This window comes from Tiliqua scincoides, chromosome 3 (assembly GCF_035046505.1).
Source record: "Tiliqua scincoides isolate rTilSci1 chromosome 3, rTilSci1.hap2, whole genome shotgun sequence".
Lineage (NCBI taxonomy): Eukaryota > Metazoa > Chordata > Lepidosauria > Squamata > Scincidae > Tiliqua > Tiliqua scincoides.
In genome coordinates this window covers 174284884-174406779 of record NC_089823.1, presented here as the reverse complement: position 1 = coordinate 174406779, position 121896 = coordinate 174284884, and the positions used below count along the sequence as shown (strand labels likewise).

The 121896-nt window shown below is 43.6% G+C and overlaps 2 protein-coding genes across 2 annotated transcripts; both read left to right on the top strand.

Moving 5' to 3' along the window:
• The first annotated feature begins 6997 nt into the window (after positions 1-6997).
• On the top strand, positions 6998-104123 carry LOC136645210 (deleted in malignant brain tumors 1 protein-like). Its single transcript, XM_066621447.1, has 26 exons — positions 6998-7091; positions 18411-18485; positions 19603-19617; positions 20650-20836; positions 21112-21323; positions 22494-22532; positions 24456-24494; positions 33924-34235; positions 39288-39599; positions 66134-66454; positions 71878-72183; positions 72755-72793; positions 74304-74354; positions 75957-76119; positions 81275-81322; positions 81504-81586; positions 82202-82542; positions 84668-84697; positions 85889-86237; positions 87933-88006; positions 94362-94394; positions 95334-95434; positions 96822-97015; positions 98213-98391; positions 100243-100631; positions 103835-104123. The coding sequence occupies exons 1-26, from the start codon at positions 6998-7000 to the stop codon at positions 104121-104123; spliced, it is 4275 nt and encodes a 1424-aa protein (XP_066477544.1).
• On the top strand, positions 46219-56586 carry LOC136643832 (deleted in malignant brain tumors 1 protein-like). Its single transcript, XM_066619193.1, has 5 exons — positions 46219-46309; positions 47669-47841; positions 50407-50795; positions 55077-55354; positions 56432-56586. The coding sequence occupies exons 1-5, from the start codon at positions 46219-46221 to the stop codon at positions 56584-56586; spliced, it is 1086 nt and encodes a 361-aa protein (XP_066475290.1).
• Positions 104124-121896: the final 17773 nt, after the last annotated feature.

Below are 121896 nucleotides of genomic sequence, written 5' to 3'. Positions count from 1 at the left end.
GTCCTGATCATCCCGTCAATGCTCCTACGTTTGGGGAGTCACTTGTAAGAGGAGCTAATGTTGTTACAGAGATGGCATTCATCCAGAGAATTCATCCAGGGAATGAAAGAGTTTTCATTTCTTGTTTGTTCTGTCACTATGTGCCCTGGCTCTGATCCCACAAAGAAGAATGTGTCATGAGTGTTTGGCCATCATGAAACCACTGCAGTGACATTTCAGTGTTCACCAACAATAGTGGCTGTGCTTTCCTGGTCTTCCCCAAAGTACAGTGGGAGCTCACCTGCGTTTGCTGGCCAAATCCCCACCACCATCTATGCCTATCATATTTACCTTGTTTTGTTTTTGGAAGATTACCATTGCAGACAGTTGAGGTTGTTTAGCAAGTACAGGGTGACCCCCAAAAAACAGAACCCATAAAAATTTTATTAAATCCTACAAAGGTCCAGTAAAGACACAAAATGTCTTTTCCTTGGTTGACCAAGACATATTGGGGAAGATTATTGTTCCAATATTTCATGCACAAAGTCGACTTGTATACCCTGAAAGAAAAAAGAATTAAAATTAACAGTTTTATTCAAAAATTTGTGGGTTCTGTTTTTTTTTGGGTCACCCTGTACAAAGATCTCTATGTACAAAGATCTCTATGTACAAACCCCTGCTAACTGGTTAAGAGGCACTTTTTCAAGTGGGTGCTCCTCTTTTGTTTAGCAGGGGGAGAGTAACTGGCCCACCTCACCCCAGCAGTGTCTTTTCCAGTGGCTGTCTGCTGGTGTTGCATCTTTTTAGATTGTGAGCCCTTTTGGGACAGGGAGCCATTAGATACTTGATTTTCTCTGTAAACCGCTTTGTGAACTTTTTGTTGAAAAGCGGTATATAAATACTGTTGTTGTTGTTGTTGTTGTTGTTGCAGGAGGAGGGGCCCATGGGTATTCTGCACACCTGATACTGTTTCCTTTCCTTAGGAAAAGGAGAAAAGACAAGTGGCTCTCCTTAACCTGGGGAGCACCCTCTTCCCTTGCTGCTTAGTGAGTTCTTTGTCCTGGCTGCCCCTTGCGACAGGAATGAAGGTGAGATTCCTGGTGACTGCTTTGTGTCTGGAGTCCTGAAACAGAGTCCTTGTAAGCGGTCTGAGAACATACTGAGAATCCATCTGCCCTTCCTATATTTGCTGTTATCTGTGGCTGCTTTTGGTCTTAAGTGCTCTCTCCCTCCCTTTACAAAGTTCCTACTTCCTCAAGCGTCAGCTCTGCCCTCCACCCTCTTTATTCCCCAGTCCCATTAAAGTATAGAAGTCTCACAGCCCAGTTCAGCCTAAATCCCTGTACTGAGATGCAGCAGTGGGTTATGCTGCATCCCATGGGGAATTTTTGGCTACTGGAGGTTTCCTCAGAGTAAGGGAACAGCAATATTGCTGGTGTAATTCAAAGTTGATTATTCCAGGTAGAGCAGGCCTGGGAAGAGGGTTTGGATTTGGCACATGCTGCTGCCAAATGTGCCTCCTGGCCTGATCCACCCAGCCCTGCCACATCCTCCCTGCTCTGTTCTGCCCCCTGTGTAGGGCTTACCTGCTTCAGTAAGCATCAGTTACTCCACTGGTGCTGGCAGGAAGGCTCCAGCCTTCTCACTGACACACTGGGTCTCTGCACTGCCACAAAGCACTTTATGGTGCTTTGGGGGGCAGCTAGTGTCAGCACTGCCCTTCAATAGGACTGGGCCATTACTGACTTTGTAGCCAATCATGGCATAGCAACAACACTGTACAGGGTTGCATTTGACAAATATGCAAATAGGATAATTTGACAAATTGGGCCCCATGCCTGAAGGGACCCTGCACTGGGGCAGCAAGTGAAGCACCCACAACTGGCACCTCGATCTATTGCTAACACTCTAGCATGGAATCTCCTATGCTGAAGCATCACAAGGAGAGTGTGGCAAGCAGAGCACTACTTCTGAATGGCCCTATCTCCTTACTGCTCCAGGGTCTAATTGGCTTGAAATTGCCCCCCTAGAAGACATTGCTGCAGGTGTCCCACCGCTGCGTCCCATTCTGGGGTGTAAGTGGTCCTGCTTGGATAGGGCACCCCATCAACAATGTTTTGCATTGGGCCCCAAAGCTCCTAAGGCTGGCCCAGGAGGTGTATAAACACCAGTTCTCTCTCAATAAATGTACAAAGTATGTAAGTATATGTATAAACGTCATAATACCAGCAGTGCACAGCTAGTTTAAGAGGTGTGGTCTGGTTGTTGGGGGTGTGGGTGATGAAGAACAAAGCTTAGTCAGAAATGTATCTTAGAGGTTGGTCCCAACAAAATAAGTGACGTTAGTATATAAACACTCCCAGTGAAATACGACTTATTCTGTTGATGTAACACCATGCTGGTTCATGGCTAACTAAACTTTGTTTTCCCCCCCCATCCCAACACCACCTATTTTCCTCACTTGCACAGGTAGAATTCTGCTAGAAAATGGGATTCACCAGCATCATCTAACATCAGCAAAGCTGTAGTACTCCTATGTTAGTATCGATGTTCCCTCTAATTCATAGAGCTCCTGCTTGGACCATCTCAACTTGCACAGTGATGTGCCTCCAGAACACTCAGCAATTATGTCACCATCATTGCCAATTTCCAGGACATTGAGCTCCAGGCTGTATGGAGCTTGATTTAGAGCTACTCGGCCATGCTGCTTAGCAGGAACGGTGCTTAGTACATATATCATTGAGACTTGCTGGGGTAAGGGCATTTACTGCAGATCTTATCCTACCCAGTGGGCATAATGTATAGATCATAGGGTCACTCTAGAAATTGTCCAATGAACAACTTGTGCCTTTTTTTGCCCTGCCCCTTCCTTTTATGACTTGTCAAAAATGCATGTTGCATTCTCAACAGAGGTGTCTTTATGTTGCTTCCCCTGAGGCATTCCTGTAGACACAGAGGAGAGGGCATTATGTTTTGATGAATAAATGGACTATGCCTGTTTAATGCAATTATACTGCAATCCTGTAGTGGAAATGCGCAAGATCCCTCAAGGAGAAAGGGTGTGGTGTCAACAGTGGCCCCTTGCTCTGACAGGCCTGCATGGGAAGCATGGGGCTAACACCAGGGTCTCAGAATGCAGTGAGTATGCTGCCCAACTGCAGCCACTTGAAAGCTACAGGGCCTTCAGGGATAAAAGCAGCACCTGGAAGAAGGAGAGGGTGCAGGTAGCAGATGGACTCAGTGGTTGGTCAGCAGACTGAGGGATAGATAGCTGAATGGACTGCTGGAGATTGCTGAGTGGGTGCTGTTGTACCTAGAAGACCTGCTGCTTTGAGACCTGGGAAGAGGGACTCTGCAACCCCACAGGCAAGCTATCTACTGGTCACCTTTCTATTGGTGCTGGGGTTCAGTAACAGTTCTGTGTGCTATCTAGAGATAGCTGTGTTTGAGCTAGGGAAGCTAATTAGCTTAAAGTGGGCACAAGTTCTCTAGACCAAGTTTGGAAAGTGAATTTGGCAAAACAAATCTTATGCAAGCCAACCTGGGGCTAAGTCCCATTGAATGCAGTAGGACAGCAATTTTCAATCTTTTTCATCTCATGGCACGCTGACAAGGCACTGAAATTGTCAAGGCACACCATCAGATCTTTGACAATTGACAGGGCACACCATGCTGCCAGTGGAGGGCTTAAATCCCCCCATTTGCCCTACTGATAAATGATCATCCCCCAAATTCCTGTGGCACACCTGTGGACTACTTGTGGTACGCCAGTGTGCCACGTCACAGTGGCTGAAAATGGCTGCAGTAGGACAATGCTGAGTAAAACTGTATAGAACTGCACTGTTAGTTTGCTTCAGTGCAACTTTCACTGTCCCATGACGGAGTGGTTTGTCTGAAACAGCCGTGCTTTGATCAAAGGAAGGAATATCTGATAGGGTGCCTGCTCAATTCCACCATATTTCTAAGATAATCTGGCTTTCCTGTAGTATTGAAAGACAAAGATGGATTTAGGACATGTTGGCAAATACAGAAAATAGGAAGTTAATTATAATAAATGATTAGTTATACATACTTTATCACATAATTTCACATGCAGGATCAGAAATAGTCAAATATTAATCCTTCTGCTAACAGAACCTTTGTACGATGACACTAGGGTACAATTACAAGATAAACCAAGCCATATTTCTTTTGTCTGCCTTTGTGCCTTAATGACTATAGAAGAGTAACTACAGAGTCATGTTTATTGCTCCACTTGAACCTGATAATGCTGTGGTATCACAAGATGACTGCTGTAGCCACAATAGCCACAAGATGACTGCTGGAAATGATTGTGAAGTCATGAGTCTTTAGGGAAAGGAAACATTTTGTTGTTTGTATCACACACTAGGTTCTTCCCATGGGGCATTAGAGACTTCTACAACTGACAGATGTGCAACCCAATCCTATCATGTGCTGGAACAGGCAGGCCAGGAGTCCTGCACTGTATCCAGTGCAAGATTGGGGTCAGAAGTGGTTCAGCCAGAGTCAAGTGGAAACTCTTCCCCTTACCCCCAGGTAAGCCACCACAACCCCAATGGGTCTTCTTGGATTTGCACCACCTCTGGAGGTAGCATAAGTCTGAGAAGAGCAGAGCGGCTTGCAGCCACACCGTGCTGCTCGGGGGACAGGGTTGGGATCTGGCATAAGAGCCAGGTCCCAGCCCTGCCTCCTGCTGCTCGTCTTCCCCCAGGACTGCCCTCCTCCCACCCTGGAACACCTTCCTCCCGCCTCCTCCCTGCTGTTGCCAGACCCTTGCGTCGGCCAAGCTCAGCTGACACAACCCTCTCTGCCCAAGTTGGTGTGGAGGCTGGATTCAGCCTCTGTGAGCCGGAGCACATCCCTGCGCTGACCCAGTCAACTCTCAAGGAGGTGCAAACATGCTTTACGGCATGTTTATGACCCTCTTGGACTGGCGCAAGGGACTTGCACCGGCCCAAGGTGCAGTCAGGATTGTGCCCTTAGAGTATCACCAGAATTAGTCTCCTGGAATTGCCTTTGGAATTTTTCTTAGCATCATAGACTTTAGAGTTGGATTGTATTTTAGAGATCATCTACTGCAGGCAACTACTACAGCACTGACCAGCATCAATAACTACTACATGCCTCCGTGTAGCCAACTATTAAAGCATCCCTAACTGGTGGCCATCTCGTAGCCTCTGCTTGAAAAACCCAATGAGATTTTCTCCTGTAACCGATGGCTTGGGTCACCTGGAGCAACATCAATGCAGGCTTTATAGTACAGACATTGTTAAATGTCTAAAAGGTTCACATTTGTTGTGAAACTTGACATTTGTGTGGGTATATGTGTATATATATATTCATGAAAAAGCAAAACCCTTTCCATTCACTTGTGCCTGTTTGCAACAAGTATTCTATGGTACATTGCAAATGTACTTGATAACTTGTAGCCAGTGCCAGATTTAGGCACAAGTTTATGGCTTCACAATCCACAAGGGGTAAAAAAAAAAAAATTCTGAATTTTCTTTTGTGGTGGAGGGGGGCTTTTCAAATTTTAATGTGCGCGCACACACATCTTTTTAAAAATGGCTTGTATAGCAACTTTTGGTGTAATTTTTTTTAACAAAGTTCCTCCAAATCTTTAACAAGAGGTCTCCAAGTTTTATATCGCTTAGGGCAGTAGTTCTCAAACTATTTTGACTGGCAACTCCCTTGACCTATTGCGCCAGTGACTGCGGCTGCCCATTAGGGCTACAATCCTATACAATCCTGTATAGGGTGGTAGGTTTCTCATGAGGGTTCTGTGGCTCCCCAGGAAGCCATGGCTCACAGTTTGGGAACCACTGGCTTAGGGCCTCATCAAGTCTACATTCAGCATGGCTCAGTGACTATTTAGGTCTTTCTGATAGAAGACCTATGGCATGTTGAGAAATGCTGACCTGTGGAAAATTATGATAGCTGTTATCAATTGCCAGTTATCAGTTTTTTTAAATATCTGTTATCATCTCCCCCCCCCCTTCAAGAAGGAAAGTTTTCATTTCCTTCATTGAAGTGACAGCAGTGCTATATTCTTTGAGAGGAAAAGATCTGCCTGTTCATAGGTAAGGATTTTATTTTTTTGGGGGGGGGGGAAAGATGATGTAAAGATCAAGTTTACGTTCATGATTGATATAAACAGCTAAATCTTAGCCAATACAGTACCTTGATGTAAACTTCCTCCTAAGTAACTGAACAGTGATCTGACCACTTCTTTCCTTATATCCTTATTTACAAAGGACATTGCAACATGAGCCTTTTATCTAATAATGCCTCCGAGATTATGATCTTGTGCAAATCAGTTGCTGAACTCTCTGGTGCTCAGAGGGGAAGACTGCATAAAAAAGCTGTGTAATACTGAAAATTATGCTTTGTTGAACAGGTTTCAGAATCTTTTTGGTAAACTAGTACTAAATGTTTGATTGCTTTGTTTTGCTAGTGGTTTAGAGTCAGACTAGACATTTCAAAAAAGAACTGCAGGATGGGAGGATGATTTGAATTGGTACTGGAGGGAGATGGGTCACTCTAAACTTTCCTAATGAAGCAGCTTCTAGTTGTGAAGGAGGAAACAGGTTTTCCCTCTGTAATAGCAACATTTAATCTGGGAAATCAGTGCAGGGACAGGAATTAAATCCCTTCCCTTCTCCCTGCCTGCATCATGGCTTCAGTCCAAAGCAACCAAATCACAGAATTCCCATGCAGTGGTATAGTGGTACATTTTGATGTAGTCTCACTTTTGATAGAGAAATAAAGACACAGAATGCTCTGATAACTCTGAGGCAAACCGGAGATGACTGCAGTATATTCTTATGAAAACTGTGCAATTGGCCACTAGTTTCCAAACAGATCTATAACATCTATATAGCCTTCTCTGTGTAAAACCATTTTCTGTTATAAAAGGCATAGTTGAAGATGGTAGCTGACAACATTCCTACTAAAGTGAACTAATTTCATTATTTTGTCATGAATTAGTGACTTTATAATGAACCATACTATCAGTATAAGGAGCATCACCAAGCTACGTATATCGGTAGCCAGAGATGATGTATTGTTAGACATGAATAAGCTCTGGATAGGTAATTTTAGGGGAGTCATGTGATTTCAGGGAAATGGAAAATTAAAGACATGCTTTATGAGCATGACAAGGTTTTGGGCAAAACAAATGCACTTATGCGTGCTTAATTTTATATATAAGGTGGTGGGTTAGCCTTATTTATGATAGATATGTAAAACAGGTATAAAAACTTTGGACAACTCTGTTCTAGTGTGCCTCCTTTCATAGCTGGCCTGTCCCAGATGTGTTGACGGTGCACTGGGCATCTTTTCGTAATAAAGAAAAGAGACAATCATGAAAGTAAAGGCTGCCTGTGTCTCAGTGTGTGATTTCTCCGGATCAGAACCTGAGGGGAGCAGCTAGTTCCCCAACACTCTCCTAAGTACGAAGAGCAAAAGGAAGGAGCAGAGCTGAACAAACATAGTGGCAAATAGGTATTTCTGCTTAATGGTGGAACCTCTGCCAGTCTGGGGCATTAGCAGATGCCCAACCATGACAATCGCTGACACCAGGCCCAACCTAGCTTTGTACTGCTTTGACTGGTATCACCATGTTCTTCTTAACCATAGACCTCTATCCTTTAAGTGAAAATGTCAAGAATTGACCTAGGGCCTTATATATGCAAAGTCCATGCTCTTTCACTAACCTCTGAATCTTCCTCTTGGTCACAAGTGCAGGAAGCAGCAAAAGGATTCATTCTATTCAGCTACCATGATTTGACTTGCAAAGTGTACAAATTATTTGACTTGCAAAATTAATAGCTTTAATGCCTGCTTTTTGCTTCAAGTCATCTTGTTTGTTTTCTCAGCTTCAACCATACTGGCTGTCGTAAACAACTTGGAATTAAAGAATGGCAGATATCCTTAGATATTCTGCAATTTTTGAATGCATGGGATGGGTCTGCAGCTTACTGGTAGAGCATCTGCACTGTATGCAGAAGGCCCCAGATTCAGTCCTTGACATCTCCAGGAAGTGCACCCCCTGCTTGAAACCCTGGAGTGCTGCTAACAATTGTGGTCAATGCTGAGTTGGATGGACCAATGGTGTGTCTCAATCCAAGGCAGCTTCATATGCTGTGCTCCAAACTTTCTCTTCTCATAGGTTCCGTAGTTGCACCTGTGGTGTGGTTTCTTTTAAAGAATATTTATATTCTACTTTTCACAAAATGATTTAGACAACCTTGAAATGAAATGAAAAAAATAGTTCCTGGACTCAAAGGGGCTCTCAGTCTAGCCCAGAGGAAAGACCATACTGTACCAACATACAGATGCTAGGAGGGACGCAAGCTTTTGTAGGATGAATGATAGTTGCTATTGGTGTGCTAAATACAAGAGAACAACCACTTCAAAGGTACCTCTTCTCTCAGGTAGCAAGGCCAACTATGGTTAACTGTCCAGTCACAGACTTACCTGAATGGCTGGAAAAGACTCACAGAAAAGTCAACAGCCGGGAAATTTGCAGGCCTGAAGGCAAGCTGAGCAGGCACTTGTCTGGGCTTGCCTCAGCTGCCACAAACCAGCATTCAAGGGGAACACCTGGGAGAGCAGGGAGGAGGTGGGGAGGAGAGAAGGCCAGCTACAAAACAGCTGCCTGCCTGATGAGGAACATTTTTGGGGGCAGAAGATAAGGGGGGCAAGGAGGGCTGACTTGTTGTGTACCAGCCACAACCTCCCTGGGAGGCCCCTTGAATCCCTTAGGTGTAGAAGGTGCTGTGACCCCCTTTTGACCCCACCTCTGATACAGCACTAAGGGTGCTGTGTGTTCCTCAGCAGTTTACCACCCACGCATGCTCAGTCCTTAAAGGGGAGCACTCTCTCCATGGCATGGACCACTTACTGGGGTACTTTGGGGTGGCAGTGATGTGCTGGGTGCCCAGATATAATGGAGGACAGAGTGTCTGTTCCTTTAACTACTGTATAGAAGAGGGAATTTTGGCAGGTGCAGCTCAACATGGAAGGGTTTAAAAAGCTGCACCTGCCCAAATTCCTATACAATGGTTAAAGGTAGAGGCACTCCGTCCTCCATTGTATCAGGTCATCCTGGTGATGTACCCTTAACAGTAACTATGGTGTGCTTACCAAGACTCCCATATGAACATCCCATGCTCAGTCTTTCAGTGATCAGATGTAGCAAAATAATTTTGGGTGGAAAACAATACCGTGCTGCAGCTGACCTTTAAACTTACTTTGAGATTTCTTTATCTTTATGAACTTCTTCAGTAAATAAACAGCATGATACTTCACGTCTGTTCTGGATCAAGCCAACACCTTTTAGAAATATCATTAAAATTATGTATTTTCCAGCTCCTAAAACCACAAGATACACATTATTTCAAACTAAAAATGTATTTGTTTTCTTTACAAACATGCTCAAACTGGTAGGGAAAGTAACTTAAACTGCAGGGTTCCTTTGCTTTTGTGAATTATTTGGATGCTTGTGAAAAATTCTAAAAATTCTGCAAGTCAGCTCTGAGACAGACTCTCCTTCTCTTTCACTACCTTGCAGTACCAATCTTCATTTCTCTCTGCATTTTCTACAGCCGGTTGCACTATTGATCTATCAACCGCTTGGCTGCTGAGCACTAAGAACTCTGCGTGCTCCTGGGTTATCAAGAGCATTCTCTGATAAAGGTGTAACCTGCTATCATTTTCCCAAGATAGACTTCCTTCTTGCTTGTGAACTTTCTCTTCCTTCCTGTTCATAATTTCACGTCATACACTATCACATGCTAGAGCAGTGGTTCTCAAATGTTTTAGCAGGGGGACCCACTTTTTCAAATGACAATCTGTTGGGTCCCACCAGAAGTGATGTCATGGCCTGAAGTGACATCATCAAGCAGGAAAATTTTTAATATCCCCCATATGACAAAATGAAATCCTATTAAGTAAGTAAATTAAGTTTGCAATAACTGTAAAAATTTATTTAAAATAAAGAACCATCCTAACCCTCCCAAGCTGATCTGTTTGAAAAAAATCCTGAAACATCCCAAAGGCTGCAATTCTATCCTCAGTTACCTAGGAGTAAGCCCCATTGACTGTCATTGTTAAAATCATATACATAGTAGCCTGTTAAAAGTACAAATCTGTAACATTTACCCAAATGCAGTCACAGACCATGGTAGCATCAAGTCTAATATATTAAAAATAAAATATACATTGAAATGAATGGGGAACCACCTGAAATTGACTTGCAACCCACCATGTGGGTCCCGACCCACAGTTTGAGAAACACTGCTCTAGGGAAAAGGGCTGGAGATTAGCTGGACACTCCAGAACCTTGTGAGGCTGAGGAGGAATTGGGTGCTGTAACCCCTTTTCTGCCTCCACTCTGAGGCCTCAAGTTGAGAGAGCAGAATTAGTTGGTTAATTCTGCTACATTCAATCAGGATTTGATCACATCTGATGCGGAATTGCAGCATAATTACCCATCCCTAGCAGAGGCGAAGGCTGCAACCCTATCCACAGTTTCCTGGGAGTAAATTCCATTGACTAAAATGGGACTTGCTTCTGAGTAGACAAGCATAGGATTGGCTCTAAGGCTATGGTAGTTATTCATTCAAAGCTGCAGTAGCCATCTTCCTCTATGTACGGGTGGCTTTGGGCCTATAATTTGGTTTATTTCTTATGGCACACTGTTTTGAGAATTACTGGCATAGTCAGTCTGGGTCATCTGATTTTGTGATGCCAGGCACATCGGTTGTTGTGAGCTGATTCCAAGCATTTTGTATAACTCCATTGAGTTATGCAACTCAACTCTCTGTTACAGGAAGATGAGAGTGGTGATAAGCCAAAGCAATGAATTTTGTGACAGACATTGAACTTGGGTCTTCCTTATCCAAATACAGCACTTGGGACTTAACTTGAACCCAGGCAAAGCCCAAGCTGATACAATATCTGATATGGCAGCAAATCTTCTAGCTCCCTCTCCCCCCCCCCCCATTCTGTAACATTCCCTGCTAGCACAAACACCCACAGTGGACAGCTTGCTCATGCTTACACTCGCACACACCACCAACACTCATTTTAAAAAAAAAAGTGTGTGGTACTGCTTTGCCTGTTGGCCTCTTAAAACCCCTTGCCTGCCTGTTAGCCTCTTCCACTCTGACGATGAACGAGGGACGCTTTGGGGGAAGGGCCATAGCTTAATGGTAAAGCATGTGCTTTGTTTGCAGAAAGTCCCAAGATAATTCCTTGGTAACTCCAGGGAAGACTGGGAAACTCCCTCCTCTGACACTGTGGAGAGTTATTGCAAGTCAAGGTAGACAAAACTGAGCTACATGGACCAATGGTTTTAGAATAAGCCAACTGAATTTCTTTATGACACTAATTTGGAGATTGACTGGAAGTGGCCTGTAGGGTTGCTCCCTAGTTAAAGCACATGGCTGAGTGAAATGACTATTTCAAATGGCAAGTTGGGGGGACTGCAAGCTGGTGAGGAGTGCCCCACCGCCCCATTTTCTTCTCATGTGCTCAGAAAGTATACAAGATGGGATGGAGGGGATGACTTTTTTTCTTCTCCAATTCCACTTGCACTGTGGTTCTCTTCCTGAGAGCTCAGGAAAAGGGCCCCTGCCTTTCTGCCTTGTCATTTCTTGTAAAGTAGCAGGATGGGAAGGAACAGGATCTTCCTAGCCTGGTACTTTACAAGGAGTTGTGGAGAAGGGGGGAGGGTGAGTGCTGTCTGCATGAGTGTGAGAGCAGAGAGAGCACAAGTGAGTGCACATGCTGCCTGGTGTATGTGGGCAATGGTGGAGGTTATGGTGGAATGCAGGGGAGGGGCAGCAGATTTGCTGCCACTTCAAGCATTGTATCAGCTTAGGCCTTGCCTGAATTCAAATCATGCCCTGAGTGCTGGGTTTGGATAATGAAGATCCAAATTCAACTCTCAGTCACAAGATTCATGGTCTTGTCACCTCTCTACCCTTCCTCCTAGTTTGCACTCTGTGATGTGCTTGGGAGGGCTGGATCAAGCAAATTTCTGGGGCAGTCCTAAATGGGGAGCAGCTTGCTTGTGCCTTTCATGCAGAACATTCCAGGTTCAATCTTGGGCATCTCCGGATAGGACCAAGGAGTCATCCTTGCTTGAAACCTTGGGGAGCTGCCCGTTTGTATTCACCAGACATGGTCTGTCTCAATAGAAAGTAGCTTCACATGTTTCAGAACTTTCCTCCTCACAGTAAATTGCTTCTCTTAAAAAGTTCATCTTTTCCTCATAGTTAGCTCACGTACACTTGTACAGAGAGGCAATGAAAAATTGTTATCAGTTCAATGCTTCCACTTCGGGTGGATAAGGAAATCATACAAATAAAATATGGATTTACCAAACAAACACATCATCACAAGTTTTATGACAGGGGGAGGGCCACGGCCACACCTGCCCATCATTGCAAGCTTTTAAGCCTGGATCCGCTCAGTGCCTGGATGGAAGTCTGGACAGGATGGATACCATACCGATGCTAGTTTGGATGGTACTGTTTGGTGCAGGGGTTTTTCGGGCTGCCTCAGGTAATATGATACCTCATGTTCTCACATCTGTGACTGTCCTTATGCAACAGATCTGTTGACCTAAATTCCAGAAACAGAATTTGGTGACAATAAGAATTTTTTTTTTTTTTGCAAAGATAAAGGTGTTACTGTGGCTGCATTATCCTCTCTATTCAAACCCTCTATGATTATACTTCTCTTCAACTCTCTGGAACCTGTCACAGTTGGAAACAAGCTGCTAGGTGGGATCTGATTTTTTATGAGACAGAGGAGATAATTTAACTTTGATCATTCAGTAAAAGATAGGCATGTATTATATGTTTCAAAAACAACCAAACAAAAACCTTGAGCACAGCAATATTGTTGCCAATTCTAATTGAAACCATTCCTGGAGACCCCCCCTCCCCATGAGGTACTGCAGTGGTTCCCAAAAACTTATAGCACTGGAACCCCCTTTTTAAAATAATGCTCTTTCAGGACTTAAATAGCTTTAAAATACTTAAAGATTCACTCAAGCCTCTGTTTTGATCCTTTTTACCATGATGGGGGGCTACTTTCTGGAGCATTTGTTGAGCTCCATGTTCATCAGATTGCGATGATTCTGGTGCTGGCCTTGTTTTTCCCTTCTCCTGGCCTTCAGTAAAACAGGGCTACAAAATTGAGGGTCAGAAAAGTTTTTCCCAAACTTTATGGTGGTTTGATATGAATTTGGGGTGCCGATTCTAAAAATGGCATCTGTTTTGCCCTATCGTGTCTAGTTTTGGAGTTATAATATAGCCTCATTAGTGAATGGTTCAAGCAGCTTCCTTGTAAGGAAGCCATGGTGTAGGCTTCCTCATGAGAAAACTGCTTGAACCATTCACTAAAGAGGCTATGCCGTGTCTCTATGATCGGGCAAAACAGATGCCATTTTTGGAATCTGCACCCCAAATATACCCAGGAATTGGTGTAACGTTTAAGGAAGCAAAATGTGCGTTGGCCTGTGTAATAGCAGTCACTGTCACCTACTCATGAGTAAAAGGGCACATGTAGCTCAATGTTCCTTTCTATAGGGCTCAATACCCTTTCCTAGGAGGTTGGAGGGAGAAATTCCTTTTCAAGTGTTTTTGGGGGGCCTGTGTTCTGATCAGGGCCGTTCTTGTGGTGTTGCATTCTGCTTACCCTGCCCTTTGAAGAGGACCAAGGCATGATCTCCTATTTGAATGTAAACGTGACCTGCTGCTCCATTTGTGCTCAATACATTTTCTGTGTCAGCTATCAGCTTGTCAGTTTTGTGACCCACCAAAAATTGGGTCGCGACCCACTGTTACAGAACTGCTGGACTAGATGTCACACACCTAACATGTTTTAACCAATGACTACTTTTCGTAAAGAATAGCAGGGCCTAGGAGATTACACTTTCAAACAGAGAAGTGGCACAGGAAAGACATATTTTCCTTTCCAGGAAAGGAAACAGCTTGGGGGTGATTAAAAACTGCAGCCTCACTTATGCTTTTACTTGTAAAAGCAACTGTTGGGGTTGTAACTGCATGCATGTGTAGTGTCTAGTGAAGATCTCAGGATCTAATGAAGTGGTAAACTATGGTCTATGCTGCACCACCTGAAAAGGCCAGGCAAGGGGTTTGGATACTCCTACATACAAAAAGTTATTGGCACATAGAAAGCTGGTCTATTGGGGAAAAGGCTAGGCTGGAATCCTCCTCCCTGACCTTGTGGGAAGTACAAGGATGCTGCTGTCATATGCTCACGTAGGTATTCTCTTTTGAAATGTAAGAACAAGCAGTGTTCTTCATAAAAATGTTTCCTCCATAACCCTCTACCTCACCAGTTTGCTCAATTTAGTGAATTCATTTGTACTAATCTCCCCAGAATGAGTGAATTCACAATAATAAATCTTTGGTTGAACTTGAATAAATAAGATTCAGATTTTGTTATTAACTAGTACTGAATCCAGCCTCCATGCCAATGGAGGGACCAAGCCTTGCATTGGCCAAGCTTGGCTGACGCAAGGCTCTGGGATGGGCGGGGAGGAGGGGGGAGAGAGCCGTTCCAGGGCGGGGGAAGGGCGGGCAGAGGGCAACCCCAGGAGTGGGCAGGTGGGGAGCGGGAGGTGTGACTGGATCCCCATTCCCCAAGCTGCTCCACTCTCCTCAGACTTGCACCACCTAAGGAGGTGGCACAAGTTCAAGGAGATCCATAGGGGCTGCAGTGGTTTACCCAGGCAGGGAAAGGGTAAGAGTCTACCATCAGCTAAGCCATTTTGCAGCCCTGTTTTGCGCTGGATACAGTGCAAGCCTCCTGGCTTGTCTTTTCCAGTGCAAGATAGTATTGCGCTGCATGTCTGGCAAACTTGTGCGTTTTTTTCCTCTGTTGCCATGGCATTATAAGGAACATCAGTACAGCCTTTCTGAAATATCTCTCTTCGTTCACAGATTCTGGACTGATAGCAGGTAATCTAACAGTTATACTTTAACACAATCTTGATCACATTCGTGTATTGATTTGGTGGTGGTGTATTTTTTTCTTTTTTCTTTCTTTTGGAAAAGGCTTCTCCCTTCCATATTGAAATGTCTGCTTGTCCATTCTGGTTATCTCAGACAATTTCAGTTTGCTGAGCAAATTACAGATTGAAATGCATGGGTTAGAAATGGGTTAGAATGTGAGTGAAATAGATAGATGTGTACAATGTATTTAAACGGAAATGACAATCTAAGGAATTCCCATATGTGACACTTCAGGCTAGAAGCTGCACACATGTCTTAACACAGGAATACTTTTCATAAAGAAAACAGCATCGAGGAGATCACACTTTTGAACAGAGAAGTGGCACAGGAAAGGCAGGCTTAATTCTGTCACCAAACATAAAATTCATCACCGAACATAACTCACACTGAAATGAATGGGAACCCACCTGAAATAGGCTCCCGACCTGCCTAGTGGGTCGCAACCCACAGTTTGCAAAACACTGGCTTTTTCTATCTATTAGGAATTATTTATATCTATAAATATAAATATAGATATGCCTATTTATATATACGCATCTAGAGATCTATATATGGTATAGAACAGGGGTGTCAGACATAAGGCCCGGAGGCTGGATGAAAGCTTTTTATCCAACTCTCGGGGTCTCAGCTGCTGAGCAGTGCTGAGGTGTTACTGCTGGAAGGGCAGCCCCACATGAAAACTGGGCTCTGCTATATCTTGAAATATGATCAAGATTTGTATATATTCTCTTCTGTCATTTTCAGCTAGTGTGTTCCTAAGTGAGAAAGAAGTGCTTATTTCTGGTTATGACCTATTTAATGCCTTCACTTCCTGCCTAATGACATAACTTCCGGTGCTCAGCAGGCGTCATAAATGCTATTCGGCCTGCTGTATGAAATGAGTTTGACACCTCTGGTACAGAATATGCAGCCCATACCAAAGACAAAAATATCTACTGTAGAATGACTTGTTGTCATTGTTTCCATCAATTTCTTCACAGCTGCTATGTACTGGGCAGCCCAATCCTAACTTATGCTGGAGCAAGCGGGCCTGTGTTTCATCCAGTGCAAGTTTGGGGTCAACTGTGGCACAGCCCGAGGCAAGAGGAAACTTTTCCCCTTACCCCAGGGAGAGCCAAAGTGGCTCCAATGGGTCTACTCAGATCTGCGCCACCCCAGGAGGTGGCGCAGATTTGAGCAGAGTAGAGCAGCCTGGAGCTGCTCCATGCTGCCCAGGGAATGGGGCTAGGATTTGGCATAACTGCTGGGTCCTGGCCCCACTTCCTGCTCCCTGCCTGCCTGCCCCCAGGAACACCCGCTGCCTGCCCTCCCACACCTCAGAACACCCCCCTCCTGCTTCCTCCCCATGTCCCCGGACCCCTGTGTTGGCTGAACTTGGCCGACAGAATCTTACTGTGCTGGACCTGGATCTAGCACAAGGAGGCCAGCACAACTCCTTGTTCTGACTTTACAGCATATTTGCAACACCCCTGGGTTGATGCAAGTGACTTGCGTCTGCCTAACGCAGGTGTTAGGATTGTGCCCTTAATCCACTATTACAACCACAATTGCATCTAGAACTATAACTACTACTTCTTGTAGTTATCACTCAGCTATTTTTGCTTTGTTTTTGTTTTTTAAACATAGGACTTTAAAAACTATCTGTGGCAGTTTGGATTATGAATGAAACCATCTATATGCAGTGAGCAACCCAATCTTATAATAGCCAATCCTATCCACCACTACACCCCCTACACATTAATGTGTCTGCACCTCTGGAGTGCAAGCTGTATCTTGCAGGGGGGTCCCAGAGGTCTCTTCTGGGTAAGGGAAAATTTGTTCTCTTGCCTGGGGATAAGCCTCTGTCACCCAAATGGGTCTACTCCAGGGGTGCCCAAACCCCGGCCCGTGGGCCACTTGTGGCCTGCTGTGGGTCCCCATCCGGCCCCCAGGGGGTTCCCCCACCTCCAATGGGCACTCGGCCCTCACCCCAGCCCGTGCTGGCCCGCTGCATGAGCTCTGCGCCTTGCTTTCCCTCGCTGCTGCTGAGCTCAGTGGCAGTGAAGGAAAGACGAGCCCAGCTGGCGTGCAGGGCCTTTTATAGTGGAAAGGTAACGTGAGACTTGCAGGTATTGCGTTACTTCCCACTATAAAAGACCCTGCGCGCTTGCCTGCTAGTCTCTTATTTCTTGTCCAGGGGCTGGGCTGGGCTGGGCTGCTCCATTTGACTTGGCTCCCTTCCCTCCCTCCCCTCCCCTCCTGCAACCTGAGCCAGGGGAGGGAGAGAGAGAGAGAGAGATCATGAGGGAGGGGAGCCCAGCCCAGCTGGCAGCATGTCTCCCTTCCAAGGGAGGGAGGGCTGGTTGGCTGGCTGGCTGGCCGGCCAGGCAGGCAGGCAGGCAGGCAGCAGCAGCAGCACATAGGCAGGCAGGTAGGCATGCAGCTGGGCAAGCAGGCAGGCAGCCCAAGCAAACGAAGGAGGGAGGGCGAGGGGGCAGGTGAGCAAGCGCGTATGTGAAAGTGTGGAAGATCCCCCCCCACCATTTGTGTTTGTGTGTGAATGGGATCATAAACTGGCATGAAGATCCCCCCCCTTATTAGGGTGGATGGGATCATAAACTGGACTGAATTCATTCATTCATTTTCTGTCTCTAATATATTCATTTATGTAAATTTATTCAAATTTGAAATGTAAATTAATTTTTTTTCTGGCCCCCGACACAGTGTCAGAGAGATGTTGTGGCCCTCCTGCCAAAAACTTTGAGCACCCCTGGTCTACTCAGACCTATGCTGGTTGTGTTACTTGCATAAGTCTGAGTGGACATGGCTGAGTGGAGAGGCTGGAAGGGAGACAGGATATCAGTGGTCTACCCCTCTCTCCATCAGAGTCTCTTCCCCATTCCTCCTGTGCATAGAATTGTGCTACAGGATTGTCAACAGTACTCCCTTTGAGGTTGATGATTCCTAGAGACTCAAATCAATGCTCAAGAGTTGGCAATTGTAAGGAAGAAGCAGGTCATAAAGCCCCCTCTATTGGCCTGGCGTGGATCAATATGATACCATAATTAACAGCCCAATCCTATTAGTTAAATATGCCGGCACCTCTCTCTAGCTCCATTGTTCGTCAACACCTTTGTTCAGCAACTCAATTGTTCATTGTCCTTATGTGGCTGTACATAAACGAATGGCCTGTAGTCCATTAATCATTAAGAAAAGCTACACATAAGCATTCAATGGTAATTGACTGTTGTGTAGATGTAGCCCCATGCCCAAGTTGCTTTATCTAATATGAACTTCATACCTATATTGTGTATACCAGAGACAAAAACATCTGAAATGACTTGTTTTTTATATTTTTCATTAATTTCTTCACAGCTACTACAACTCCCACACCTTCCACAACTATTACAAGCACAACTACTACAACCACAACCACACCTGAAACTACTAGTAAGTACTCACTTATTGTTGCTTTGCTTTTAGAATTTTAAGTATTGCCAGGTCTAGGCTATGAATGAAATATAAGGTGGCAGGTCTAGGCTATGAATGAAATACCCCGTACACAGTGAGTATAAGGCCATCACATTCATGGCTATGAGTACAGAAGTCAAAACGGGAATGGCTGAGAAAGGCATTAAAGAGGTCTGAGAAAACACATTAAGGTAGGAAACATACACGCAGAGACACATACAAGATGATGTACTCATTGGTTTTGTGTAGAATTGTGGCAGTAAAAGCCATTTAGCCCCTCTCCTCCAAAACCCGTATCTTCTTGCAACCATTTCTATCCTGCAGCAACAAAGAGAGAGTAGGGTCACCAAGTCTGGCTGAAGATTTTTTCCCCCAGCCTGATTAAGTGGTTTGCTACTGATCAGGATGAAACTATAATGAGCAGCCCAGTCCTACTGAAACCCCCTTATGGGAATGCAGCTGCACTGGTGCAGCTTCTGCTGCATCCTGTGGGGGGTTTTGATGGCTGGAGGTCTCCTCAGGGTAAGCCACTTCATAAGCCTGACACATCCATCTCCTCCCTGTTCCATCCACCCCTGCCCTGTCTGTTATTCTTTACCACAGGAAGCCTATTGGAACGTCTCAGCCATTGCCCTAATCCGGTAAATGCCCCTGTTGCTTTATAGGGGTGATTTCATAAGAAATGTTCATCATATGAAATTGCCACTGTACAATCATCTCATGATAACTCAGGTTGGAATGAATGAATAGGCTTTGATCAAGGAGGAACAGCGCTTTATGCTCCACTTTCAAGAGTATAAACCTAAATCAGGAATGTAGGGCTACCTTCATAGCCATATTTGCATAATTAAAAGAAACATTTAATTGGTGTTCTGTGCACAAGCTGGACTGTTGTCTGTGTTCAATGCCCTATTCACACTCAGTGTGTGTGTGTGTGTGTGTGTGTGTGTGTGTGTGTGTGTGTGTGTGTACACATATTTACATAATGAAAAGAAACATTAACATTTAATCAATGTTCTGTGGGTGGTACAACAAAAGAGAGTGTGTTTCTGCATATGTGGGTGTGCTAATTTATATTTTTATTTGCTTTTTTCAGATACTATAGCAGATGGTGAGTCTATACACATGTTTTCCATGTTTATCTCAAACAAGGCATTAACATAACACAAGTGGAAATGTATGACATCTGTGGACAGTATTTGTACAGATAGGCACTGTTGATCAGTGGGCTCCTTGTTCAGGTTGTCTAAGATTACGTCACCACTTCCAGTAGTTCTAGGAGAAGCTTTCTTATTGTTGCATTAAAAATTATTGGCAATACAGTGCTATGTAACTCCTTAGATTTCCAGGGGAGCATCTCCTTTGGATGTTTTAAAGGAGCATGGCCATGGCAATCAATTGATCAATGGGATGCATCACACCTTAGAAGGAAACCACCTTCTTTAAGCCTCCAAATACAGGATTAGGTAACTGTGTGATGGTTGCTAAACATTTTATTATTATTATTATTATTATTATTATTATTATTATTATTATTATTATTTTGCCTTTTGGGGGTTAGTTTAGTTTTTCACTGCAGCTAATTTTGGTTATTTTGACATTCTACCCTGTTGTGTTTACTGCTTTCAGTTTTAGTTTTTGGTTCCATATTTTAATACTTTTACAGATATAGTTTTATCCTTAAGATGTTGTAGGCCACCTTGGGTGCTTCTCAGTTGTGAGGAGGAAGGGGGGAATAGAATTTCAAATAAAATTAAATGATAAACTATTTTGAGCTTAGATAGACGAAGGGCACAATCCGAACCCACTCTCCAACACTGACATAAGGCTATTGCAGCTACTAGATAAGGAACCAAACATTCCCTTACTTTGAGAAGGCCTCCGTGAGTGCTCCCCAACTGCAGGATGCAGCACACATCCTATTGGCATCCTATTGGCTATGCCAGTTCTGGAAAGTGGATTAGGATTTAGACCTAAGATTTACAACCTTAGTGAGAGGCAGGATACCACAGTGTCAGAGGAAGGAATGCAGAGACAGCAAGGAAGGCAGAAGCTAAGTTCTGCTAGTCATATTTTGCTTATATTCATGTACAAATATTAGAGCAAATCTGTACAGAAAAGGTTTGTCTTTATCTTTTCAAAGTAATTTTGCTGCGACTGTCTGACGGGGTGAACAACTGTGCTGGTCGCATTGAAGTCTTTTATTTTGGGGGCTGGACCGGTGTTTGCAGTGAGCGGTTTGGCCTGGAAGAAGCTCAGGTTGTTTGTAGGCAGCTCAACTGTGGCCGAGCACTTTCTGCAGTGGAGAAGTATTCCAGTGGACTTTATCCGTACTTGAGTAATGTGGACTGCATCGGCAACGAAGAATACTTGTGGCAATGTTCTTTCCAAGAAGGTGGATGCATGCGTGACAGACATGCTGGTGTGATTTGTGAAGGTACCTATATGTTCTCTGTTTTATCAAGTCAATGTCATTGTTAGTCAAACTGCCCAATCCTATCTGGACTGGATGATGGTGGCACTGGCACCCCTGAAGGGGGGAAACACTAAACTTCTTCAGGCTCATAGCTTCTGGTGTAAAGCAACCCCTTCTCCTTGCCTTCAGAGCCAGTTGCGACTGCAAAAGCAATAGCTCTGAAGGTGAGCTGGAGAGGCCGCTTTACACCAGCAGCCAGGCGCCTGAAGAAAGTGTTTTGCCCCCTCCAGGAACTCCAGTGGATGGTGGCATGCCTCTTCCACTGGCACTGACTCCTGTAAAGCAGCCAATGCCAGTTTTAACAGGTGCTCTGGAGCACTGCGAGGACACTACTGATGAAGGTAAGGTGACAGGGGACGAGGGGGTGGGGAGGGGGCAGAAAGAGGTGGTGACGGGAGGGAAGAGATAGAACAGATGGCGGTAAAGGCAGCGGGAGGATGGATTGGGTCTGGGAGGAGGGTGGATTTGGCAGCAGAGGTGACCACCAAATTCTAATCCGCTTCTTTAACTCAGTCCTGTGGCACAGGTCCATGTGTGCCTGCACCAGCTATTTAGCTAGTGCAGGAGCTTACCGCTGCACACAGAGCTGCAGAGCCTTACCCCTGGGTTAGGGAATAAGTGTTCCTGTCAGGATACTTTGACCCAAAGTACCAGAAATGTGCTGTCTGAATGTAGCAGGGCCTAAATGTTCTGACCTGTTTGTGCAAGCCCGTGTAAAACTGTAAGTACCTGGATGTAACTCTCTGCACATCATGTGGCTCCAGTTTGACCAATCCTGTAAGCCCAAATGTGCTGAGTCACGATGATTTCCACTGCCTCAATGTAACTGAATGGGAAAGGTGACAAGTGCATCCTGGCAGGCTGATGCAATGGACCTTGTGAGGATGCGGTAATGGGATGAGGTCATCCTCACCCTGATTGGTCAGCAAAAGTACTTAAGGGAACCAGGCACAGCGGTTGTTGTAGTCGTGGTGAGGAGTCTGAGAGAGAGCATGTTGGAGTGTCGAAGATCTGTGCTGTTTTGCTGTCAGAGAGCCCGGCTACCTATACACTTTGTAAATATAGCTTGGTGGTGGAATTCTGCCTTGTCTGTGTGGTTTCTTCGTGGAACTGTCCTGGATCTCTGCTGATGCCAGCATCTCACTGCACTTTGTCTTCCTTTGTGGGTTGTGCACACAGCATAGCCCCCACAGTTCCCTTACCCAGAGACCTCTGCAACTGCGTCTCCCCCCTCAGGATGCAGTGGTAGCCATATGTGAAATATTCCAATTTCACATATGCAGTCACTATGGAGATAATGAAGAGGAACAATATTTCTGCAAGCTGGAGACTTTTTTTATTTTTTTTTAACTAAAGCTGCTTTCCTCTTCTCACTTACTTGGGAATGTCATACTGAATATCCTGATACAGACTTCTGAGTAAACATGCATGGAGTTGCTCTAATGAGCTACCAGTGAGTTAGTTTTCCAGCTCATCTTCTTTGCTTACATCCTGTGTTTCCTCTTTTGCAGGTTCTGGACTGTCACCACCAACACCAACAACAACACCAGGTAATTGTGAACTAATATGACATATGCAAAATTGATAATTAAAGCCAGTCCTTTAGTGAAAGTATAAGTGAGTTTTTCCACTGGCCTAATCCTGACTGCACTTAGTACTTCAGTGGAGTTTCATTTGCTTACTGTCTAGGCCAGCCATTTTCAGCCACTGTGCCATGGCACACTGGTGTGCCGTGGATGGTCTGCAGGTGCACCACGGGAGTTTGGGGGAGGATCATTTATTAATACGGCCACTGGGGGATGTGAGCCCCTGCTGTCAGTATGGTGTGCCTTGTCAATTGCTGAAAAACTGATGGTGTGCATTGACAATTTTAGTGTCTTGTCCATGTGCCTTGAGATGAAAAAGGTTGAAAATCACTGGTCTAAGCATTCTGTGAACAGTAATCTTACATTTACAAGTGCAGAAGAGAGCAACCAAAATGATTACTGGGCTGGGGCACCTCCCTTACAAGGAAAGGCTACAGTGTTTGGGGCTCTTCAGTCAAGAAAAGAGTGACTGAAGGGGGATATGATTGAGACATACAAAATTATGCAGGGTATAGATAGAGTGGATAGAGAGATGCTCTTTTCCCTCTCACATAGCACCAGAACCAGGGGACATTCTTTGTTATGTATGCAAGTTGAATGTATAAGTTATGCAGGATCAAAATCCTGCATAACCATTTATTTATTTATTTATTTATTTATTTATTTATTTATTTATTTATTTATTTATATACCGCCTTTCTTTGGTCATCAGATTTCTCCTCAGACTTTAATCCAAGGCAGTTTACATAGGCAGGCTGTTCGAAACCCCTGTAGGGATTTTTACAATTGAATAGATCTAGTCTTTCATAGAACTCCTCGTTCCAGCTGGATTCCTTCCCGGTCTGGCCTCTCTCTGGCCCTTCGCCTCTTGGGTACTTCCGGTTGTTTCAAACAGGCAGCCTCAGATCTTCAGGCATACAAGGCGGCAGCTCTACCAACTGAGCCAGACCTCCTGCCCAGACTTATCACAAAACACCCATTTGGCCCAGACTTATCACAAAACGCGAAGTGGAGTGTGATCGCCCCACTCTCACTTTCCCTGACCTGAGGAGCCCTGCAGGTGCTCGCGCCTGGCTCCCCGCAGCCAGGGACGGCTGCTGCAGGGACTGTAGGGTGCACTCCAGTCCCTGCAGCCTGGTCGAAAGGGAAAGTGGGGCGATGGCGCACCACTTCCAGTTTAGCAGAGTGGGGCACAATCGCTCCGCTGTCACCTTCCCTGACCCGGAGAGCCCTGCCTAAGGTTGTGCAGGGCTCCCCGCACCCCCAGGGGGCTGCAGGGGACTTGGGCAAGTGCACCAAGCCCCTGCAGCTCCCCTGAGCGGAGCGATCCTGGGGATTGCACCGCTGCCTCCTCCCTGCCCCCTGGCTGCCCCCGCCCCTTAAGGGGAAAGGGACCAGGACCGTCAGGCTGGGGCGTTGCGTCACCCCAGTTTGAATACCACTGCTTTAATCCATTTCACCCGGCCCACAGGTATACACAGAAATTTAATCAGGGTCTGTTCCAGGTTCTTTGTCCCCCATTGACCCAAGTAATGAGCCACATGGAGGGAGAGGACAATCAAGAGAAGGTTGTGGGGAGGGTTCAAACTGCATGTGCCCAATTTTCACCTCTGGTTGTGGGGCTCCTTAGTGCTCCTAGTCACTGTTCAGTGCTAATGGGCCTTCCCAGGGCACTGGGACTTACCTCTCCAGTTTTGCCAATCCTCTCATGCTAAGCCTGACTTTAGTGTCACCATTGGTAATATCAACAGAGAAATTACTTCTGATGAAAACAGATAAATGTATAATGGGCTGTTCATAATATGCACTACTAAAAGTCAAGTGACTTTGCCTGTAATATCTGTGACATGATTGCCTATCTAATACTTCATGTTTGCTCTCTGTTAGGTTCTACACTGACACCATCAAAGCCACCAGTACCATCAGGTAATTTTTGACGAAAGATTTCAAATACGGGCTATTTATGGAGATGATAAAGGAACCTTATCAGTCATTTCTGCATTTTGTTGACAGTGCTTTGTTAGCAATGTCTGAAATCTATCTTGCATAAGAAGGTTGTGCCAGCTGTAGATGTCCATACTACCTGTGCATCTTTTCTTCGCAAGTTCTTTTTTGCCATTAGAAATATGAACCGCCAGTCCACTGAACAATAGACTACAAAGAGAGTCAGTAGCCCGTGTTTGTAAGAACAGAAGCAAAACTTTGGGGGGACTGTCAGTGGAGGGAGTTATGCTATTGTGTTTTGCTTAGTTTTGTTTAATTAAAAAAAAGAGGGGAGGGCTTGGCAAACCTTGTTTTACATGACATATTTAGAGAAGTTTAGGCTGAAATGAGTGTAACAGCCCAATCAGTGGACAAGAATGAAGTGGTGCCAGTACAGGCTATGGTGCATCTTGTGATGGATTTTTGGCTGCTGGAGGTCTCCTCCGGGTAAGAGGTAAGGCCCAGCAGCTGCAACAGGTCAACAGTGGTCAACAATATTGCTGGTGCAAGTCAGCTTTGATCTGTGAAAGTGGATCAGGCCTGGGAAAGGGATCTGGACATGTACCTGCACTGTCAATTCCGCCCCTCCAGGGCCTGATCCACCCATCCCCTGTGGCTGCCCTGCACTTCTCTCCTCCACCCTGTTCAACCTCTTCCTGACACCCCGCTGCCTCTGTGATGGACTTACCTGCCCTGGTGGTCTTCTTGATGACTGCCAGCACACACGGGAAAGCTTTAGCCTTCCCATGAATTTTGTGAATTGTGATGAAAGGACATTGTACACAAAAGGGAGCACTGTGAAGAAGATTCAAGGAGAACAACAGTACAGGAATTGTAAACACTTGACTTCAAGGCTCCTGCTTGGGACCCAAGAGAAACTTTAACTCCATTTTTTGCAACTGAGAATGTGAAGACAACACATCCCACTCAGGTAACTCTATACCTCAAATCAAAGGGCAATGTCAGGGTGGGGCCTGGTTGGGCATAGGCCCGGGATTGCTGAAGAGCCCACCTATGGACAGAACCACACATCCTGAAGCCACCACACAAATTGCAGCAGTCTGTAGCTATTCTTGTGAGAAAATATAGAGTTGTGGGTTGCTCTGTGTTGTCTTACCTCTAGGAATGACAGCACAGACTCACTATGTGTCTCTCTTTTTGGACAATAAAAGACTTAGGCTGCTGCAACTTGAACAGCAATCAGTAGAATTGTTCTTAGCACCTTCCCCATGATAAGGCAGGGGCCAGCCCCTGGGAAGAAGCCCTAATGGCTTTTGGGGAGGTGGAAGAGAAGAGGTTCCTGGACAATTGCAGGGGAGTAAAGAAAGAGAAGTTGTGCCAGGTGGAGGGAAAGGAAGAAGGAGTAGGCAGTCCATGAGGAGGGCTGGAAGCATTCACACTTTGTGGACATGCATAAGTGTCTTTAACTGGGCACTACTCTGCAGCCCAGCATAGTCTCCCATTCTTCCTCACACCCACTACAATATGGGAAAACAATATATTGGTTCTAGAGTACATTTTCCCACAAGGCCTAATAGTAGTGTTGCCCACCGGGGAGCATAGCCACATTTGTGGGAGAACTCCAGATCCTCCACCCCAGCCGCTGCTACTGCAGGCCAAGCATATTGACTCTTTCTTCCTAACAGGACCATGAATTCATGGAAAGTCATCAGTAACTACAGACAGAATTCCACTAGAGCTTCCTGCATGGTGGGTGAGTATTGTCTTAAAAACTGTAATATATCCTCCAACAGATGAGTCATTGAACATTAAGGGCACAATTTATCAGGAGGGGGAGGGAGACTCAGTAACCAGAAGAACAATTACTCTCAGTTACTCTTATTGTACACCTATACTCTGAACTATATGATGCTGACCTGTCCATGCCTCTCTTTTGGCTCTTCAGAGGCCATCGAGAAACCTTCCACCAGGTCCAGATGCATTCCCAGTGCAATGCAGTCCATGAGCAAGACTACTGGCAAGATCAGAAGAAGCAGTGACCAGTGGGAATCCAGTAGTTCATTCGTGGAGTTGTCAGCTTCATTTTCTAGCAGGCTCCTGTGTCTATGAAAGCTGCATGATAGTTATGTGGCAAATGAAACCATGCCTAGCTTGGGATTGTCATGGTGCAGAAAGCTGCTCTTGTCGCTTTTCATTTTATCATGGCTCTTTCAAAGACACAGGAATCCTGTGGAGCAAGAAGCCTGGCAATCCTCTTCATCTGCATTGCTGTCAAAACTCACTTCATCTCTCTGCTGTTCAATAAAAGCTATGATTTGCTGCAGCCTTTGTATGGTGTGATGAAGATTAGCAGATGGATTATTTTGCACCCACTGTCGGTTCCAAACGAACTGTTTTCAAGATGGGACTCTGAATGGGAGGGAGAGTCCCAGGGAGTCTTCTACTGCCACACCTCATCAACGCTCATGATCTGGCCACTTGAATACAGAAAGGGTAAGGGGACAGTTCTGGTTCCTGCTGCCTTGACAAACCATCTGTTTGGGCTGCATGAAGTGGTGGAAGGAGAAGGATAACATAGGGCCTAATCCTAACTAAGCATTCCACTGGCAGAACACATGTTCCACCAGCACAAGTGCTGTTGCAACAATGCCCATGATGCGACCACCAGTTCACATGGCTGGCAGCTGCACATGTATGTCAATGGAGGAGCCACCCACCACCAGCACCAGTAAGTTGGCAGCTGGGGCAGGTGGTGGGAGGAATGGGAAAGGGAGAGGGATGAATGGGGGAGTGTCTTGGTAGGGAGGGTGTGGGTAAGAGGTGAAACAGGGTGGGGGGTTGGATACTGGCAGCACTAGTGTGCACCAGGATCCTATCCCCTTTCTTTCCCCATTTCCTTTTCCTCTCCTTGGTTCTGCATTGGCAAATGGCTGACATTGATCTGAGGAGACCCATTGGGGCAGCAGAGGTATGTATCTTTCTCCTGTGCCCATGTGGTTATGGAGTTTTCTTGTTCAGTGGAAGGTCTGGGTTCTAGTTCTAGTTCTAGTTATGCTCCTCACATTTGCATCATGACAACATTTCCCTAGGTACCATCAATGGTAGTTGAAGTGTGTCTGGTGTTCCTCATGGGACCCCTGGACACCTGCTGCCTGGCAGCAAGATCAGGAACGTGACACAACAAGCAAACTGCAGTAGGAAGCTCCAAAGCATGCTTGAGAAAGCCCTCTTGTCCACCCTGGACAAACACTAGCTCAGTGGTTCTCAAACTCTCTGGGAGAGTTTGAGAGCCACTAAGTTCTTGTGTGGGCGGGAGGGGGGAGGCAGCCTCGCGGGGGTGTGCAGAGCCCGGCGCGACCTGCAGCAGGGCTCCCCACAGCAGTGAAAGTAGCTGTGGAGCGATCGCGCCCCGCCTCCGCTAAAGCTTCTCCCAACTCAGAAGTAATTGGCAATGATGTCATCACCAGTTACTTCTGGTGGCACTTTGAATAATTGGACCATATGAAGTGGTAGGGCAGGGGACAAAGGCTGAGAAGCACTGCCCTAGGGCATCCTTTTCTGTTTCTCATAGCTTGCACAATGACTTACAGGCGGGTCTTGCTATTAGCCACTTTGAACCTCTTTGTACATGTGGACCCTTCCTTGATCCCCTCACACAAGCACTGAGATGCTTTGTGGAGTATTCTGATGGGTGCTTTAGTTGGGAGCAGGGTTCTTCCACTGGAACTTAAATTCCTGGGAAACCCATGGTTCTTTCAGCCATCTAGAATGTCAATTTAGCTGGATCTCACATATGTCAAACTTGTGCTATTCTACCTTGTGGGCATCTTTATCTTTACCCATCCTTGTCATACTGATTTGTGTAGCAAGGTATCTACATATAGGCTGGGCCCTGGGAAGGGTGCCATGACGGGTACTTTACTGTTTGCTCCTGTGGCTGGGTAGTTAGAGAACTGCACTGTCCAGTCTTTGTTACATCACACTTATTTTCCACATTCCTCTCAGGAACTCATGTTCTGTATGTGTGTATCCTCACAACGACTCTGTCAGGAAGATCAGCTGAGAAAAATGTCTGACCCAAAATCTCCCAACTTCATGACTGAGTGGAATATGAACCCAGGTTTCCCCAGTCCTATTCTGACATTTTGAGCACTACATCACCCTGGCTTTCAGATAGGATGTGTGACTTTTATTCTCCATGTTCGTCCCCTGGTTGGGTGCACCAAGATAGTGTGTGCATGTTAGGTCTTGGGTATGCTCATATCTCACAGGTTGTATAGTGCATGCATGGTGAGGCGAGATGATAAGGGTGTCTCACTTCTGTGGTTGTGTCACTGGCAGTGCAGTGCTCTGATTGGTGGTATCATTGATCTAAGGTGTGTTTATGTCTATTAATGTTCACATAATTTGTAGTTTAAACTGGAACATTTTTGTCTCTATTGTGCTGTTAGGAGTGCATAGAATCCTTATGACATCATGTCAACATTTTGCTGGTAGTAGTGGCTTTTATTAGCAGCTGTCAGCATCAATGATCCATAAGAGTGCTTTGTCAGCCATCTTACTTTCAAAGGGTCTTCAGTGGAGCTAGCAGCAGTAGATTATGTCCAAAATGTCCTACTGACATAAATGGAATGTCTCTCGAGAAAGAAGGTTTAGGATGATATCTCGTAATAGTTGTATCTTTGAAGTATTTTTTGTGTCTTTTTTATACTGAATACTTCAGTGGACTATAAATGAGCAATGCCTTAATTTATAAATCTCCAATCACGTTATTAACTCGTTTATTGTGAAAATATGCAACTCTTCTTGTTAGACCCTTCGTGATGTCTGTATCTCTCAAACAGCCTGTTGAGAAATATTTCTCCCTTTTTTGTTGCACTCTTAGTGATCCCTGTTTGTGGTGATCATCTCTATGGTCCATCTGGAAAATTCACTAGTCCAAATTATCCTGGATTATACCCAAATAATGTATACTGTGTTTGGGAAATCCATGCTGAACATAATTTCTACATAAATCTCATCTTTGACAATCTTGAGTAAGTGACAATTTCAGAATTTGTGTGGCCTTAGCATGAATTAAATGTCTGCTTGCATGCCTTCTTTCCTGTGTGCTGTAAAATTGGCCTTAGATGCCACCCATCATTTTTCTCTTATGAAGTTTGTATTCTATACAGATATGTAGAGACTCTTTCCAACTTGCCAAGTTGTGTGTGTTTCTTGAAAGTAAGACACTCTCTTAAGTTGCACAGACTTGGTTGAGGTCTTAATTGTGCACTTTGTGGTTATGCCCAAAAAATACAAATCAGGTCAGGGTTCATCCCCATAGTCTTCAGAGCAAAATTTCTCCATTTTTGCAACTTTTAGCTTTTTACAATTTGATAAAATCAAGCAAAAGATCACTGTACTTAGTGGTTTCTACCTTTATATCCACAGCCTGGAGCCACGTACCCACTGCTCTTATGATTATGTTGAGATCTATGATGGGCCAGCATTTGTAGCTCCTTTGCTAGGAAGAATTTGCATCTGGGGCAGTCAAACCTATCTTTCTAACTCCAGCACAATGACTGTTGTGTTTTCAAGTGATGCTAGTTACCAAAGCACTGGATTTCAGGCACATTATTTTACTATTCCCCCAGGTAAGACCAATGCAGTAAAGCTACCTCAGATGTCTAAACAGAGAGAACATCATTCAAAAACATGGGCTATTCCTAGGGCTAATATTTGTATTTTGCATTTGTGGGTTTTGACTGGGCAAATGAGTATCCCTGCCAACAAATAAAAAATCCCATTCCTTCTCACCATTATCACTGCCATTTCAACCCTGGTGTTTGTGCACATTCATGAATTGCACACAAATAATGACCGTTGTTGGCAAGAAAACATGGCACTCATTTTAAATTTGATGCTTCAGATCTGATAACTTATGTCCCAATGTAGCTTGCCATGAGATCAATAATGATGTGACTTGCTCAGCCCTAGAATGCAATATTCAGATTTTATCTCCTAACATTGCATTTTTAGTTCTTTGGAAAGTTGCTTGTGGGCATCCCATAGTTTTTGGTAAGGCTAAAAAAATAATTCAGATCTGCAACTGAAGCAAATGGCCTGTGTACACCAAATAGTACACAACTAGGTGGCTGGCTTATTTTCTCTCTACAGCAGCTGCAATGGCTGAAAAGACAATCCTCATGTTAAACTACACAGTGATTTGTCTTTTTGGCAGCTGGATATTCTGCAAAGAAAAGGGGACACAAAGTATGGCAGACTGTGTGGCTGTTCTCAGGGCCGGCCTTAGGAGTTGCAGGGTCCAATTGGAAACATTTTTTGCAGGGCCCCAGGTTCACAGCTAAGGTCTATAGAATCTTAGAAATATAAATACAGTGGGTCCTCTTTATCCGCAGATTCATTACTCGCAGATTTGACCCACCACAGGTTCTGAACCCATGGCAGGAAGACCCTCAAAGGACCTCCCGAATGCGACCAGATGCTCGTTCTAATCATGTCCTGAGCAGTTATCTGCACACGGCCTCTACGGGCCTCGGAATGCCTCCAGACATGACCAAAACAAACTTCTAGTCGCATCCAGAAGCCCTATTGGACCACATCCTGCAGATTTAATTATCCATGATATAATTATCCAGTGTCCGTGGGGATCTGGGAATGGATTCCCTGCAGTTACTGAGGTCCAACCTGTAAAATTTTCTTATCATCTTTATATCCCTATGGTAAAGTGGAAGAAATTTATATGTGTACTTAGAAAAGTACATATGAGTTGATGGACCAAATGGATCTAAGCCCATTTTGATATGAAATGGCATATAGATTACCTTAGCATGGGGGAACCTTAGGCACGGGGCTGAAATGGGAGCAAATGTTTCAGTTGGCTTAAATCTGGCCCTGGCTCTTCTCTGTTTTTGCCAGGCATGTCCATTTCTTGGATCCCAGTTCAGATTTTTGGATCAGCACTCCTTACTGCTTTTGCTGCTGTATGGTTGCTGCTATAGAAGGAGATATTTTCAGTTCAATCCTATGTATGTCTATATGGAAGTAAGGCCCACTGAATTCAGTGGGATTTACTCTCTGGTACACGTGCACAGGATTGCAGCCTTTTGCAGATTATCGAATGTGTATAACTAAGAATAAAACTATGCAAGAGACACACTTGCTCAGGTGGTCAGTGATTCTGTTTTGTCCACTGTTTGTTAAGAGCATGCCATATAGAAAGGGGCCACTCTTTACCCAGTTGTTTCCTGTTGTCTTTCAAAGACTTGTCCTTAAGACTGGTGAATGGATCGTACGGATGTGAGGGTCGTGTTGAAATATATTACCAAGGAGAATGGGGAACAGTTTGTGGTGATTACTGGAGCATAGCCGATGCCCAGGTTGTGTGCAGGCAACTTGGATGTGGAGATGCCATTTCAGCACCAAGAAAAGCCCATTTCGGTGAAGGCTCAGGAAACATTCTGCTTGATGATGTGATTTGTAGAGGACACGAGTCTCACCTATGGGACTGCCGTAGCCTAGGGTGGCATTCTCATAACTGTTTTCACTATGAAGATGCCAGTGTCATCTGTGCAGGTATTTTTTATTTTATTTGCTACATATTTTATAGGTGTCAGCTGTGATAGTTGTACCTATTGTGCATCTATACCTATCGTGTCCAGGAGCATGATAACTAGCACATGCAGGGCAGGAGGCAAAGAAAGTGAACATACTGGAATCCTATCAGTGAGTAATGTCATTAAGCATGTAATTACTTGGTTCAGAATAAGGGTGTCTCTAACACACTGTTTCTCAAACAGTATGAGAAACTGTTTCTCACTAGGTGGGTTGTGACACAGGGCCTCTCGGATTTGTGCCAGATTTTTTTTTTGCTGTGGTTGGCAGTTGTTTTTTTTTCCTGCCCCACCCTATTCTGTTTCTTTTTGTTAGGTGGTTTTTGTAGCCAGGATGGTTACATCTGGCAGGTTTAGTGTGGGTCAGGGAGCGCTTTGGTGTGTGAGATAAGCTGGAGTCAATGGGTAACCCAGTAGCAATCCCTAGAGGCTGTTTGGCTCAGCGCAGCTGGCTGCTGACCCCTGGGCTTAAATTAATTTTGCAATCTCAAATGCTTTCTGACTTAGGGGAAGCAATTCAGTCCAGCTTCCTTGACCCTTAGGGGTTGGTGTCGACAATCTCAGGCCATCAACTGATGGTCTGCTGCTTGGAGTCAAAGTGGGAACACCTAGAAGGAGTCTAGCTGGTTTACTGTCTACTGTAAGTTTGATGCCTGCAAAAAAGAGGGGAGGAGTTTCAAGGCAAGGCCTGCTGCAGGGTTGTTCAAGTTTGTGATATGCTTTCTAAATAAATTCCAAACATCTTGCCTTGTGTGTTTATTGGGGTGCACCGTGACTGTTCTTGTTGCTGCTTTCAACAACTGTTGTTAAACTGCTATTTACTATTTGGATTTGATTTTGTTTTAATCATTATAAGCCACTTTGAGCATGATTAGTGGAATAACAGACTAGATTTATATTAAATAATAAAAAATAAATTGCGTGTCTTTGTTCTTTGGTGTCTGTGCAAAGTGCTCTCTACAATGTGCTCTTTCGTCAGAGTTCTGATCAACAAAGTTCCCACTTGTGTTTATGTTAAATACTCTCTAGATACAAGGACTGAGTGATATAGCCATTCATCTTGCTTCCTGGCTAGGCTTTGCAGGCTCGTAGTGGTGTCCAATGACACTGAGAATCCTATCCTCTGTTATATCTGTAGGTGATGGAAAGTCATCCTCTGCTATATATGTAGGTGCAGAGATGGAAGAGCTAGAAGTGTGGTGGGTGGGCAATCGTCATGGATTTATCATAGACTTCTGTGAGGGTGTTTTAGTTTACATGACTGCTTTTGTTGATGTAACCACACCACTACTGAGGCCAGGAATGACATTTGAGTACACATAGGAAGCAAAGTTCTGCTTCTCTCCTGAAACTCCACCCATTTTTGTACCAGTGTAGTATTATATTTGCATCACGGTTGTGCAAAGCTGGAAGAACTTCATGGTGCCCCTGTATCTTCAGGACCTGCTGGTGCAAGTGGATATAGGAGCAGTTCTGTCTGTCCTGTCATTGTTCTTGAAGTTAGGATTCTGCTGTAAGCCTCATTGGTTTTCATGAGGCACTTTCTCTGGATTGCACTTTAAGGTTTAATATCAACATGATGTTAACACTGTCAAATTTTTGAAGCCAAGTTTTAAAGCCAAAAGAGGAATATAGATTCCTACTTTAGGAAAATAGGTTATTCCCTGCAAAATGTTGATTTTCCATTCTTATAATTCCTGGAAGAATTAATGCAAGATAGTTAATTAATTAAATTGTACTCTACCAAACAGTACATGCTAAATGTTCAATAAATTGTCTTGTATGTCTTTCAAAGTTGTATCACTCAGACTGGTGAATGGAAGAAACCGTTGCGAAGGCCGTGTTGAACTATATGATGGAAGAACCTGGGGGACTGTCTGTGATGATAACTGGGGCTTCAACAGTGCAGAAGTTGTCTGTAGACAGCTTGGATGTGGCTGGGTTGTCAGTGCCCCAGGAACTGCATATTTTGGACAAGGCTCAGGCCCTATTTTCCTGGATAATCTGATGTGCAATGGGAATGAAGAATACCTGTGGCGGTGTCCTCACAATGGCTGGGGTGTACATGACTGTGGTCATCATGAAGATGCTGGTGTCATCTGTTCAGGTATTTTCCATGTTTATCTTTTCTTTGACGTGGTCATTGTGAAAAGATCTGGTGTCACTTGTTCAAAGATCCTTCATCTCTTTCGGGGATGTACATCAGCATTAGAACATACTTGAACAACAATAGAATAACTTCAGCATTCTTACTCTTTTTCCCCAATAGTCACTAGTTCAGAAAACCATTTTTGTTTTCTTAAATATATCCTTCTGCCACAGCCACAAATGCAACGAATGCAACGAATGCAAGACTCTAGAGCAGTGTTTCTCAAAACTGTGGGTCAGAACCCACTAGGTTGGTCGCCAACCAATTTCAGGTGGGTCACGTAGCACCAAGCTCAGCAGCCATTGAAAATACAGAACAGCTGGGCAGGGCGGGCTCCCAGTGGGAGACAGGTATGGTGTTCAGCCCTGAATAGGTGAGAAGATGGGATGTTGTGTGGTTGGAGTAGGCTCCAAGTTCGAAGACTGAATATTTGAATTCCAAGCTATACAAATAGCAGCACAAACACGCTGTGTAATGGGATCTTTGGCTGATTGCAGCTTAAGTTTGAAGCCTAAATTGATGATGTCACTCCCGACCATGACATCACTTCAAGGTTAATGACATAATTTCCAGTGGATCCTGCAGATTTTCATTCTAGAAAGTGGGTCCCGGTGATAAAATGTTTGACAACCACTGCTTTAGAGATGTTTTTTTTCTCTATATAACTGTACATATTTTCCCTTCTGTTCTCTGTTTTGTTCACCCTCTTATTCATCCTCTTTACTGTTCCTCGACCCTTTTCTCTGTTCCCTTTTTCTACATGCTGGGTTTTTAAATAAGTGTACCTGCCTCTCATGAAGCACTTGACTGGCGTGTCTTATCTTTGCAGCATCTCTATCTACAACTACTACTACTACCACCACAGCAACACCAACATTGGCAGGTAATTTAGATATATTTGTGATAAGTGTAAAGTTGCTTTTTCTTAGTGCTTAGCACTACTTCAACTTAACAACTTTATGCAACCTCAACTTAAATAAACTTATTTGCATTTTTTGCTTTCTGCTAATTCTACATCCAGAATACATGGATTTGTTTAATGTTATTCATGTAATTGAATCAATTACTACTACTGCCATGGTCCTTAGATGTGATCAGAGATGGATATTGTTGAAGGAATAGAATTGGCTCCACAGGATGTTTTCAGTGCTTGAGCTCAGTCCTGAAATGTGAGCTGTTCATTCTCATGTGAAGTAGACTTAATTTTTTGACATGAGCAAAATGGCTATCATATACCACTGAGGAACATCAGATAATTTGGTGTAACGTTCCTGTTTTCAACTTTGAATATTTGAAATTAGCAACTGTTTCTGAATCTTGAACTGAGGGAAGGATCTTGTCTCCAGCCACTTTTTGCTATTTTTAATTTCACCCTTTCCAGCCTGCCTTTTAAAATTAAAACGGATGCGCCAGGAATGTTACCCCCAAATGTTTAACAGTGTTTAACAGATAATTTGGCTCACAGGTTGATTTATTTTTATGGTTGCATGGTATATGGGGATTGCCCATCAATTGATTCAATTGATGGTGTTGCCACTACTATTTTCAGTTCTCCAAGTCAGTGGATCAAGTCCTCGATTACAGCTGGATTGATTGGACATGGTGGCTGTTGTGTATACATGTCTTTGTTTATTTGATCTCACCATCTTTAACTTCACAGGAAATTATTCTTGTGGTGGTTACCTTACATGGTCATCAGGGTCTTTTCAAAGTCCCTTCTACCCTGCAAACTATCCAAATAATGCAGACTGTGTATGGCGAATACAAGCATCATATGGTTCCCGTATCAACCTCACATTTCAAAGTATTGAGTAAGTACAAGAAGAAGTAATAACACAGGGCAAGGGGGCTTTCAAATTGAAAGCCCCATGTCAATTGAAATTTCATTTCAATGCAGATACAGAGGTCCTTTGTGGAACTCTATTATGCTAAGTACAGTCTTGGTGAACAAGTGTAGTTTTGCAATTATTATTGGAAACCCTGACAGTGGATGAGTTGGTGAAAAGAAACCTTTTCATTCACTGGTCAGTGCTAAACTGTTCATGCAGCATCTGCAGTAGGCATGATATTTATTCAAAACATATAATCATATTTATTAAAAATACGATCACATTATACAGTGCATTGTCATTCAGCATCGCTTGCCAAAATCACAGCCCAATCCTATCAGGGCCCTACACTGACAGATTTTGCAATCCATCAGCATAAGTTCCAGGCTCACGGTGGAAAAGCTGGTCTGCCATTTGGCAGGCCACAATCACCACCACAAATGGCTGCAAGCCAATGAGTGATAGCAGCCCACCGAACCTCATCCATCCCCTGTCAATACCAGCAAGTCGATGGTGATGGTTCCGGGAAGGATAGTGAGCAGATTGGGATGGGAGGTGGGCCAGGCCAGGGACAGTTCAGGGGTGGGAGTGGGAGGATCTTTGCAGCTGCACATGCTGAGATTCTATCCTCACCTCCTGGTCTGGACACCCCAAAAGTGTCCTCAGACTTACACCAGCTAAATAGCTGGCATAGGTCAAAGACCAGCCTTGGAGCCAGGTGACCTACAGAGAAGGAAGGATTTTTACTTACCTTTCTTGGGTAATCTGCCACCCCTATTAGGATGCAGAGCATACTCCGCCCACAGCATTGCATGGTCTGGCCTGGCAGAGAATAGGATTGAGAATAGGTCACAGCCCAATCCTACCTAAATCCCTGTGGGATGATGCAGTGGCACTGGTGCGGCTTTTGCTGCATCTCATGGGGGATTTTTGGCTGCTGGATAATTCCTTGGGGTAAGGGGATATTTGTTCCCTTGCTCTAAGGTAAGCCCTAGAAGCTGCTATGGGTCAACTTAGATCTGTGCAAGCAATATTGCTGGCCCAAGTCTGAGTTGAGCTGTAGATCAGGCCCAGGGTTCAGATATGGCGCATGCCAGTGCATCCGGTCCTGTACCTTCCTAGGCTCGATCCGCCCATCCCCCGCCTATCTGCTCCCTACCCCACCCCTCCTTAACCTCCCCCCACCCCTACACTGGACGAACTGGTCCAGCAGGCTTTACAATGCTTTTGCTGCAACTGCACACTTAGTCAGGATCAGGCTGTCCATGAATTGTTTATTCCTCTTAAAATAAATGCAAGTGATTTGTTGTTTTGAGTTGAATATTCATATGTTTCATGTTTTATTCCAGAACAGAATGCTCTTATGATTTTGTTGAGATCTATGACAGCACCACACTCCTTGGACGCTACTGTAGCGGTTCCTTCCGAACATTTATTTCCTCATCATCTTCTCTCGTGGTGCGGTTCCACAGTGACAGTAGTGTAACTCATCGAGGCTTTTATGCTGTATACACTTCATATTATTCATTTGGTGAGTACATGAATATATATCTTTCAGTATTAGTTTGGATATGTCGTATTGGTTTTGATTATTTTTTTATATTAGTTTTCAAGGCACACTTCCTTGATAGTGGAATCATGGCTTTATCTTGTCAGCCAAGTTGAAAAACTGAACTAAAGAGCCCAATCCTATCTAAATCCATATGTGGTGATGCTGTGGCATCAGTGCATCTACCCCTATAAGCTGCAGGGGATTTTTGGCTGCTAGAGGTCTCCTCAGGGTAAGGGGGGGCATTTGTCCCCTTGCCCCAGGGTAAGCCTCAGCAACCTCAATGTGTCAACTTGGACCTGCTCCAGCGATATCACTGGCCAGGTCTGTGTTGATCTGTGCAAGTGGATCAGTCCCAGGAGGGATATTTGGATTTCACATGTGATGGCAATGCTGATCCCACCCCCTCTTGTGTCTGATCCATCCCTTGTCCCATCTCCTCCCTCTTCTACCAAATGCAGCAATTTGTATTAATATTGTATTAAACTTAAGAACATAAGAACAGCCCCACTGGATCAGGCCATAGGTCCATCTAGTCCAGCTTCCTGTATCTCACAGCGGCCCACCAAATGCCCCAGGGAGCACACCAGATAACAAGAGACCTCATCCTAGTGCCCTCCCTTGCATCTGGCATTCTGACATAACCCATTTCTAAAATCAGGAGGTTGCGCATACACATCATGGCTTGTACCCCATAATGGATTTTTCCTCCAGAAACTTGTCCAATCCCCTTTTAAAGGCGTCTAGGCTAGACGCCAGTACCACATCCTGTGGCAAGGAGTTCCACAGATCGACCACACGCTGAGTAAAGAAATATTTTCTTTTGTCTGTCCTAACCCACCCAACACTCAATTTTAGTGGATGTCCCCTGGTTCTGGTATTATGTGAGAGTGTAAAGAGCATCTCCCTATCCACTCTGTCCATCCCCTGCATAATTTTGTATGTCTCAATCATGTCCCCCCTCAGGCGTCTCTTTTCTTTGCTGAAGAGGCCCAAACGCCGTAGCCTTTCCTCATAAGGAAGGTGCCCCAGCCCCGTAATCATCTTAGTCGCTCTCTTTTGCACCTTTTCCATTTCCACTATGTCTTTTTTGAGATGCGGCGACCAGAACTGGACACAATACTCCAGGTGTGGCCTTACCATCGATTTGTACAACGGCATTATAATACTAGCCGTTTTGTTCTCAATACCCTTCCTACTGATCCCAAGCATAGAACTTGAGCTTTCCTTTGTTGTTTAAATAAAATTTAAACTTTATTGTCTAAATTATCCGATATCTGCAGCATAATAAATCAACTGTTCAACCCTTGTGCCATTTTCAACCTTAAGATTTCTGCAGTTCCAATAACTACAGAGACTCCTGTCTTGGGGGGGGGGGGGGTTAAACAACCCAGGCTTGGAGATCTGCAGGACACCTGACTCCTCCTACCTCCTCAAAACCAGACAGTTGATTGTATTGAGGAAGGCAATTACCTGAATCTCTCTCTCTGTCAACCTCAAACCCCCCCCCCCCCCCACATTCCTAAACCATTTCATTCTAAAAGGCAAAACCCTCAAATGAATCTGACAATCTGTATTACCATAACTCGGGGATTAATAACATGCTTTTGGTATTTTTTTTCCTCCCCCAAGGTCCAGTCCTCTATTTGGTGAATGGAAGTAATAGATGTGAGGGTCGTGTAGAAATTCAAGGCCGTGGGACATATGGGACAGTTTGTGATGATTTTTGGGATCTAAATGATGCAGAAGTGGTATGCAGACAACTTGGCTGTGGATGGGCTGTTGCAGCCGTGGGATCAGCATATTTTGGTGCAGGCAGAGGTGCTATTCTTCTGGATAAAACTGAATGTAGTGGGCATGAACCATATCTTTGGGCATGCCCTAACAGAGGCTGGGGAGTTCATGCCTGCAGTCACTATGAAGATGCTGGTGTCATCTGCTCAGGTACTTTCTGATTTTTGTCATAGATGTATTCAGTATTGCATATCTGTATCAGCATATTTTAAACTGTGGCTGTCTTGAACAGGCAGGGTCTCAATTATTTTCCCTTGAATAATTGTGTTAGCACAGGATTTCTCCAATGTTTGATCCCCTCCCAAGTATGTAAATCATGGTAGCATTTGTTTACTCGAAGCCCCTTGAAAGAAGGAAAGGGAGGGTAAAAAACCATACCCTCCAGTGAGAGGGACTCAAAAGCAAACAAGCAAAAAGCATTGGGCTAGCACAGCAGGAAAAAAACATCCGCCAAGAACAATACATTGCAAAGGAAAAACAGGTACTCACAATCATCCTTTTGATGAATTCGTGGAATTGAATCAAGGAGAATGTCCTAATATAACTAGTTCAGTGATTCCCAAACTTTGTAGGACCAGGACCCACTTTTTAAAATGACACAATATTGGGACCCACCTAACTTTACAAGACAAAAAAAAAAGTTTCATCTTACCAGTTCAAGCCTCTGTTTTTATTCCCTTTACTGTGATGGGGGGGGGGGTGTGCTATCTGGAGCATTTGTTGAGCTCTATGTTCATCAGATTGGTACCATTCTGGTGGCCTTGCATTCACTTTTGCCTGTTCTTCAATAGAGTAAGACGGTGGCTTTCTCGTGGGTAAATGTGAACATGTGACTCAGTTCCACTTTCCATAAAGCTCAATATATTTGTCAGCTTGGAGGAGGGGATCATCCTTCTCAAGTGCTTTTTGGGGCTTGCATTCATCAGATCAGCACCATTCTGATGGTGTTGCGTTCCTTTCAACCTGCCCTTCCAAGTGGACAGGCATGTTTGCCTACTCATGAATAAACATGACAGTTATCAGTATTTTGTAATGTGTTGGCTTAACGGAATTCTCAGTAACTGTCCCAAATTGATGCCAAGACCTCTCATAATCTGTCCTTTATATTTTTCAGGTTCTGGCTATAACACAACAGGTAATAATCTCTTTAACAAAAGCTTTTTCAGAGTGCTTCTCTTATTTTTCCAGTTTGGTGAACAACTATAGTAGTGTTATAACTTTGTGACACTTCTGTTACAGCTAGGGGAGCAATGCTGATTCAATTAATTGATTCAATAAATAGCTACAAAACACTTTCGATTGACTAAAGAGGCACATTGATTAATCAGGTATCAGATCTCAGCCATTTCTGCCCAATGTTGCATATTTGCAACAGGGATCAAATGTGTATACCTGTGGGCTAGGCAGAAATGGGTTAAAATATACTTTATTTGTAATGCAAGAAGTTGCAAAAACTCAGATCCTTTAGTCTCAATCTTATTGGCAAGTTATTATACTAACCTTTTGTTTAATTAAAAAGGGGGGAATCCCCTGGTGTTTCTTGACTGAGCATTTCTTTCCGTGATGATGGGCTCTAATCCTTGTCAATGGATACTTACAGTAGAGCTTGTCATTTTATAATTATGGAGAGGAAGACTTTGAAGGTAAACATTCTTCCTATTTGCAGAAGCTTGGGAAGGTCTGTATTCTGTGCCCTCAAAATACAGGTGTGCGCCACTTAACGATGGGGATACATTCTGCTATCCCTGTTATGCGATTAGGTCATTAAGTGAACTTTCAGTCCAGTCTATTGCCTTTGACAATCTATCCAGACACTCCCTGCCAGACACTACCTGGCTGCGCAGGTGACTGGAGACTGATTGCCTCTTCTTTGCATTAAGAGCCTCTCTGTTGTGTAAAAAGACACTCTGCTGGAGGATATGGGAGACATGATAGCCTCATTAAGAGCATCTTTATTGTGCTTCGACCAGTGTCATATATGCAGTCTGTTGTTAAGCGAATGGTTGTTAAGTGGCGCACACCTATACATGCAGAGAACATAGCAATCATTTTAGACTCTGTTTGTCTCATTGGCACATCTCCTGGTTGCAGAAACACATCATTTGGCCAGGTTTGGGAAGGACCATCACACACAACACAACATACTATTTCTTTCCCAAATTGGAGAGAAAACCAATTTGTTGTCTGACAAGGAATCCATTATTTTTTTCAAGGCAATTGTCCATGAAACCTCACAAGTGCACATAGGATGTTTCAATGAGAAAGAGAAGGCATTGACTCTCCCCCGCCCCCTCCACAGCAGTTCTTCTCTTGCTTCCATTTTTGGAAGTGTCACACTGGTCACACTGTAGTCATTCATCTTCTTCTCCTCTCATTAATGATAGTCTAGGTTCTCTCTTTATTTTCCTTGTGAGCATGATATGGATCTGGTTGTTTCACACCAGCTTGCATATAATCCTTCCATTGTAAATCAAAGCTTTTGGTGACAAACAATATACCAGTTGGTCTCCACCCACTCAGCCCAGACCGAAGAGCTTTTAGTGTCCAGTTGCAGAGTTCCAGACATGCTTCGTTCCATTGCAGTCCCACTGGAATCTTCCTGTGGTTTCATGATCATCATTATTAGTAATATTTTCACAAACATACATAGTAAAATAAATCAATAAATGGGTGCAGGTGCCTCAGGAGCTCAGGAGCTAGCAGGTTAGTAGCAGATGTGCATACCAATGGCACCATTCCTGTTGAAGCTGGACATGTGAATTGCCTTTTTCTGAAAAGTATAGTATGCTTGAGTTTTGTCTCAGTAGGGTAACACTATGGTTTTGTTTAAAGGGATGGTGCCAAAAAAAAAAAAAAAAGCTTCTTCATCCTCTCTCTCCCTGTAGAAAAAGCCCTAAATCTTGCACTTTTGGCTTTAAGGGAACTGTGCAGGGAGCAGGCGAAATATGGGGATTATCCACTTCTTGTGGCTCACATCAGCACTGGGTTAGGTGGTAGACTCAGAGTGAAGCATACCATGAAATTGTTGTTCTTGGACCTCTTGCAATTTGCCTCATGGTTGGATCAGCAGTGTTTCTCAGGTATTAGATCCATGCTAACTCATTCCTGTAGACATGCCATCATTTCACAGGGAACACCTTTTCCTATATAAGGCCTACCTTAAGGCCTTAAAGTTTGAGATATGCTAGACCCATCCAAGTGGAAAGCAACCAAGAATGCCATATTGGTATCCACAGGGCTTTCTCAATGTCTTCTTTTAAGAGGTGCATTAGACCCTATCATTGGCTGCTTTTACAAAGCCAACAAAACTTTTCTGCTTTGTCTAGATAGTAAACTGTGAGCCTGACCTTTATTTCATTTCTTATTTGTTTTATTAGTTTATGTTCTCTTCTATTATTTTATGTGGTAATTTACTTTTTAAATTGTGGGAAGTGATATATAAAAACTGTACAATAAATTTGTAAAATTAAACAGTTGCAACATCAGGAGGTGCATATTCATATATGAAAGCAGTGGCTACTTTTTTTTTTTAGATGATTCTCAGTGTTACTGTTCATTTGTTTATACTGTTCTGTGTTTTTTGTTTATCTTAATCTTTAGTGCCTCCATCTCATCATCCTACATGGTGGCCAGGAACAACAAGTAATCCCTTCTTTTTTTATTTATATTTCTATAACTGTCAGTTAGTTAAGGTTATTACACAGAATAAGTGTTTTCATTTGGTATGACAAAATGGGAATTGCAGAAGTCTTTGGCTACTAAAATAGTTTCATGGTGTTGACTTCTGAGTGATTGGTCAGAACAGCAAACCATGATAGCTTAGAGCACAATCCTATGTGTGTCTATTCAGATGTAAGTTCCATTGTCTGCAGTATGGCTTACTCTCGGGAAAGTGTGCATAGATTTGCAGCCTTATGGCCCAATCCTAACTGAAGGAAGCAGCTGCCACAAAAGCACTGTAAAGCACTTTGTGGCAGCACAAGGAGCTAGCACATTGGTGGAATGGCCAGAACCTTCCTGTACACGCTAGCACAGTGACAGAGGCCTGCTGGAGTAGGTAAGCCCAGCAGGGGGCAGAGAGGGCAGGAAGAGATGGGGTGGGCGGTGGGTAGATCCAGTCTGGGAATGAGGAAGGTTAAGTGGCAGGGGTGCACAGCATATCCCTTCCCAGACCTGCACAGATTAATGTTCCAGTGATATCACTGGCACAGGTCTGAGTTGACCCATGGCAGTTGCTGGGGCTTAACCTGGGACAAGGTGACAAATGTTCCCTTTACCCCAAGGAAACCTCCAGCAGCAGAACATCCCCCATGGGATTGGGGGATTTAGTTAGGACTGGGCTGGTAGTCTCTCTTTTAGTGAAACTTTTTTTTTTAAGGTCTGTCAATGAGTTTAGCAGAAAGCAAAATTTTACCCAGGGTCCATAATGTTGCGTATACCCCAGTGAAACATGGAGCATGCATGCAAAAAACTTCCTTGTTCGTTTTTCTGGAGAAGGCATCTCTATATTTGGTGCCCATGAATGTTACACTTTCACTGAAGTGAATGGAGAAATATTTGCAGGCAGAGGATTTTGTGTATGCAATAGATCTCCTAGGTAACAAATGGCACATTAGGGAATGTCCTCTGATGTCTCTTTATAAGTCAGGTTTAGAGGTGAAATCTGTCATTCCATACTTGTCTCAATTTTGGTTAAGAAAGACTTGCTATACATCCCTATTAAATCAGCACTATTAAAAAAGAAAAAGAAAACAAAAACTGAAAACCACAGTGGGTCAGTTTGGATGACAGTTGTCCAACAAGTCTCTTCTGCATGCAGTTTGGATGTGAACACACCACAGGCATGTGTATCCCTCTCCCTCCCATGGGATGCTGTTGCTCATCACATGGGGGGGGGATTCATGCACAATTACTACTGAGATCACATTTGGAGTGCTAGTCCAGGTGACCCACCATCCATGCAATTCAGCAGTGGTGCACTGGTGTGGAGGGAAGGGTGTGGGGCATGCACGCTCCAGTGTTCTCATAGCCTTATTCCATGGAGTGGGGGGGGGTGGTTAGACAAGTATCACCTAACTAACCCAGTAACTCTCTGCTCAAAGGAAAAAATGTATCTGGATTGCATTCTAATGTCTTCTGCTAGTGGAAGAAGCCACATTTGTGCAAGAGGGTTTTTGTTTGTTTGTTTTTTTCTTCTACTGCCCCCTGCATACTCTCAAAACATTTCCTATGGGTTGGATGACCCTCAAGAGCTGTATTTGGGAGGCACAAGAAACTGTTGAGGGAAGGGTGGCTTAATAAAAATCACCCCTCCCACCTTGCACAAACAGGGTTTCTTCTGCAAACCTCTTCATTTTGACATTGCTACTTAAATACTCACAGTCGTTGTGTGATTGTTGGTATCTAATTTTGAGAAGTCTTGGGAATTAAGTGGAATTCAGCCACAGTTAGTTGCTATACAGGCTGGAGTGAGCTGTGACTCATTCTTTGCCAGTTGTTCCATCACAAGAGATGTAGTGAAAGGAGCTGGGTGCAGAGAAAGCAGACCTATTGAAGACAAACATGGGACTGAGTACTCCCTACAGGTCAGGGACATGAAGCATCTCACCCAGAAATTCACTGTCCATGAAGGAGGGGATTCTGATGGTACTCATCAGCATGGTAGCTCAAACTATCAAGCAGTAACTAGTATGTCTAAGAATGTGATCCAATCCAACTTTCCAGCACTGATGCAACTGTGCCAACAGGGTGTGTGCTGTATCCTGCTGTAGAGGGGCAATCATGGAGGCCTCCTCAAGATGTTTGTTCCCTTATCTTGGGACTGCATTGTGGCTGCATTGGTGCTGGAAAGTTGAATAGAATTGTACCCTGTCTTGATAATTATGTGCTATGTGTTCTGTGTTTTACATTGGTTTTTTAGATTCACCAGTAAATTGTGGCGGTTTCCTTCACGGTCCATCGGGGTCATTTCAAAGTCCATTTTATCCCAACAACTACCCAAACCATGCTGATTGTGTATGGGAAATACAAGTAGAAAGCAATTCAAGAATAACACTTACATTTCAAAGTTTCATGTAAGTAAAGCTTCAACACAATTACAGGTGTGCACCACTTAAGATGGGGATACATTCTCCTATCCCCATTGTTACGCAATTAGGTTATTAAGTGAACATTCAGTCCAATCTATTGCCTTTGTTGTGTAAACAGACACTCCCTGCCAGACACTTGCTGCTTGCACAGGCTATTGGAGATAGGGTGCCTTTTCTTTGCATTAAGAGCCTCTCTATTGTGTAAACAGACACTCTGCTGGGAGATGTATGAGAGATGTGATTGCCTCATTAAGAGCATCTTTACTGTGCTTTGACCAGAGTCATATATGTGGTCTGTCATTAAGCGAACCATTGTTAAGCAGTGGATGCCTGTATGAGTCTTTAAAAAAAACAAACTTGCAGCACTCTGATATCAGCTATTTTGATGCTTACTGTTGTTTGAGCAACTTTTTATTACCCTAGACACACAAAAAATAGAGAATCTGTCCTGAAATAGTAGCAAAAGGGATGGATTCCAGATGCTGATTGTGCATTATGCATTGTGAATTTACATCAGAGTACAAACATCATGTACATGTTTGCTTTCCAGACTAGAAGTTTGTAACAGATACAGTTGCCCATGTGATTATGTTGCGGTTTATGATGGACCTCTCAGTAGCTCTTCTTTGCTTGGGAAGATTTGTTATGGTTCCTATCACACCTTTACATCAACTTCCAACATGATGACAGTTCGATTTCGTACTGATGGAAGTAGTACAGCACAAGGCTTTTATGCAAGCTATCAAACTATCCATGCTGATCGGAACACAAGTAAGTCTAATTTTGGCCCACATTGTTACATTTGCTTGGACTTTTTAGATTTTAGATTAGACTTTTCTTTCTTTCCATTTTCAATATCACCCCCACCTTAGAACACCATTTATTTGTTATGCTCCAGTTACAAATCCTGACTGAGGTGTTGTCATCTGCCTGTCCACCTCCCACAGGGGCAACTCCACCTCCTGGGTTTTTTTTTGGAAGGTCATATAGGAATTGCACACCAGAAACCGCATTAACTTATGACCAGGATAATTAAGAATTTCTTGAATCATGGTACAAACAGAAAAGGCAGGCACTTCTGCTGAGTTATTTCACTCTTTTCACTGATTGTCTCAGTCTTGCAAATCAGGTTGAGACTCTTCACACAGGCCCAGAAAAAAGCCTATAGGGATAACAAAGCACCCAGGCTGCCTACTGTTATATTGTTTCTCCTAAATGTATAGTTGGATGGGCTTGACAATACCTTTGGGGCTGCTCTCTTACCCAGCACTGGGTTGGAAAGACCCCTTTCCTTTCTGCCCCTTTCTCTGTCAGATTCATCCTGGACAAGCTGAGATCTTCCCCAAGGTCTGGGTATATTCTCCAGTCTTCCCAGGTCACTCCTTTCTCCAGTCTCTTGTGAATCCTTCTTGCCTGCTCCTAATCTTCTGTATCCCTTGTGGCCCTTCTGCTTTCTTTTTCTCCCTTCCTCTTTCTCTCACCTTTTCCTTGTCTTCCTCAGATCCTCCTTTTGCCCTCTTGGCTTCTGCTCCTCCATTCTATTATCTCTTTTTTTAATTCTCTCTTTTCTCTGCTTCCTCCATCCTCTCTACCTTCCCAGGAGGGGGTGGGACTGGTGGAGGCCTCCTCCACTAGATTCTATCCTCCATATTGCGCTGAAAAACCTAACACACAGGTTCTCAAGTCTGTGCTGGCAAAATAGCCCCATTGCAGAGCTTGCGCCTTTACTTGGGGCAAGCAGGGGACAAAAATCCCCTTCCCCCAAGGAGCTCTCCAGCAGCCTCCATGAGGCCTCTGGATACAGCAGTCACCATTTTGGTGCTGCTGCACCCAGCAGCCCTGCCGGGGATAGGATTAGGCTGTTTATATAGGGTTTGTGTGTATTACAGAGAAGACACAGCCTACCAAGCAGCTGTATTAAATAATAACCCAAGCCTGACTAACGCCCCCCCTCCCCGCCAATGCAGCTGTATCAATGGAGCATGCACTGCTTCCTATGCCTTTTTTGCTTTATGGTACCCTGCACACAGATATTGCAATGAACATTGATGGTACTGTATTAATAATAATAATAACAATAGACTTGTTTGTTTCAATGCACTAATAGGACTTCTTTTTCCCACTTGCCAGCTCTTCTGTGTTTATCAGAATATATGTATGCTATAATTAGTAGATCCTACCTGAACTCAGAAGGCTACTCTCCATGGGATGTTAAGTTGATTGACCCATACTGCAGACCAAAGATCACACCTTATTATGTTATATTCAACATACCATACAATGGCTGTCAAACCAGAAGAGAGGTATGATGATTTGTATCGTATGAATGTTTGCATATCTTTTCTTTCTCTTTAATATAGGGCTGTTGAATGTGTCATGATTCATTTTAGAAAATACCCACAAACTGAAGCATGTGCACTAGGCTCAGTTGACCTTGTCCGCACAGTTTCATGTACAGTGAATAAGCACAGAGGAATAGCTTTGCTTCCCCATCCTTGTTTGGCCTTGTTGACTTTCTTCTTGTGTTATATTCAGAGCATGAAAATTGTTCCAGCATGGCTCTACCCATGCTGTGTTGTGAGAAACCCTGCTCTGTATAGGAGACACCTAAATTGCAGCTAGCCCCTTGGCCAACATTGCCCCAGATTTTAGAAAATACAATGCTGATGGTGTGGGGAGAGATCACAGCTTGTGTGTCATGACCCAGCTCCACTCAATGTCCAATGAGGAAGGGGAGCTAACCTCTGCAGTGTCCTCTGGCTCCACTCACAGGCAAACAGACAGCACAGGCTTGGAAAGAGAGCCAGAACTAATACTTCAGGAAGAACCTGAGATCTTAAGGGAACCAACGCTGCCTACCTGAACCTCAAGTCCTGCCTAGATCTTGTGTTCATTACCCTCAGGACCCCAGGAACAGTTGTGGGGCTAGATGATAGCTGAGATCCTGCTGAGATGTGCCTATTTGACCATCAGCCACCCATCCACCCCCCTCCAATGGGTTTATTCAGGAGTAAATGGTAGATATTGGCCTCTCAGATTGGGCCTAAACTGGCTCCAGGAAGGCCTTCTTGTTCTTATGTTCTTATGTTCATATGTTCTTATGTTCTTGGCTCTATGTAAACTATGCATTTCCAACAATGTCGCTGGTATAACAGCTCTATCTGGAAGTTCCCTGGAGAGCCTGCTAGATGACATTCCTCTGTCCATGATGGCCCACTCTATTCTCTGGCAACTCTGTTGCTTGGCCTAGTCTACCTCTGCTCCAGCCTGGGCTCCTTGGTGGCTAGTGGCCTTGCAGCTTATATCACCATACCTGTCTGGGTCATGTGCATTGACAATGGGTTCCTTGAATGTGACCCATGGCTACTCATCTTACTTTAGCAGTGTGAGAAAGAGCCATGCTTATAACTGCTCCTCCACCCCATTTGTGATGTGAGGAGGACACTTCCTCACATTAGAGAACCCTTATAAGAACCTTAGTTGGTTTTTATAAATCATACTCCTAGTCCTTTCTTTACAGCTAAAGTTGAAGGAAGAACAAAATAGATTGCTGAGACAAAATATCTGAAATGCACTAAACACTCAAGAAGCACTGCATAAATCTGAAGATCACCCCTTAGAGGACAGTGACCTTTAGCTTCCAAATCCATGGCTTTCTCACCAACAACTGATAAAAAAATATGAATGTATTGTACTATACAACAAGCAAATACTTAGGGCCAAATCCTATCCAAGTTTCCTGTGCTGGTGCAGCCATGCTCTTGGGGCATACGCTGCATACTGTGTTAGGAGGGCAGTCATGGAGGCCTCCTCCAGTTAAGGGAAGATTTGTTCCCTTTCCTCAGGGTTGCATTGCTGCTGCACCAGCACTGGAAAGTTGGATATGATTGGGCCCTTAAAAGCAAGCAAAATGAGAAGATAATTTCTATTGGGTTTGCCAGGAGTCAGCCTTTGAATCAAAGAAGGTAAAATACAAATCCACATCAAATACAAAATATTTCCCTACCCTTTACAAAGCAAACGACTGGATTTACATAACACATAATCATAGTTTTTTCATTCACCAGACAGAAATTTCAGTGTCAAAAATGCAATGACATTATTGAACAATGAGATTTCAAAATGAAGCTGGTAGACATGTTGATGGCACAATTCGGCCTTTTTGAAGTGTGGATACCAACTTGTGCCTCCCATTTTCAAAAGATGAAGAAAGTACAAAGGACAATGTATTACGATTGTCCACTTAAGTCTGAGACATTGGGACGAAGCTGGCATTCAAGAGAACCTTCTGCATTTCATATACAAACCCCATATCAGCTCCTGCAACTTTTGTCAAGGGGGCCAGGGAAAAATGTAAAAAAAAAAAAATGTGACTGCCCAGAGTGCACCTGTGTCCCCATCTATTTGGACTACACACAGTGCCACAGCAGAACAATAAGCTCTACTCACCGGATGAAAGGCTTTCCCCAAACCCCAGATCTGGGCAGACTGGGGTTTGGAAAGCCCTGCTCTAGAGCAGTGGTTCTCAAAGTTTTTGGCCTCTGGGGCCTTTTACACTCCTAAAGAGAGTCTCAGGGAGCCCCACTGGTACATGTGTGGAGTGTCAGGAGCCCCAGAGTGCTGATGCATGTGTGGAGTGATGTAGCACCAAACAGATGGCAGCCACTTACAATGCGCTAGTGGAGCCCTGAGGGACCTCAGAGCCTTTTAGGAGCACACTTTGAGAAACACTGCTCTAGAGAGTCTCTGTTACTCAGTGAAGACTACATGGCTCAGTGGTTTGACTCCGTAAAGGCCTCTTCATATATTCAAATGACAAAACATTCCCACGTCATAAAATGCATTTTATTTTTTCATGTTTTCTACAGGGAGATGCTGATACTATTATTTATTCAAACCTGATCACAGCATCTGTTTCAGGCCATATCATTAAAAGGCAAAAGGATCTTCATTTGCATGTCAACTGTAAGATGCTACAAAATACTTGGGTAGAAACAATGTATATCGCCAGAGACATAAAGGAGATCAATAAAACTCAGTATGGCCGTTACAGTGCGAATCTTACATTTTATCACTCATCGTCCTTCTGGTATCCAGTGTACGACTCACCATATTATGTTGAACTGAATCAGGTTTTATATCTGCAAGTTTACCTTCATAGCACTGACTCAAATCTGGTCCTGTTTCTGGATACATGTAAAGCATCACCATCCTTCAGTGATTTTACAAGTGTGACTTATGATATCATAAAGTATGGGTAAGGATACTCTTTTATCACCTCTTTTAAGGTGGTCAAGGCATTTGATTTGTAAGGAAAATGTATTTTGATATTGAACAATTCTTTATTTCATTTTTAGCTATTTTAAAAAGAAGACTGCTCAAGTTCTAGGGTGCAATCATAAATTTGCTACATTTAATAATCTTTAGTATAATTAGAAGTGTATACTTACTGTAGGTTACTTCTGCTTGTTACCACTAAGCAAATCCCATTTTCCGTTACTATCAGATTTCATGGTGCTCCCCTGCTTAGAAATTATGTGGAATCAATAAATTGGAATGGCAGAATTTTTAAGTGCAGCTGCTGGAGGTACTTTACTAGGAAACTGATTGAATTCCCTTATACCTAGAGATGAAGAGGAACAATTCTTTCCATTTTTAGACAAACGGTTTTTCCCACTGAGGACTGGTCTTTACAGTCATCAAATGATGAGAATCCACTGAACCTGTGCTATCTGATAGAGTTCAATATACAAAATAATCTGTCATCACCATATTTCTTGGCTTGGTTCAAATAGCAGGAAAACAATTTGCCTTCAGCTTGTCAGTCATTCCGATCACTAGTGATCCAATACTAACCCAGTCTGGCCTGCATAGTGATTGACTGCTGATGTAGTGACAACTGCATCCTGTAGGGGCTGGGGTCCAGGTCAGTGGGGAGGCATAAATTAAAAAAAAGTTTTACTTCTCTCCTCTGTTGTTCCATGGTTTCCAATGAGCCTCTATGAAGCTACACCAGCCCTTTTGCTAGTTTAGCCTTGAGGAGCCTGCCAGGGTCATGTCCAGGCTGGACAGGGACATAGAACCTGGTAGACACTGCTGCCACTGAAATCCACCCCCAATCTGCACCAGTTCTGGCCTTAACAGTCCCACTCCCCACCCTGATCTACCCCACTGCCAGGAGACACACGCTTGTGAGAAGTCTGTGGGATGCTATTAGCAGTGCAAAGTTCCCCAGGCCTTGTTCCATCAGCAGCGCGTTGCAGAATGGCAGTGAGGCTGCCTTACCAATGCCCTGTGCAATATGCTGGTGGACCTCACAATCCATCCTGCATACTGCATGTGTAGGATTGATCATACAGTGGCCCCCAAAAACAGATAAGTTGCTTATTCTTGGTCTGTATGATCAGTTGCTGGATTATGCACTACTGGCAGTTGCTGCTGACCAGAGAAAGAGAAGATCCTGTGCACTTCCTTGCTAGTGATAACTAAAAAGGAATTGAATGGAAAACCACACATTAGATGTGGCTGTCTGTAACAAAGCCCTGATGGCACCTTCTCTATTGCCAATTGTAGCAGCAATTATTCTAAAGACTCATTTCTCCATTAAGCTTCCCTTTCCAAAGGAGAAAGTGGCATCAGGGCTTCATTAAACATGACTGCAGAGTAGTGTGTAGTTTCCTTTCATATGAAACTGGTATTGGGTCACTTGGTGTTAATAAAAACCACCAGTGGCCTACCCAGGTAGAACCTGATGATGTCTTTAACCCATCCAGGTTGTTAAATATCTCTGCACAGCCACAGAATTGCAGCAACTGTACTGTGTAGATCATTCCACCCTCTTTAGCCACTAATCCTATATCACATGTGTAGTGATTGGTTTGACTTCACCCTCTGACACAGTCTAGGCAAAATTAAATAGGGTTGATAGATCTAACTGAAGCTAACCAGAACCAAACAGAACTGACCTGATTTTCACTATAAATAAAACTGCAGTTAGTAATATTGTATTATGACAATTCACATTTATCATTCTTATTAAGATTCCCCAGTTCAAAAAAAAGATTATGTGAACATATTTGTGAAGCAGAGTATTAACTAACTGAAAGCATGCTTTGTGGTCTGAAGTTATCAAGTTGTACTTGATAACTTCAGAGCCCAGTCCTATCCAAATTTCCAGCACTGATACAGCCATGCCAGAGGGGCTCGTGCTACATCTTGTGCTGGAGGGACAATCACAGAGGTCTCCTCAAGGTAAAGGAATGTTTGTTCCCTTACCTCAGGGCTGCATGGTGGCTGCATCAATGCTGGAAAACAGTGGGGTAGCTAATGATTGTGTAGCCCAGTGCCGAGCTAAAAATGATGCCCCGGAAGTGATGTCACAACTGGAAGTGATGTCACACCCGGGCTTTTTAAAAGTGAAAATTGAGGGCAAACCTGTCTCCTCCCCCCAGCAACTTGCAACCCACTTGCTCTGCCACCTCCCCCAGCCAGTGGCATAGCTAAGGCATCTATCTGTTACCTGGGGTCAAAGAAGATTTTGTAGCGCCCCCATGACAAAATCAAATTTAATTAATTAAGTTAATAAATAAAAAGTGTGCCCCTTATTGTTTAGATACACTGTGCTGGGGTGAAGAGGAACGGTTATTCCCTCCTCCTAAATATAAGAGGAGCACCACTTGAAAAAGTGCCTCTTTATCTTGTTAGCTGGGGTAACTGTATTATGATACATGAAAATGAGAGATGACTCATATTAACACCTTACTGGTTCCATGCTGTATCATAACAACATCTCATTGGCTCTCAGAACAATCAGTCTCATAGGTCTGTTTTGAGTTAAGAAAATGCACTTTTTGTTCTGTAAGGCAATTGTGTTCTTTTACTAGTTAACTGGACATAATTTTTGATAGAATACAGATATTCTTATGTATCTTTATTCTACACAGATACAGATACATATATCTACAGTTATATGGTTTGTTTCATTGCATTCTTCATTAAATGACCTTTCCAATGATATATAACATGATGGTATTATTCATACATACGAAGGTTTTCACAATTTTGGCCACTAGTGTCAAACTCAGCTTGTTGTCCCCCTAAAGCTTGTTGCCCAGTGTATTTGCTACTCCTGCAACCCCTTAGCTATGCCACTGCTGGAATTTTGATAGGACTGGACCCTCATGTGCCTAAATAGCCACATGTCACCTTCTGATTTCCTTCTCATTTCAGTGAGATTCTCAAGAGATGAGGCTAGCATATGACAATTTCATGTCATGGCATATGTCAAAACAACATCACCTCTGCATTAATTGAAATGTTCCTGGGTGAAAATTTTGAACCCAGATACCCTGACAGATAACTATGCATGTGCTTTCAGATAGTCACTTTCAGGAAAATGAAACTTAAACTTGGGTTACTTGTTTCCTAGAACCCTTACACAACTGACATTGTGAAGGTTAAGCTTGCAGAAGCTTTCACTTTCTTGCAGAAAGCAATGAAAGGTAAAAAAAAGATAGCTAAGGGGATTCACCACTCTTAATTCAGTGCCACCAGAGCATTTATTTATTTACTTACATCCTGTTCCTCCTTCTTTATGTTCTCCAAGTATTTTTATGTAGTTCTCACACAGTCTCCCATCCAGACACCTTCATGGACCAGAATGCTTTGCTTCAGCTCCAGAGCTACCTCATGTGTGCTCTCAGACTGCAGACCAGAGCCTGGTCAAAGGTTACCTAGAAACAGGGGAGAGGTGTTAATGATTTCCAGGTCTGCTTTCCCAATTTATATTATAATATGTTGCTGCAGGTGAACTCTGCAGATGCCATTTCATACATTATTACATCATAAGCCGGAGGGAGGGCAAGCATATAATGGGTTTTATTCTAACATTTTTTAGGAGAGTCACTACATGATTGTTTTTTGACTGGTAAATAAATACCAGTCCCTGCAGCCCCCTGAGCAACGCGATCCTGGGCATCATGTAGCTGCCTCGCCCCTGCCCCCGCCCCTTAAGGGGGCAGAGGCTAGGACCCTCTGGCTGGGGCATCACGACCCCCCAGTTTGAGAAGCCCTGCCCTATAGTGACATTTTCTTGTCAATTGATAATGACAATCCAGGTTTAACATGATAAATCAATGAAACTAATCACTGACTTCCAGCGAAGACATACTTGTGGAATCAAGTATATATGCTGATATTATTCATATTGAGTTTTATCCAAAGAAAGTTTGTCATGATGATTTAAGTGCTACCAAAGTGAAGCAATTTCTGCTCCATGTTGCATATATGAAACAGGGACCAAATGTGTACATCTGTGGGCAGGGCAAAAATGGGTTAATGGGCCTTATGTTAATCTCAACTAATTTGTCTCACTGATTTCTCTGGTGTTTAGTCATGACCAAGTTTCTGGGCTAAAACCCAACATTTAAGCTATTTGTGTATGTTTTGTTTCAGCACCGTTCAAAACAGGTAGTTTTTATTTGTGCATGTAATATATTGATTGTATAGTCTGGTTTAATTCTGTTTTGTTTTCCTGCAGGTGCATCCAAGATTCCACCTATCAGACCTACTATTCACCATATGGAAATAGATTACGGTTTTCCTTCCGGGCCTTTGACTTTATTCACAGATATCCATCAGTTTACCTGCAGTGCAAAGTGGTGGTTTGCAGAGCCCGTGACTATTCCTCCCGATGTTATCAGGGTTGTCAGAATCTGCCTAGAGCCAAGAGAGACACCAATTCCTATCAGGACAAAGTGGATGTCATTATTGGGCCAATTGCTCTTCAGAAGGATAACATTCAGAACAGAAATGCTGGTAAATCAAAACAATATTTTTCTTTCAGTATTCACTGGCTATTCTGGACCTGTTTGAAGTTGGCAAAAATTAATGCAAAGCAACTTCTGTGGCTTGTTGGTTTGAGAGCTTAAGAGAGCATGGATGGGAACCAGAGTATAAATGGAAGTACTAGCAGTCATAATATACCTATCCTGGTCAGCACTAAATCAGGCCACTTAACATGATTTTAATGCATCTTGGTACCAAACAGTACCTCCTCACTCAATTTCATTATATGAAGGGATTTCTAAGAATTTCTCTCCAGTCACCCTCTGCTCTCCACAGCAGTCACTGTTTAACTTTGTCTGGCTTTTCCATTCATTCTTATGGCCCAATCCTACAAGGGTCTTTTGCTGCTAGAACTAGTGTTCTAGTACAGTATGTCAGCACCAGTATGTCGGAAGGGGGCGGAAGGAGATGCGGTGCGGGCAGAACATGGCAAAGAGGGGGAGAGACAGAGTGGAGACTGGGGCGTTGGGGGGTGGTGGATTGAGGCTGGGAAGGGGAAGGTGCTTCCCCTATTGATGGAAGCAGCAGTGCCATCAATAACCTATCCTTCTTCCCTCGGTTTGCCTTCCTGAGTACACTCTGACATGCACCAGCCAAATAGCTGGTGCAAGTCCAAGTAGACCCAGTAGGCTAGTGAGGGCTTACCCCTGTGCAAGGGAATACATATTCTCTTACCTGGCAGAGACCTCCAGGACTATCCCCCCTCCCCCCCACAGGATGCAGCATGTGGTCTGGTGGCATGACTGCATTGGTGGGGGGGGCAGAGGATTTAGATAGGATGGGGCTGCCAATTGCCAACAGTTGATCCACTGTTTCCTCCAACTTCTGCTGAATTCACTGCACTGCCAGAGTGATGCACTGAACAGTTTTGCTGGGTTGTACAGGGGTTGGGAGGGGAAGTATAATGCAGCAAGAAAACTTATTGTGCAACAATGTTAACACAGACATTCCTAGCGGTTGATTTACAGGGCATTGGGGTTGTGCATTCTGATGACCGCTCAAGCAGATAATTAATCTCACCTTCCTTTTTTCGGTCTTGATTTGCAGAGACAAAAGCAGAGCTGCAAGCAAAAACAGAAACCCATTTCTCATATGTGCCATACATTGTTGCCTCTGTCATTCCAGCAGTTGCTGTCCTAATTCTTGCAGGATTTGTTTTGAAAAATAAATGGAGGAGGCCAATTCCATATGAGATAATGTAAAGAATGCTGGCACATAATTCAACACAGCATTAAGCAAGGTTAAATTCATCAACTGCAAGCAGCTTAAGTAATGTTTGTTGGTTTGTGGTCTTTGTGCTTGGCAAGTAGTTTTTTTTGCATGGAGTCTCAGAAGTTTTGAGAAGCTTCTTAATGAAAGAGATCTCATGATCCTATTTTACTTTGATTTTGTCTTTACATGACAATGTGAACTTAAAAGAAAAATGAGTGGGAAATATATTGGGCATGATCCAGTTGTATTAAGCACTTGAAACTCTCATTAATTTCACTGGAAGAAATTTAAAGCACATGCTTAATTTTCCAACTATAATCAAGGTACTTACTTTTTCCTGAATCTTGCACATTTTCATGACTATATGCAGACAAACCAGATAAAATGCAAGACTGAAGTTTAACACTAGCTCCAAATCAAAGAAAAGCACAACAAAAGTATTCTGATGCAGAACCTGAGTTATTCAATTGCAATTCTATCTGATGGAAAGCCAACTAGTCTGCTGACATTTCTTCCAATTCCTTTCAAACCATGTTCAACATTATGAATACTTTTAAGTCCCACTTTTAGTGTGGGAAAGAATATTGTTTTCATGACATGCCTTATTGAGATTTCATTGCATCCATTTTTGCATTGTATCCATCCATATGTTTTTGAGGAAATATGAAGGAATTTATCAGTATTTGGGGGAAAATGTTTGCTTTTTGTTAAGTGGAAATGTTTTTTTTCATTTCCATCATGGCTGAGAAACCAGTAATTTGAATGCAAGATATCTTTTGTAGAATTTTTCTGTCCCATCATATCTTATCCCAGCACTTGACACTTTTAGTTATGCTTATACAACAAACTTATTCCGAGTTGGCAAACTTTTTATTTATAAATCATAATAAAACAATTCACTATTCAGCTGAAACTGTGAAGAATGGAACTATTGTATATTCCAAAGTGGCCAGGTGTTGAATTTATAGCAAAAATATAACTTTTGCCAGTTTAAATGAATTTAAGATGTTAATAAAGGTATTAATAAGCAAATGTTTATAAAGGACTATTGTGTGTCTTTTGGTCTAACCTCCTTCCATATATTTGTTTACCGCAAATTAATATACTATTGATAAATCATGTATTTTATAAGGAAACTTTGCAGAGTTACACTTTGTGCTGACTTCCTAAAAACTGTTTCAGCTCAATATTCATAAGACATAAGAAAGACATATCTCTTTTGACCTGTAGCTCCTATAGGTGCAGTGCCTATGACTTATTGTGATAACTAAAGCTCCAAACCTATACACGCCATCCCTCCTGCGCCATTACTGACTGCCACAAAGCAATCAGTGCCAGCTGAAAAAGGTGCTCTGACTGCGCACTGGCATAAGGCAACTTTGCTGCTGAGGAGCATGTATGGTCACCAGAGACTGCCTCATTTGCTTGCTGCCTGCTTCGATGATCACAATGATGTTGCACAGTGCACGCCGGATCCGGGTACTTCTGTCTGGATCTTATTGCTTCTGCCAGCAGAATGTGCATTCAGTTGGTGGCCCTATCAGATAAGATTGGGCCATAAGAGAAGGAGAGGAAATCCTTGCAAGGAGAACGGGATGCGTAGAAAATGGAAGACGGAGGGGTAGACAAGGGGGAACAGGAGATGAGTGAGGAGATGTTAACATCTCAGGAAGATGGAGGAACCACTGTGACCAGGGTTAAGGAACTGGACTTTTATGCAGTACCAGGAGGAGGAGTGGTGGGGTAGTGAGCTGGAGAAGAAAAACAAAAAAAAATTGGTAAGCATCAAGTATCTCAGCTGCAGCCTGAGACCAAGGCTTAGGTCAGAATTCTCTGTAGCCTGAAACTGGGGCTACAGTCAAGGAGTGAGCCCTTAGACCAGCCGTAAAGCATTTCACTTGTTTGTAGTAGGTGAGCATGACTCAGTAGCTTCAGTCAGTTCAGAGGAAGGAAGATAAGCGAGTGTGTTTGCTTTCTGAGGGGAAGGCTTCTTGGAAGGTGTCCCAGAGAGTGTTGAATCACAGCTGCACTTGGGCGTAAAGGACATGGAGAGGGGGAGACAGCAGGTTGGAAAACAAGGAAGCAGCCTGTGACCTGCCTTACATGCCAAACTGGCACCTGTGTCTATTTCTTGGGTTACAGCAGGGTGCTTGATGTAGCATTAACAGTTCATAGATCACGTAGGGTGGAATATGGCAACAAGGTCTGGGATCAGATGTTTTATAGAGAAATTTCCTATCAGCCAACATAGTCTACTGTAGGTTAAACTCAGCCGGAACTGTTCTTTTTTTTTCTTGATGGTCCTTAGTTGCCTATCCAAAGTGGTGTCCTCATATATTTAGCAGAGGGAGAACAACTTTCCCTCTTCACCCCAGCATGGTGGGTTGCCCCTTTTCACCCCTGTGTACATCCTGTACAGTATGCAGTTGGGGGGGGGGTAGAGAAGCTTTGCTCGACTGTTCAAAGTGAGTAGTGTTTTGCTTAACTCGTTCAGCTGATTCTCTCTCTCCAGCTAGAGGATGGGAAAGAGTGCCTCCCCCTCATCACTGCATGTCACTGCTGGGGACAGGGAATCATGTATTGATTTATTTTACTATGTTCTTTGTAAACCACTCCAGTTTAAAAATTGTATATAAACATTCATCATCATCATATCCCTAGTGGATATAGTAATTTCCTTCTGTGAGGCATCTTTGGAGGGTGTGGTGGGGATTTCTGAATTGCTCAGAAGCTCAGTGCCTGGATTAGCAGAAAGCTCTTGATTGAGTTTCTAATCAATTCACTGAGTGAAGCTGAGGGCTAAAGAGGCATAATTTTTTACCATAAGTGGTCTTGACTACCTCAAAGCAAAGACACTTCAGGCAAGTGGCACTGTTTGCAGGTCTGAATAAGATGATCGTGCAAAGTGTGCCTTATCTGAGAATTGTCCAAGATAAGGCTTCTTTCAGAAGTGGGGAGAGATGTTCACAAACTAAAGTTTGGCCTTTTACCAAGACGCCTCTGGAATCTGTTGCTTCACTTGCCATCAGTTCAAGCAGAACATCACATATTTGGCCTGGGTCACACTATCCTGACATGAACCCAGCATCACCCACATATGCATATTGACATGTTAGGTAACAAATGGAGGCTTGGTTTTAGTTTTTTCCATGGCCTCCCAACAGGTGTTCAGTGCTGAGGGTGGGAGGGGGGCAGAGACGATAGTGTTCATTAGCTGGTGCAGATCCAAGGAGAGCCATTGGGGCTGTCTGGGTCTTACACAGTGTAAGGGAGCATAAGCTCCCTTATCCTGAATAGTCCTGGTGCCTGAGTAGTCCTGAGTACTCCTTCCCAGCCCAGCTGGGTGCAGCAGCTGCCATTTTGGCACCACTGAAGCCCTGGGCGCTGGGAGGCCCTGGATTGGGCTATAATACTTATTAATGGAATCATTCTTTGCAAGTGCAGTATTTCCCTCCCTGCTTTTTGCATGATTCGTTATTGGCAAATATTGAGATAGGCTCACACGGTGTCTGTTCTCTCTTTTGCCGCTTGACTGGCTAAAGCTTTGAAATCTCCTTGACCTTCTTGCAAACCCAACTTTATTTACTTATTCATCATACAATTTTCCATGCATGGCTGTTTGCAGCACCTAATCAGTCACATTGCCAACTTAAGGGTGCACTGCAGTGTTTGCAGTTCATTGTACTGTACTTGGCTATAAAAAACATTCATTTTCATTCTTTAAATAACCTAATGGTGACTTCTTTCGTTGGAGTGGCCTAAGTAACAAGATGCAAGGAACTTTCTTGGTTTCGACCGTATCAACCACCTGACCATTTTTGCACCATATATGTTAACCCATGGCCGGGCCCCTAAGCTTTCAGGTATTTTGGGCCCTTCTTGCATTTCATTCTTTCACCCCACTACAGCTGACAGCCTGACACTGATACGGTAGGTACTAGACCACAGTACATAGCCCTATGTCCATTTTGAGGGTTGAAAAGGAATCATAGAGATTCTATAATATTCCAAGGTAAATAAGTGGTGAGGTTTATAACAATAAACATTTCATTAAAATGGACTAAAATAGGTGGAAGAGTATATATGAACTGAAGTGAAGCATCTCCCGTCTTTTATTGCTTTCACCTGAATGTTGGACTAGAGCATGGATCTCCAAACCCCAGCCCAGGGGCCATATCCAGCCTGTGGCCAGCCTCAATCCGGCCCGCGGCCAGCTTCTTGTCCTCTGAAAGCCTCTGGTCCACTTGAACATAACTGGAACTGTGCTCTGGTTGCATCTGGTTTGAATGAATGAGCCCATTCATTCATTTATTCACTCATCTAAGTTCCATCTCTAACTTATTTATATAAATTTTATATTTAAATTTTTTTTCTGGCTCTCAGCACTGTACCAGATATTTGATGTGGCTCTCTGGCCAAAATGTTTGGAGAGCCCTGCACTTAGAGATATGAACAAAAAAAGGAACCAGTTAGCAATATGGCATTAAGTATATTCAACTGGCGCCCTAGGGTGCAGGTAACAGAAATAAAATGACAGGTCCCTAGTCCTGTGAGGCCCCTAGGCTTCAGCTGAGTCAGCGTTATGAATAATATGGCCCTACATATATAAAAAGCATATTCACAGGATCTAATAGGGGAAAGCTCTTGTTTTGTTTATAAAACTACCATGTGACATGAAATGTGGTTTGAACCATCCATAAGGTTTGTGTCCCATGAGCAGTCAGGAGAACATATACAATATTAATGAATGGTGAAGAAATATTCGAATGATTCAATGAACTATTTTAGATAAAGCTAAGGGCACTTTTTCTTCCCTTTAAACAGCAAGGACCCATGCAATATCACAAACTATCTCTGAATCTCTTCTTAGTTTCAAAAACAGCTCACCATGTAGCACTATGGGTCAAGAACCAGAAATTCAAGAGTTCCCTGAACTAGTTTCACAGTTTTGTGGACTCTGGCAATACATTATTAAATCTCAAATGCTACATGGGCACATGGGTGGCTACAAGGGCACAAATATTTCTTGCAGAACAGTGCTCTTTAGGATTCTATCACCTGCAAGGCACAACATAGTTAGCATACTGTCATATCTTTCTCCAAATACTCCCAGACTAACTATGGAACAGGAAGACAATTGTGGCAGTACTTGTTAGTTGTTATCCATTTGATGGCACTTCTTTGATGGCACTTTTGGCTCAGCTCCTTTTGGAAGCTATCCCTTACCCTAGAAAGGGAGAGAAGTGAGTGACAAACATTGGGCTTTGTATTCAAGTGTTTATACAACACATATATAAATTAAAAGATAAGGAACTTGACATTGATAAGTACCTGTACTGTTGGCATCGTTTGGCAAGCACAACCTGGCAACTTGAAAGGTCTTCTCCAGAGCACTTCCTTTTCTCATGGACTGATGAAAAAGGTCAGATCACATTTCAGTTTCTACCACTATATATATTTCAGATGTTCAAACCTGAAAGTTACTTTAACTCACCTGACATTGTAACCCAAGATGGGTCACACTGTGATCTTCCTTTGGGTGATACTCTCAGCTGCAGGTAAGGGAAGAGGGGGATGGTTTTCCTATTCATATTTTCTGTTCCTCCTGTACAAGACTGGGCAAGTGTTAAATTGGAAAATGGAGAATGAACATCGGAATATGTAGTGTGATCATATTTGCATGGTTAAGTTCAACATTTATAGATGTCAGTTTTATCACAAATTAGTCTCCAACGTGGTTGTGAATGGTCTTCATATTTCTGATCGTTTACATGTCCAGCTGAAGTTACTCATGACTAAGGGCCCAATCCTGTTCTCCTCAGCGCTGGCGATATGCGCGTACCACTGGCTCCGGGTGTCATAAGCATGCCGTAAAGCACATCTGTGGCACCTGGGGCAGTGCCAGCACTGGGCCTCAGTGGTGGGTGGATGCTCGTGACGAGCTGCTGGGGGGTATGTAGCATCACCAGGTGGTAGTGTGACTTTTTGGAGCGAGGGGAGGGTGGAGAAGGTGTTTGGGGTGGGGAGAGGGTGAGATGGGGAGAGGGATTTCCCAGGAGGGGGGGGGACTGGCAGAACTCTTCTCTGCCCAATCCTATGCCCCACGTCAGACTGCAAAGCTTGACATGGGGCTTCTCAAGTGCCTGCAAAATAGCTGGTGCAGACTTGAGTAGCCCCATTGCAGGGCCTGGGGCTTTCCTCAGGGGAAGAGGAAAAAAAGTCCCCTTCCTTTGAGGAGACCTCCAAAAGCCTCCCTGGCCCTGCTGTATACAGTGGTAGCCATTTTGGCGCCGCTGCACCCAGCAGCACTGGGGACCTTAGGATTGGATAGCCCATTCCATTGAAAGCAATGTGACTTAAGGTAGTTTTGACTCATATGTTCTTTTGATTTTAATGGGGCAGGCAATCCAGGGTAGTGGTGGTGGCCCATGCACTGCCCTGGCAGTGACCAGCACAATCATGCTATAAGGCACATTGTGGTGGCTGAGTGATGCCAACAGAGAGGCCAGAGCCAGTGGGCACCGGGCCTCTGCACCACTCTGATGGGCCAGCAGAAGCACACTATGGTAAATTCCATGCCAGGAATGGCGGTAGGGAGGCATTTCTGGGTGGGGGAGCAGGCAGGGAGGGCAGGCCAGAGGGTTATTAAGGCCCTTGTTAGGGTGGGGTTGGCAGCAGAGGCTGCTGCTGAATCCTCTAACCATTCTTAGAACTCGAAGCCCAACATGGGTCTCCTCAGTTCTGTGCCAGTTAAATAGCTCTGAGGAGATCTATAGGGGCTGCCAAGGCTCTACACAGGGTAAGGAAACAAATGTTCCCTTACTCCATGGAGACCTCCGGCTCCTTCTGTGGCCCTGCAGGATACAGCGGTGGCCCTTTCAGCACTGCTGTACTGCGTCGTGGAGGCTGGTGATAGGACTGGGCCTGGAGTCATGACTAGCATATGCTAAATGGGAATTTAAATGCTTGTGAGCATATTAATTAGATATATTCAAGCCATGTGTTTGGGCAAATGATTGGATGATGCATTCTTTTCATGTAACTTGGGCTGGAATTACAGAAAGATTCAAATAATTGTTAAAACCTTTGAGCTGTATAACTGGTTGACATAGGAATAGATTGCCCAGGATAGAGTTTCTCAAACTGTGCTCCTAGGAGCCCTGGCGCTCCCTGAGACCCCTTCAGGGGCTTCAGGGGTCCACAAGTACAACATAAATGGCTGCCATCTGGTTGGTGCTGCACCACTCTATACATACACTAACACTCCGGGGATTGTAAAGGAAGGATAAAACAGAGGCTTGAGCTGCTGGTAAAGTGAAACTTTTCCCCCCCCCCATTCCTTCAAGCTAGATGGGTTGTGATAGGGTATTGTTTTAAAAAGTGGATCCTGGTGCTAAAAGGTTTGGGAACCAGTGATCTACAGGGTTCTGAATCTATGGTTGAGTGGACAGGATTTGCTGGTAAGTATCAGAGACCAATAAGTTTGAGAACTACTGGCCTAGGACATTAAGGCCATCACCTTAACTGGAAAGCTTGAAAGATGGGGAGTTTAAGAAGGGACCGTTAAGAGGTTGAATAAGCACATCTGCAGCTATTTCATTATGAACCATGTGTGTTCTCAACCAATGTTTCTCAACCAGTGGTACGGATACCACTGGTGATGCAATAATGCAGAGGTCTCCAAACTTTTTAGTAGGAGGACCACATCATATATTTTACACATTTCTGAGGGCCAAAAAAAAAAAAATCTGTTTTATAAATGAATGAATTAAATTTACATGAATGAATAAGTTTTACTTGGATCTTTTTTTGTAATCAGCATGACATGATTCAGAACAAAAGAGAAATGTGACAACTATAAAGAAACAATGCCATGCTTAAACTGAGAAATGATACATAAGGAGTAAAAATGTCAAACTTTAGCAAATGCTCTGACAAAAAAAAGTAGTGATGAGCTGGATAAAATCTTATGGTGAGCCGGAGGTGGCCCCTGGGCCATAGTTTGGAGACTCCCTGCAATAATGCAACAGACAGGAAGGAGACACCATGTGAAAGGGGCAGTAGCCCTGAAAAGCCATAGTGGTGAGCTGCTCATCCCAACCAGAGAGACAGATGCATCTTGTTTTAAATATCATGGCAAATGAGGTCTGAAAAAGAGTCTTAAAATATAAATGTTTCTTAACACTAGTTCAACATTGTGAAATGCTGTTTTTGTCGGAGGTCTAAGGTTTTTATTGGTCCTGTGATGGCAGTTTGAAATAATCTTTTCCTAATTTTTTGCTTGCAGCTGCCACACCAACATACGGAACTTATGGTAATTATGACTTGGTTTAGTGTTATTCAAGTATCTGACTATTCCAAGACTACTGTGGAGCTCCCAGGACTTGATCTTTGAGTGGGAGTATTGAGTGGGTGGGGTTGGATTCAATGAATATTTTCAATGCTCGGGCTATCTTGGAAATTGTGACCTGTTGACACTCATATGAATCAGAGTGAATATGGGGTATGAACAATGAGCCTTTTGTGCCCATTGTGGAGTTACTAGCAGTGGAGTTTTCATGTTTCTGTAATTAGAGGCATTTACTTCAGGGATAGAGAGAGCGGGTTTCAGGCAGATTTGTGTTTAACATTTCAGAAATTATGCACCTCCTTTCTATGGCACACTCCCAGCCACAAAATCAGAAGTTGACATTTGGAGAGTGAATGGCCTGCCTCTCTGAGAAACCTGAGCAACAAGGGGTGGACCCCTTTGCAATGCCCCACCACAGCATGCAGTCTGCACTCCATGTGTGGCACTGTGTGCTATGGGCAGGCAGAATCGGGCCCTAGGTGTCTTCCCCTTGCCCTTGAATTTATATGCTTACATACATAAGTTTTGTCCTAGTTGCTGGTTGCACACACGTTAATGTTTAGGTGTTAAATGTAAAAATAATTCAGTTAAGCATCCATGCTTAATTCTTTGGTTTCTCATGAAATAAATATTTTGAAAAAGGGCTCTAAAATATGCCCAGTGTAGGCTTTCCTTTCATCAGAAATAAATCTGTTAGAAATAATGAAGAAAATGATTCAGATGACCATTTTTGAAATCAAATGTAACTACTTAGTGACTTTCTCTTGTGGTGAAATTCTGCCGTGGCAACATTCACAGATGGGCAATTGCTAGTTTTCAAAGGTGCTTTCAGAATGTGGCAATCTGTACCACAAGATTGCTCTTACAAGATATTTCCTAGTCTGGTGGCTGGTGAGTAGTAGGAGCAGTAATAGGATAAAGTGGAACTTTAGTTTGAGGAGTGTATGCATTGGTACATTACAACTGCAGTTATTTTTCTGAAGCCAAAAGATTGAAAATCTCACAGGGAAATCACCCTGTGAGTCTTCAGATGACTTGTGATTTGCACTGACTTGCAAGACAACCTGTTTTATTCTTTTATGAATATTGTAAAAAAGCTTCTCTCTTGTGTTTCTAAGACAGGATTTATTTATTTATTTATTTATTTATTTATTTATTGGATTTGTATTCCACCTTTCTCTCCGAAGGGCACCCAAGGCAGACTTTGCGACTTGTCAATGGAAGACACAGATGTGAGGGACGGGTTGAAGTGTTTCACAGTGGAAGTTGGGGAACCGTGTGTGATGATGCATGGGACATGAGGGCTGCACAGGTTGTGTGCAGGCAGCTTGAGTGTGGACATGCTCTTGCAGCAAGAGATAGGGCCTCATTTGGATGGGGCTCAGGCCATATTTTTATGGATGATGTTTCCTGCACTGGGCATGAATCCCGTTTGGACCAGTGCCCCCATGGAGGCTGGAATAACAACAATTGTGGCCATGATGAAGATGCTGGTGTTGTCTGCTCAGGTATTTTTCAATTGCTGGATAATATTTTGTTTAGTAAAAACAGACTTGCATACTATATCTGAGTGCTCTGTGCATGTGATCACCAATGATTTCTCCAATGTATGTAACCGTGGTTCGGGACCTCATATTTTCTACTTGGCTGTTCTTCTCTGTTTGCAAACGTGGAACATTCTCTAATAAAAAGTTAGTCTGATGACCCAGTCCTGCCAGCGGAACACCCATTCGGTAAAGCAGCCTTAAAGGGTGCTCTGGCAGCATACAGAGTAGCATGCCACCACAGGGCATTGGCTGGAGCCTTACTGCCTGTGTCAGTAGATCCCAGAAGGTAGGTAGGTAAGATGGCAAGGGAGGGTGAAATGGGGGCAGGAAGAGGCAAAACTGGGTGGGAAGGGGGAGGAACAAGGGCAGAGAGGATGAGGGAAGGGATGAATCTGGAGGTGACGGAGTGCGCCGTAACCTATCCCTTCCATGGGCAGCCTCCCAGCCCCCTTTGTCTCCTCGGAATTGCACCAACAATATCAACTGTTACCCTGAACATGCCTGATCTTGTCTCATCTTGGAAGCTAAGCAGGGTCAGCCCTGGTTAGTACTTGGATGGGAGACCGCTTGGGAATACCAGCTGCTGTAGGCTTATACCATAGTCTTTCGAGACTGAAGGTTGGCAACCAGGTCTAAGGAGACCATTTGGTCTATGGAGGTGTAAGGGGATTTAAACCGCCTTTCTCCACCCAAGCCTTTTAATCTGCACCTGCTCCCAGCAGGATATAACATGCTCCTTTTCAGCGCAGCTGCACCAGCAGGGGGAAAGGACAGGATTGGGCAGTAAATTACTGATGCAGTGGGAAATAACCTGTTTCAGTATTATTTAACAAACTGAAACAATAATTAGTGATTGATTCATTACAAGATTTTACCCCTGTATGGGCTCGTAAAAGGTAGCTTGCAAAAGTAATCTGAATGAATAAAAATGTCATAAAATTAAAACTCTATAATAAGAAATACAAAGGCCTTCAAAAATATCCTGGAAAGTCTGTTTATATAAAAATTACTTAGGGGAGGTACTGGGTAGAAGTACAGCCAAGGGGACAAGTCTCTAGTGGTTAGCTTTCATACACTGCTTCCTGGTTCCCACTTTTCCTTTTTCCTAGATTAGCAGCTGAATGGTGAGAATTCTGGTAGTTTCTGTATACTGCCAACATTCCAGGCAGGCAGAAAGCAGGGAGAGGCAAGTGCGGTGTCAAAATTGTGATCACTGCATCCTGTGGTGGTGGTGGGGGGGGGGGGAATTGCAGAGGTCTCCTCTGGGTAAGTGAATATTTGTTTCCTTACCCAAGGAAAGCTTCCATGACGTATGGCAGCTAAATAGCTGGTGCAGGTCCATGTGCACCAGCTCCATGCGTTCAGGTTAGAGAAGGGCCGATCCCACCTCTTCCCAGGCCTGATCCACCCATCCCCTGCCCCTGTCTCAACCCTCCCCCACCCATTTCACCCCTCACTGCCCCCATTCGCCTTTCTCCATTCCGCCTTTTTCTCAGTCTTCTGAATCTGAGTTGTGAGCATTGTGAATTGCAAATCAATTCATGGTTTTTTCTTTCTATAAAATTGTAATTTATTGCATAACACTTTTATCACTCTTTTCTCAACCTTCTTTTTTTGCAAGAACCCACAACTGGACCAGAAGCCTTGGTCTATGGTAAGAAACATCCTCTGCTACATATTAAATCACTACTATTCACTACTATTCAATGCATAATTTTCATTTAAATAAAATTGTATTTTTCTGCATAACACTTATCTTGTTCTTTTTTCACCTTTCTATTTTGCAAGATGCTACAACAGTCCCAGAAACCACTAACGAAGGTAAAGAACATCTTCTGCTACATATTAAATCACTACTATTCACTACTATTCAATGCACAATTTTCATTTAAATAAAATTGTATTTTTCTGCATAACACTTATCTTGTTCTTTTTTCACCTTTCTATTCTGCAAGATGCTACAACAGTCCCAGAAACCACTAATGAAGGTAAAGAAAATCTTCTGCTACATATTAAAACACATCCATTAAATGTACAATCTTGATTTCCATAAAACTAATTTATTACACTACATTTTATTACTCTTTTCTGCCTGCTTTTTTGCAAGAGTCCACAACAGCTGTTGAAATAAATTCTAAGGAACATTTTCTGCTAACTATTTAACACATCGCTGTTTTGCCCCAAAATTCTGTATGTATGTAATATCCAATTTAATGAAAATATTTTGGGAACAGTGTTTTCTCCTTGGGATTCAGGCATTTTAGAAGCCAGGATTTTACCAGAACCTCCTCTGGCCATGCTCCAGATGCTATTGTCCTGTCACCCCACACATAATGGGGAGGAGCATGCAAGCCAATTGTGTCTGAATGGGAAGAGAATGCAAAAGAAATAGAATGCAAAAGAAAAGGTCAATCCTGAGAACTTCCTGCTCCCAGCCTGAAGCAGCATGCTGAGCACAGGAAAGTTGTGTGAACAAGAAGAGTGGAATAAATGATAACAGTGTGAAATGAATGCACAGAGGTGACATTTCTGGTACTGGGATTCCCTTCTCTCCTCCTCCTCCCATTGCCACCCACCCTTTTGCTCCTTTCCTCCTTATCCTACATCTTTATGTGCTCCTACAATCATTCTCTGCATGAATAGGAAACATCCAGATTGTGCTTCCAATTTGTAATACCCTCTAACATTTTTACAAAATTATAACTGTATCTGATTAATACTGTAATAAGATTTGAGGATGTGCAATGTTTCTTTCATAAGAGTTGGCATTTATTTTGTTTGCCTGTTTTATTATATTGTATGTATTGTTTATTGTATGTTTGCACGTCTGCTTATTGACTCACCTTAAGTGATGAGGTTGCTAATATTAACATCATCCTCATCCTCATCATCATCAAGAATATTTCGATACTCCTTGTAAAAGAAGAAATGGGATTGGGCATGCCCAGTAGAACCTTAGACATCTTTGTGAATGGACGACTGTGATGCCTGCTTTCCTCAAGGGTTGTTTGTGACATGATGATCTGCTACTCAAATGGAAGAAGTCTTAGATCCTACTGGGCATGCCCAAGCCCTTACATGTGTGTAAGTAGCCCTTGAGATCCAAGTCTGCTTGTTTTCTTCTTCCAAAAGGATCTATGTCATCAATTCTCAAATTGTGGGTCTGGGACGCAACAGTGACCACATTTTTGGTAGTTCATGAAACTGACAGGGCAGATTAGGCTATGCTTATCAAGGGATAAATAAGCTGCTATGGGGCGGGGAGGTGAGCACTGCTACCCAGTCACCATTATAGCCACACCCCTTGGCACTTATAAATCAGACAGCAGCCTCTAGTCTTGAAAAAGTTTGAGAACCACTAATTTATTATTCATTATTGAACCACCTCAGTTCAATGCTCTTTTCAATATTAAAAAATAAAGTAACAGTGAAATCCTATGCGTGTTTATTCAGAAGTAAGCCCCCTTGTGTACATTGGGGCATACAAGCTGGAAAGTATGGCAAAGGAAAGTGATGTGAGTGAGAGAGTTCGAACCATCGACTGTTTGGCTAGAATGGATGCAAAGCAAATTCCTTGGACTGGGTCTCATTTTCTTCTCCTTTGTCCTTCTTCCACTCCTTGCTCTAGTCTTCCTAACTTTCATCTTCACAGGTTCCATGTCATGCTCCTCTGCATGTAGATGGAAGGTCTGAATTATTTTGATAAGAAATAAAATGACAGACATGAATAATAACATTCCGTTCTAATAACGCTAGAAGGAAATGCACTAAGAAAGACTCACTGCAAGGAAACTAGGAATAACTAGTTCAGGGGCTAAGAATGCCATGGCTGGAAAGGAGACACCTTCTTAAAGGTGCAGGTGACCTGAAAAGGCTTTGTGGTGGTCTACCGGTCCCAGCCAGACAGGCTGATGATAGCCAGTTGTCTCTTATCTTTTCAAAATCATCCCAAATGTGTTCTGGAAAATGGCCTGAAAATACAAACATGCGATTTCTGAATTTTAGTTAAAAAATTGTGCACTGCTGATTTGGTTTAAGGTCTACAGTTGTTTTGGTTCCATGGCAATAGTTTGAAATAAAGTTTCTGAATTTATTTGCAGAGGCAACAACACCATTAACAACAGGAGGAACATATGGTAATTCTGACTTCGCGTATTGTTATTCATGTTTTCTGTGTCATGTCTAGCCATGTCCTAAATACTATACATTGTGTTTTATGTTATTCATTGGGTGAGGAGGGAGGGATATCAGCTGTCTGTGGCTCACTGTTTTCCTGTGACACTTACTGTTCTCTGGATGGCACTCAGAACTTTCATGTCAACATGATATGCTATGAAATGAATGAAAACATGAAATCTATGATAAAGGGAGGAAGTTGTGACTCGTTCTGAACCTTTTTTAGAGTCATTTAGATGCAAGTCCAAGTTTTTACAAGAGAGAAGTCACGGTGAGTCAGGCGTGGCAAAAAAAAAAAAAGCAAGCGCGCACACACACTCGTTAAAAACTATGAAACGCTAATTGGTGAAAGGTCTACAGTTGTGTTGGTTCTGTGGTGGCCAAGTTTGAAATAACCTGAATTTTTTCTTGCAGGTGTAACACAACTATCACCATCAACAACAATAGAAACCACATATGGTAATTCTGACTTGGTATAATATTATCCGTGTTTTCCGTGTCTGGGTTCAGTCCTGAAATACTTGCCCTGATTACTTCTAATGTGATGTAGGGTGGATATTGGGCCGGAACAGAGTAGCATTCGCACACCACTGAGTGCATATCATTATGCCTCATTTAAGACTTGTTTGTGTGTAATGGCTAGTGGTACAACATACAAAACACCCAGGAGTGATGAGGTTCATTTCCCTACTGCTATTCTACTATAAATTCTTTAGCTGTACTCTTGGGAGTTAAAATATCGCTATTAAAATACTGAATTTTTTGTTTGCAGAGGCAACAACACCATTAACACCATCAACAACAGGAGGAACATATGGTAATTCTGACTTGTTATAATGGTATTCATGTTTTTTTTGTCATGCCTAGCCTTGTCGTAAACGCTATACACTGTGTTTTATGTTATTCATTGGGTGAGGAGGGAGGGATATCAGCCTCTGTGGTAATGGACCTCACTGCTTTCCTGTGACATTTACTGTTCTCTGGATGGCACACAGAGGTTTCATGTCAATATGATATGCTAAACATTCTGGGTCGCACTTGAAGCCAATTGATAAAAGGAGGAACACACAGTTCCTGTTTTGGAGAAGATGATGGTTTCCTGCAAAATAGCTATTTTCCTTTCTCTAATTCCTGAATGAGTCTGTTGATGTATGCTACCAAACAATACATGATAAATGTGTAATGAATTGTTTTCTTTGTCTTTCAAGATCTGAGATTAGTGAATGGAAGGAACCCTTGCGAGGGACGTGTTGAAATCTATGATGGAAGATACTGGGGGACCATTTGTGATGATGCCTGGGATCTCCATGATGCCAATGTTGTGTGCAGACAGCTTGGGTGTGGCAGGGCCATCCTTGCCCCAGGAAATGCCTATTTTGGACAAGGCTTAGTCCCTATTTTCTTGGATGATATGATGTGCAATGGAACTGAAGAATACTTGTGGCAGTGCCCGCACAGAGGCTGGGGTGCACATAACTGCAATCATCGTGAAGATGCTGGTGTCATCTGTTCTGGTGTGTCCCAGGCTTATTTTCCTCTACTCTTTCAAGTAGTCATTTATTGTGAAAACCTATCCTGTTGCTCCTGCAATTATTCTGAACTCTGTAGGAATCGCCATCAGAATTACAGTATAACATATTTGAATAACAATAGAATCTGCCTTTATAATAGAGAACTATACTGAAAACCAGTATTCTTTTTTCTCTCTTCTATGCCTGCTTACTGATCCACCTACATATAATTCATTATAATATATTCAGAATGTTTAAATAGTGCTTTTCAACAAATATGGCAACAAAGCTATTGAAATAGGCAGTGGTTCCCAAACTTTTGACCTACTGGGCAATTGGCTGTGGAGGAGATGATTCTCCTCAGCTCTGCTGGGTCCTTTCCTCTTCTTCCTCCTTCTCTTCACAGGGCAGTTGATGTTTCAGTGGCCTTCACAGTGGCAGTGATGTTTCACTGTAAGGGAGGAGCTGTCGGAGTGCAGATACAAAATTCTTCATATTTAAATTACAAAATGTTTTAACTTCAATGAAATTGTAATTTATTGTGTAATCTTTTCTTGATTTCTTCTTTCTTTAGCATTTGAAACCACAACATTCCCAGAACACATTTCCATTGGTAAGGCGCATCTTCATTGCATAATATTTCTCTTGCTTTGCCATCTTCTTTCTTTAGTGCATGAAACCACAACACTTGCAGAATACACTTCTATTGGAAAGGAGCAGAGTTGGGAACTCCACTCAGAGGACTCAGACTCAAGTCGTGAAAATGCACATTTTTTGTTGACTCATGGACTCGTGAGTCACGTGCATGGAAGACACAGAAAAACACTTGAGTCAAGGACCCCCTGACTTGGCACTCATCCCTGTGCATGCTGACTCGAGTCTGCCTGTGTCTGGGTGTGCTTGCTTACGGTTTTTGCAGCTTGAAAAACCTCGTAGGGCCATCATTCAGACAGGGTGAGCAGCAGGGAGGTTCTAGCCATGAGGCAGGGAGGGGTTACGGTTTTGCTTTTGCATGAGGGGGAGGGGAGGTAGGAGTGAGCTCTTTGCCTCTCTCTGATAGAAAGGAAGAAACTGATGATCATTGGACAAAAGATGGGCATCTGATATTTTCTTTGGCTGAGGGAGGGCAGAAGGAGGAGCGAAGGGAGGTCTTGCCTTATGATTGGTTGGAGAAGCCCAGGAAGGGGGAGGAGACAGGGAAGCGGGGGGGGTGTGGTGTGTAGTGATCATGCTTACTTGGGCAGAGGAAGCCTCATTGAATGACCGGCTGGACTACTTCTGAGTAGAGCTGCCAAGGATTGGGTCGTCCTGGTAAGCTTTGCAGCTGCTGCATGTGACCCACCTCCCTCTTGCCGCTTCTATTCCGGCTTTCACGCATTCTCTCCCACTCCCTCCTGCTTTGTTAACTTAGACACACACACACCTCTTGGCAGCAGTCCCATTTTTTTCCACTGCTGGCTTTTTAAAGGGGGTGACTCAATCTGAGTCCTATCAAGTCACAGAAGGATGACTCGGCGACTCGGAAAGTGCCCCTGTTATGACTTGTTTTTATGTCGAGTCACCAGGGGTGGTGACTCTAGACTCGACTCAAGTTAAGCCGCACTGGACATACCCATCCCTGGTAAGGAGCATCTTCTTCCGCATTTCAGATCACATCCGTTCAAAGCAAAATCGGCTTCTTCCACAGGTCTTCTCAAGAGTTTTCATTTGTGACTATCATATGCAGAACCTTTTTTGGAAAGTCAATCCTGATAATCAGAGGCTATACAATTTTTGTATATGTAAGAAGGAAATGCATGAAGAAAGAACCACTGCAAGGATACTAGGAATAATTAGTTCAGGGGCTGATTGAAGAAGATCATGGCCCAGAGGGAGACACCTTCTTAAAGGAATAGGAGACCTGGAAAGCCTCCGTGGTGGTCTACCAGTCCCAGCCAGAAAGTCTGATGAAACTCGAGTTGCCTCTGACGTTTTCAACTTCAAATCAGGTCTGAAAAATGACCTGAAAACACAACATGTGATTTCTGAATACTAGTTAAATGCTAATTTTGTGAAAGGCCTATGGTTGTTTTGGTTCTGTGTTGGCAGAGATTGAAATAACCTTCTCTAATTCGTTCTTCCAGCTCCAACAACAGCAGAACTGCTACCGCCATCAACAACAGAAGCCAGATATGGTAATTCCGATTTGGTATAATATTATTCATGTTTTCTGTGTCTGGGCTCAGTCCTGAAATATGTGCCCTGTTCACTCTCATGTGAAGTAGAGTGGATTTGGGGCAGGAACAGAGTTGCTTTCATATGCATGGAGTGCACATGCTTATGTCTCATTTACTATGGGCGCAATCCTAACCCCTTATGTCAGTGCTTTCCAGCACTGGCATTGCGGTGTCAATGGGACGTGTGCTGCATCCTGCAGTTGGTGGGCACTCACGGAGGCCTCCTCAAAGCAAGGGAATGTTTGTTCCCTTTCCTCAGAGCTGCATTGCCCTTATGTCAGTGCTGGAAAGCACTGGCATAAGGGGTTAGGATTGTGCCCTAAATGTTTGTGGTAGATGTAATGGTTTCTGGTATGACATATAAAACTCCCATAACTGATGTGTTTCATTCATTCACTACTATTCTACTATATTAATTCTTTAATCTCAATCTTCCAAGCTAAAATATTGCATTTATATGGACTAACTGGGTGCAGTTAAAATGTACCACAACATCTGAAGGTTGGAAGTTGATCATTTATTTTTCCTTGTTTATTTAAATGATTAATGAAATTAATGAATGATCCCTGCAATTCCAGATAAGCCAGAGGAGCTTTCCACTGGTTCCAACACATGCTCATTGTGCTTTCATTGTGGAAACTATTGCCCAGCACAAATGCGATGTCTTAAACACCATATTTTATGTTATTCATTGAGTGAGGAGGGAAGGGTATCAGCTGTTTGTGGTAATGGACCTCACTGTTTTTGTGTGACATTTATAGTGCAATCCTGAGCTGCACTTGGGCCAGCGCAAGTCCCTTGTGTCAGCTCAGGAGGGTCGCAAACATGCTATAAGGCACGTTTGCTCCTCCTTGTGTGTTGGCTAGGCTGGTGAGCGGAGGCACGCTGGCCTGTGGAGTTTGGCATACGCCTCTGTGCCGATGGAGGCTCCGAGTCTTGTGTCGGCTGAGCTCGGCCGATGCAAGGCTCTGGGGTGGGTGGGAAGGAGGTGTGGAGGAGGTGGGAGGAAGGCGTTCAGGGGCAGGGTGAGGGTGGGCGGTGGGCAACCCCAGGGGCAGGGTGGGTGGGGAGCAGGAGGCAGGGCTGGGATCCGGCAGTTACATTCCTTCAAGCTGCTCTGCTCTCCTCGGACTTGTGCCACCTCCAAAAGTGGCACAAGTCCAAGGAGACCCATAGGTGCAAGGGTGGCTTATCTGGAGGCAAGGGGAAAAATTTTCCTTACCTTTGGCTGAGCTGCTTTGGGCATTTATTCTGTGCTGGATATAGCGCAAGCCTCCTGTTGCAAACCTTGCCTATTCCAGTGCAGGATAGGATTTCGCCCTTCTGTTCTTTGGGTGGCATTCAGAGATTTCATGTCAACGTGACAAGCTAAACATTCTTGGTTGCACTCTTGAAGCCAAATGATAAAGGGAAGAACACATATTCCTACTTTAGAGAAGATGACGGTTTCCTGCAAAATAGCAATTTTTTTGCTCCTCTCATTTATAATGAGGATGTTAACATATGCCACCTAAAAATATATGGTAAATGAGCAATGAATTGTCTTCTTTGTCTTTCAAGCACTGAGACTGGTGAATGGTCTAAACGATTGCGAGGGCCGTGTTGAACTCTTTGATGGAGTATACTGGGGGACCATTTGTGATGATCTCTGGGACATCAGTGATGCCAACGTTGTGTGCAGACAGCTTGGATGTGGTGGGGCCGTCGATGCCCCAAGAAAGGCGTATTTTGGGCAAGGCCCAGGCCCGATTTTCTTGGATGATATGATGTGCAATGGGACTGAAGAATACTTGTGGCAGTGCCCGCACAGTGGCTGGGGTACACATAACTGCAATCATCGTGAAGATGCTGGTGTCATCTGTTCTGGTGTGTCCCAGGCATATTTTCTTTATTCCAAAATCTATCCAGTTGCTCCTGCAATGATCTGAATTCTGTAGGAATGCTCATCAGAATTATAACATATTGCATAATAGCATCCACCTTTATAATAGGCAACTGTTCTGAAAACCAATGTTCTTACCTTTCCTTCTATGCCTCCTTTCCTGCATTTGATTCATTAGAGTTCAACAAAAAATGTCCATAAGCTAATAAATAGTAAAAAAGCTAAACACAAAAAGCTAAAAGCTAACACAAATTAATATTAGTTAGAAATTGTGGAATGCTTCCCTGGTTGAAGGTTTATGGTTGTTGCGGTTCCATAGTTTGCAATAATCTTTCTGAATTTTTTTTGCTTGCAGCTGCCACAACAACAGTTGGAACATATGGTAATTATGATTTGGTTTAATTTAATCCATGATTTCTGTGTCTGGGCTCTGACTTGAAATACGTACCCTCTCGCGTTCACTACTGTGTGATGCAGGGTGGATATTGGGCAGGAACAGAGTAGCCTTCGCACACCGCTGATATATGTTCATGATGGGTGTAATGGCTTGTGATACAACATATAAAACACCCAGGACTGATGCGGTTCATTTCCCTACTGTTATTCTACTATATTAATTATTTAGCTGCAATCTTCAGAGTTAAAATACTGCTATTTTTGCAAAATGAAGATAGTGAATTTCCCATTTACAAAGGTATCACAGCATCCAAAGGTCACAAGTTGATAATTTCTTTTTTTTAAGTGATTAATGAAACCACTACCCCTGCAATTCCAGATTAGCCAGAAGAGCCTTTGTCCGGTTCCAATTGAGGTTCTTGAACAATTCAGATCTTGCACCTGTCCCTACTTGGTAATTCTGTTCTCTACAACTGACTGGGAAGACTCTTGAGGATGCTAAGAGTTAATAGCAAGAGACATTCTTGGGTTTTGTTGCCAACCTGTTTGGAATTCTGTTCCATTTAATTTTTTAGAAGTTCGGTTCTGAACACAATAATTTCATTCTAAAAGTTTTGATACTTAAAATACAATTTTGAGATTGTATTATAAGTATTGTATTCAATAATACAGTTGGCATGATGAATTGACAAGAGATTTTGTTTATTTAAATATTTATTGTAAAACATCTTTGCCCCTCCTTTTCTTTCTGAAGGGAGGCACCAGATGCAGTTGCCCTCGAACAATACATGCAATATGAAAACATTCCAAAACAAAACAAAAGTAACTTATTAAACTGAAATAGGAAGTAAATTAGACAATGTTGTGATGGTTGATATTAGATCAGTTAAGTAATTCTGTTTAAGACATATCCAATAAATGTTACTATAGCAAAGGGGGCAATGCTAAGATCACCACTATTTTGTTCAACAGGGTTGTCACATGTGTATCACAATATATTGTCAGAAATATACCAAGATTATTGTATACAATGTTTTTCATGCTTTGCAAAAATTGGAACAATCTTTCGGCATGATGTCAAGAAAGTAGCTAGAAAAACAGGCTGACCTTGAGGTCCCTACTTTTTTGCACCCACATACCTTTTCTTGCTCTCTGCTTTCCATTTTTACTGGGTAAGCTGCTGAAAGGGAACAGAAACAGGGAGTTCTATTGGCTGCCACCATTCCAGGTAGAGCCGGGCCCAGGAACGGCAGGGCCCAATGTGAAACATTCCTGTGGGGGAAGGCACCCTCCCCGTGGGCCCTGCTCACCATACGGCTGCAGAGACTGCAGGCCCATTTGGGGCTTATTAGGCACAGAGGCTGGCAATCTCAGTAGGAGCCTTGGGTCATCCAGGCATGAAAAGGATTTAAGTAAATGTATCTGAATTTTCTTGCAGCTCCAAGACTAGCACCATTGACAACAAAAGGAACATAGGGTAATTTTTCAGACAGCGGTGGCTTCTTCCACCTCTCTGTAGTGACCAAAAACAGTCATAATTTTTTAACTAAAAGTCGACTCAATTTTTAATGATAGAGTGATAATAAGAGGTCATTAAGTACATGTATGAAATTTTTGGCATTGCCTGGAGATTTCAGCCTACAAGGAGTCTGTTTCAAGGACAAAAAAGAATGTGAAGGAGGAGTTGATACACCTCAGCCCTAGAGGATCCTCCTTCCTCCTTCTTTTCTTGAGGGCAGCTGATATTTTGTGGCCAATTTGAGGGAGGGGCTGTTTGAGTGCAGACAAATGTTGTATAAATTACAAAATACGCTTCAATGCAGTATTTTGATTTCAATGAAACTGTAATTTATTACATATTTTCTTTCTTTTGTTTATTACATGAAATCACAACGGTCACAGGACCCACTTCCACTGGTAAGGAACATTTTCTACTACATATAATCCTCTTCTCTGTGACTGGCTGGGAATGCTCTTAATCAGGCGTCTCCAAACCACGGCTCGGGGGCCAGATATGGCCCACAACAAGCCTCTGTCTGGCCCATAGCAAGCCTTTGGTCCTCTGCAAGTCTCTGGCCTGCTCAACCAAATGTGACCAGAGCTGTATATCTGGAGAGAGTTCTGAGGGCCAGGGAAGCCATGTGCATCCCCTCAGAATGCCTTCTAAAGGTCTAAGAAATCATTGTCCTGAAAAGCCAGAAGTAATGTTTTGGGCTGTCTGAATACCTTAGGCTTTCTGAGGCTTTCTAATGTATTTATGTAAATTTTATATTTAAAATTTATTTATTTTTCTGGCCCTTGACACCATGCCAGATATTTGATGTGGCCCTCTGGGCCTTAAAAGTTTAGAGATCCCTTGCTCTTGATGATGCTAAGACAGGACCACAAGAGACATTCTTGGGTTTTGTTGCCAACCTGTCTGGAATTCTGTTCCACTCAACTTTTCAGAAGTCCATTTCTGAACACAGCGATATCATTCTAAAGTTGTTGATACTTCTAATTCAATATTGAGATTGCATCATAAGTATTGAATTCAATAATTCAATGATTGAAATGATGAATTGGGAGATTTTATTTATTGTAAAACATTTTTGCCTCTCCTTTCCCCTCAAAATAGAGTAACCAGAGGCAGCCTGCCCTTGAGCAATACATGCAGTATAATAATATTCTTTTAACAAAATGACTTAAACAGAAATAGGAAGTAGATTAGACTATGTTGTGATGGTTGGTTTTAGATTAATCAGGCACCTCTGGTTAGTGCATATACTTTAAAATGCTCCTATAGCAAGGGAGGCAATGCTATGATCACCACCATTTTGTTCAACTGAGTTGTCACACGTGACATTCCAAATGTATCAAGATTATTGTCTACACTGTGTTGCATGTCTTGTACAGAAATAGAACAATCATTTGACATGATGTCAAATGTAGTAGCTGGAGAAAGCAGGGTGATTGTTTAGCACCTACTTACTTGCACCCACATACCTCTTCTGAGGTACCTGAAAGTCAAGGTATTTCTCTTTTCTTCTGTTGAAACACCCTCCTCCCAAGAGAAATTCAAGTGTTCTTATTTAAAATCAAAATCACAGTACTCCCATGTGTGCTCAGACATGAAAAACCACCAAATATTCCATGAAAATGGAGTAGGACAGCAGAAAGAAAATATTTGACTAAATTGGATACATAAAGTAGTAATGCCCAGCAGAGGAAACTGGGATGCAACTCCAGCAAACCATGCAAAACATCCAGTAAGCAACTGGGTCAGTGAAGTTTACAGACTGGCTTGGAGCAAAAAGAGCAAATTCAAAACTATTTCCCTAAACACATCTAGCATCTAGCAAGAAATACATCCCCTATTGCTAGCTACTCACATTTTCCCAAGAATCCCAATCCCTACACTTACTGAAGAATAAGCAGGATGCCTCCAGCAAACCAGCGCTAGATTTCATGGCAGACTGGGCAGAAACACACACAAAGGCGTATGCCAGTCTCATCCAGGCATGAAAAAGGACCCAAATAAACATGTCTGAATTTTTTCATGCAGCTCCAACAACACCACTAACACAATCAACAACCACCATAGGAAGATATGCCAATTCTTCTGACAGAGGTGGCTTCTTCCTCCTATCTTCCAATGAGTTCCGGGTGACTAAAAATAGACATAATTTCTTAGGAAAAAGGAGAACTGAAAATATGAGGTCATTAAATACACGTTTGACATTTTCAACATTGCCCAGCGATTTCAACCTCCAGGCAATGTGAACTTTCAAGGACGAAGCAGAAGGTGAAGTGGGAGATGATTCTCCTTGGCCCTGCTGGGTCCTTCCCTCCCTCTCCTTCTCCTCTTCACAGGGCAGTTAATGTTTCAGTGGCCACTGTGAGGAGCTGTTGGAGAGTGGATACAAATGTCCTTGTATTTAAATTACAAAATGTAATTTAATGAACATTAAAGTCAATGGACTGTTTTATTTTCAATGAAATTGCAATTCTTTGCATAATATTTTCTTACTTTGCTTTCTTCTTTCTTTAGTGCATGAAATCATAGGCACAGAACCCTACTCCACTGGTAAGGAACTTCTACTACATATCAGAGCACATCTGTTCAAAGCACAATTGGCTTCTTCCACCTTTGTTCACAAGAGTCCTCCTTAGTGATAATCGTAGACCGAAACTTTTTGGAAAATTGATCGCAACAATAAGAGGCCATGCAAGACAATTTTTATATTTGTATATCAGAAAGAAGGAAATGCATTTAAAAAGACCCACTACAAAGAAACTAGGAATAACTACGCGTAGTTCAGGGGTTGATTCCAGAATGCCGTGGTTAGGAAGTGCACCCATTCTTAAAGGAGAAGGAGATCTGAAAAGCCTCCATGATGGTCTATGCATCTCAGCCAGACAGGTTATTGATGCCCCAGTTGCCTCTTACATTTTCAAAACCACGGAAAATTGAGTCTGAAAAATGGCCTGAATATACAAACATGTGTTTTCTGAATACTAGTTAAAAATTGTGAAATGCTGAATTGGTGAAAGGCTTATGGTTGTGTTAGTTCCATGGCAACTTATTTTAAAATAAATTTCTCTGAATTTTTTCTTGCAGCTCCAACAACAGCACCAATACCATCAACGACAGCAGAAGCCAAATATGGTAATTCTATCTTGGTATAAGATTATGCATGCTTTCCATGTCTAGACTCAGTACTGAAACACATGCCCTGCTCACTCTCATGTGATTTAGAGTGGATCTGGGGCATGAGCAGGGTAGTTTCCACACACCACTGAGTGCATATCATTATGTCTCATTTAATCCATGTTTGTGATATGTGTAGTGGTATTACATCTAAAACATCCAGAACAGAGGCCGTTCATCCACCCAATGCTATTCTACTACAGCAAGTGGATGAAAGTCAAGGTATTTCTCTATATACTAATTCTTTAGCTACAATCTTTAGAGCTAAAATATCACAGTTATACTATACGGAAGTACTTGATGCAATTTCCTCTTTTAAAACCTACCACAGCATCTGAAGGTCACAAGTCAATAATTTGTTTTTCATTTCTTATTTAAATGATTAATGAAACTGATTCCCCTGCAATTCCAGATGAGTCAGAGGAACCTTCCAATGGTTCAAACACACAATCATTTAACTTCATTGTGGAAACTAGTCCAGCACAAATGCCATGTCCTGAACACCGTATTTTATGTTATTCATAGGATGAGGAGGGAGGGATTTCAGCTGTCTGTGGTAATGGACCTCACTGTTTTTGTGTGGCATTTACTGTTCTGTGGATTGCACTCAGAAGTTTCTTGTCAACATGATAAACAAAACATTCTTGGTCACACTCTTGAAGCCAAATGATAAAGGGAAGAACACATATTCCTACATTAGGGAAGTAGATGATTTCCTGCAAAATAGCCATTTTTTGCTCCTCTCATTCTTGAGTGAGAATGTTAAGTCTTTGCACAGTTCTCATGTTTTGTTTTGTTTTGTTTTGGTGGCTTATGTTGCCTTCTTTGTCTTTCAAGGACTGAGACTGGTAAATGGAAGAAACGGTTGCGAGGGCCGTGTTGAAATCTATGATGGAGGATACTGGGGGAGCGTTTGTGATGATGCCTGGGATCTCCGTGATGCCAATGTTGTGTGCAGACAGCTTGGATGTGGCAGGGCCATCCTTGCCCCAGGAAATGCCTATTTTGGTCAAGGCCCAGGCTCTATTTTCTTGGATGATATGATGTGCAATGGAACTGAAGAATACTTGTGGCAGTGCCCGCACAGAGGCTGGGGTGCACATAACTGCAATCATCGTGAAGATGCTGGTGTCATCTGTTCTGGTGTGTCCCAGGCTTATTATCCTCTACTCTTTCAAGTAGTCATTTATTGTGAAAACCTATCCTGTTGCTCCTGCAATTATTCTGAACTCTGTAGGAATCATAATCTGAATTATATTTGAATAGCAATAGAAGTGCCTTTCTAATAGAGAACTATGCTGAAAATCAGTGTATTATTTATATATTTATTTTATGCTGATACCAGGGGGCATGGCACTTTTTGAATGTATTCTATCACCCTTTTCCTGCCCTGTACTGCCCCCCCCCCCACTCTCCTTGGATTTACTCCAGCTAAATAACTAGTTTAGTTCCGAGGGGACCAATTGGAGGCCAAGCAGCCTAAAGGGAGGTAAGTAACAAAGATTTTTACTTACTTCTCCTACGCCAACTGGTTGCTCCCCCCATTGTGTGCAGTATGGGCTGGGAAAGAGTAGGATTGGGCCCCAGATTGTATCTTGAACCCATTGCATTGAAATTAATTTATTCAGGCTGCAGTCCTGTGTGCGCTTACTTGCAATCCCTTTGTACTTCTCAATAGACCTGAATAGTCTTGTTCTTTGGTCTCTTTGATTCATGAGTAAGTTGGCTAGAATGCATGATATCTCTGCTGGGTCATCTTATCCCTTCTCTCTATTTTGTTTGGCTATAAGTTTGACTACATTGAACTTAGTATCAGATACAATATTGCAGCAAGATTCTAATGAATGTGACTAATCAATGAATTAGTAAGAAGAATTTACAAATGCTTTCTCTTCTTTAAGATTCTGGGGCAGCTCTTTCTACATCAGGTAACTGGTTGTTTCTATCTATCTTTATATGTATTACTATCTTTATACCAGGGCCTATGAGAGGAATTTTATCAGGGGATACAAAATTTCTTTTGGACTCCTTCCCAAAGAAGGAGGGGGCAATGGGGGCAGGCAGAACGGGGGGGGGAATAGGGCAGGAGGAGGGTGCTGACAGCCACAACAGTCTTTGGAGCTCAGGTCTACTAAGTTTCTAGATGCAGAGCCCAGGTCTACCTGATCATGCGGCATTGGCAGCTAGGTAAAGTAATATGGAAATCCAAATGCACTCCTAAGTCTCTTAAATCTTTGAAATATAGAAATCGATTGCAGAAAATTAGCATCATCATATTTAGGCTCACACTAGAATGGACCAAGTGAACTTCTGCATCAGCTGTAGCCCCCCAGCTGGGTCCCTGAGCTTTGATACACTCCTTCATGGTTATGGGATCCACAGACCAAAGAGCTACTGTAGCAGGCCAGTTTCCTTCCAGATTTGACACTGTGTTAAGGAAGGTCATGGATGCATTCCTGGGTCTGGTGTATATGGCTTGCAGCAGCAGTTAACACTGCTTGCATGTGGTTGTGCAGCAGCATCAAGCGCAGGCAGTGGGTTCAGGTGAGAGAGGAAAATATCAGATCCCAGGAGCTTCCTGGGCCCCTCCTTTGGCTCCTGGGCCCCCTTTCTGATCCTGGGCCCAGGTACAAATTACCCCCTTTACCCCCCTCTCCTAGGCCCTGCTTTATACTGCTTGGTAGGCTTCTGCGTCACCTAACTGATCCCCATGTTTAGAAGTGAGAATGTCCTGCCTGGTTACATTGTGTAGCTAAAGAGGAGAACATGGCCATGTCATGTCTTGGCTGTAATTTAGTGTAAAACCATGCACCCTTCTCAAGTACCACTGACTTCAAGGGGATATACAGGTATTGCCCTGGATCCCACCACAAAAGACTTGAGATCATGTAAATAGGAGTAAATAAATATACAGTTTTTATATTTGTATATCTGTGAAAAGGAAATGCATTAAGAGAGACCCATTGTAAGGGAACTAGCAATAACTAGTTAAGGAACTAGTGCAAGAATGCCATGCCCAACATTGAGAAATCTTGCTAAAGGGGCACAGCCCTGAAAAGCCTCAGGGTTTGCCTGCCAGTCCAAGCAAGACAGGGTGATGCTGCTGCAATGGCCTCTTACATTGTCAAGGGCATGGCAAGTCAGGTCTCCAATATGGACAGCAAATACTGTGCATAGTGATTCCTTAATATTATAGTACGTAGTTAAAAATTGTGAAATGCTGCTTTAGTGAACGGCCTAAGGTTGTGTAGGTTCCATGGTGGGAGAGTTTGAAATGATCTTTTTTGTATATTTTGCTTGCAGCTGAACCACCACCATCAACTGGAATATATGGTAATTATGATTTGGTTTAATGTCATTCATGTTTTCTATGTCTGGGCTCTGTCCTGAAATACATACCCTGTTCACTCTCATGTAAAGGAGAGTGGAATTTGGGCAGGAGCAGAGTAGCAGAGTAGCATTGAGCAACCACTGAGTGCATATCTTTGTGGGCATTTTGGACATGTTTGTGATATGTGTAATGGACTGTGGTACGACTTATGTGTGTTGTTAGAGCCAGTTGATAAAGGGAAGAACACACATTCCTGCAACAGGAAAGCTGGTATTTCCTGCAAAATAGCTACCGTATTTTTTGCTCCATAAGACGCACTTTTTCCCCCAAAAAAAGTGGGAGGGGGGAAGTGTGTGCGTCTTATGGAGCGAATACTGCAAAGCTGCAGGCGTTCTCAGGGGAGCAGAGCCTCCTTGGCAGGTGCTTCTGCCCCTGACCAGGGTCTTGCCTTCGCTCAATGGTAATGCAAATGCAAATTGTAATGCAAATGCAGGCGCTCAATGGTAATGCAAATGTTCAGTGCTTAGTGACAATGCACTTGCAGAAAAATACTACAGTACCTCATTCTACCAGTGCAAGGATGATAAAGCAGAAAAGGCTAGCATATAAAATTCCTTTTAAACCAGAGGTAGTAAAATATGCTAAGGAGCAAGGAAACAGAGCAGTGGAGAGACATATTTTATTATTAATATATAATAATAATATACAGTATTTATATACCGCCTTTCTTGGTCTTTATTCAAGACTTTATTCAAGGCGGTTTACACAGGCAGGCTTATTAAATCCACGCAGGGATTTTTACAAATTGAAAGAAGGTTCTCTCTTTCAAGAACCACCACATTCAAGCTGTTACACTCCGATCTGGTTTAACATTCTGGCCTCCATCCTCCCACGCTCCGAGCAGTTGGAACAGCTCAGCTGTAGCTTGCCAGCTGCTTCAAGGTCGCACGGTGCCGGTGGCCTCGAACTGGTGACCTTGTGGATGTTAATCTTCAGGCAACGGAGGCTCTACCCTCTAGACCAGACCTCCTGCCCACTATTACACTATTTGGTTCAGAATATTTTTTTTCCTGTTTTCCTCCTCTAAAAACTAGTTGCGTCTTATGGTCAGGTGCGTCTTATAGAGCGAAAAATACGGTATTTTTCACTCCCCTCATTCTTGAATGAGAATGTTAACGTTTGCTATCAAACAGTACATGGTAAATGTGCAAGAAATGGTTCTCTTTGTCTATCAAGCACTGAGGCTGGTGAATGGAACAAACTCTTGCGCGGGTCGTGTTGAAATTTTTGACGGTAGATCCTGGGGTACCGTTTGTGATGATTCCTGGGGGCTCAGTGATGCCGAAGTTGTGTGCAGACAACTTGGATGCGGCCAGGCTGTCTATGCCCCAGGAAGTGCATATTTTGGGCAAGGCCTCCACCATATTCTCCTGGATGATGTGACGTGTACAGGGAGTGAGGAATACCTGTGGCAGTGCCCACATAGCGACTGGGGTGCACATAACTGTGGTCACCACGAAGATGCTGGTGTCATCTGTTCTGGTATGTCCTATGTTTCTTGCCCTCTACTCTTTCAGTAGTCATTTATTATGAAAAACTCTCCTGTTACTCCTGCAAGGATCCCAAACTCAGCAGGGATGCACATCAGAATATTAGCATATCTGAATAGCAATAGAAAGTTTGAAGTGTTTGTTCTCTTCCCCTGTACTTGTCATCCATTCTGAAAAAAACAGTGTTCCCTTTTTTCTATGCCTGCTTGATTCACCTGCATTTAGGGTGCAATCCAAACTGTCCTTTGGGCTGGCCTGGGAGGGTCGCAAACATGCCGTAAAGCACATTTGCGCCTCCTTGGGAGGAAGCCAGGCTGATGCTCTGAGAAGCGCCGGCCTGCAGAGGCTGATGGAAGCCTCCATGTCAGCTTCCCCCCAGCTCCTTGTGTCCGCTCGGATGAGCCGACGCAAGGACGAAAAGTAGGCATGGGGGACGGGGAGGAGGCGGGAGGGAGGGCGATGGGCGGCCCTGAGGGTGGGCAGATGGTGAGCAGGAGGCGGGGCTGGGATCCAGCAGTAATGCCGGATCCCAACCTCCGTTCCTGGGGAGTTCGGAGCAACTTCAAGCCGCTCCACTCTCCTTGGACTTCTGCCACCTCAGGAGGTGACGCAAGTCTGAGGAGACCCATAGGTGTCAGCAGCCCTTACCCAAGGGTAAGGGGAAAAGTTTCCCCCTGCCTCTGGCTAAGCCGCTTCTGGCTACAATCCTGCACTGAATACAGCGCAAGCCTCCTGGCTTGCCTGTTCCAGTGCAAGTCAGTATTATGCCCTTAATTCATTATAATTGTTCAGAATATTTAAACATTGGTTTTCAACAAAAACAACCACAAAGCTATTGACAGAAGAAAGGCATGAATGTCAAAAAATGGTTTCCTCTTCATGATCTAAAGAAGTCAGGAAGGACACACCCGCAAAAGGCCACTGGACAGATGCTCTGCTGTGATGAATAGGGAAAGTCCCTCTGCCCCTGCCCAGTGTTGCAGTATGACAACAAGACTGTAGATGAATATGTCTAACATGTATAATAAATGTTTAATAATGCCTCAGTGGTGGTCCAGCAGCCCCAGCCAGAAAGGCTGATGATGCATCAGTTGTCTCTTACATTTTCAAAATCATCACAAATTCAGGCCAGTCAAAGGGCCTGAAAATACAAACATACGTTTTGTGAACACTAGTTAAAATTTGTGAAATGCTGATTTGGTGAAAGGCCTACAGTTGTGTTGGTTCCATGGTGTCAGAGTTTGAAATAAATTTATCTGATTTTTTGCTTGCAGCTCCAGGAACATCAGAACCAACATCAACGACTGCAGGAATGTATGGTAATTCTGACTTGGTATAACATTATCCATGTTTTCTATGTCTGGGCTCTGTCCTGAAATATGTATCTGGTTCACTCTCATGTGAAGTAGAGTGGATGTTGGGCAGGAGCAGAACATGCCGTGGAGTGTGTATAATTGTGGGCATTTTGGACGTGTTTGTGATGTGTCTAATGGGTTGTGGCATGACATGTAAAAGTTCTTGGAGCCAAATGTTAAAGGGAGGAACACACATTCCTGCTTTTGGAAGTTGGTGGATTCCTGCAAAACAGGAATTTTTCTTTCCTATCATTCTTGAATGAGAATGTACATATATGCCACCAAACGACACATGGTAAATGTGTAATAAGTTGTCTTCTTTGTCTTTCAAGCATTGAGACTGGTGAATGGAAGGAACCGTTGTGAGGGCCTTGTTGAAATCTTTCATGGTGGATCCTGGGGTACCGTTTGTGATGATTCCTGGGGGCTTGATGATGCCAGAGTTGTGTGCAGACAGCTTGGATGCGGTTCGGCTGCCCTTGCCCCAGGAAGTGCCTATTTTGGGCAAGGCTTTGGCAATATTACCATGGATGATGTGACGTGCACAGGGAATGAGGAATACTTGTGGCAGTGTCCCCACAGAGGCTGGGGTGTACATAACTGTGTTCACAATGAAGATGCTGGTGTCATCTGTTCTGGTGTGTCTTATGCTTTTTCCCCTGAATTCTTTCATGTTGTCATTTATTGTGAAATCCTCTCCTGTTACTCCTGCAAGGATCCCAACTCAGCAGGGATGCACTTCAGAATTATAAAATATTTGTATAACAATAGAAAGATTTAGGGCCCAATCCTATCCAACTTTCCTGTGCTGATGCAGCTATGCCAATGGGTTGTGCACTGCAGTCTGTGGTAGTGGGGCAGTCCTGGAGGCCTCCTCCTCAAGTTAAGAGAATATTTGTTCCCTTACCTTTGGGTTGGATTGTGGCCGCATCGATGCTGGAAAATTGGATAGGATTGGACCCTCAAGCATTTGTCCTCTTCCTTTATAGTTGTTGTCCACAGTGGCGTACAAATGGGGGCTCGGGGGGCCCCGGGTGCCAAGCTGCGGAGGAGTGACCCCACTAGTGATTAAAATAGCTAAAATCGTGGTTATTAGGAATAATACAATCATGTTATATACCATTCACATGTAATTTACAGCAGAATGCAATGAAACAAACTGGTGTGAAGTATCTCCATTCTATCAAAAATTATGGCCAAAAAACCAGAAAACAAAAATACAACTTTCTTATGTTACAAAAAGTAGATTTTCTTAACTTAAATGAGACTGATTACCAGTGAGACTGATTATTTGAAGAGCCAATGAGATGTTATTATGACATAGCATTAAACCATGTTAATAAGGTGTCACCTGCGGTGGGGGGGTGTGTGACCAAAAATTGTGGAAATTGTGGTTTTTAGGAATAATTCCATCATATTATATACCATTCAATGCGTAATTTACAGCAAAATGCACTGAAATGAACCACATTTAAATATCTGTGTTCCATCAAAAGCTGTAGCCAAATAACCAGAAAAGGAAACACAGTTGCCTTATGTCACAAAAAGTGGATTTTCTTAACTCAGGATTGACCAATGAGCCTGAGTGTTATGAGAGCTTACAGAGTCTTATAATGACACAGCATGGAACCAATAAGATGTTATCATGATTCAGCTCCCTTTTCCTTGTATCAGAGCGAATACTCAAACTCCTATTCAGTTGTGTGAGTGTTATCAAGTTGGCCACTAGTTTTGTGTTGGTTACTGATTGGTTTGGTAACCTGTACTGTTCTGTAGCTAAATAAATAAACAAACAAACAAACAAACAAACAAATAAATAAATAAATAGGGGTGACATCATGAGTTACCAGACTGGGTGACACCAACCCTAGTGATGTCACTGTGGTAAGTTGGGTGTTGTTGGTCACTGACTGACAGCCCAATCCTATGCATGTCTACTCAGAAGTAAGTCCCATTAGAGTCAATGGGGCTTAGTCCCAGGAAAGTGTGGATAGGATTGGGCTGTTAGATGACTTTAAAAGTGGATTCTTAACATTCATGGTGGACTATAGTCTATCAGTAGTTCTTAACCATGATGGCTACATTGAACTTCCAGATGCAGGGGCAGTATGTCACTGAGTAAGAGAATGATCCAATGTTTGTGTTTGGGGAGGGGGCATTTGCACTCTGAACTCCAGAGCGCAGGTCAACCAGGTGGATACACCTGGGCTCTGAGTTGAATTTTGGCCTCTGTGGCTGAAGTTTGCTTGGTGGGTAGATCTGGACTCCGGCCTGGACTTGGAGCCCAGATCTGCCTGCTGAGTGGGCTCCCATTTTGACTGCCCTCTGCAGCCATCTTTTCCCAATAAGTAGACCTTGGCTCCTGGTTAAACTTTGGCCTCTGTGGCTGAGGTTTGCTGGGTGGGTAGACTTGGGCTCCCACCTGAACTTAAAGCCCAGATTAATTAATTTTATTGTATGGGGAGGGGGGTGTCAAAAATATATGGACCCTGAGTGTCAAATGATCTAGCTATGACACTGGTTGTCCATTCTGAAAACAAGTTTTGCTTTCCTTTTTTTTTCTACCCTTGCTTACTGATTCACCTGCTTTTAATTCATTATAATTATTAGAATTTTTAAACTGTGCTTTTCAAGGGAAAAAAAAAAAAGCCACAGAGCAATTGATATGGGAAAGAAGTGACTGACAGAAAAATGGTTTCCTCTTTCAAAGAAACTCATGATCTAAAAAGACAGGAATGTCACACCTGCAAAGGGCCACTGGGACAGATGCTCTGCTGGGATGAATAGGGACAGTCTCCATGCCCCTGTCCAATGTGAAGTCAGCCAGCACTTAAAAGGTGTATTTTGACTTATTAACACTGGTGAGACATGGAAAGAAAAATTCACTAACCGCTTAGGCTACTGGTGGGAAGCCATGTAGATTCTGTACTTTGTAATAACTAGATGTAATTACAACTTTCATAAGATAAAGATGGCTTAAGTCAGGAATTAATGTCAGCTGAACACTAATCTGCATATTGAATTCATTGCAGGGAATTGGTCCAGGTTGATTACCCCTTATCCAGAATTTCAAAAACCAGAATGCTCCAAATCCAGAACCTTTTTGAGTGCTGACATGACATAACATGACCTCAGGAGCTAGCTGCAATGCATTCGTAACAGAACAAAAAATCATGGTTCAATGCATACAAACTATGTTTCAGGCACAAAGGGCACAATCTAAACAGCCATTTGGACTGGTGCAAGTCCCTTGCGTTGGCCCAAGAGTGTCACAAAAGTGCTGTAAAGCACTTTTGTGCCACTCTGCAGGGAGTGCCACTCTGTGCCACTCTGCACAGACATGCGCCGGCCTCCCCGTACCACTGCAGGCCCCAGAGGATGGGTGAGTTCAATCGGCTGAGCTCAACCCACTCAGGAGTTGGGGGGGGCATGGGGAGAGAGGCATTTCGGGGTGGGGGAGGGTGGGCGGTGGGCATTTGCAGGGGCAGATGGGCAGGGAGTGGGAGGCAGGGCTAGGATCTGGCAGTAATGCTGAATCCTAACCCCGGGCGGCCCGGAGCAGTCCCAGACTGCTCCGATTTGCACTACCTCTTGAGGTGGTGCAGATCCGAGTAGCCTCATTGGGGCTGCTGTGGCTTTACCTGGGGAAAGGGGAAGTGATTCCCCTTGCCCCGGGCTGAGCCACTTTCAGCCCCAATCCTGCCTTGGATGCAGCAAAGGCTCACCTGCCTGCCTGCCCCGGGACAGGTTAGGATTTCACTGAAAATTATTTTAAAATATTGTATTTTACTTGTATTACTTTCAGGTTATGTGCATAAGGTGTACATGAAACATAAATGAATTTTATGTCTAGATTTGGGCTTCATCCCCACGATATTAAGTATTGTGGATAAGGGATACTCAACCTCTATATCTAGGATGCAATCCTATGCATGTTTACTCACAAGTAAATCTCATATAAATCAGTGGGACCTGCTTCTATGTAGTGGTGCATAGGCTTGGTTTGACAGTCTATGATAATTTCCTAAGTTGATTATTAGGAAGCAAAATATTTTTGCAAAGTCATCCGTCCCTTGTCAATTGTTGGCTGGTCATAGTCTTGTCTACAATGAATTTAGCATCTGATACAATAGTGCATCAAGATTCTAATGAATGTATGTAACTAATATATTAGTGAGAAGAGTGTATAGTACTAATGTTTTCTCTTTTATTTTACAACTCAGAAGCTGCTGTTTCTACACCAGGTAATTGGCTGTTCCATTCTGTGCTTCCATTTATTGCTTATTATACTGCTTGCCAACCCTCTACTGCAGCAGATGATCTCCATGTTTGAAAATCCGTATGTCCTGCTTGGTTAATATGTGAAAATGAAAAGATCATTGACATGTATGTCACCACTGTAATTTAGTGTGCACTGGTGTGTCACTACCAAATGCCACTGAATTTGATAAGATACACAGCACAATCCTATCTTGCGCTAAAACAGGCAGGCCAGGAAGCCTGCGCTGTATCCAGCGCAAGATAGGGGCCCAAAGTGGCTCAGCTGGAGGTAAGGTTTCCCCTTACCCTTGGGTAAGCCACTGCAGCCGCTGTGGGTCTTCTCAGACTTGTGCCACTGCCGGAGTCCCAGCCAGGTCCCAGTCCCACCTTCAGCTCCTCATCCACCTGCCCCCAGGACCGCCATCTGCCCACCCTGGAACGCCTCCCTCCTGCCTCCTCCTTGCCCTCTCCAGAGCCTTATGTCGGCCAAGCTCAGCTGACCCAAGGCTCCCCCATGAAGCTGGCACCTCAGCAGGCCAGTGCGCGTCCCTGCGCCAGCCCAGGCGACTCCCAAAGAGGCACAAATGTGCTTTATGCACATTTGCAACCCTCTTGGGCTGGCGCAAGGCACTTGCGCCAACCAAGGGTGCTCCTATGATTGTGCCCACAGGCACACTATCTAATGGGTCTTTTACTGAATGCAGAAGTAGCAGACTCAGCAGTAAGTCCCATTGTGTTCCAGGAAAGTATGCATAGGATTGCTGCCTTAAAGCCTTAGGCTGCAATGCTATGCACACTTTCCTGAGAGTAAATTCCATTGATTTCCATGGGAGTTATGAAGGAGGAAATGGAGTCTGATCCTCCATTCTCTTATCTTCTGGCAGTCATGTAGAAAACAGGTAAGCTGAATTATAAGGAAGGAGGGAGAAAGCTGCATAGTTAACCATGACAGGAATGTGTTTTTCCTCCCATAATATAAAAGGAATTTTTCCTTAGATTAGGTGAACCATTAGAGTTGTAATCTATCCTTGGTCTGCCTGACCAGATGTCGGATAGATCAGGCCTACCTATCCTAGGTGTACTGACCTTGTTTGTTATAAAAACTTGCCAATGAAGCTGTGTAAACAGACAAGCAGTGGCCTGGCCTTGCTTCTTCTCCTGTGGTCACAGATAATAAAGTTTCTCTAATCAGGGTCTGTTTTTGAAATAGTTTTTGTTCATTGCTTATTATCATAAAAGCTCCCATTGGATTGGCCTTCCTTTGCATTTTCATACACAGAACTCAATATGAGACATTTGAGATTTCAGATCTAGTTTTCTAATGTGTGCTTTATGCTCATGGTTTGACTAAATAGTTATTTGTGGATCTTGACCCAATGTAGGTTTTCCATATGTAATAAAGCTCATTTTATGGAAAGTAAAGGCCCAGTTCTATCCTAGTTTTCCATTCTGATGCAGCCATGCCAATGTGGTGTGTGTGGCATCTGTGGTAGGGGGATGTTCATGGAGGCCTCCTCAAGGTTAAGGAACAGGACTTCATTGCAGCTGCATTGGTGCTGGAAAGTTGGGTAGGATTGGGCCCTAAGTCTTTTTAATGCCAGTGTGTAGAGTTATATTATTCTCAATCATGTTTATGTATTTCAATAGAAATAGCCCTATATGATTTCCATATCATGTTCATGTTTCACAATGGAGCGTAAAAGAAACATATAGGCTATACTGCACATATTCACTCCTTTGGGGAATGTTGTTTGTCTGCAACTAGGGCCAGCCATTCCATGAGGCCAACAAAAATGATGGGCATCCCAGTCCTGAGCTGCCTGGTGCACAGGGCTGCTGCAGCACCAAAATGGCTGCCTTGGTATCCAATGTGCAACCAGGCAGCTGCCAGTGGCCCCTGAGGGGAAGGGGACTTTTGTCCTCTCCCCCCCCCGAGTAAGGAAAGCAGCCCCTCAATGGGGCTACTTGATTCTATGGCAGCTCTGGAACTGCCACAGAATCGGAGAGTCCTATGTCAAACCGCACCATCTCACATAGAGCTCAGGATCCCGCCCCCCCGCTTCCTCCCCGTCATGCCTCCTCCCTGCCTGCCACCTGCCCTAGAATGCCTCCTTCCCACCTCCCCCCACACCCTCATTCATCTCTTCACTGTCAGGAGAGGCTGCCAACTAGTGCACTGGGCTTAGCTCTGGTGCTGGGCCCATGGTAAGGGCTCACAAACGTGCCTTACTGTGGTGACTCTGCACATACTATTCAGAATCGGGCCCTGCATCAGACCATAGGTTGATGGCGGGGCACTCATTTCCATCTGTCTACTTTCCTCCACTGTTCTTGCTTCTCCTTTCACTGTCTGGACTGGAAAAGCAAGATGGGGGAGAGAAGAAAAGGAAGTGTGGCCTGTGTATTAGATCACATGATCAAAACCAAACTCCACTCTAAATGCAGTATAAACAGGATTTACTGGAATTTTGTTCTGACTCCTATTTCTTCTTTTTTGTAAGAACCCACAACATCCATACAACCCACGACCCCTGGTAAGTAACATCTGCTGCTTATTAGACCTCATCAGTTCACCGAACAATGTGGCACAATTCTGTTCTTACTCATTCTTCTACTTTCTCTTTTTGCAAGGACACATGACCCCTACATATGGTAAGGATCACCAGTCTAATTCACAATGTTGACTTTGTAATTCATGCACCCTCTCAATCACTCAAGCCACGTTTCTCCAACGGAGACATATCATCTCCATCATATAATACTACATCCTAGTATACATTATACAATATATTTCCTGGGCTAGGTTTTGCCAATAAGTGTCCCATAAATACAAATGGTGTGCAATTTGTAGAAAGTTTGATATATAAATGGCATTCAGTTGTCTCTGATAGGGAAAGAAAAATGAACCATAGTAATATGAGCTCTGGGTGGGAGTGGTAGAGAGGACAGGAAATCACTGCTGGAATCAATATTTTCTCCAGGTATGTTAATCTCTCCCTTTTCGGCCAACATCGCAAAGGAAGATAAGGGACCAAGTACTGTACAGCATTTTGCTTCCAGCAGTGGCCAGCCCAATACCTCTGGGAAGTTTATGTATGGCCTGAAAACAACCATCTTCTTCTGTTACTTCTGTTACATCTTCCCTGTGCCCAGCAGGGAAAGGGTTCAGGCCTCACCTCTCACCACCCTCAACTTTTTCTTCTACACTTTCTTTTTGACTGAAGCAAATATCATAGGAAAGACACACAGATGCATGGCAGAGGTACTGTTGCTCTCATTCACACTTGTTTCTATGGACGTCTTGGAGAAGAGACAGAGATAGGGCTGCCCTACTGCTGCTAGTTGTTGTTCCTCCAAGTGAATGGATCAGGCCCCCATTTACATCTGGGTTGACTGGAGGTTGCTTGTCTGTTGCTCATGTGGATGTAGGAGATACCCTTGTCTATTTGATCTTACCGTCTTTTACTTTCCAGGAAATCCTTCTTCTTGTGGTGGTGAGCTCACATTCCCATCGGGCTCGTTCCAAAGCCCCCAGTATCCTGGGAACTATCAAAATAATCTCAACTGCGTATGGGTAATACGCACATGGAACCATTTCCAAATCAACCTCACATTTACAAATATTGAGTAAGTGCAAGAAGAACTAACTTTACAAGGCCATAAGACTTTGGCATTGTGGCTCATTTCTGTGAAGAGGTGGGGAAATTGTGCTGAACTGTATGGTGTTATATACAGGTACTGCTAACCTGCAGACTTTTACTAGTATATTTGGGAAGCATCTGTAAATCACCCCTTTTCTGATCCCATTTACATTAACTTGCCAATGGAACATCCAAAGCAACCTGCCAGATTTTCATCATGGTGGGAGAAGCTATGCAGACAGAAGATTTTGCCCATTTAGACTCACTTTTCCTCTCAACTCCATGGAGCTTGCTCTGTAGAGCTAAGAAGGTGTCACCCCATAGCTTGCTCTGCCTGCACATTTGGCTCCTAACACAACAACCTTCAGCATGCACATGTAAGAAGAGGGTATGACATACATGGCTCCTCCCTCCTGCCGCCTACTCACCCGCATGTCTCCTTCCTCCCCACTCAGTTTTTCCCCCAGTCCACTCCTCCCTGCTCATCCCCGCCTCCACCGCAGCCTTGGCAAGCATGGCATAGTCCAACAGCAGAGCTGTGGCACTGCTGTCTCTAGCAGGAGAGCTCACAGAATGATAGACATTAGTGAAAGTGACTTTTGCTGTTCTAATGGGATCCGCACAGCAGACTAGTCCACCAGCTGCTATCCTACACACATTTATTTGAGAGTATCAGTGAACTCACTGGAACTTACTTCTGAGTAGATATGTATACATCACACTGTAAAAGATTATTAAAAGGCCTGGTGAAATGGAAGTTTTGACCCAGTCCCTAAAAAAACAAGTAGCAAAGGCAACAAGTAAAGGAACTCATCAGAGGGGACAGTGTGGCCAAAAAACCTCTCACAGTTAGCCACTGGGCTCAGAACTGAAGGCAGGAGTACCTGAAGGAGATTATCAGTGGGTGACTAGACTGTCTGGGCAGATTGACATGCGAGTTGGGATTTTTTGATAAGTGATGACTTAGAGAAGGGAATTTCCATTTCTCACCTATAAGTAGACCTATTTGAATGTAACGTATGGTCCACGTTCTTGCTTGGGATGGTTTTAAAGAGGAAGTCTCCATACCTGTATTCCTTCATGGATATCTCTAGATTGCGTCCCCCGAAAGAGAAATCTCCCCTAATCACCATGGAGTAAAGATGGATATGAGAAGGTTAGGGTGACAAATCTAAAATATTTGTACTACATCACAATATATGACTCATTCTCATATGGCATCTCCTGTCAAAGTAATTGTTCATTACTGTTAATAGAATAATAAACTGTTATTCATACATTCCTGTTTTCAGCTGTTTGTTTGCTCCTTGCTTTTTCCAGGACAGAATGTGGCTATGATTATGTGAGGATCTATGATGGTTACCTCAATTCACGTCTCCTTGGAAGTTTTTGTTCTGGAGCCTTACAAACATTTATCTCCTCATCAAATGTCCTGACAGTACAGTTTCGCACTGACGGTAGTGTAACACGTAAAGGTTTTTATGCCGCATACTCCACGTTTCCTTCATCATCTGGTGAGTATATATACATGTATCTGAATGCTTCAAGTATTAGTTTTGGACTCTTACTTCAAGAAAACTCTTCTGTAATAGTGCAACCAAGGCTTTGTAGTATTAGCTAAGCTAGAAAGCAGAGCTTAACATGGAGTTGCAGCCTAAGTTCAGTTAGTGATGAACAGGAAAGTTACATCCCAGTCCCAAGGTGCCCTTAAGATGCTGGAACTAGTGCTCCAGAGAGTTAAGGTGTTTTATGGTGTTTATACACAGAATGCTCTGTCAGGAGCAGCTGGGCTGCTGTCGCAAGCAGCAACTGGCTGTAGGCCCTTCATGGGTCTGCCAGTGGACCCTGCAAGTGAACCCTCCATGGCCCCTGGTTCTGCTAAGCCAGTGTGGGCAGTAGGAGGGTTCAGAATGGGGCAGGGAGGGGGAATAACAGGAAGGATCTGGGTAATGAATGGGGGGCATAATGAAGGCTGCAAGGGGGTGGTATCAGTGGCAGTGGCACCACCAATATCTTCTCCCCTTTCCAGGCCTTCCTGGAATTCACGTTCCCAGGTCCATTCAGACTTCTGTCAGTGAAATCACTGACTTGGGCCTGAGTAGACCTGTCAGAGATGTGCACTTGAGTCCCACGACTCAGTTTTAAGTCAGACTGAAGCCGTGTCCATGAAAGTCTCTATATTTCACATCTACTGATATATCTACTGATTAGTTGGGCAGTGAGGAGCTGGCACCCAGAGTGCTTTTTCCCTCTGCCCAGCTGATTGGCAGCAATCAAAGAATTTGGGCCAGAGACTCAAGATTTGAAATTCTAGAATCTCAGACTCCAGGCTTGACTCAAGAATTTCAAGCAAGGCTGTTAGAAGGGAAAGGATAAAATTGGACTGGTAGAACGAAATGCAAATAAGAACAAAAATACGAGAAGACAAAAAAATAGGTTTTTATGAAGAAGATATAAGTTTTGATAAAATATTTTTGATTGATAAGGGGAAGTATATAAAAAAATGTACAATTTTCTCCTTGAGATAAGAATGGAAGATGAGACAGTTAAAGATGCAATGGTGTGCTGGGCAAAAATTTTTGGATATAATATATCGATGGATGACTGGAAACTGGAAACGGGACCATGAGCAATGTCAGGAACAAACACTGTAGTACTATTTAGATTAATTTGCACTAAATTTAACAGTTCTCCTGTGCTCTCTTGTTCAGTGGTCTCGTGCACTGGAGAATACATGGATGCACACATCAGCACAGCTTATCTACAATCATTGGGCTACAGTGCTAGAGATCTGTATCTGAATACTTCAGACCCTTTCTGTACACCTCAGATTACACCAGATTATGTTATCTTCCATATACCATACAGTGGTTGTGGCACAGTAAGACAGGTAAGAACATATGTTTTCATCACTTTTGAAGCAACAATACATTCTGGTTCTTGCTGAGCAATTCTATACGTATTTACTCAGAATTTATTCCATTGTGTTCCTTGAGGCTTACTCCCAGGAAAGTGTGCATAAGTTTGCAATTGAGAAGCCAATCCTACCTAAACACATACACACCCACGTGTGCCAAGGCAAGTGTGCCAATGGAGCGTCCTAGGGTGTGTGGGGGTAGGGGTGGGATTTACAGTGGTCTCCTCAGCGTAAGTAAACATTTGTTCCTTTGCCTTAGGGAAAGCCTCTGCTTTCCCTATGGGTCTCCTTAGTCCTGCACCAGCTATTTTGCTGGTGCAGAACCAAGGATTGTAACAGCAGTGGAGAGGGAGAGGGAGAGGGAGAGATTCCAGCAATATATGAGTGCTGCCAATCCCGCTTCCTTCCTCCCTTGTTCTGCTGCCCTGCCTCCTCCCCCTCACACTGCCTGCCCCTACTGCCACTCACAGTGAGCAGGTGGACAGAGTGGCCACCACCATGCACAGTTAGCCCTGCCACACTTGCCAGAAGAATTGATGTTCCACAGGCATCCTCCTCCTTCCACTCATGGAACACATGTTCTGCTGGGGGCGGGATAGGTTTGGGTTGTTCAGTGTAACTCATCCTCATTATGTTAGGCTGGCTTTGTGAGCCAGTGAAGACGTTTATTTATTCATTCATTACATTTTTATCCCACACTTTTTCCAAGGAACTCAGGGTGGCAAACATATCTTCCCCCTCCACCAGTTTAACCTTATAACAATCATATGGATGGAGGTGTTCTTAAATGGTTGGCAACCTTCAACCTTAGCTTACAAGATCAGACAAGATCAGGCATGTGCAGGGTAACAGTTGCTTAAATGCTTTTATTTTTTTGGAGAAATCAAATATTTTTATTTTATGTCACTTTTTTTTTTTACAAAATTGAGAAATGCAGAAAGTGATGTTATGTGTTTTTATTCCAAGGGTGCATTTTTATCAATTATAATTGCTTTAAAAGTGTACTAAGTAGATGATATAGGTGGCATAGCGTCAGCAGATGCAGCCACAGATATTACCCCTGCAACCCCCCAGTCCAGCCCACCCAGCCTACACTGACCAATATGTAGGTGTGTTAGAAAACAATTTTTTTTGTAGATTTTATTTTATTTTTTTACAAAAAGAGAAGTGCATAAAGAGATTTTTTTAAAAAAAAAATTTTGTTATTGCCGAGAAATCACATTTCTACCTATGGGATACATTTTGCCAAGGAAGTGATTGTTCAAAGGCACCCAGTGCGCCTTATGGCCAAATGGGAATTTGAACATGGCACTTTCTGGTGCTAATCTAATGATCTAACCATGACACCATACCTGGTCCTTGTATAGACAGTGCTTGTCCCAGGTTTCTGCAGACCCCAGGGCAAAGCCCTGGATACATCAGGTGCTAGCACTGCCATATGTATTGATGCTTCTGAGGCTGGCGGGGCCAAGTGGGCCCTCTGCTAGGTGTCGACTCATGCCCTGTGCCCAAACTGATAGACCACTGACACCACCCCTGCATATAGATATAACTTGGATAATTTGAACATGGGTAAGAAATTGTGAACAACCTTGGGAAAAAGTAAGCTCTGTCTTCCCACCATATTCTCTAACTTTCCCCCCCCCCAACCTAAACTGTATTTCTGAGAATTATAGCACTATATGAGCACTAGCCATAATCAATGTTCAGTAACTGTATAAAGCTGAAATATCAGCACAGTTTAAAATAGTTAAGTACAATAGTAAATGTGATTTTATGTGGTAATAGCTGATTAACATGCACTATTTTTCTGTCCTTTAGCAGACGAATAACAACACTATGATCTATTCCAACATAATCAAGACATCTGTCTCTGATTACATCATTACCAGAAAGAAAAACTTCCAGTTTCACATCACGTGTGTAATGAATGAGGAAACCATAGTAGACACCATGTTTGTCGCCCAAAACCCTGTGGACATTACTGCCAGACAGTATGGCAATTACAATGTATCTCTTGCATTCTATCAATCAGGAAATTTCTACTACAAAGTTTACGGCTCTCCGTATTTTGTTACACTCAATCAGGAGTTATACGTCCAAGCTACTCTCCACACTTCTGATTCGAACCTGGTACTATTCATAGACACGTGTGTAGCATCTCCATATGCTAACGACTTCACGACCTTGACCTATGACTTAATCAGAAATGGGTAAGTGGTATGAGAGATGAATAAGAAGTGCTTTCTGGTTTCCGTAACAGAAGAGTTCACATTGAGCATTTCTTTGTGTGGTGCGCCTCTTGTTTGGAGGTAGAAAAGCAGGATATAGGTTATTAATATGCAAAATCCCAATCCTAACCAAGATAGGGCTGTCATGCAAAGGGATTAACAACAGCAGAACAGCTTCCCACTGTCATCAAGTGACTTCTGGGGATGTGTGCAGTGCACTGTCAGTAGCCCTTTTTGAACCACCACTGCCAATTGCAGTGGTTCTGGTGGCTCAGTGATGCACATGCACATGCCAGTGAAGATAAGCTGGCGGCAGGGGGTGGTTGGAACAGGGTGGTGGTAGGCAGAACTGCGCAGATATTGGCAGCAATGTAACTCCTGGTAATCTGTGCATCCTGCACAGCCTAGCAATGCCTCCTCAAGTCACTAGAACTTGTGCCCGCTAAAAAGCTGGAGCAAGTCCAAGTAGACCCATAGAATCCCATGGCACAGTGGAGCAGGGTAAGTAAAACTTTACCTTACTTCCCTCACATGTCATGGCATGCCCACCCTGTGGGGTACAGCACAAGCCTCCTTGGCATGGCTGCATCTGCAGGGAGTGAGGATTCATTAGAATTGGACTGTAAATCAATGTACCCTCCTGTGCATGGGTGGGGAAATGCGTGCAGAACTCAGCTGCTAGGGGTAAATCCAGCTCCAGCTCTGGCTCCAGAGGCTAAATTCAGCTATACTTGCTGCATTGTTAAAATGCATAAAGGTCATGCCTCGTTATCCACTGATTTGGCAACCACTGATTTGATTCACTATTGATATGTATTCTAAAGTAACTTGCTTGTAAGTGCCTTAAGGAAAAGTATACATGCATTCCCCCCCCCCCCACATATCCATGGGTCCTGTTTCTGTAGTTTCACTTATCTGGTGTCCCCCATCACACAAATGACATATTTGATTGTAGCCCTCCTGTTGCTGTCTCCTCTTTCTCTCTGTGTCTGTGCCAGTGGCATAGCTAAGGGAGGCTGGGAGATCAATTTCTCCGCATGCCAAGCTTTGAGGGAGACAACAAGCTGAGTTTGACACTAGTGGCCAAAATTATGAAAAACTTGGTAATTACAAATAATGCCACCATGTTATATATCATTAGAAAGGTAACTTAAAATGGAATGCAATGAAACAAATCACATTGAAATAACTGAATTCTATCAAGAGTTATAGCCAGTTTACCAGAAAAAGAAAACAACTGCGTTATGGAACAAAAAGTGGATTTCCTTGACTCAAACCTGACCCATGAGACTGATTGTTTCGAGAGCCAATGAGGTGTTATGATACAGCATAGAACCAATAAGGTGTTAATATGACAGCCCAATCCTATGCTGCCCATTGCCCAAGGCCACAGTGGCGCTGAAATGACTGCCTCAGCATCCAGTAAACACCGGGCAGCCATTGACTGCTCCCGGCACGTCCTTGGGGGAAGGGGACATTCATCTCCTTCTCCTGGGTAAGGAAAGGCCCTGTAACAGGGGTTACTTGACTCTGCACCAGTTATTTAGCCAGCTATTCAGCCAGCTCAGAGTAAAGTAGGCCCATGTTGGGCCGAAAGACCCAATGCGGGGCTCTGGATCCAGCAGAGCAGAGCTCCACCAGTCCCACTCCCCACCAGCCCCTCCAAACCTGCTTCCTGTTAGCTCTTCCTGCTTCCTGTTCGTATTCTCAGGCAGCACAGAGACAGAGAGACAGCAGCTGGAAGGCTGCAATCAGAGAAAAATAAGTTATTTGCATGATGGGGGAATTTGCGAATTGCTTTTTATAGGGTTTGTGGTTTCCGGTATCCACTGCAGCAGCAGGAACCTATCCCCCGTGGTTACAGGGGGACGTCAGTAGTTAGCATTCAGAGGCATGTCACTCTAATACAGTAGTTCTCACACATTTAGCACCGGGACCCGCTTTCTAGAATGAGAATCTGTTGGGACCCACCAGAAGTGATATCATGACCAGAAGTGACATCATCAAGCAGGAAAATTTTTTAGCAATCCTAGGCTGAATCCTACCCACACTTACCCAGGAGTAGGTCCCATTTACTATCATTGTTAAAAGCATATACATAGTAGCTTGTTAAAAGTACTGGTCTGTAAAATTTCCCCAAATGCAGTGCACGTACCATTGTCGCATCTAATAAATGCATAATATAATATAATATTGAAATGAATGTGGACCTACCTGAAATTGGCTCACGACCCACATAGTGGGTCCCTACCCACAGTTTGAGAAACACTGCTCTAATGCTTCCAGGCCTTGCCCAACTGTTTTGGCACTCGAGACTGCACTCAGGTGCCACTGCTCCTTATAACATGTAAATTACCAAACAAATTTTACACCCCCTTGTCTCCTTCCTCTTCCCCTTCGTCCCCTTCCTCTTGCCATCTCAAAAGAAAGGGAAGAAGTGGGGAGAGGACTCATGACCTAGAACAGCTCCTCTCCCCACTTCCCCCCCTCTGTTCTTTGAAAGTGCAGGCAGGAAGTCAAAAGGAATTCTGAGGGCAGCTTCTAGCTCCCTACCTGTGCATTCAACCTATGAACTCCTCCTCAGACGGAACAAGGTTACTTAGTACAGAGGCATAAAAAGTGGAGGATGTCATGCTAGGGAGACCGCAGGTCCCTAAAGCATGACAGGTCCCTCTTAGGGTCCCAAATAAGCAGCCCATGGATTGATGACTGATGTTGGAGCATTAGCATAGCTAGAGGGCAGCAAAGCACTATGTTTTGCACGGTGCCTCGCCACAGCATGCAAGCAGTCACTCACCCTCCCCTTTGGAGCCATTTCGAGCTGCTAGAGCAAAATGGAGGCATCTCCTCTGTTTTGCTCTAGCAGCCCTGAATGGCTGCAGAGGAGGAGGGCCACTTGCGTGTCATGGTGAGGCACCATGCAAAGCTTAGTGCATTGCATGGTGCCTCTAGCTACACTACTGCATGGGAGTCAAACATAGGATATGACAGACTTTTTGAACATTTAATGAAAACAAACTTAATGAAGGCCGCCATATGACTAGAACATAAAGGTAATCATGCGGGGATAACCAGAGCTACAGCAGTCTCACCAATTATGCCTATCAGTATGCTGATAGGTGAAGGTTGCTTTATCATGAATTAACCATCTAACCAAACCTGAGAGAACTGTGATTTCTTTTCAGATGTGTACGAGATTCTACCTATGCACCACTGTATTCACCAAGTAGTAGCAACGCTCGCTTCAAGGTCAATGCCTTTAAGTTTCTTAACCAACACAATGCAGTTTACTTGCGTTGCAAGCTGGTAGTTTGTAAGGCATACGATTACTCATCCCGATGCTACCAGGGATGTCTGACCAGAGTAAAAAGAGACACAGGCGAAGTCCAGGACAAGGTGGATGTTGTTGTGGGACCAATCAAGCTTCAAGAAGAAGCAAACGAAGACAAAAAACAGGGTAATTTGCAGTTATGATTCCTTTTCTTGCTATGGCCATCAACTTCAACCTTACGGCTGCTTTACCTGCTCCGGTGGGAGTGGCAGCAGAAGCATAGCTACAGGGGGGCACAGCACTAAGTTTTGCAGGATGCCTCAATGCACCATGTAAACTGCCCCTCCCCCTCACCGACAGAGCCATTCCTGGCGGCAACAGCAAAGCTGAAGCATCTCCTCCACTTTGCTCTCGCCACTGGGGCAAGGGGGAAGGACAGTTTACATGGTGCATTGCGGTACCCTCCTGTAGTTATGCTACTGTGTGGCAAGAGCACCAGCCACAGTAGACATTCTATGGAACAGGTAGTTTGGCTCATACATTACATCTGAACTACAAACTTGCGCTAACTTCTCTGCATTGGATTTTCTGAAGGAAAACTTGAGAATTCTAGGTCTTGAAGAGGTAGAAGTCATTTGCATTTTCATTCCTTCTCCGGAAGAAGCCATGACAATTAAATATATTATTACCTATTTAATCCTATGGCTCATCTGTGCTTGTATATTCTCAAGTGTGTACAGAGGCAGTGCTAGAAAAAATGCCTCCCTATGTTAGGATAACGTATGGATTGGTGTGTAGTGTCATTGAACTAAATGGGTCTGAAGCCATTTTAAATTAAAATAACATAACTGGAACTAGGTTGCAAACTGCAGCTCTTAAACAGAAAAGACATGTTACATGCATCTTAATCACCGGTAAGTTTTGCAAGTTAAATAGCGCCATGGGAGTCCATCAGGATCAGGACCACAGTATGTGGAGGGGTGCTTTATTTAATCCTTTCCCTCCAAGTCACGGTCCTGAAGAAATTCATGTTCCTGGAATTATGAGCAGGGAGGGAAGGTCAGGGTGACCAGATACAATGGAGGACATAGTGCCTATACCTTTAACCATTGTATAGAAGAGGGAATTTGGGCAGGTGAAGCTTTTCAAATCCTTCCCTGCTACCTTTAACCACCTGGTTAAAAGTATAGGCACTGTATCCTCCATTGTATCTGGTCACTCTGGGAAGCTCCATGGGTTAATATCTTTGTTAGGAGGACAGGTCAGTGGAAAAGTGTTAACTACTCCCTCTTTTCCAGGTCATGTCCTCTTTTTCAGCCTTCTGTTTTGGAAAAGAACTCAAATGTTGTCCTTTTCCCTATGAGCAGCTCCTGCTGGTAGCACAGAGCCTTCTTGTAATTAATAAACTTGCAATATAACTTCAAATTTAATAATAAGTAATCGAGTGCTTAAATTAACCACATGAAATCAATATATGAGTGTTTTTAGCTATTATTTTATCATGTCCTACATTTTTCATGAATGTCCTACATTTTGGGGTGCCTTGACCTCTTTTGAGGTTATGACATCTGGTCACCCTGCTGTCTCCACACCATGAAGAGAACCTGACTCCCTCTCCACAACTGCTCTTTAACTTACAAAAACACACTCAGGGCCAAACTATGCATTTACATAACATGCAGTTTGGTCCTTAAGCTAAGGGTTTTCAGTGAATGACTTTCAATACCAAAAAGCATTTGTCTAGATTCAAACAATTTATTTCAAACTATTTTTTTTTCTTTTTACAGAGCTGGTTAAAAGTGCAAGTCTGAAAAAAGAGGAAGTTGTCAGTCCACTAACTGTTGCTACGCTTTTCTTGGCAGCCATGGTCTTTGTTCTCTCTGGTCTTCTTCTGAGTAGTAAATTAAGAAGAAAACAGTCCCACCAAATCTACTGATACCAATACATTGCTGACCTAACCAGACCATAGAAATTTATTAAGTGCAATCTCAAACTGTAGCTATAGCATGCATTTCTGAAGCTGATAGTTTTCTTCTTTAAAAAAAAGTGATACATAATCCACCACATCAATCCACAGGTATGTTTATTGGTAGGTTGTGTCAGAAGAGAACAAGAAGGAAGGCAGTCACATGAAAACACAAACAGAAAGAAGAAAGCCTCAGTGCACTAAAAATATTTTATTTCACCCAATGAATATTAAAAGTTGAGAATATGGAAACGTAAGGATACAACTCAGGGGCCCTACAGTCTACAAAAATAAAATCAACATATAGGCTGTTCTTAAAATATTCAGGCAAACTGCAGTGGCTTATTGAAATCTTGGTGAGGACAAATATAGGGGAGACCTTTATAATACTCTGTTGAGCTGATCCAGGATTATTGGTTTGGGGCTTCTTGATTGATACATTGCTTTTAAGATCTTCATTTAAGCCATTTCTGTCCAACATTGCATATACGCAGTAGGGACCAAATCTGTACACCTGTGGCCAGGCAAGAATGGGTTAAACCTGCTTAATTTAGCCAACTCAGTCAGATGAAAGTGATCTTAAATCCTAGTATTTCTTTTTTAACATGCTTGTGGATTGACCTGATAGTAAGCAGCTGATTACTTAAAGTGCCTGGAAACCCAGCTGTTGTCTATTATTATGTCATCAATATTCATTCTGGACAATTCTTTTAAGTTGCTGGAATGTGGGAGTAATTTTAGATGGCCACTTTTTCCATCACAGTGGCTGACAAAGTAATGGGGATTTGAGGGTTAAGTTAAAGTAACCCCTAAGGACAGGGTGGGGTGTAAAACTGCAAACATTTTTTTAGGATTTTATGATGTATATTAGAACGAAGAGAACTGCATCAATCAATAACCGTAATGTCAAATTCTGTGAATCTGTATTTTGCTTTCAGTTAATTTGCGATAAAACTGCTGCTTCTTTGCAAGTTTTCAGAGTGTTGTTTTTCATGATCTCATAAACACAGATTATCTGAATGGTAAAAAATTATAAAACTGGTACAAGGTACCTGCCCAGCTTGTTCGACTCCACTCCCTAGTACCATCCTTATCTAGTTAGAATTAAGCATATTAATTTATATCTAGAGGTCTTTGTTTCTGGTGAGTAAGACAGGATTACATCCTAAGTCTTACTGAACACAATGGGCTTATTTCTGACTCGTTTTCTAGTTTCTAAGCTTTGTAGTTTTTTGTAAGTGCAGAAAGAAGAAATCGATAGCCATTTCTGTGCAATGTTGCATATACACAACAGGGATAAAAGGTAGGCTGGGCAAAAAAGGGTTAACCTTTTAGTCCACATTATATACCGAGATGATACCATGGCATGTGACTTCATTTGGGGAAATGTTACAGACCTTTACTTTTAACAAGCTACTATGTATATTATCTTAACAATGATAGTAAATGGGACTGACTCCTGGGTAAATGTGGGTAGGATTGCAGCCTAGGACTGTTAAAAATTTTCCTGCTTGATGATGTCACTTCTGGTCATGACATCTCTTCTGGTGTTGTTGGCAACCTTCAGTCTCGAAAGACTATGGTATCGTGCTCTGAAAGGTGGTTCTAGAACAGCGTCTAGTGTGGCTGAAAGGGCCGATTCAGGAGTGACAGTCCCTTCCACACCGGGAGCAAGTGCAGTCTGTCCCTGGTCTGTCTCCCTGGCTATGGGCCTTCCTTCTTTGCCTCTTTGCCTCAGTCTGTTGGCCAAGTGTCTCTTCAAACTGCGAAAGGCCATGCTGCACAGCCTGCCTCCAAGCGGGCCGCTCAGAGGCCAGGGTTTCCCACCTGTTGAGGTCCACTCCTAAGGCCTTCAGATCCCTCTTGCAGATGTCCTTGTATCGCAGCTGTGGTCTACTTGTAGGGCGCTTTCCTTGCACGAGTTCACCATAGAGGAGATCCTTTGGGATCCGGCCATCATCCATTCTCACGACATGACCGAGCCAACGCAGGCGTCTCTGTTTCAGCAGCGAATACATGCTAGGGATTCCAGCACGTTCCAGGACTGTGTTGTTTGGAACTTTGTCCTGCCAGGTGATGCCGAGGATGCATCAGAGGCAGCGCATGTGGAAAGCATTCAGTTTCCTCTCCTGTTGTGAGCGAAGAGTCCATGACTCGCTGCAGTACAGAAGTGTACTCAGGACGCAAGCTCTGTAGACCTGGATCTTGGTATGTTCCGTCAGCCTCTTGTTGGACCAGACTCTCTTTGTGAGTCTGGAAAACGTGGTAGCTGCTTTACTGATGCGCTTGTTTAGCTCGGTATCGAGAGAAAGAGTGTCGGATATCTTTGAGCCAAGGTACACAAAGTCATGGACAACCTCCAGTTCATGCGCAGAGATTGTAATGCAGGGAGGTGAGTCCATATCCTGAACCATGACCTGTGTTTTCTTCAGGCTGATTGTCAGTCCAAAATCTTGGCAGGCCTTGCTAAAACGATCCATGAGCTGCTGGAGATCTTTGGCAGAGTGGGTAGTGATAGCTGCATCATCGGCAAAGAGGAAGTCACACAGACATTTCAGCTGGACTTTGGACTTTGCTCTCAGTCTGGAGAGGTTGAAGAGCTTTCCGTCTGATCTGGACCAGAGATAGATGCCTTCTGTTGCGGTTTCCAAAGGCCTGCTTCAGCAGGACAGTGAAGAAAATCCCAAACAAGGTTGGTGCAAGAACACAGCCCTGCTTCACTCCGCTTTGGATGTCAAAGGGGTGTGATGTGGAGCCATCGAAGACAACAGTGCCCTTCAACAGTGCCCTTCTTCCGGTGTGACCTGACAGATGCTTATTCTAAAAAGTGGGTCCTGGTGCTAAATGTGTGAGAACCACTGGTCTAGATAAAGGAGAGGAAGTAGAAGATAACTTGGTTATATATACTCAATGTCTAAAGCTACTCAAAATGGCAAGAGTAGAAAATGGCAGAAAAGCTTGGAGCCTTTTAAGGAAACCGGGTGGTGCCTGTCAACCCACATGACAAATACCTAGTGTAACCCCTGATCAAGTAGCCTCTCGAGTTGTAACCCTTTTGAAAGCCCCAAGGGGGAAAGAGCACTCTACTACCATCAAGAGAGCCCTTACAGCTTTCCGGTGGACGTTCCAATCGCATCCTGAATTTTCCATTTTCAATGGACGAAATCAATTTAACTACCAGCAGTCTGAAGTGTGGCAAAGCCCCTGGCTTTGACGGCATCCATCCTGAGTTTTTCATACATTCTGGGAGACACACAAGGAAGTGGCTTGGCAAATTCTTCTTGGACATACTTTCTAGTGGACATCTTCCACCGGAATTTAAAAAAGCTAAAAATATCAGTTCTGAAACCTGGTAAACCACAAGAGAGTGGACAGTTATCGCCCAATTGCCCTTCTGAGCTCATGCTACAAACTTTTGGAGAAACTAAACATAAACAGAATTGGCCCTATAATAGATGAACACCTGCCTGTAGAACAAGCGGGCTTTCGACAAAATCGTAGCTGTGTTGACCAGGTACTGAGCTTGACAAGCTACATTGAGGCTGGCTTTCAACAAGGTTTAAAAACCACAGTTGTATTTATTGACCTAACTGCAGCATATGACACCATGTGGAGGGAGGGACTGCTATATAAACTGTGTCACATCATCCCCTGTAAAAAACTGTATCAATTAGTCAACAATATGCTAAGTGACAGATCTTTCCAGATCATAATGGGTGACAATGCAAGCAAGAAGGCTAAACAATGGCCTCCCACAAGGCTCTGTAATGGCACCCATGCTATTTAACCTGTACATCTCAGATGTGCCAGTAACAAGGGGTTGTAAATTTGGATATGCTGACGACCTGGCTCTAGCAGTGCAGGGAAAAAACATGGAGATGTTGGGTGGCTTCCTCTCAGAAGACCTTAAGATTCTGGGAAAATATTTTGCTGACTGGAGGTTAATACCCAGTATCAGCAAAACAGTAACTACATGCTTTCACCTTAATAATAAACTAGCTAATGCAGCCCTGAAGGTCTATCTAAACGACCTACTCCCTTACAATCCCCATCCAAGATATCTTGGAATAACTTTGGACTACTAGACTCTCTCTTATAAGCCACATCTCGAGAACACAGCCGCAAAAATCAATACCAGGAACAACATACTCCAGAAATTAACAGGAACAAGATGGTGAGCTTCAGCCACCACACTCAGAACATCATCATTAGGATTGATCTACTCCATGGCAGAATACTGTGCTCCAGTATGGCTTAACAGCTGTCATACTAGCAAGATTGATGCCAGATTAAATGAAACCATGAGGATCATAAGCAGCTGTATCAGATCCACTCCTGTCTGTTGGCTCCCTGTTTTGAGCCACATAGCACCACCAGGCCTACAGAAACAAGAGGCCTTAGTGAACGTATACAGAAAAATCACCAACAACCCACTTTTACCAGTGCATGCCGATCTTCCTCATCTATCATTCGGGAGGCTTAAATCCAGGAAGTCTTCTCTGGCACTCGCACAACATTTGCTCAACAATTTCAACATCATTGCCCAATGGAAAGCTAAATGGGCAGTCGAATGCCCAGAAACGGGTAGACATATAGACGATCCTACACTTAAGGTGCCAGCATTGGAAAACTTTGAATAGGATCCCTACATGGTGTTCGTCAGGATTCAATGTTTGAATGGGGGCTAGTATCTACCCCTCAGTGTGATTGCGGGTTCTCCCACCAAACCATGTACCAAATTGTGTCTGGCTGCAAACTGAGGGCGTATACTGGCCCATGGTTTGACTTTTTCTTTGAAGGTAACTCTGTCCTTGAATGGCTGCATTAACTGGACATTGACATTTGATCTGGACTAACTGATCTATAAGTCCATGTATTATATGTCATAAACTAAATAAATAAATAAATGGCAAGAGGGTGGCAGCAGCATTTGGCACATGTCCTCGGATGCTGGGACATCTTGAGTCAGCCCTGTGGGAGACTCAGATTCAACTTTCTACTCTGCCACAGACAGAGTACTGAGTGACCTCAGACCATTCACTGTCTGTCAGCTTAATTTACCTCACCAAGTTATCTGTTTGGTATAAAAAGAGAGGACAATTCCTTCCCACTTAGGCTTGCTGGAGTAAGGGATATATGAGACTCAACAGGGCCTGATGAGGCGGTGGGGAGGGGAGAGCATCCCACCAAATGACTGGGCCCCACCAGTCAGCTGGTTGGCATGTATGCCAGTCAGCCAGCTAGGTGGCACTCAGTTTCTGGATCAGGCCTGGGAGGGGGTGGGGTCCACGGTGGTGATCTCCTTCCTCAGTCTGATCTTCCGTTACAAATCAACTCAGATTTGCACCAGCAATTGAGCAGGTGCAGTCTGCGTTGACCCACGGTGGCTGCTGGGGCTTACCCCAGGGAAAGGGAACTAATGTTCTCTTACCCCAAAGAGACCTCCGGTCACCAAAAATCCCCTGTGGAATATAGTGGAAGCTGTGCCAGTGCAGCTGCATTGCCATGCAGGGATTTAGTTAGGATTGGGCTGCCCATGAGACACCACTGTGCTTGGTCACATTCATCATGCTTTAAAAAAATATAAGGTACCTGACTGGACCTGTGATTGAATGGTACCTTTTTAAAGTCCAGAAAATTATATTGCAGGCCTGAGGGTTGAAAGTCATGTTTCTTGTCAATAATGATATCCCAAGAAAGCTCCTGTGACAGTCACCAGTTTACATCCTAAATTTGATTCTTATAAGCACTACACTGAGATAGATACACAAAATAGTTGACAAGTTTCTGTTTTTCTTTAAAGAAATGAAGCTGACATTGGCTGGTGGAAGAAATAGACATGAGGGCCATGTGAAACTTTTTTACAAAGACACCATCTGCATCTTTATCTTTACCCACCCTTGTAGTACGGATTTCTGTAGCAAGTTAGATAGGCTGGGCTCTGGGAAGGGTGCCATGATGGGTACTTTACTGTTTGCTCCTGTGGCTGGGTAGTTAGAGAACTGCACTGTGCAATCTTTGTTATATCACACTTATTTTTCACATTCCTCTCAGGAACTCATGTTCTGTATGTGTGTATCCTCACAACGACTCTGTCAGGAAGATCAGCTGAGAAAAATGTCTGACCCAAAATCTCCCAACTTCATGACTGAGTGGAATATGAACCCAGGTTTCCCCAGCCGTATTCTGACTTTCTGAGCACTACATTACTCTGGCTTTCAGATAGGATGTGTGACTGACATAAATGAAATGTCTCTTGAGAAAGAAGGTTTAGGACTGGTATCTCGTAATAGTTGTATCTTTGAAGTATTCTTGTGTCCTTTTTATACTGAATACTTCAGTGGACTATAAATGAGCAGTGCCTTAATTTATAAATCTCCAATCAAGTTATTCACTCATTTGTTGTGAAAATATGCAACGTTTTTTTTTAGACCCTTCAGTATGATGTCTGTATCTCTCAATCAGCCTGTTGAGAAATATTTCTCCCTTTTTGTTGCACTCTTAGTGATTCCTGTTTGTGGTGATCATCTCTATGGTCCATCTGGAAAATTCACTAGTCCAAATTAACCTGGATTATACCCAAATAATGTATACTGTGTTTGGGAAATCCATGCTGAACATAATTTTGACATAAATCTCATCTTTGACAATCTTGCCAATAAGTGACCATTTCATATTTTGTGTGGCCTTAGCATGAATTAAATATCTGCTTGCATGCCTTTTTTCCTGTCTGCTGTAAAATTGGCCTTAGATGCCACCCATCACTTTTCTCTTACGAAGTGAAGTTTGTATTCTGTACAGATATGTAGAGACTCTTTCCAACTTGCCAAGTTGTGTGTGTTTCTTGAAAGTAAGTCACTCTTAGAAATACAAATCAAGTCAGGGTTCATCCCCATAGTCTTCAGAGCAAAATGTCTCCATTTTTGCAACGTTTTGCTTTTCACAATTTGATAAAGTCAAGCAAAATATCACTGTACTTAGTGGCTTCTACCTTTATATCCACAGCCTGGAGCCACGCACTCCCTGCTCTTATGATTATGTTGAGATCTATGATGGGCCAACATTTGTTTGCTAGAAAGAATTTGTATTTGGGGAAGTCAAACCTATCTTTCTAACTCCAGCACAATGACTGTTGTGTTTTCAAGTGATGCTAGTTACCAAAGCACTGGATTTCAGGCACACTATTTTACTATTCCCCCAGGTAAGACCAGTGCGGTAAAGCTACCTCAGATGTCTAAGCAGAGAGAATATCATTCAGAAACATGGGCTTTTCCTAGGGCTAATATTTGTATTTTGCATTTGTGGGTTTTGACTGGGGGAATGAGTATTCCTGCCAACAAATGAAAAATCCTCTTCCTGCTCTCCAGGATGCCCATTATCACTGCCTTTTCAACCCTGATGTCTGTGCACATTCATGTATTGCACACAAATAATGACTGTTGTGGGCAAAGAAACATGGTGGCACTCATCTTAAATTTGATGCTTCAGATCTGATAACTTATGTCCCAATGTAGCTTGCCATGAGATCAATAATGATGTGACTTGCACAGCCCTAGAATGCAATATTCAGATTTTATCTCCTAACAATGCATTTTTAGTTCTTTGGCATGTTGCTTGTGGACATCCCATAGTTTTTGGTAAAGCTAAAAAAAAAGTTCAGATCTGCAACTGAAGCAAATGACCTGTGCCCACATACTTATGCACCAGGTTAAGCTGGAGGCAGGGCAAGCATTTAATGGGTTTTATTCTGTTTTTAGGAGAAAGAGTCACTACATGATTGTTTTTGCCCATCAAATTTTTTATTATTACACCTCTCTCTCTCTCTCTCTCTCTCACTCACTCACACACGCATGATCACATTACATATAAACATGTAGCAAAAGTTACCCTTTAGTGACATTTTCTTGTCAATTGATAATGTCAATTCAAATTTAACTATCAATTAAACTAATCGCTGACTTCCAACTAAGCATAATAGATATACTCTTGAAATCAAGTACATATGTTGATATTATGTTGAGTTTTATCCAAAGAAAGTTTGTCATGTTGACTTAAGTTCCACCAAAGTTAAGCCATTTCTGCCCAACACAGCATGGACCAAATGTGTACACCTGTGGGCTGGGCAAAAATGGGTTAATGGGCCTTATGTTAGTCTCCACTAATTTGTCTCACTGATTTCAATGGTGTTTAGTCATGACCAACTTTCACATTCATCTTTCATTCAGTATTCACCGGCTATTCTGGACCTGTTTCAAGTTGGCAAAATTAATGCAAAGAAATTTCTATGGCCTGTTGCTCTGAGAGAGCTTAAGAGAGCATGGATGGGAACCAGAGTATAATAATCATAATATAACTATCCTGGGCAGCACTAAATCATGCCACTTAACATGATTGTAATGCATAAATCCATTCTTATGGTCTGGCGGTAGGGCCCGTAAATGTGCCTGGGCTTGCTGCACGGCCTCACCGCTGGCACACACTGTGGCAAATGTGCCATAAGTCACATTTACAGGCCCTGCTGCTGGGCAAGTGCTGGTGGTAGCCCAGTGCTGGCCGGGCAGGCACCCAACGTCCACTGCTTGGCAGTCACATGGACCGCTGAGCAATGGAAAGGTAAGTGGGGACAAGCGAGGAGGCAGCAAGGAGGTGTTCAGTCAGAGGGCTGGAAGAGGGTGGGGAGGAAGTGTTATAGGGAGGCAGGAGGCAGGGAGAGGGCGGGAGGAGGCATGCCGGGGGGAAGGATCGGGGAGAGAGGGAGGCAGGTCTGGTTGAGCGACACTCCCAGAACCAAAGCCTCTGCATCAGGCTCACCGCCCAACACGGAGGCACTTGATTCACTGCCGACCTTTTTGTTGGCAGTGAATTGAGTAGCCCCATTGTGGGGCTACTCTTTTTACCCGGGTCCCCTTCTCCTGAGGAGCCACTGGCGGTTGCTCAAAGTGCACAGGATTGGGCTGCCCAGTACTGTTTGTTGGCTTGTGGTCTTTATGCTTGGCAAGTAGTTTTGTTTTTTTTTTTTGTATTGAGTCTCAGAAGTTGTGAGATGCTTCTTAATGAAAGAGATCTCATGATTCTATTTTACTTTTATTTTGTCTTTACATGACAATGTGAACTTAAAAGAAAAATGAGTGGGAAATATATTGGGCATGATCCAGCTGTATTAAGCTCTTGGAAGTCTTATTAATTTCACTGGAAGAAATTTAAAGCACATGCTTAATTTTCCAACTATAATCAAGGTACTTATTTTTGCCTGAATCTTACACATTTTCATGACTATATGCAGACAAACCAGATAAAATGCAAGACTGAAGTTTAACACTAGCTCCAAATCAAAGAAAAGCACAACAAAAGTATTCTAATGAAGAACTTGAGTTATTCAATTGCAATTCTATCTGATGGAAAACCAGCTAGGCTGCTGACATTTCTTCCAATTCCTTTCAAGCCATATCCAACATTATGAATATTTTTAAGTCCCACTTTTAGTTAAAAGAATATTGTTTTCATGACATGCCACACTGAGATTTCATTGCATCCATTTTTGCATTGTATCCATCCATATGTTTTTGAGGAAATATGAAGAAATTTATCAGTATTTGGGGGAAAATGTTTGCTTTTTATGAAATGGAAATAATGTTTTATTTCATTTCCATCATAGCTGAGAAACCAGTAATTTGAACGCAATCATTTATAGAATTTTTGTTTCCCATCATGTCATACCCCAGCACTTGACACTTTTAGTTATGCTTATACAGCAAACTTATTCTGAGTTGGCAAACTTTTTATTTATCAATCATAATAAAGGTAAAGTTTCAGCTGAAATAGTGAAGAATGCAACTATTGTATATTGTAAGAATGGAACTATTGTATATTCCAAAGTGGCCAGGTATTGGATTTATGGTACATATATAAGGAAACAAAATATATGGAAAACAAGGAAACAGTCTGTTATCTGTCCTACATGCCAGCTGGCATTTTTATCTGTTTCCTGTGTTGCATTGGGTGCTTGATCACTTAGGGGAGTATGGCAATAAGAGGTCTGGGAGCAGATGTTTTATAGAGAAATTTTCTATCAGACAACTCACAGTTTATCATTGGTTAAACTCATCCTGGACCATTCTTTTGTTTCTTGATGGCACTTGGCTGTCTATTCAAAGTGGCAGAAAGAAAGCAACTGTCCCTCTTCACCCCAGCATGTGCACCATGGGGATCATGCCTGTGGCCGCTGCTTCTGTCTGCAGAAAGCCTTCATGGAATCATGGAGTGATTTGCCTGGTTTGAGAACATTTCTGTTCACCTGCACCCCCATATTATTCTGGTCCCCTGCTTTTTACCATTCTGCTGCAAGCCACCTTAAGAATATGGATCTGGTGTTAACACCAAAGAATGCTACTGCTACAAGCCTGCTTTTTAACATGACTGCTCACTTGCCTTAAACATGAATAAATTATATATGAAATTATGCTCTGAATGCTCTTACCATAAAGAGAATGGTTGTGATGACTAATACTTATTAATAGAATCATTCTAACTTTGCAAGTGCAGTCTTCTTTTTCTCCCCCCTTTCTGTACAATTTATTTGCAAATATTGAGATATGCTCACATGGTGTCTGTTTTCTCTTTTCCCACTTAAAAACATAAGAGCCCCACTAGATCAGGCCAAAAGCCCATCTAGACCAGCTTCCTGTATCTCACAGTGTCTCACCAAATGCTTCAGGGAGCACACAAGATAACAGACACAAACTGTGTCCTGGTGCCCTCCCCTGCATCAGAGGCAGCCTACCAGGAGCTTGTACTTACCTACCTTGACTTGTAACTTCTTATGAACTTTTCCTCCAGAAATTTGTCCAATCCCCTCTTAAAGGCATCTAGGCAAGATGCCGTCACCACATCCTGTGGCAAGGAGTTCCACAGACCAACCACATGCTGAGTAAAGACATATTTTCTTTTGTCTGTCCTAACTCTCCCAACACTCAACTTCAGTGGATGTCCCTGGTTCTGTGAGAGGGAAAACAGCATCTCTCTATCCACTCTGTCCATCCCCTGCATAATTTGTATGTCTCAATCATATCCGCCCTCAGGTGCCTCTTTTCCAGACTGACGAGCCCCAAACGCTGTAGCCTTTTCTCATAAGGGAGATGCCCCGGCCCAGTAATTATTTTGCTTGCTCTTTTCCACACCTTTTCCATTTCCACTACATCATTTTTGAGATGTAGTGACCAGAACTAGACACTCCAGGTGTGGCCTTACCATCGTTTTGTACAGTGATGTTATATTAGCTGTCTTTTTCTCAATACTTTTTCTAATGATCCCAAGCATAGAATTGACCTTCCTCACCACCGCCACACAATGGGTCGACACTTTCATCAAGTTGTCCAGAAGCACCCCAAGATCTGTCTCCTGATCTGTTACAGACAGCTTAGAACTCATTAGCCTATATGTAAAGTTTTGATTCTTTGCCCCAGTGTGCGTGACTTTACATTTACTTACATTGAAATACATCTGCCATTTTGCTGCCCAGTCTCCCAGTTTGGAGAGATCTTTCTGGAAATCTTCACAATCTCAATCACTTAACTGGCTAAGGGCGCAATCCTAATGTAAGGCATGTTTGCGCTCCTCAGGAGGAAGCCAGGCTGGCGCTCCCAGAAGCGCCAGCTTGCGGAGGCTGACAGAAGCCTCCGCGCCAGCTTCCTCCAAGCACCTTGCGTCGGCTCGGATGAACCATCAGAAGGATGAAACGTAGGCATGGGGGAGGCAGGGAGGAGGAGGGAAGGAGGCGTTCCTGGGCAGGGGGAGGGTGGCAGGGGGAGGGAGGCCCTGGGGGTGGGCAGGTAGTGGATGGTGGGGCTGGGATTCAGCAGTTTTGCCAGATCCCATCCCCCGTTGCCGGAGAAACGGAGCAGCTTCAAGCCACTCTGCTCTTCTTGGACTTGTGCCACCTCCAGAGGACTTGTGCCACCTTCTTGAAGACCCATTGGGGTCAGCAGTCCTTACCCAGAGGTAAGGGGAAATATTTCCCCTTGCCTCTGGCTGAGCTGCCTCTGGTCAGTATCCTGCGCTGGATACTGTCCTGTCCAAATATCCCAACTCCCTTCTAATGCCCGCTTTTTGGCTAATTAACACCCTTCTTTTCCAAGAAACAACAGCTATGGTGTGCAATGGAATGAACACAGAACTCCTTATGTATAGCAATTAACCAAATTTATTGCTAAGGACACAGACACTCCCTGCAAGTCCTCTTGTCCAGAGGCTTTCCCTCCCCAGAACCCCACTTAACTTCAGTGGGTAAAGGTCTGAAGCCTCCAATTCAAGTCCAATCCGGTCTCCACAGCACAGTCCAGTCTTCCCAGTCCAGTCGTCTGCAGCAGAGTGTGTGACCAGCAGAGTCTCAGCAGCCCCTTCCTCTATCTTCTCCAGAAGAGTGTCTCCTCCAGCAGGGTCCTGGCAGTCCTCTCCTCTGTGTGTCCTCCAGCAGAGTTCTGGCAATCCCCTTCTCCCAGTATGAGTCCATCTGGGTGTCCCTCTGGGTCAGGGTCACATCTCCCTCTGGGTCAGGGTCCGGCTTCCGGCCGGGTCAGCATCCCGCTTCTGGCTCTGGGTCAGGGTTCTCCCTCTGGTCAGCGTCCCGCTCCTCGCTCTGGGTCTGGGTAGCTCTGTCTCCTTCCGAAGCTGCCTTTTATCCTTGGATGGCTCATAATCCAAAATGAAGCTCACCTGTGAGCTACCTTGTTAAATCCAAATTAGGCTCAGGTGAGCCATCTCTTCCATGTCCATGAGTCCATGTCCATTCAAAGTCCCATCAAGGTCAAATGAAGCTCAGGTGTCCAACCAGGTCTCCATTGGCCTTGATTGATTGCAGCTGTGGAGCCAGCCCTGCCCTTCCCAGAGCTGTCAACCAGCTGTCAAAACATGGAATCGCTGTCAACACCACATCATCCACCTGATGATCTTCTGATCTTCCATTACAGATACAGCGCAAGCTTCTTGGCTTGCCTGTTCCAGCACAGGGTAGGATTGCACCCTCAAGCCTTGAAATCTCCTTGACCTTCTTGCAAACCCATCTTTATTTACTTAGTCATTCATCAGGCAATTTTCCATTAGTGGGCTGTTTCCACCACCTTATCATTCACATTGCCAACTTAAGGGTGCACTGCAATGTTTGCAGTTTGTTGTATTGTGCTTGGCTACAAAAAAATGTTTACCTGTTCCTTGATTTGGATTCTTTACCCATACACCCCCCCCCCCAAATAAGATGCCAGGCTGGAGCTTTGGGAGCTAAATGGTCACTTTTATTAATATAAATATATACTGCAGCAGCAGGGAAAATGGGGTACAACATTAACCCCACCCCCAAGAGTGCAGGGTTCTCACAGGGGAAATGATCCTAGTTGTCTTCCTCCCCTGATTTTTCTTGAGGGTGAACCATCCGACTTGAGACCACATTCAGCCATTAGGCTGAGGCAGTTTGTCAACATAACTTCTGAAGGGTTAAGGCAGCTGCATGCTCAGCTCACAGGACGGACCTTGTAAAGCCTCATGGTTCCAGCCAGGGGACCAGCCAACCTGCCTTTTCCAGCTGGTCAGGCATCATATGAGCGGTACTGGTCAACCCCCAGGCTTTGTTGCCTTGGATGGATACTGAGATGTTTCTACCTACCCTTACCCGCAAGCTTTACAAAAGCGACCAAGAACCAACCTATTTAACAGAAAAACCATCACAGCCTCAACATCAGTATGGGGTAGGCAAAAATAACTGCCATCGCAGGATGACAGCAAAAATTCTTACCCAGTCCAACAATGCGACCAGCTAATCTCAGACTGTTCGAAGGGCTGGAGGGAGGGAAGGTGTGCCTGCCCAGGCTCAGACCCGCCCTCCTCCAATGGAGGGCCAATGAGCAAACGCCACCCCAGCCTGGCTGCAGAAGGCGGGGCAGGGAAATCCATCACTAGTGCTGAGAGTGTTAGTGGCCTTTCTTAGGGCCCAATCCTATCCAACTTTCCAGCTCTGGTGTAGCCAGAATACAGCCCTGTGGTCAAGGAACAAATGTTCCCATACCTTGAGAAGACCCCAGTGACTGTCCCTTCACCACAGTACACAGCACACACCCCACTGACACAACTGCCCAGGCACTGGAAAATGGGATAGGATTGGGCCCTTAATCATTCATCCATCTTTGCATTCTGGTTCTCTAGAAATGCTCAGAAATGATGTGGAAAATCATATGTGTGGCTTGAACCACAATGAATATGGCACACATTCATTTTTTTAATGTTCATTTTTCTCTATTTTTTTTCTCCATGAATAATTTTGACATAAAGCCATCATGAGGAAGATCCATTCATTTTCATTCTTTAAATAACTTGATGAGGACTTCTGTGAGTTGGAGTGTTTTAAGTAACAAGAAATGCAAAGGACTTTCTTGGTCTTGACAATATCAACCATCTGTCCATTTTTGCACTAGATATAAAAAGCATATTCCCTAATCTAATATGGGGGAAAGCCCTCATCTAATATGGATCTAATATGGGGGAAAGCCCTCATTTTGTTTATAAAACTACTTTGTAGCATGAACTATGGTTTGAACCATTCACAGGGTTTGTGCACATGTCCTATCAGCAGTCAGGAGAACATACACAGTACTGATGAATGGTGAAGAAATATGCCGATGATTCAGTGAACCACAAATCCAAAGTACCCTGTACCGCACAACTTTCACAGTTTTATGGATTCTGGCAATACCTTCTGAATTCTCAAATGCATTTTTCTGGGTGGCTAGATGGGCTCAAATACAATGTTTCTTGTGGTCTTTAAACACATGAACAGTGTTAGGATTCTATCACCTGCACAACATAGTTTGCAAGCTCTAGGTGTCCTTGTTGGCATCCTTCAGTCACGGAAGACTATGGTATCAAAGTCATGCACATTGGGGCAAAAAATCAAAACTTTAAATATAGGTTGATGGGTTCTGAGCTGTCTGTGACAGATCAGGAGAGAGATCTTGGGGTGGTGGTGGACAGGTCGATGAAAGTGTCGACCCAATGTGCAGCGGCAGTGAAGAAGGCCAATTCTATGCTTGGGATCATTAGGAAGGGTATTGAGAACAAAACGGCTAGTATTATAATGCCGTTGTACAAATCGATGGTAAGGCCACACCTGGAGTACTGTGTCCAGTTCTGGTCGCCGCATCTCAAAAAAGACATAGTGGAAATGGAAAAGTTGCAAAAGAGAGCGACTAAGATGATTACGGGGCTGGGGCACCTTCCTTATGAGGAAAGGCTACAGCGTTTGGGCCTCTTCAGCCTAGAAAAGAGACGCTTGAGGGGGGACATGATTGAGACATACAAAATTATGCAGGGAATGGACAGAGTGGATAGGGAGATGCTCTTTACACTCTCACATAACACCAGAACCAGGGGACATCCACTAAAATTGAGTGTTGGGCGGGTTAGGACAGACAAAAGAAAATATTTCTTTACTCAGCGTGTGGTCGGTCTGTGGAACTCCTTGCCACAGGATGTGGTGCTGGCGTCTAGCCTAGACGCCTTTAAAAGGGGATTGGACGGGTTTCTGGAGGAAAAATCCATTATGGGGTACAAGCCATGATGTGTATGCGCAACCTCCTGATTTTAGAAATGGGTTAAGTCAGAATGCCAGATGTAGGGGAGGGCACCAGGATGAGGTCTCTTGTTATCTGGTGTGCTCCCTAGGGCATTTGGTGGGCCGCTGTGAGGTACAGGAAGCTGGACTAGATGGACCTATGGCCTGATCCAGTGGGGCTGTTCTTATGTTCTTATGTTCTTATGTTCTTATCATGCTCTGAATAGTGGTTCTGGAACAGAGTGTCCTCTCCAGTGCGTGAAGCCTGGTTAAAGTAGATATGGAAGATAGACTGTTACTCATGCAGCAAATCCCCCCTCTCCACGTCGCTGAAATGGTCCAATGGAAAGGCAGAGGCCAATACGGTTGGTTCCAGCGGCGTCGCAGGAGTTGCCAGAACGTGACTGTGTTCAGC

Bases quoted from the DNA above. Each gene is read 5' to 3' on its own strand.
- LOC136645210 (XM_066621447.1), top strand. From the start codon at position 6,998: ATGAACCATACTATCAGTATAAGGAGCATCACCAAGCTACGTATATCG. The intron at 72,794-74,303 runs GTAAGGCGCATC...TCGTTCTTCCAG, and splicing joins CCCAGAACACATTTCCATTG to CTCCAACAACAGCAGAACTG. The intron at 97,016-98,212 runs GTGAGTATATAT...TCTCTTGTTCAG, and splicing joins CACGTTTCCTTCATCATCTG to TGGTCTCGTGCACTGGAGAA.
- LOC136643832 (XM_066619193.1), top strand. From the start codon at position 46,219: ATGATGACAGTTCGATTTCGTACTGATGGAAGTAGTACAGCACAAGGC. The intron at 50,796-55,076 runs GTAAGGATACTC...GTTTTCCTGCAG, and splicing joins TATGATATCATAAAGTATGG to GTGCATCCAAGATTCCACCT. The intron at 55,355-56,431 runs GTAAATCAAAAC...CTTGATTTGCAG, and splicing joins CATTCAGAACAGAAATGCTG to AGACAAAAGCAGAGCTGCAA.